The sequence below is a fragment of the Mytilus californianus genome, unplaced genomic scaffold, assembly GCF_021869535.1.
Source record: "Mytilus californianus isolate M0D057914Y unplaced genomic scaffold, xbMytCali1.0.p SCAF_8, whole genome shotgun sequence".
Lineage (NCBI taxonomy): Eukaryota > Metazoa > Mollusca > Bivalvia > Mytilida > Mytilidae > Mytilus > Mytilus californianus.
Window position 1 is genome coordinate 28,228,740 of NW_026262734.1, and position 129,215 is coordinate 28,357,954.

The following is a 129,215-nucleotide window of genomic DNA, read 5'->3' on the forward strand; positions in this document are numbered from 1 at the left end:
ATCGGAGGATACCAAGACCTTGTTCCGTATCAACTTCACAAATAATACATGATGGTCTTTAAGTATAGATTCTAGGTACTGTCGATATTTGTCATCTTAATAACGTGTTATAGTGGGTTTTTTTATTTGTCTTTTAATATCTTAAACCTGTACTGTTTAGTCTATTTTTGGTAATATCCTTTTGGCGTGGCACGGTATTTATACATCCCGCCATTGTGTTATTGTGCTATGGTCATTTTTGTATTCTTGTCATTTATTTTTGCTTATGTGCTTTGTCTATAGAGTGTCTACAAGCCATTTTGTTTTTACTTGTTGACAAAGTTATCAAAGGTACCAGGATTATAATTTCATACGCCAGACACGCGTTTCGTCCACATAAAACTCATCAGTGACGCTCAGATCAAAATAGTTATAAAGCCAAACAAGTACAATGTTGAAGAGCATTGAGGATCCAAAATTCCAAAAAGTTGTGCCAAATACGGCTAAGGTAATCTATTACTGGGATAAGAAAATCCTTAGTTTTCCGAAAAAATCAAAGTTTTGTAACAGGAAATTTATAAAAATGACCATATAATTGATTTTCATGTCAACACCGAAGTGCTGACTACTGGGCTGGTGATACCCTCGGGGACGAAACGTCCACCAGCAGTGGCATCGACCAAGTGGTGTAAATAGTTATCAAAGGTACCAGGTAGTTTTTTTTTATAGAAATTGGGGTTGTGGCACGGTGTTGACTGCTGTGCCCCGGTTTTGACATTTTTGCCTGTTATGTCTGTTTGTTTTGCTCACACATTGTTGTCACTATAATGAAGTTTTATGCTTCTATCATACAAGTGAGAGGTTTAGCTAGCTATAAAACCAGGTTTAATCCACGATTTTCTACGTAAGGACATGTCTGTACCAGTGCAGGAATATGACAGTTGATTTCCATTCGTTTGATGTGATTGAGCTTTTGATTTTACCATTTGTTAAGGAACTTTCCGTTTTGAATTTAATTTCCCTTAGAGTATTTTTATTATTTTTATTATTGCTTTTTACTGATATGTTGTGTAGAAATACATTCATTTTCATTGTTTTAGAAACTATGGCTTCGTAGACGGTCGCTTCTACCAAAAACATTCAAAACTGCAAGTTCACAGCAAAATATAGACGTTTTAAGAAAGACAGTCAACCTGAGACTTCCCCATAATATGAACACTAACTTTGTTTAGGGATTCCAATGTAGTCTGAGGTGTTCATTACCGACAAATGTCACTTTTAGAAGAAATTTTACCTGTCGTGTTCATTCAGCAGCTCAATGTTAATTTTGGTCCTGGAGAATCAGTTTTCATCTATTTGTGGTATATCATATCTTGTCAATATATGCTTTAAAATCATGTATGCCAGTCTATGTGCAGCCTCCATTTTTCCTTTCCCTATGATACATAATAGTTTGAACCTCCCAGAAAGATTCCAAACAAAATTTTCTATACTACCTTTTTTCTTAAGCTTTGTCATCATTAAAATTCAGACCAGAACATTCTGATAATTTATTAAAACAAATGTAAAAATTGATTTAGGGACTTTTGATCACCATCCAGGACCAAGGAAGAATTATCTGCATATTGACTCAATAAAAATTCTGAGTCATCAATTGTTACTCCGGCAACATCAGAGTCATTTTTAATAGCTTCACTAGACAATTCAAGCACTAAAACAAATAGACAGAGAGAGAGAGAGGGTATCTCATTGACGGACTCCCACCCTTTCTAACAAAAACAATTCTGCAAGTTATCATTTACTTAAAACTGCGTTGAGACATTACAGTAGCATGCCTTTATTCAGCTTATAAATGTATGACCGAAGCCATAAAAATGCAAGGGCTCTAATATAAATGACCATTCGACTATGTCGAAATCTTTCTAAATCGACTAAAAGTAATAGTCCATGAATGTCTTCATCCTCCATCTTTTCCATCAGGTCATAAATAAAACGAGTACATTCACCTATATAATTACCTTTAGGAAGACATTACTGTGTTTGGCTAATTATATTTACTAACACCTTCTTGAGTCTATTTGCTTGACCAGTTTGCAATCTTATAGTCTACACACAACAATGTGATAAGTTGCCAGTTCTTAAGATAAAATTTTGACTTACCTTCCTTTGTTATACAAGAAATAAGTCCCTATTTTTGAGTGATAGAGAATTCTCCATATTCTAAAGCCTCATTTAGACATTTTACCAGTGATATCTCAATATCATTTAAAATTTGTTTACCAAATTCAACAGTGAATTCCTTTATACATGTGATTTTGAATTCTTCATACTGTGAAAGTTCTTTTATTCGTGGGTATCAATTTTCGTGGTTTGATCAAAAGTTACATGTTCGTGGGTTCTAAAATTCGTGGAAATCCAGTGAAGAATTTGAATGCTTCATAAACGAATATTCGTGAAATTAATTATATGTGTTGTTTTATAATGATTTGTGGGTCATTGAAAAAATAAGCAAATTGTCTCGATTGAAGGAAATTGCAAAGTAAACATTTTAGTTGTTGTACAAGTGATGACACTTAATAACTCAAGATCGAATGATCAACAGATTAACGATCATCAAAGGTGTTAATTGTGCAATAAACATGTCACGTATCAAAAACGGTTACATAAGAAAATGTTACAAATGTACTTTGAATTGTAGAATTAATTAATATGAAATAAAATAGCAAGCCCAAAATGAGGTAATTATTTTTTTTCCGTATGAGAATTATGAAAAAAATAAAGTGAACATTTTATCATCGCATATCAGCACCTATAAATTTGACTTTCATCGATCATAATTTATTTTTCATGAGAATCAAAAGGTTAAAAGTCGCACAGATTAGGTTTTTTAAGATTAAATGGGTAAAATCCGGTCTGAAGTTGTATATTTAGTTCATAGTGTGTTGGCTGGTATTCTCTAGATTATGTGTTCGTATTCATGTAGTCAAACATACATGGGGATCTTTTGCATGTCTGGAATTGGACAACAGTTGTTATATTTCGTTGGAAACTTTAAATCGTAGATAAAGCCATCCACAAAAACTACGAAAATTGGTACCCCACGAATAAAATTACTTTCACAGTACATGTATTTAAAGAAAAGATAGACATTCCTGCATTGTTACAGGTCCCTCACAGGGACGCACCTCTTTTCCATTAGGTTTAGTATTAGACTGTCATGTGGAAGAAATGTATCCCTGTGACTTTCAAGTAACATCGGATTATAGAATGAGCATATATATTTTTATAGATTTGTTTTTGTTCATTTCTAATATTACTTGGATCTGTAATCTTAGACTCGACTTCCAGAATATGTTTGGGAATATTTTTTTCTGGTCAATGTTTCTTTTCCAAATTGCGAAAATAATTAGTTCCTTTTCCCCCTCTCTAATTTCCATGTTGCCTTTGTCAATGTTTATATCCCTTTAACCCTTTTTTTCATTAGTATTTTTAGTTCTTGGTGTTTTTAGGTTTTGGTTCCACTATGTCCAACTCTTCCATTTTTTGATGTACTAATGTGGAGTTATTCTCCAAGAGTTTTTATCTAATAATGACAACTTATTTCGTAATTCTTTTTCTTATTTATTTCCTTTCTTTTTCTGAAATGACGAAAAAGAGACTGAAGATCCGTGGACTTTCATCTTAATCATATCCCTATAAAGCTGATAGCTTATATCAAACTGTTTATCCTCTGTCTCAATATCCATATCTATTTTGATGTCCCCTTTTACTTTTCAACAAATATAGCTTCACTCGATATAATGTTATTAAATTTTTATGTAACATTCCTTCTTATCTGGCTCGAAAATCTTAAATTAATAACTACCTAACTACCAGAAAATGATCTGATCTATAACTGATTGCTATATCTGATGAAATTACCAATGCTTCTATATCATAGATAATTATAAAATAGTCCAAATGACTTTGTGATTTGAACCTTGTCACGAGTACCTCAGATTAAACGGATGCTGGAGGCGCCATATGTCTAAAATATCAAAGTCATTCATTACCTAATGTATCTTGGCCTTTGACGGGGGAGGTTTTTTTTTTCACTTCTATAACTTAATGTGTCCATGTTTTAATTTTCCAATCTCCAACCACTACAAAGGACAAATTACAGTAGTGGGATATTTTGTATTTTATGTTCTCATAAATTAAGGCAACAAAAGAATATCGCTGTTCAAAAAACAAAATATGGATAGATCATCATGATCATTATCTGGTCCGTGTATTGCTACTAAAGTTATGCGGTAGTCCTGAATGGGGATATCTTATATAATTATGTTACCTAACTGGTCTATGGTTTCCTCGTGAATCTTATATTCAAAAGTACTTTTGAAAAGAATAGCTAGCCCTCTACTATTACTAAAATAAGAACTAAAGTTCATGAACTATGGCAGATAAAGGATGAAAATTAATTGAAAAATGTTGTGCATTCAATGACCTTAAGTAAAACGGTTATTTATGACCTTGACCTTTGAACTTGAGTCTTTATTATTTAAATCTGTCAGAAATGGTTACAAAGATACCCATACTTTGAATAGAAAAAATGTTCATACCGATTATTGCTTTTATATGGTAACAAGGTCTAATGCCAGAGGTCAAGGTAATGTCAAAAGTTCTTCGCAACAACCCTTACTTGATATAAAAGTACCTAGCAACCATACATATTTGTGTTCAGACTTTTATGAACTGTTATATAGATCCTTATTGAAATGTGAGGGGTCAATGTCGTTACCAAAGACTTAAGTAGCCATTCTCATATAGTTGGAAAATTCCTAGCAATCATCAATCTTTTGATCACGTGTTACCAAAAACCGTAAAATGTCATTCTTTCTTTCAATTAGAATGTCAAAATCCTTTTAAGAAAAGAAATAAGTTACTTGCATGATTCTACTCATGTGTATTTCAGTTGATCATCAGCCACGTTGTCTCCTGTTCTATCACATCGTGTGTTTAGTGTTCATGAAATTTTAAATCATTCGAAATAAGTACTAAGACTGTTTTCCCAGACATATATATTTAGGTTTATAAGAAGAGGGTAAGGGGTCAATATCGTAACAGTAGTCTTTAGTAGCCATTCTCCAATCGTGGAAAATGCATAGCAACCATCAATGTTTGTAATGCTGAGGAATGTAAAACATTTTTTTCTGATCATGACTCAAAGATGTTTCTCTTAAGAGCTTGATGAGGTTATACAAAAACTGGTCGTACGTAATTGTCATCATTTTGTACATTGTCCGTCTAAAATATTTCCCTTTGAAACTGCATATTCAAATGTTATAAAACTTAACAGTAATAATGCATAGCATATATTCTGTAAAAACCCAAATACTCTGTTGCCACCTGATAAAAATTACGACTGGTACATGTAAAAATAAAAGATTGAAATTAAAACGATTGTTCCTGCCTTTATTTATCGGTATATTATAGTAGGTAGGTGTTGATCTATCTTAAAATTTTCAGAACAGAAATTGAATGTCAGCTTTTAGCAAATTTTACAGTTATTTTAATTGAAAACTATTTGTAGATAAAAAAATCACAAAAATACTTCAAATACATATTACTGTGGATTCATTATTATTCGTTGGATACCAATTTTTTATGGATTTCGTGGGTACAGATGAACCACGAATTTGAATATTCAACGAAGTACAAATTTTCCATAGGCTTGTATGCAGACTTTGGCAGAACCACGAAATTAAATGTCCACGAAAGTGTAAGTTTTGTCCAATCCACGAAAATTGGTACCCACGAAAATAAATGAATCCACAGTAGGAAGACATAATTTATCAATCAATTTAATTGAGGTCTGGAGATGTCATGTCAGTAACTGCTAGTAATCCTATGTTCATCTATGTTATCATTGTCATTTTGCTTAGTTTCTTCTGTTACCTATTCTAATATCGGACTCGGTCTTCCTTTAAACTGAGTTTCACTGTGCGTATTGCTATGTGTTTGTTTATTCTACATTGGCTAGAGGTATAGGGGAGGGTTGAGATCTCAGAAAACATGTTTAACCCCGCCGCATTTTTGCGCCTGTCCCAAGTCAGTAACCTCTGGTCTTTGTTTATAGTCTTATATGTTTTTTTAAATTTTGGTTCATCTATATGTTTCGGAGTTTAGTGTGACGTCCTTTTTCTCTGAACTAGTACACATTTTTGTTTAGGGGCCTGCTGAAGCCTGCCTCTGGGTGCGGGATTTTCACGCTGTGTTGAAGACCCATTGGTGGCCTTGGGCTGGTTTTTTTGCACTTTGGTCGGGTTGTTGTCACTTTGACACATTCCCCATTTCCATTCTTAATTTTATTAAAATGACTTCAAACGACGATTTTTACTAGTTGTATTGATAGCCGGGCCTACATGACAATTACAATAAAATGTAAATAGAAATTGTTAAGACTGATTTGTCGTAATATGAATGAAGTGAAACTAAAGTCTTATAGGATTGTAAGTATGCTTTATTTAATCACCTTGCACTTTCACCACTTGACTGTGTTTTTCTACAGCAGTTTGTTAACATTTCTGACCAGTTGAACAGTTTGGTTTGATAAAAGAAATTGCAATTTGGTCAGAATTTTGAATAAACTTCAATAGGTTGAGAGCAACACTAACAGTCAAAAGTAAAATAACAAAAATACCGAACTTCAAGAAAAATTAAAATCGGAATGTCCCTTATCAAATGGCAAAATCAAAAGCTCAAACACATCAAACGGATGGAAATATTCCTGACTTGGTACAGGCATTTCCTTATGTAGAAAATAGTGGATTAAACCTGGTTTTATAGCTGGCTAAACCTATCACTTGTATGGCAGTCGCATAAAATTCCATTATATAGACAACAATGTGTGAACAAAACAAACAGACATAATAGGTAAAAATGTCACAAATAGAGGTACAGTCACAGTAATAACTATTTTGGGATACGAGGTGGAGATGAGGGGTATATATATACCTAATGAGCGTGAAAAAGAAATAAACTCAATTTTCTGAGATTGTGTTCGGGGCTCTTAAGTCAGCCTTGTCAACAGAAGAGTATGTTGTCTAGATAAAAGCTTAGAATGGATCAAAATGATCAGTTTGGAAAGTTTCATAAAAAGCAAACATATAAAATTAATTTTTAGAATTTTAGAACACAAAGTTTGAATGCAAATGCCAAATACTGGCTAAAGCAATTTGACCAAAAATTTGGTATTGAATATAAAGAATGTACCTATAAAGATATAATATGAAATAAGTATATGACCTATAATGGTTTACTTTTACAAATTGTGACTTGGATGGAGAGTTATCTCATTGGCACTCATACCACATCTTCTTATATCTATATATGTCATATTTTTACCAAAAGTTGGTTACTGCATGGTGTGAACTTCATAGTAAAATGACCGAACGTTCGCTCGAAGTGAATATATTTGCAAACAACACTATAAAATGAAAAGGAAAACCTTTGCTCTTCCCTTCTTTTACCAAGAGTCATATCGCCAAAATAAAACATGTTTGGAATATCGCAACGGAAACCTGTAGTAATAAAATAATATTGGATAAACTAATAGATAAACGTAATTGGATATGCAAATACAAACCAATAAAGAAATCAATCCCCACCGATTTAATTAACGAACTAACAAGCGCCATTAGTAATCCAACAAATTTGAAGCACAAAAAAAAATCCAGAGTAACAAAATGGAAAGAAAATGTATTCCCTAAGAAAAAATTCAATTAAAATCATTACAAAAAAATACTAAATATATGTACTAGTGCAAAATTTGAAATTAAATGGAATAGAACATTTAATATGGATCTAGACTGGCAATCAGTGTCATATCCGTGTACCAAGTCAGGAATATGACAGTTATTTTCCATTCTTTTGATGTGTTTAAGCTTTTGATCTTGCCATTTGATAAGGGACTTTCCGTATTGAATTTTCCTTGGGAGTTCTGTTTTTTTGTTATTTTACTTTTTAGGAAAAAGCAATTTTTTTGAAACCAAAGAACATCTATTCTATTATTATTATAACATTCAAAACATCAGTGAAGAAAAAAATTGCTATCTCTGTGCATAGATATAACGCTTAACTTTGATGTTCAAAACATGATTATTGGATATAACCAAGATCTTGATAAAACGGAAATAAATATTGGAAATGTTATAGTGTTTTCGGGAAAAATTTAACATTAAGAAAGTCGGAACGACATCACATTCAACACAATTTTATTTGGCGGCATTTTGTCTAAGGTTATGGTTGTCTTTCTGATATTGTTTTACATCTAATTCCCTTGTTTTATTTATTTTGTATTTACATTGTGTCATAGATCAAATTTATTCGTTCAGTGTATGTTCACTTGTTTTTGTTAATATGTCTTTTGATTGAGTTAAGCCATTTCAATTGATATTTTATAGTGTGTCTTTCTATGTTGTGATGTTACACTATTGTTTCAGGTAGGGTGAAGGTTGGCGCCTATTAAAACGTTTAAACCCGCTGCATTTGTTTGCACCTGTTCTAAGTCAGGAACCTGATGTTCAGTGGTTGTCATTTGTTGATGTGGTTCATAATTGTTTCTCGGTTCTCGTTTATTATATAGATTAGACCGTTGGTTTTCCTGTTTGAATGGTTTTAAACTAGTCATTTTTGGGGCCCTTTATAGCTTGCTGTTCGGTGTGAGCGAAAGCTCCTTGTTGAAGGCCGTACTTTGACCTATAATGGATTACTTTTACAAATTGTGACTTGGATGGAGAATTGTCTCATTGGCACTCATACCACATCTTCTTATATCTATATAGTTATCATTTGAATACAGAAGGAAAACTTTGAACTAGTGTATTGTTTACACCGTCATCTAACAATAATCGCCATTATTTATATAAGTTAATTCTATGGTTTATATTTTATACATATTTATATTACATACTACATAATTGTATTACTTTTTTTGTAATAGTATTTTACTCACTACAGATTGTGTTTCTTTATTAGTGCACAGACATTTATATCACATATAATCCCTAATCAAAAATTCTAAAGCACGTGTCCTGTCGGTATTAATATCTAACAGGTATTTAACCGGGAACAAAATTTAATTACAAAAGATTTCATAACTGATTGTCTTTTATTTACCGAGATAGTATTTGAACTTTAAACAGTAACAGTGCAAATAGTTAGAAAGAAAAAAATAACAGTTATATATATATTTTAATAATTGTATTTAAGAACAATAAATTTATATGGAAATGCAAGATTTCAAGGTGTGTAGATTACAGTAATAATTGAAAACAGATGCTGGTTTTTTCCCCCATTTGTATTTTCCTTTGCAAATGGGATATGCAAAATAAAACAGGGGACCCCTCTGTCAGCTGCCCTAGACTGTTTGTTGGTTACGTACCCAGGTGATTCGAAATAAAAGATATAATTAAAAAAAAAAAAAAATACAGTACATATACATGATATAAGAATATGTGGTATGAGTGCCAATGAGGCAACTCTCCATCAAAGTCACAATGTGTAAAAAGTAAACAATTATAGGTCAAATTACGACCATTCTAGTACAAATTATTTCAATATTTCATCGTTATAGTATGAAGATCATATGTTTAAGTAAAGCAAGTAATCAGTTGCACACTGTACAATATAAATCACTCCTGTTCTACGCCATGAAACAAAATATTTCTTTTGATGAACACATTTAAGACTTTTATTTGCATAGTATCGAAATACAATAAGCATTTTAATAAAATAATGGTTACTTTAGAAATAAGATTAGCTAGTAGTCTTTGATATTTAAATAAAATTGATGGAATAGACAACCTGTGACCAAAGGACTGTATTATTCATGGAAGTCCCAGGTGCGACAAATTGTCATTATTAAATAGATAAATAAATATATAATCTGTACAAAAAAAAGGAACTTCACTTTGTAAAGACAAAAAATAGACTGAGTCATGCTATTGTTTTAGAAACTACATTTTGTAGTGGCATTGTAAAAAAATTAGTTATGCTTTTGTTTTAGAAACTATATTTTGCAGTGGCATCGTATGAATTTGGTTCTATTATTGTTTAGAAACTTTAATTTGATTTTTCTCACTTTCTGCGTTTTAAGTTTTATTTTAAGAACTATTATATATAGAGATATACATTAAAAAAATATATCAACGAGAAAAGAGTTAAAATACGTTGACACTACTGAAATTGTCATTAATTTTTTTGCCATTCTTGAAAATTTTAATAATTAAAAAGAAGCAATATACAGCTTAAATGAGCTCAAAGATAAGATTTACTAATGGGTTAACATTTCTGAAATTGTGAATCAACTTTCTTTAGCAGTAATTGCCCGAAAAGAATTTGTTTTACCTAAATTTTGAGATATTACAATTAGCTTAGAAACTATAATAGATAGGGAGAAAAACATAAAGATAAAATCTACATGAAAAGTAAATTTTGCAGAAAACACAATGTATTTGTTTTTGAGAAGGAGTTTTTCTTTTTTATATTATCCAAAGAAAATTAAAGTAGCAATTGAGCGGATTCAGAGTAGTTCTATTACCTAGGAAGGACAATTTTATATTTTGTGATGGGATAAGGGATGCTGAATTAAATGAATGTGATGGTGTGTAGAACTGAAGATCAGTAATTTTGCCCAAGACATGTTGAAAATGAATTTTCTGTACTTTCAGATGCACATACGATTTGAAAAAAGAAAAAGGTGTGTACACCACGGAAAATATTTTTTTCGACGAAAAGTAATCCGGCCTTATAACAGGTCAAAATCATTATTCTGTCCACGCAAAACCTCTTGCCCAAAAACCCAACTCTAACCAACGAAATGAATTGCTCGTTCTCTAAGCAATTTTGTTCGTTTCTTCTTGTTTTTGTAGATTCAAAGGGCCTGTCTTAAATAAAACATTTGTTCTCTTGTGGAGAGTTGTCTCATTGGCAATACCACATCTTATTTTTGTATTTGAATTTGTAATCAAAACCTTATTTTTTTCAAACTTAAAATTAAATTTTCCATACAATTAACTATTCTGGATTATGCATGTGTGCAATCAAGTCAGTGTAATTCAACAATTCGGTACATACAATATGTGTTCTTCAAAGGAATTACTAATTTAAAGAAAACAACATGTTTATTTTCTTCTAATTTTTGTCATAATGAAGCAAAAATATATTGTTGCTAGGCACTTTTCTAATATAATTAAATGGTTGCATGGCAATTTTCTAATTTAGATAAATGATTGCTAGGCACTTTTACACTATAAATGATTGGTTGCTAAGGACTAGTGTGATAACATTCACCTCTGACTCTGGTTTATGTAATAATCCATACAGTCCTGAATCAAAACATCAATGATAACTATGTTCTTTTGTATCAAATAAGGGTGGTTGTTAAGCACTTTTGACAAGACCTTGACTTCTCTCTGTTCACCTGTAAACAAACAGTGACTTTAATCATGCTGAACATTTTCCTCACGTATTGTTTGTTTCTTTCTGTTATATTTCCTAACAAAATCCAATTAGTATACGCAAGGTCAAAGGTCAAGGTCATCTATGACCTTTGACCTTGGATTTAATTGAATATCATTTAATGCTCAATAGTTTTCACATCATAGTCTCTCAATAGTACTGGTATATTTTGTTAGTGCTAAATGTGTATAATTTGCCTTCACAAATACGATGAAAATTTACCTCTGCTCCTACAGTTGTGACATTATTCAGCAAAAATAGTATGTATATATGACATTGCTGTTATGTTTGTTAAGTATCATATTTCTGAAAAATATTAATAAATATCATTAAATAAAATCTGTTTTTTTTTCAGAATGCCTGCAAACTAGTTTTTTTTCGTGCTAAATTTCCCAAAATGTACGGGAAAATCGTTGACTTTGTTGCCATGGCAACCCTGGCCTAGCAACACTTTAGGAGGCATTTTTCTTACTTTTTCACCTAGTTATATGGTCATGCTAAGTTTCAGGAAAATTGGTGACTATGCGTTCCGACTCCCTGATATGAGAATGGATCTTAATCAAATGATATCAATTATGTTTTTATATCATCACACAAACAATAATTTTTAAAAAATCTATATACAGTCATTGTCCACATGTTATTCACATTCAAAGTTTTTAACGCATTGATAATTATTGTTATTTGTTTCTGAACCTCAGTTCGTTATTTGTTCCTTAGCCTCAGTTTGTTGTTTGTTCCTGAGCCTCAGTTTATGCAAAAGCAGCCACATCCTGTTAAGTCATATTCACCTTATAAAAGAATATAGATAATGTAGAATAAAAAAAAAATATTTATAAGCCAAGACTACATAAAAGTAATCATTGGTTGCTTTTGTTTTATTTTGTTTGTCATTAGACTTGAATTGAAAGTGAAGTGCAAAATTCAGGAATGTGTAAGCAACGATAACAGTAACTCATACAGCACTGAACCATCTTACTTGACTTTTGTATTACCAGATGTATAGAACCATTGTGTTTAGTTTATCAATCAGTGAAAAAGGTGTCACTGCCCGGGCATTTTCACCTTCTGGCATAAACAAAAACATTTCGATATTCAATCTTTAAAGAAATTATATTTTTCAAACGACGTTTCTGCAATTTTGGGTTTCAAAGTTCAGGATAAATATAGTCATGAGTTCCTCCCAAAAGCATAATGAAAATTAGAATTCCGTAGAGTGGTGTCAGTTTTACAGACAGTAAATATAGTTTTTGAAAAATAGTCAGCATGCAACGAGACAAATATACACTGTCAGAATTAAAATGCCATTGCGCAGAGTAAACAATATGAAAAACTATCACAGAAAATAATTGTCAACATACCGGTGCACTCACCTCCCCCTTTCCAATCAATTTATTATGTACATAATTCATCTGGTTTTTTTTTTTTTTTTTAGTTTTGAAAGATTCTTTCTAAGTCATATCATCTTGGATGTTCTTGAAGGAAAGCATTAGAAAATCTGATTCTCATTCTTGCTTTAAACTTATTTTATTAAGTTCTCGGATAACGATCAACGCAAACTTGTCAACGAAACATTTGAGCAATAAGAAGAGTATTTTGGAAGGCAGAGTCAAAACGATATTGCTCCGAACTATGTGCATATCCGCTTCATCGAGGAAACAAGCCTCATGATAATGCACATCATAGATAAAGTTAACGACATTGAAATATATATAACTTGTACACACGTATTCAGTAGAGTTTGAATTAATATTAACTTGTTGCTAAAAGGATTCATAAGAATTGGTCTTTGAGGTAAATATACATCTGATTGAATAAATAGCTATATTTCATTATAACTTATTACCAATAACATTTACAACTCACTAAAACTATTTTTGATTTCGGTTTTGGTTTCGGCTTATTATAATGATGTCTCATAAACCGTAAACAAACCAACATGTGTTTTGGTTAAAAGGAAGTAAATACAGTTCTGTGCACCACCTGGTTTTTACATTCAACATAAAGCGAAGAAGTAAATATATTTTTTTTTATGAATATATATGATGTTTAAAGAACTGACTTTGATGGATGAAAGGTATGTATAAATGCAACATTATGTATGCGGATTGTGTTTGTACCGGCCGACAAAGCAGCCAACAATCCGGTGGTTATATGAAGTAAATAAAACACGGACGTTCTTAAGAATGAAATTTTAAATTCTTCTACTTCAAGTCCGTGCACTCTACAGAGGGTCATATAGTAAACAATCATATCAAAATCACATCACAGCTTAAGGTCTCTTCTGAACATCTGAAGGTCCCTACCATGTATTGGTTACCAAAACTACACAAAACACCAGTGTAATATCGTTTTATCTCGGCCTCCAGTAAGTGTTCTACAACTAATCTTTCAGTGCTTTTAACCATTCCCTTAACTACTATCAAAGAACTTATCATTAATTTTTGAAATAAAATATATGAAAATAGTGGAATTAACTATTTTTGGAGTGTAAAAAATTCTTTGGATGTTTTAGATAAATTACGTGCTGTTGATGGTCCTTTTGATTCTGTTGACGGCTTTGAATTTTCAACTCTACACTACACTTATCAAACAAAAGTTTTCCTATTTGATTAAATGGTTGTTTGGTAAATCTGAATGCAAATATATTTGCTACAATTAGATATAAGAAGATGTGGTATGAGTGCCAATGAGACTACTCTCCATCCAAGTCAAAATTTATAAAAGTAAACCATTATAGGTCAAAGTACGGTATTCAACAAGGAGCCTTGGCTCACACCGAACTGCAAACTATAAAGGGCCCCAAAATTTACTAGTGTGAAACCATTCAAACGGGAAAACCAACGGTTTAATCTATTAATAATTTTGATGTTCATAGTACGAAGAAGTGAACATTTATAGTAATATCAAACACTTATCAAACCTGGTATATAGACCAGATATAACCCTGAATAACATTAAAAATCAAAAAATCATTACAATTAGTATCAACAGGTCAGATAAACAAGAAAGTACGATTTGAGAGTACTCGCAGTTACTGGCAGCTAGTTAAAAGCCAAAAACAATTAATAATAAAAAATCATGCATCAGAGACTAAAATCAACTAAAACACATCCCAGGGATTTAGTATTCTAACGTCATGGACAGTCAAAGAAGACATGACTTGTGCAATGCCAAAAATGAATGTATCGACAGGCAGTAGGATAGTTAGGAGTTATAGATCAAAATGAACGTGGGTGTGTCTTTATACATCCCGTTTGAAAAGAATATAAATTTAGTTATGTTTTAATTTGCTGATGACAAAATCGATATTAGTACCAATGTAAACTATATTCAAAGATCTAATTACAACATTGGTAAGATAACCTTTACTAATAAGTTTGTTTAAAGGTTCGATGAGTTTACACGGATCACATAGTGATTTCCGCGCTTTACGTACAATATTACCGTAAAATTTAGGATGTGAAATGCCGTTTTTAATCAGTTTTCTACAGGTACAGCCAAATTTACTATCTATGAAAGAATTTAGTAAAAGTTTTACGTTATTTATGGTAACGAAATCCCTGACTAATAATTTACCAGTGATGCATTGATTACGTTCGTTAAAATCTATGACATCACTACGCACACGGGCATAACGAACGAGTTGGGATATACAAACACCGTATGATGGAGCCAAAGGAACATCGCCGTCTAAAACAGGAAAATTAACAATAGGGAATTAAAAGTCGTCTCTTTTGTCGTAAATTTTAGTTTGGAGTTTTCCTTTAGAGATTGAAATGTCCATATCTAGAAAAGGACAACTACTGCTGTTTATGTTAGATTTATTTAAAGTAAGTTCTTTTGGGTAAAATTCGGTAGTATATTAAGAGAATTATTATCTGGATTATTTAACGAAAAAATATCATCTAGATAACGAACGGTATTGTTGAATGTATCAACCAAATGTAACAATGACGTGTCTTTACTGAATTTGGTCATAAAAAGAGATTCATAGCAATACAGGAATAAATCTGTTATTAAAGAAGCTCAGTTAGTGCCCATAGGAATACCTACTATTTGTCGATACATTTTATCGCCGAAATGTACATATATCTTGTCCAGGACAAAATTTAAAGCTTCAATCATTTTCTTCACATTTCCGGTAAGTGTATCTAGCATACTTTCCTTTTTCGTTACAGAAAAAGGCTTTAAACGAGTTACAGCAAATAAATTTGTAATGAGATTTTTCAAAAGACCATTTAATTAAATATGAAAACTTTTTCTTGATAAGATTGTGTGGAAGTGTAGTATAGAGAGTAGAAAAATCATAACTGTCGACAGAATTAAAAGGACCATCAAAAGCATGTATTTTATCGAAAACCTCTAAAGAATTTTTAACACTTCAAAAATAATTGATACCATTATTTTCATAAGCTTTATTACAAAAGTTAATAACAAGTTGCAACTCATTTAAAGCCTTCTTCTCTAATGAGATAGGTTAATATGCTAGATATACTTACTGGAGGTGTGATGAGATGATTGAAGCTGTTAATTTTCTCTTTGATAATATTTATGTTCGTTTCGGCAATGAAGTGTATCGACAGGTTGTAGGTATTTCTATGGGCACCAATTGTGCCCCTTAAATAGCAGACTTGTTCTTGTTCTTCACAGTTTATGACCAAACTCAGTAAAGATCGTCTAAATTGAATTATCTTGATGTCACTTTTTCGTTAAATAATCAAGAATTTTCTAAATATACTGCCGAAATTTACCAAAAGGAACTTACATTAAGCTATCAAATATAAACGGTAATAACTGTCCTTTCCTAGATTTAGATATTTCAGTTTTACACGGGAAACTCTACACTAAAATTTACGACAAAAGGGACGATTTTTGTTCCCTTTGTTAATTTTCCTTTTTTGGTCGGTGATGTTCCTTTTGCACCATCTTACGGTGTTTATATATCACAACTCGTTCGCTATGCCCGTGTCTGTTGTGATGTTTTGGATTTCAATGAACCTAATCTATGTACTACTGGTAAATAATTAAGTCAGGGATTTCGTTACCACAAATTACTTAAAACCTTTACTAAATTCTTCCATAGATATAAAGATTTGGTTTTGAAGTTTGGTTGTACCTGTAGAAAACTTATTTCAAACGGGATAGCACATCCTAATTTTTACCGAGCCCGGAAGTTTAGATACGATCTTGGTAAACTTATCGATCCTTTAAATAAACTTATTCAAAATGGTTACAATTTCAAAACTGTAATTAGATCTTTGAATATTGTTTTGATTGGTATTAATATTGAATTTGTTATCAGAAAATTAAAGTAAAACTAAATATTATTTTTCTATACATATGCACATTCATGGCTCTAAAATCTGTCGATACCTGTATCTTGGCATAGCACAAGGTCATGTTTTTCTCTGACTGTTAATGACGTCTTTACACTAAATCCATTGGAGGTTGGATGTGTACTGATTGATATTTTAGTCTTAGATGCATGATTATTTTTATTAGTTGTTATTGGCTTTGAACTAGCTGTCAGTAACTGCGAGTACTCTCAGATCTGTACTTATTGTCTTTTTGTTGTGGAGATGTATAAGTACCCGTCCACGTCCACTCTGTGTTTTTGTTATATGAATTTCTGTTTGTATCTATCTGATTTCAACTGATTTTTATAGTTTGTTCTTATGTTGTACTGTTACAAAACTGTCCCAGGTTAGGGTGAGGGTTGTCGTCCGCTAACATGTTTAACCCCGCCACATTCTGTATGTGCCTGTCCCAAGTCAGTAGCCTGTATTTCAGTGGTTGTCGTTTGTTTCTGTGTATCATATTTGTTTTTCGTTCATTATTTTGTACATAAATTAGGCCGTTAGTTTTCTCGTTTGAATTGTTTTACATTTATAGCTGACTATGCAGTATGGGTTTAGCTCATTGTTGAAGGCCGTACGGTGACCTAAAATTGTTAATTTCTGTGTCATTTTGTCTCTTGTGAATAGCTGTCTCATTGGCAATTATACCACATCTTCTTATTTTTATATTTAAAAATTATATCGAATTAGTTATAATTTTCTTGAAATATCTGTTGTAGAGGTGCAAGTCCCAATTTTTCGACACCAAAATTAGGTACAAGACAGACGACAGTTCTTTTTAAAGTAAAATAAGTTGCGGCACCATTTGGTTTGTAGGTACTGAACAACATCTAACGATAATGATACTCTTTGATGTAAAAGACAAATTTCTCCTCAAAGCTTGGGCAGGTGAGTGAGAGATGAAAATGTTAACATTGTCGGCAATGAGACTAATTACTATATTTTAACCTAAAAGTGAATTTCCAAATTTTGAAGTTAAGTTCCTTTTTTTCTAAAATTCTTTTTTATATCAACCGTTTTGTTGATGAATCTGACAGACGAATATTATGGAAGAATTTTGACAAAAGCAGAAAATGATATTGTTGTATAAATCGGATACTTAACACAATGAAAGGGGGTGTATAGTATGGACTGGTGCAACTTATGCATCTAATTAAGGCTATACTGATTTTGAATGGCCATCTGGTGAAAGAAGTAGAGGGAGAATCCATTGATTTTCATACATGATTCAATTTAAGAAAAAAAAATAAATTCCGAAATACAAAGGTCCTGAGGAATTGGAATGCAGTCATTCAGAATAGATTACCGTAGCTGTATTTGGCAAAACTTTTAGGAATTGTTGGTCCTCAGTGTTCTTCAACTTCGTACTTTATTTGGCTTTATTACTTTTTTTTATTCCAGCGTCACTAATGAATCTTTTGTAGACGAAACGCGTTTTCTTGCGCAAATACAAAATTTCAATCCTGGTATCTATGATGAGTTTATTTATGTGGAAATAAATGTTGTATTAATGTACATAATCTTGTATTTGAAAAACATTATGTCACGCAAAAACGCATACACTGTCAGAATCAGAAAAGGAGTAGGCCCGGTAAGACCCCTTTTGGCCCCAAAATATAGCAAAATTTGTTAAAAAGTAAATTTTTAGCTATTTATTGGAAAGTAGAATACTTCTGTTCCATAAGTATGGGATGTTTTTGACAATGCAATGCACATGTATCAGATAATAGCATCATAAATTCATGCAATATTACTGAAATCTTCACAATTTTAGCATTTGTGCTAATTTTAAGACGGTTTTTGTCTAAAATGGAAGTGGCCGCATTTGTGTTCAGTCTTAATATTTAAATACATAACATATAAAGGTTGAGACTGAACACGAATGCGACCACGTCCAATTTAGACAAAAACCATCTGCAAAGTGACGTTTTATGGCATATTTGATAGATTTTTCATACTTAAGCTTCCATTGAAGCGACTTTAATGACCAAATCAGTTCTTATCATTTACATAAACTATTTGAATCGACTGAAGAACCCACTTAAGTGTTTCAAAAATTTCAAAAAATATTTCATTAGATGTACTTCGAATATTAGGCCAAAACTAGCCCTCAACGGACCTTCTCCTTTGAAGTAGATCACACAAACCCTTTTGCATTTTCTTTCTTTTTGTTGGCTTGCAATAAGAATGGTGTTCATATCTCGCCTTCTCTTATTGGGGCGGCATAAGCATATTCTTTTTTTTGATAGATAAAGGCAACAGTAGTATATCGCTATTCGAAATTCATAAATCGATAGAGAAAAAAACAAATCCGGGTTACAAACTAAAACTGAGGGAAAAACATCAAATATAAGAGGAGAACAACGACACAACAGAAACACAACACTAAAATGCAACACACACAGAAACGAACTATAATATAACAATGGCCATTTTCCTGACTTGGTACAGGACATTTTAAGAAAAAAAGGTTGGTTGAACCTGGTTTTGTGGCTAGCCAAACCTCCTGCTTTTATGGCAATGTTAAATATAACATTAAAATGACAAGATTACATGACAGGACTACAATACAAATAGATGGGAGAACATACAGGACAGAGACACACAAAATAAGATAGAAGATTTCCTCTTGGTGTTTTTCGTACAAATCTAATAATATTGCCAGCCATTCTGATCGTGAAACACAGGAATCGATTGTTTTCTTATAATGTTTTAAACGTATTTGTTGTTTTTTTGTAGTTGTTTCACATCTTGGTAAACTTTACTGTTTTCAGTGGTTGCCGTTTGTTGCTGTGTATCATATTTGTTTTTCGTTCTTTATTTTGTACATAAATCAGGCCGTTAGTTTTCTCATTTGAATTGTTTTACATTTGTCATTTCGGGCCTTTCATGGCTGAGTATGCGGTATGGGTTTAGCTCATTATTGAAGGCCGTACAGTGACATATAGTTGTTAATTTCTGTGTCATTTGGTCTCTTGTAGAGAGTTGCCTAATTTGCAATCATACCACATCTTCTTATCTTTATATTTACTGTTTGCAGTAATTAAACAGCATAGTTGGTCACATAGAAAAAAAAAGTGTTTGCCGTCCCTACAGAATGAGAGCGGCCAGAGGTGTCAATGAAAAAGTGACATTTTTAGGTAAAGATGTTCTAAAAGAACAATTGAAGGCTTCAACTATCTGCGTGTTGGAATTGAATTTTGTTTTTTGTCCATCATTGCCAGGCACATTCTTTAATTCACACATCTCGCCGAATTGCCTATGATTTGTTTGTGTGTTTTATTCTATTTTTTTCCCCCAGTAAAGCTCTCTTTCTTATCCAGTTATCTATTTTAAACCTTTGCAAAATAAAGAGTGCTTTGAACATTTAGGATGCCAGTCCTGATAGCAATCAACAATTGGCATCTTTATGAAAAGACTTGGATCTTTCAAATGTGTCGGATATCAAGCTGGTGAGTTGGTTTAGTTATTGTTATGCCTTCTTCATGTAATTCATTTGCAGTCTGATGTGCACCACTGTCTGGATCAGTTGTAAGGTACTAGACTTCCATGTCATTTGGTGCCTTCAGCTCTTGTAGCAACTCTTGGTCCATGTTTTTTCATCACCGATACTTTTTCAAACGGAATCGTGGCAGAACAGTCCTTACCCAGACATTGATGACTTAAGATGTTTACCCTTTGAGCAAAGATTATTGTGCACAACTAATCCAATGATGTCATGCTGCTGTGTAACATTTTCTGCCTAGCTGTATATAACTTGCGTTGAAGGTTAAAAATGTGTTGTTGTTGTAAATTCCTTCGTATTATGCATTTATAATGTTTGGACTTTACTTCCCATTCTGTTGTTGTATTTCTTTCAGTCTTTTTCGCCTCATTTTCATATCGTTTTTATTTGTTTCTCTATTTTGAGGAGTATTTTGACTTACATCTAGAAATTGACAATGAGGGTCGGTTGAAAACAAAACTTTACGACAAAAGAGATGATTTCAGCTACCCAATTGTAAACTTTCAATTTCTATGAAACAACATTCCAGCAGCGCCTGCATACGGAGTATATATCTCCCAATTGATACGATATTCCCGGGCTTGTATTTCCTATCATGATTTCCTTCACAGAGGGTTGCTGCTTACAAGGAAGCTATTAAACCAAGAGTTCCAAATGGTGAAGTTGAAATCATCCCTTCGTAAATTTTACGGACGCCATCACGAGTTGGTTGACCGTTATGGAATACCCGTTTCACAGATGATATCAGATATGTTCCTTATGTCGTAACTACAATCCCCTTCCTTTTTCACGAATATGAACTACCGAATAAGACTGTTTACCGGGTTTGTAATAACATGAGCAACACGACGGATGCCACATGTGAAGCAGAATCTGCTTACCCTTCCGGAGCACCCGAGATCACCCCCAGTTTTTTGTAGGGTTCGTGTTGCTTAGTCTTTAGTTTTTTATGTTGTGTCTTGTGTACTATTATTTGTCTGTTTGTCTTTTTCTTTTTTAGCCATGGCGTTGTCAGTTTATTTTTGATCTATGAGTTTGACTGTCCCTCTGGTATCTTTCGCCCCTCTTTAATTGCATGTAACCTGGATACCTCGTGGTGATGGTGGTGGCAAATTGGTAATTAAGCAGAGACGGATGTAACCTGCTGCTACCATTGTTGTTTTACACAGTCTAAAAGCGAGTCCAACATTAACTTTAGCTAGTTTCCTGCCTGATTTGTTGGTAGCAAGTTCTTCGTACAATGAGAAAAATTTAGAACGGTATGTACAATGTGTACATTTTATCTGTTCTCTACAGTCTGATCCTCTTATTTCTTCTTTTCCATGTCCAAGTGGAGAAATCCAATACACACTGGGGATATACTTGCATGTTCCTTGAAGGTTAATATTGACTTACCTGTTTGGTCTGCTTTCTCTTTTCCAGGTGGCACTTGTTCTCTTTTTCTTGTGTCCCTGAAATTGAGATTAGGTCACCGTTGTACTTTAACAGCATTACCAAAATGCAATGTGAGAATATTTTCAATTTCAATGTGAATTACCTCCCTTATATCATATATAAAATTGTGCTCATTTATTACTTGTAGCATCTTGAAAATTGAAATCTGCTTTATTTTTGTATAAATTTAATGTTTATTTAATATTTTAAATGTATTTGTCACCTGATATATATTTTATTTCAAGTGAATACTTGTATTAAATAAAATGTGTTTAAATAGACAGTCATTACTTCCTATCTCTTAACTAACATGTAAAAAGGATATGTTATTGATATTTATTCATAATTACTTAGTTAATTCCTGATTTCAAGAGACATTTTAAGAAATAATTTATTCTTACATTATTGTTTTTATAGGAATCTGGAAAGATTTTTCCTGATCTTAATTGTGTTCCCTTCTGCGGAGAGAATAGTCCGGGGAAGACCATTCATCTATGCGAACATTTTTCTGGCCGCCAGTTGAAGATTTCTTTGAGTTTGCATTTTTATAGTGAGTAGTGGTTCTGTTTCTTACAACTTTTGCAGTCTTTGTTTCCTCAGATCTCTTCTGGTCTTTATTATATGGATTGTGTCCCGTATTGAAGGAATATCTATTTCCTTTTTGGAATTTTGTCACATGCATAGCAAAAAAATATACACTTGCAGAATAATTTAACTTACCTTACAAAATGAATTAAAATAGTAGTTTTATGGTGAAACACGAAAAAATATATATAAATATAAATGGTGTCATCACTGAGAGGCTAATTAAGATATAAATGCACACAATCTATTATTAGCCTTTAATTTTCATTCAACACCAGCATTACCTTTAGGTACAGTATTTTTTTGTGTAATGTAATGTCAGGACTGATGTTATCAAACACTGTCATGGAATGCAGGTTATCTCAGTACACATTTTATTTTTAATGATAACTTTAATACAGCTTTTAGGAGATGAAAACTGCCAAAAAAAGATGAAATAATGCAATTTTCAGTAATAGGCATAACTTTTAAAAAATTGGCAGTGTGCTTTATGAAAAAAAATGATATGGATTTTATATAAGCACTGACATATTGAAATATATATTGAAAGTCAGAATGAAGTTGTCGGAATGGTTTTTAAAGTTGATGAGTGGAAAAATCTCAACAAATTTTGCTTATTCCGTTGGATTGGGCGACATTCATATATCCGCACCAAGAAAATCGCGACTTATATTATTCGAACAAAATTGAATTTGTATAGGTTATTGGGAAGTTAATACAGTTCTGTGCGCCAACGGATTTTTACTTCCAACATAAAGCCAAGAAGTAAATATATTTTTTTATGAATACGTATGATATTTAAAGAAATGACTTTGATGGAAGAAAGGTATGTTCTTATGCAACATTATGTATTAATTTGAAAAATTATATGGAATCAGTAATAATTTTCTTGCAATATCTGTTGTAGACACCAAAATTAGGAGCATGACAGACGGTTGTTAAGAACCAAAATTTAAAGTAAAAAAAATGCTACAGCACCATCTGGTTTTTGGTACTGAACAACACCCAAAGGTATGATACTCTTTGATTTAAAAGACAAATTTCTCTTAAAAGCCTGGACAGGTGAGTGAGAGGGGAAAATATTAAAGCGATTTTTGGCCTATTTTTGACCATTAATTTCTGTTCTGTAAACCCCATTCAGATCCTCATACATGGAAAAAACAATTTTGTGGGAAGAGAACGAAAACAAACGATATAATTTTTAAATAAAATATGAGTAATAGCTCTAATAATATACTAACTATACAGCATGGGGCTTTCTCACTCTGAAGACCGTACGGTTGCTTATAATTGCTTACATCCACTTTATTTAAACTTTGTTTGATAGTTGTCTCATTGACAATCATGCATTTGTTTTTTGCTTTGCGTCGCTGGAAGGCGTCAATATATAAGTAGCACATAGCTGAGAGGGTGATAGAGCAGATTGGTACCCCGAGAAAACATTGTCAACCGCGGCGAATAATTACTTCATTTTAACCTAAATTACAAATCTGTAAATGTTCGTCACCTCATTGTCACCTCATGGTTTGGTTAATGAAATTGTTGATCGATCGATTCACTAAATACGATGTCATAGTTTCCTGTGCAGCAGAGAGTTTTCCAACATTTGCTGCCGATACATAGTTTGTTATTAGTTGTTGTTGCGATATTCTCAGATTACAGGAAATATTTTGTTTTGTTTTGTTTTGTTTACTCCATTATGTCACTACCAATGTCTATATTTAGAATTATTCTATTTCTATTGTCCCAACTTCAAAAGGTTATTAAAGTATCTTTCTTTGATGAACTCATCAATATAATTATTCAGAAGTACTCACACAATATTGTCAAAGCTTCAAAATACAAAACCCAAGACAAATCATATTTACAGAACTGCAAAACATCAAACTAACACTAAAACATCAGGGCGTCACTACTCTCGACTTACCACTGACGCCATATTTTCCGAGAAATACAGAAATGTCATAGATGTTGGTCATGCTATTAGTCTTTTTTTTAATACGTCATTATCTATGTAAACAATAGGGCGCATTTTTTTTAATTTTCAGGTAATTTTTTCATCGTATCAAAATATAATACTATTAAAAAATCTTATAATTTATACAGGAACACGTTTAAGATAGACACGTCGGTGTGTAAATAATCTGCACTTACAAAAATCTCCATCATTTTACAGATGAATTTTTCTTGAAAACACATTTTATGTTTCCTATCTTATAAAGTCGTACGTTGAAGAATCATTATAGACGTCAGTAACACAGAAAAAGGTTTTGATATTATGATTCTATAAAATAAAAAAATATAACTTATTGCCTTTTAAGAATATAAAAAAATACGACAACTTTTGATTAAACTATGGATTAAGCTCGAGCTCGTGCTGCACCCTCGTTTATTCCATGCGTCGTTCGGTCACGCGCTTTCTTGGTTTTGATATTCAAATATGGCAATTAGTTATACTATAATCATCAAACATGTCCATGGTTTTATCTTACAAAAGTGAAGAAAAATAACAATGTTCGCATGATCACAAACAGTGACACCTATACGACACCTATACGACCTTGGGTTGAAATAGCAGGATATGTAAAGGTTATTAATTCAATTTCATTGAACAATAGAAAAATGTCGCACATCCATATAAATGCATGTCATTAACGACGTTTTAGTACATAAATGTTTTATACATCCCAAACTGTCGAATGTAATTAACATGATTAAATATGCAAAGTATATCCCCAGTCATATCATTGATGAGTACATATAAAATGAGTTATATCTTTCAGTTAATGCCATTTGTATGAAGGAGATATATGTATAGACTATCTCTCTGAATACCGTTCCAGTGATTGTTCTGTTCTATCATAAGAATTTTCAAACGGTTGAATTCATCAAGTCTGTGGTCATACTGTCGTAAGTGGCGGGTCATTGGAATGTACAGCTTCTTTGTAACATTGTTCTTGTGTCCCTTGAGACGTTTGTGAAATGGCTGATGTGATTCACCAGCCATTATATAGTTGACTGCTGACGGAACTTTCTAATATAAAAATAACGTTCGTACTTGTGCAGGGAAAATTGCAAACTGTGTTATAGTTCATTTGAGAGGCATTACTTATTGATGTTGATGAATTTTAAATGCGGCTGCAGCATCATTTATCTAACGGAACATAGATTTATGCTTTTGGATATTTTTGTGTTAAATAATGATTAATCAAGTACATATTTTAATGAAATGACGAAAGAAAGAAAGAAAAAAGAAGAAAAGCAAACACACACCACGACGCACAATTTCTGATCATCTTACATAATTAGTTTGGTGTCAGTCGTAGTAAATTTATGTTCACTTCATGTCTGGTTTGAACAATTGCATTTATATTGAGGATAACGCATAGCATCAAAGACTTTACAAAAGGTTTTTAATTTTATTTGTATCCTTAAACTCTATGTTAATATATGTTGTCATACATCTGCAATGTCATACATCTGCAACAGTAGATGCATGATGGTTTGAATCATTTATAAGATGAACCAATTTAATGAAAGAGATTTGATTAATTTCTTTATTAAAAAGAACTATTGCATGATTCGGATCTGTATCTTGTTTCCCGCTAATTAACATCATGTGACTCTTCAGTCTTACATTGAACTAGCCTCTCTTGTATATAAGTGAAAGTTTAAAAAGGACAAACGTAAAAAAATCTACGATATCTGCATTTCATATTCTAATATTTAGATATGAAACCACCGAAGAGGCCTCGTAATCTTCCAAGAAACCAAGAAAAGGCAAACAGAAACCACTTGATACGGTGCCATCAACACGAGGAGCACTTACATCTTCATCAGACATATATGTGCGAAGATCACCGAGCAATGCAATTCAAGTATCTTCGCCAAGAACTGTACACAATTTTCAGTTTCAAGGACAGTGACAGTTTCAAATGTGTCAGTGGCTCATAGACCGGTGATCAATATCATGACTGACTTAAATCACCAGGAGCACTCATTCGTTCCATTCAGCATCCAGCAAGAGACACCACAAGAAAGTCCACGACGCAACGAGGAAAACATCCACGAAAGTTCAACGGGAATTTCCGATCCAATGACTTTACAACCTGGTACTAGCGGTTTGCAGATTTCGTCAAACTATAATCCTGGTATGTTGAATGTATCTAATCAATTTGATTCACAAGGGTCGGGAACTTTGTCTAGTTCTTTTGATGTTCGTTTACAAGTGAACCAATCCCCTTTATACATTTCAAGTGTTTTCGATCCGATCTAATCTCACATTCAGGTCAAAATTTAAAAAAATATGGAACGGTGAGTTCATTGACCTGAATATACTTTTAAATTCTACTCGGGACCTTGTAAACGAGCAAAAGTTAGAGGGTGAACTGGCAGTATAAAGGGAGTGTTTTGTCCATAGTTAATCAAAAGAGAAGTCTCATCAAGTATTTATTTATAGGCATCCGCCTTCATGATTTATGGAAGTGTAGTGCTAGAAAAATGGCCTAAAAAAGGTCTTGAGTTTTTCAAATACATGCAAACAGTCAGCATGGCAGCCTCAAGGGGTTACTCTGGAGGCTGGGTTCAATATGATGAGTAATTTTGATTATGAATGCTCTTTCCCCCTTTTCTTCATTGGGAATTGTCGATATGGAACTGTGGTTGTTATGTGTATCTACTCCTAACGTTAGTCCTTCTTTTGATACATGACTTTCAAATGGAAGTAACCAACAATTTCACCTTGTTCAAGGCGGTCTTCCATAAGTGCGGTGTCGTGTCATTATATAGGAAAACGCGGCACATTTACATGCAGGGTATATAATAAGGGTAATTGTACATATGGCAAGAATTACAAGTATGTTCACAAATGTACGAATGTAATGGTAGTCACCCTCTTTCAGCTGGCCGATCTTAATTTGGTTATGCTTACTTAGTTTTGTGAATAATAATTTTCCCTAGAAATTGTATAGTGCAATTGAACTTGTTTCATAGACATGTTTGAGGTATCTTTCTTTGTGCTAGTATTTACCATATTTTATCTTTGTGTGTTGTGGGGTCTTTTTGTATGACATTATTAACGGTTGTTTGTCAACTTAGATCTTTAATAGAGAACCCGTATGATAACAACTGAGTGTTTATCATGATGATGATTAATTTCACCCGGTTACATTACAATGCCATTTTACTATTTTGTGGTTTTTGGTTTTTAATTTGCAGGTTACACGCATTTATATTCAATAGGTAGTTCGCCAGTCAATGTCGATGAAGTAAAGAAAGCTCTCGTCAATTACCCGCATCAAGATGTTGCACGGGAACTAATTCAAATACTCGAATTCGGTTTTAAACTAAAATATTCCGGTCCGAGACTCCCCCTGGAAATAAATTCTAAAGAAATTGATGGAAAGAGAGCCACCATTGCTAAGGAAAACATTTTGAAAGAAATCAACTAGGGTAGGTAGCCGGTCCTTTTTCGAAACCCCCTTCCCAACTTTTCGGGTTTCTCCCATTTAGGTTATCCCTGTATAAAACAAGTTCAGAAATCAGATTGCTTCATAATTTGTCCTTTCCCATATATCACCCCGTTAATGACTTTATTGACAAACAGTACTGTTCTGAAAATACTCCAGTATTGACGACTCAGTCAATATTGTTCATAAATTAAAATAGAACATGTTCCTTTCTTAGTGCGACGTAAAATCGCATTTCGTTTATTAAGACTTTTGCCGGGTGATTTTGATCTATGTGGTTCAAATTTAAAAATCAATATTACTTAGACAAATGCATCCCAATGGGAGCTGCCATAAGTTGTGACCTCTTTGAACCATTTTCTACCGCCTTCCATTGGTTGTCCAACAACCTTCCAAAAACGATAATATTTTACATTATTTGGACGACTTTTTACTTGGTGGAGAAGCACAAACTTCACAGTGCCATGCTACGTTGAAGGTTTTCAGGATTCTTGTAGACTATCGGGGTTCCTTTAGCAGAGGAAAAGACGGTCGAGCCAACGAAAATGTTGGTGTTCCTTGGTTACAGAATTTGACACCATCAACATGATACTGCGACTACCTGAAGATAAACTGGTGGAGCTAAAAACATAGATAATCAGAGTGGGGTTCCTATAATCAATAAAAAGTTTTCAAAGTTCCGTAGCGTTATGTCCCTGGTCAGAAAGCTTCTATCAGCATGCTTGGAATTTAATATATTGATTGAAGCCGAACATATCCCAGGTCATTTAAATTCTCTTGCTGACTCCTTGTTTTGTTGTGATTTTCAGAAGTTCCGGAAAATATGCCCCACAGCAGATGCAAGCCCATGTGAGATTCCGACCCGCCTCCGGAAAGTTTAAAAGAGGATGCAGACCTTTTACTTAGATGGTCAATGACTTCTAACTCCTGAAAAACATATAAACAGCAGTAGAATGTATTAAAAAAAATCGAATTATTTATAATTATTTTGATATTTGGCCGGTACCTATCGACGAAATAGCTCAATCTACAGAATACCTGTCATACAAAGGGTTGTCTGTGTCTACTGTTTCTACTTATATTTCCTGACTGGCCCACACACATAAGATTCATAACGTAACAGATAACACCAAATCATTCATTATTTGCAAATTGATGGAAAGTTTGCGCAGGAAAAATACACACGAACTAGATGTTCGATCGCCGATATCGTTAAACTTGTTAAAACGTTTAATTCACGGTTTACGCAGTGTTTGTAATTATCATTATGAAACTATCTTGTTTTCGTCTGCTTTTTCTCTTGCGTATTTTGCTACGTTACGGGTAAGCGAGATCGCTATAAACAGTCGTAGTGACGTTCATGCTTTAAATTATGAAGATGTCACTTTTTTTAAGAGTAATGGTCAAACCGAATGTCAAAATATGCAGTTCAAAAACCGATCAAAAGCATAATTATGTTACCCTGATCATTCAGAGACATTCTGACGCTAACATCTGTCCAATTCAGCTATTACAATTTTACTTGCAGGTTCGCTTCTACGGCGTAAATGGATCAAATAAATTATTCACACATTTATGGCTTGGCCTTAACAAAATATCAATTTTGTTCCCTCCTTCAAAAATGTTAGGGTTTTTGCTCACGAGTACATTACGAACTCACTACCTTTTTTATATTATAATACATTTTACCTCCTTTAAGGTTCAAAAGCTATTTGGTTCGTCGGATCTTCTGTTGTACATTGGGCACAGAAAATGCAAAAAGAAGATACGGGATCCAACCATATTGATCTTCAAATCAGAATGGCGTACATACACTGGTTTGGAAAAAGGGGTATGTTGTGGAATGAACTTAATGCCACAGTCTCTCATGCAATTGAAAGTTTTTTCCTCCTGTCATGATAATTATTCAATTTGTTTTAACGATCTGATAAAAGTTAAAACCATTGAATTAATTCAAATTTTAAAAGTGATCTTCTGCGTCTGCATCTATTATTACCTAACACTCGCATCATGTGGATGGAAATGTTAAAGAGGGGTATTAGCATGGTGCAAAAGATGGAAAAGCTATTGAACGATCTCGAAAGCGAGTAAACTCTGCTATAAACAATTATGTCTTGAAGGACGGACACTGTATTATTCATTATCCTAATATTCGAGCTCGAGAAATAAACTTGTATAGGTTTGATGGAACTCAAATATCCGATATAGGGTTCAATATATACTTAAACAACATTCAAGGGGGAATTGAAACTTTTCTATCATCGTACAAAATTCGCTCTTTCCCCGAAGTATAATTGGAAATGGACTTTTTAAGTGGTTTGGGGGGGGGGGGGGGGTTCTGATGAGTGTGTATATATAGACCCACTCACGTGGCAAGATTAACGGGTTATGATCCTTTACTGTATTGTACGTCGGATCATATTAGGTTTTTACTTTCCTGCGTTTCTGTTTAGACCATCACATGTCTACCATGAGTGGCCGGTTCTGAATTGGTACAAGTTCGAGTTAACTGTTTTATGATCTAGAATTTTTTAATATTCACTCCCCTGACAGCTAGTATATATGAGCCGATGTATTTTGGGATCATGGCCCTCTTTCTCCTTAGTATTTTACCTTGAGGAACTTGATCATCCATTGTCACCAATGGTGCACAGACTTGTGATTTAATCAATTACGTCGGCATTCTGCTATCATGTCAGATCTCGTCATTCGAAGTGAGCTGTGGTCGCTATTTTTTTAAATTTTTGTTTGTTATGCTTCGCCTCAAACTTGATTCTTTAATTAGTTAAAATTAAGAACAGAGAAGATAAATCTGTTTGAATTAATGTTAGCAAAGCAGTTTAAGAGAATGTTGAATATTATCAAACGTGTTCAATGTTTTTTTCTTATTAAACGCATGATTATAACAGTAACACATGTAAGACCTTAGCTTAAAGTAGCGATCATGTTAAAGTTAATAGCTCAATCTCATTTGACTATAAAGAAATTTTCATTATAGTTTTAGAGTTCAAAACTCATCATTATCAATACATATCACTAGTAACGACTTTCCACACTGAAGAACTAAAGATTTATTCATTTGAATACTTTTGTTTTAAATAAAGATTTATCAAGTATCTATACAACTAAAATAACGAGGTCCAATTTGTTAGCCGGCATGACCTAAAAACGACAAATAAAAGAATTCAACATTATATATAGCTAATATAGGACAATGGTGTTGTTTAAAAATTACACCATTCAAGGCCTTTTGTTTTCCACATAATTAATATTACTAATAATTAACAAGTTCTGGGTCCAATCCGATACCGATACCAACAGTATATGTCACATGTAGTTTCCGGTTGTAGTTACCTGTTACCTTTTGTAAATCCCTCCTATTTCAAAAGAAACCAAGAATTCTTCTAGTAGTTTTTTATACCTATGTTACACTATAGTACACTATCTAACAAGTCTGTTTTCTTCCACCTCAATACCACTATATATTAATTTCGGTTAATAAGTTAAAAATATATTAAATATAGTTTAAAGTAAGTTCATTGTAGAAAGAAAACCAGGACGGTTTCAAACAAAAAGATTTTGAAAGCTGAGAAAACTGCGCACTTTACAATCAGCATGACTTTATCAGATAACAATACAAATACTAAAAATCCAGGCTAAAAATAAGGCATAGGCACTTTAATTCAGTCACGGACCCGCGTTGTCGCGGATGTGTTCTAGTATATTTTAATAAAATGAAAAAGAAGAAAACAAACGCACCACGACGGAAAAGATTGATCATCTTAGATAATTAGTTTTGTGTCAGTCGTAGTAAATGTATGTTCCCTTCATGTCTAGTTTAAAAAATAGGATTTATATTTAGAGTAAGTCATAGGCTTAAAGACTTTCCGAAAGGTTTTTAATTTTAATTTTAATTTTATCATTAAACTTCAAGTTAAGTTATGTTGTCATACATCTGGTATCGTTGCAATACAGAACAAAGAGGATGAATCAGTTTGAATTGATGTCAGCAGGGAATTGTTAGAGAATATTGAAAAATGTCAAACGTATTCATTGTTTTTATCTGATAACAGTAAAGAAAAATAAGCATCCAACATAAAAATATTTATCTGATAGAGAGCGCGTGTTTAAAACAAGTAACACCTGTTTGACCTGAGTAAATGGCTCAATGTCATGTCAGTATAGAAAAATATGTAGAAAGGTTTGGAGTTTAAAGTCATTAGTACTGAAATTTTGCACATCCCAAAATGTCAAGTGTAATTATATATGCAAAGTATATATCCAATCATATCACGGATGAGTTCATATTAAAATCAGCTATTTTCTTCAATATGTCGGACATTCATTTCCTTTATCCATATATTTTCAGATTATCCCTCTGAATATCGTTCCATTGATTGTTCTGTTCTGTCAAAAGAACTGTCATGCAATTGAAATCATCTCAAGACTGTGGTCATACTGTCTGAAATGTTTATTCACGGGAATGTACAACTTCTTTGTAATACTGATCTTGTGTCCATTGAGATATGTCTTTGAAATGGATGTGTTGATTTACCAATATCAAGGCGACCACAAACGAAGCGTTCTAGAATGTGAATATCATTTGAACTTGTAAAGGATACGTTGCAAAATGCTTTATAGTTCCTTTTGGTGGCAACACTATCTTATAGATTAGAAGAGAACATATATTTATTCTTTGGAATTTTGTATGTGCTAAATTAAGATTTATAAAGTATATGTATTTTAAAAATGCAATAAAAATATCATGGCTGAGAAATTCTGATCATAATTTAAATTAATTTTCTGTCAGTCGAGGTAATATTATTTTTACATCATTTCTGGTTTGAAAATAATGCATCTGTAGTGTGAATAATGTATATAGGCCCAAAGACTTTACGTAATTTTTTTAATTTTACTTTTATTAAATCATATGTGGTCAAACATATGCAACAGTAGATGTACGTAATTAAGAATGGACAGGATGAATCAGTTTGAATTGATGTCATCAGATCATTTTTAAAGATATTGAAACTTATCATTTAGATTATGGTGATTTATATGAATTTCCCATAGTGATAAATTCCGTTAATCTCACATGAGAAATAAACCGTTTATTTTCGCTATCGAGACTTTCCTTTTCTTTAACCGGAACTACTTTTTCACCCACAATTACGAAAGGTACAATTTAAAACACATAACTGTGCATAAGTAAGTAATTTACGATAAAATCAACAACACTTCGTTACTTTCAAAAGTTTGAGTTCGATTAAAATGAATAATATCATCATAGATGTTGATATTAACTATATGTACTTATAATGCTTTATACGTCGTATAAATCATATGTGGTATGCAAAATACGGAGCAAATAAATATAAAGCAAATCAAATCAAATCAAATTTCTTTATTCCTAATTAGAGGGCCCATATAGAGCATATCAATTAATACAAATCCCAAAGCTCATACAGTATCCAACCAAATAACACATCCAATCTAACATACCTGATGTTGATAAAAAAAATTTTTTTAAATGATGAAAAACAAATATAGAAACATGATAAAAAATCCTATTTACATGATAATAGAGAGCCAGTACAAAGAAGGATAACACTATTTGTACTGGCTTAACTTTTTGTTACCCTTAACTTTTGTTTCATCTTTTCCTGTGTCAATTTAAAAATGTTATTTAGATACAGACTAATAACTATAAAGAATATAAACACGGCTACTTTTAGTGTGAATACACAAAAGATTGTAAACAAAACAATCGTTCGGACAATGGGATAAATAATTTTTAGTAAAGCATATATATCTTTTTAACAAAATTATGTCCTCATTTGATAAATGAAAAAGTTTATACAGTTATGTTATTATTTGACAGCAAGACAAACAACACAAACATACACTACCTTTTTTTTAACGGCAAAATATATATTAATAATATGAATATGTTGCATAGGCCCAAAGACTTTGCGAAAGGTTTTTAATTAAATTTTTATCCTTAAAAACTTTTGTTACTATATGTTGTCATACATCAGTAGATGCATGTATGATTACAATTACGAATAGAGGGGATGAATCCGTTTGAATTGGTGTAAACAAAGCAGTTTTAGAGATGTTTAATATTATCAAACTTGTTCATGTTTTTTTCTTATAAAAGTAAAGAAAAATAAGCATTCATCATTTAGATATGTAATCTACAGAGAACGCTTGATTACAACAACTAACACCTGTACGACTTTAGCTCAAAATAGCGATACATGTAACGGTAAAAAGATCAATGTTATTTTAGTATAGATAAATATGTATTACAGGTTTGGAGGTCATAGCTCACCTTTATCAACAGATATCACTAGTAACGACTTTTTAATTGAAAAGGTGTTTTTACTTACAAATATAACTCTCTGAATTGATCAAACACAAAAATAATGTTGAACGTTTACTTGGAGTTATTCAGCGCACACCAGAACAGTCCGAGTGCATGCGTTTCAGTTCCGTTTAGCTCTAACTTATATTTTAACACTCTGTTCTTGTACGTAAATATTTTTTTCTGTCATTGCAAACCCTTGCATAATCTCCCTAAGTAAGACCACTATTTAGTTAAATGACGACTGCCAGAGAGCATGTAATAGACTGAACGATGCTTAAACTATTGCTCTTATTTTGGAGTACGGATGAAAGCAGGTTCACTTTAGATTGTGATGCCAATAACGTATAAGTAGGTTTATGTGCTGGTTTATGGCAAATAAATAAGTGCATTTAAGAATTATAGGATACTTAAGAACTGTTCTATAAAAACCAGAAAGACGTTATTGTGTCACTAGAAACTGTTAGTCGTAAGAACATTTGTGCTCCATTATCACCACTACCTAAATTATATACTCTTTATTCCTTGAAGTTTAAACCGACCAAGGCGCTCTTAGGTGGTGTATGAAAGTCAAAATATCAGACAGATATTCATTTTTTTCTATATGTTAAGGTATATTTCCTTTTATGTGGAAATGTCCAATTGATTCCTGTGTTCAAAGCGATGCCAGGCAAGATAAAGATATACTTTATCATCGATTCATTGCATTTTTGTTTTATTTTTCGAAATTTCTGGAGAAAATTTTCTTTGTAAAATTATATGAACATTGCATGGAAAACAACTTGTTAATTGAAAATAACAGTGGTATTATACATAATGATTCTACCATAAATTAGCTAGTAGACATCACTTATAGGAATTACAAATCAATTAATGAAGGCAATGATGTTTGCGTTGTACTTTTAGAGATATCGGAAGCGTCTGAAACTACAGTTAACCTCTCAAGCTTAAACAATCTGATGTAAGTGATAGTGTTCTCAAAATAAAATTAAGGAGATGTTGTATGATTGCCAATAAGACAACTATCCACCAAATATCAAATAAAGTAGATGTAAGCAATTATAGACAACCGTATGGCCTTCAACAATGAGAAAAACCCATACCGTATAGTCGGCCCCGACATGAAAAATATGAAACATTTCAATTGAGAAAACTAACGACCTAATTTATAACAAAACAATTTACGAAAAACAAATATGACAGACATGAACCAACGACAACCACTGAACTACAGGCTTCAGACTTGGGACAGGCACATAAAGAATGTGGCGGGGTTAAACATGTTTGTGAGCGCTGAAACCTCCCATAACCTGGGACAGTGGTGTAACAACACAAAATAAGAATAACTATAAAAATCAGTTGAAAAAAGCTTAACTCATCAGATAGATACAAAGCAGAAAAACATCAAACAAAAACACAGATCTGACGTGGCAGGGTATTTATCTATCCCTCATCCCTAACAACAAAAATTACACTTAGTACAGATCTGAAAGCAAATAACAACTAACAAAAAATCATTTATCTAAGACTAGAATATCAATCAGTACACATCCAACATTCAATGGATTTAGATTAAAGACGTTATTAACAGTCAGAGAAAAATGACCTCGTGAAATGCCAAAATAAAGGTATCGACAGATTGTAGTACCTTTAAAGGTTGGTTTCAAAACTATTTGCCACATACATCTCAAAAGGCTGTTAAAAAACGGAAAACCTTCGAGTACAAAATTCAATTTAGCTGGAGTATCACAAGGGTCAATTGTAGGCCCTCAAATACAGACTGAAGATAAAACTCCATTAGATCGTTGACTGATACGCAGTACATAACAGTTGTACTAAATTTGAAACGTGAATAATAATTGATTACCAGTAGATCCAAAACAGGCTAAAAATACCAAAGGGACATTCAAACTCATAAATCGAAAACAAACTGACAATGCCATGTCAAAAATTGAAAAACGACTCAAAAATAAACAAGTAAGTACACAAAACACAACATAGAAAACAAAAGACTGAGCAACACGAATCCTTCCACAAACCGGGGGTGATCTCAGGTGCTCCGGAAAGTTAAGCAGATTCGGCACTATTTGTGGCACCCGTTGTGTTGCTCATGTAAGTACAAACCCGGTGATAAGTCTAATTCAAGATGTCACATTTGAGGAAAAGAGGACTGGAGTGTGGTTTCAAGACGATCACAAAATTTAACGCTGCTTGAGAAGGTTAGTTTATCTACTCTTAACATTCGAAAGCAATGCATCCTCCAACTCTTATATTCCAGTGAAAGTAGAAATATACCAAACTTACTTAAAGAATAGGTATCCACTTATGAATGGTAATATGGCCCATTATAAATTTAGGAGAAAAGAAAACATATTGTATCTCTTCAATCGAGAATAACTTTGTTCTTGTTATCTGTTCCAGGTTTTTATTGAAGGCTGATATAATTTACATGACGCCAAAATAAAGATCGACTTAATTACTTTTATATATTTCCCCAATTTTACATTTTTACCTATTATGTCGGTTTGTTTTGCTCACACATTATTGTCAATATAATGGAATTTTGTGCGTCTGTCATCAAAGTGAGAGATTTAACTAGCTATAAAACCAGATTTAATCCACCATTTCCTACATATGGAAACGCATTCACCAAGTCAGGAACATTACAGTTGTTTTCCATTCGTTTTATGTGTTTGAACTTTTGATTTTGCCATTTGATAAGGGACTTTCCGTTTTGAATTCTCCTTGGAGTTCGTTTTTTTTTTATTTTACTTTTTTCATAGGGTTCTCCTAAATTTTTTTCCATAGGAACTGGAGCCAGCTAATATATCATACCAGATTGGGCTTCGGACAAAGCGAATGAATGATCATCTCTTCAAATATAAATTGATACCTTATCGAAACTACAATCGATGTAATTGTGTAATTCCAGAAACCACGTGCTTTACTTTTTGGTCTATATATATTGTAATGAAATTAGAATTTTCATGTGTCGTGAACTACAACTGATTATTTGTCGTCATGTAAATTTGAATGTATGTTTACTAGCTAGCTATACGGACTATATAACTAAAATATTAATATATGGAAATGACGTTTAATGAAAAATATGAACCATTTGACAAAGTTGTTTTATTATCTTGTAAGAATGGAAAGGTTCTACTTGGCTGTTTATTTTTGTGTTAATGTCCGTTTGTGTCTGTGTATGTGTGACTAACTGCTGTGCTGTGTCGTTATACAAGTTATATGTTATGTTTTTTTCTTGTATATATGTCTTTTATTTTGATTAAGAACACCACTAGAAGCATCATACCAGGCTGGTTTTTTTTTTTACTTCTCGGAATAATTTGTTTGGTCGCCAGTACGAACGACACCTCTATAGTCCAGCTGATTCGTGAACATTTTAAAAAAAATTGTGGGTTTGATGATAAAAGCATGAAACTTTGCACAATTGTAGATATATATTTTATAGTCAATGTAAGCTATTAACCCACGCTGACAAATCTAATATGGCGGCCATTTTCAAGATGTCTGCCAATCAGTCCAAATTTCACAACCATGTATAAATTAAAGCAAATAATATTCAAACCAAATCCATTAAAAACATTTAAAATGTAATTTAACGTTTCTAGTAGCTCTTGACGTTATATTAGAGTTTTAATTTTTTTTTTTTAATGGCGAAAGTTATCAAAATTGCCGCCAAAAAGTGAAAACGAACAAAACTGAGATAAGGCTTTGCTAATATTTATTTCTTCGATCGAATTGCACTTTGCAGTCCATACGATATTCTAGGGAATGCGTTTTCGTGATATATGGATGCTGCTTGCAAGACAATTAAATCAAAAATCCTATAAATGGAAACATTTTAAAGACGCCATCAGGATGTGTTTAACAGTTTAGTATCATCTGAGTCACAAATGATAATGGACATGTTCCACATCTCATTCCACAATCCTTTCTTTATCCTCGATTGTGGATAAAGATGATCAATAAATATGACTAATCGCCGAAATTCTACTTGCAATGAGTTACACCACACTTGTTACCAGTTGGCCAGAAACTACACTCCCTTCTGGAACACCTGCTTCGTTGATGTTAGGGACTCGTGTTGTTGATGCATTAAATGTTCTGTTATTTGATTTTCATAAACACCATATTTTATTTCGAACGTTCACATTCGGTCAAATTTTAGATAATTTACATGTACCAATGGTTTTTGCATGTTTTAAATTTTGTGATTCTAAGGGTTAAAAAAGAAACATTTATAAATGCCCTATCATATGATATATGCCGAAGAACTGAATATGACTCATCAATCTATTTACACAAGAGCACTTAGGCAAGTGTCACTTGTGGAACAGGAACTGCTGAACCTTCTTGGTTACCTGAGATCATCCCAGGTTTTTAACCCTTTCGCCGACGAGTCCCGGTTTACCGGGATTCACGCTTCAGACAGCTGACGATGAGTCCCGTTTTACCGGGATCGGAATACCTCTTTTTACATTTCCCGCTCAAAACATTGCAAAAATGAGTTATCTTTCTTTGTTAATATCCAGATGAAAGTGTAAACATGGCGCTTCCGTTTGTTGAAAACCGTGTTAAAATCAGATGAAATTCAAGGAATTTACGAGAATTTGAAATAAGGGAACATTTTTTTTAAAGAATTGAATCCTAGTATACTTTTTTGACATAAAATGCCGTTTTATGTACAAAACACTTGGAATAGACATCGTTCAGTGTAAGGAATTTGTACAGCCTCATTAAATTTTTCATACCTATGCCATTTTGGGTTAAAAAATTAAGATTTTGGGTCAAAAAGTAGAATTTTGAGAATTCCACCTAAATAATGCTGAAAATTTTAGAATTTTAATTTTCTATGAAGAAACAATTATCAAAACATGAACAAAACTGTGAACATGGTGTTAGTGAATGAAATAAAGACAAACATAACTACACACTAGTTTTTATTGATATTTATTATGAAGATCTCCTACTTGAGTCATAGTAGCCAGGGAAGCCATCGTCTCAGAGTAGCTTCTGTTTGGGCAGCTATCGGTTAAAGGGTTAAGTCGGGTTGGTGTTGCTCAATTTTTAGATTTTTGTGTAGTGATTTATTGACTGCTGTTAGTCCTTTTTGCGTTTTTATCCATATTGTTATCTGGTTTTGTTTTAACAATGGTTTTTGAGTGCCTAAGTATCTTCTCCATCTTTTTTTATCATCTAAACAACAAAATATTTTACAGCATTTTTAAAAAAATGTTTCTTAAGGACAGCCCATTTAGTAATTGCCCCACTCCCCACCAAATTTTGAACAGCACCGTACATAACATCAGTGTCCTCGCGCATTTTTATTAATAGTGACATCTTTTTTCTATCTTTTAACAACATTTATTTGCTTATTACTAAATGCTGATACCTTTGTGATAAATGTCCAATAGGTTATATGCCATCCACATTAACTTGTAGTAGCAATCTGGGTAAAAAGCTGCAACATTTTCTTACCTTAAGCTTACACATGCTTTGAGAATATTGTTTGTTTGCCTTTTAACCGTTCCTGATGTAGAACATCATGTTGTTTACGTGATCACGTGAGAATATTGCAAAGGTGGATTGAAACTTGCTAATTAGCATAGCCATTTTAGGACAAGACACCATAATTAAATGCTGTAATTGAGCGATATTGATGGTCATTCTGATTGCCCCTCCTACTCCTTTAACAAGTTTTTTATTTCACTATCAAATTAACCATTAATCCAACTATTTGAATTTGACACTTAAGACTTATTATCGCTAATAACATTACACTATTTGCTAGATACACCATATTTTAATTCTACTTTTTCACAGTGTGAACAATCTACACACGGCCTTCTCGATGAACTATCCGCATTTGAATGTTTTAATCCAGGCCTATGCACAATTTCATAGTCGAAAGTTCGTTATACTTCCAACCATCGTGCCAATTGCCCCTCTATATCCTTGAACTTAGTAATCCAGCGCAATGAACTATGATATGTTCGAATAGTACATTTCCTTCCATAAAGATAGCAATGAAAGTGTTTGATGCTGCTCATCACCGTTAGAAGTTCCTTACTTGTAGTACAGTAATTAATTTCGGATTTAGATAACGCTCGACTGTAAAACGTAATAACCTTTTCATGACCATTTTGAACTTGCAAAATCACTGCTCCTAACGCAGAATTACTACAGTCAGTGTCAAGTATGAATTCCAAACCAGATGGATCCGGATACGCTAAATTTGGCGGGACTAGAAAGTTTTGATTTCATAATATTGAACGTTTCTTCGCATAGATCTGTCCATTCAAACAATGTCTGCTTTTCGGTAAGCTTGTTCAATGGCCGTGCATATTTTAAGAAACCAAAGATAAATCATCGGTAATACGAGCATAATCCATGAAAAGCCCGTACTTCTTTCACTGTTGTCGGTATAGGCCAATTACGGATGGCCTCAATCTTTGACGGATCAGCGCGAATACCATCTTTAGAAACAACATGTCCCAAGTAGTTAACGCTCTTTTGAAACAAAGTAAATTTATTCGGATTAAGTTTTAATCCTGCCATACGCAAACGGTCAAACACTTCTTGAAATTTCTGTAGTGTAGATTCTAATTCCGTTCCGAAAACAATAATATCATCTAAGTATACTAAGCAAGTTTTCCATGATAGGCCTTTTAAAACTTTGTCCATTAGTCTCTCAAACGTTGTAGGTGCGTTACAAAGACCCATTTGGCATTACTTTAAACTGGTATAGTCCATCCATTTTCTGTCACAAAGGCAGTTTTCTTACGGTCGTTTTCATCACACTTTACTTGAAAATATCCACTTTGAAGATCAAGTACATGGAACCATTCTGCTCCGACAACGCATCTAGTTTATCATTTATACGAGAAACCGGAAATGAATCTTTCTTTGTGATATCATTGAGCTTGCGATAGTCTAAACAAATCCGCATGGAACCATCTTTCTTTCTTACAAGGACTAGGAGTGCTGACCATGGACTCTCGGACGGTTCAATGAGGTCACTGTACAACATTTTATCAATCTGAGAAGCTAGTTCAGATCTTTGAGCAAATGGCAATCGACGCGGTTTTTGACGAATCGGGTCTGTATCAATTTTATGCGTTACAATACCGGTACGTCCTATGTCCCACTTATCTTTGGCAAATACACTTTGATTCATCAAAAGTAAGGTTCTGAGTGTTTCTCCCTGGTTTTCATTTAAATGTACACATGAGCTCGTATATAAACTAGATAAATGTTCAGGAATATCTTCTGTTGACGATTCTTGAGAACAAACTGACTCGTTAAGTATAGCTACTGCTTCAAATGTCGCTGCAATTGAATTTGCATACACTTTAACAGACTTATCTGTTGCGTTCAATACTCGTATCGGAAAACATCTGATGATAAATTAACTACTGTTTTAGCCAACAGGAGCTGATGTTTCTCCACAAATTTTTCGAAGCTACTAACATGCTACATTCTGGAGCATAGCCAATATCAATAACTTTCCCCAGAATAATCTGCTCGACACCCGGCGGAATAAATATTGTCTCTGACACAGCAACTCGACAACATCGCTCACCCTGTGTATTTAATACTGCACAAGATATATGTTCTTTGTTAACAGTCATTGTATTGTTGGCCACATCAATGCAACACATATTTTGTTTCATGAAGTCAATACCGATAATACAGTCTATATCTTAATATATATCATGTATATCAGCTACCCACACATCGTGTGTGAGAAGTGTCCTCCCAATTTCAACGTTCATTTCACATATTCCTCTTACTTTAGCTGCTTTACCGTCGGCAAGTTTCATGTTTGTATGTGTTGGACGCAACACCACTTTGTTTCCATCGGACAGAGAATCGTATATCTTATCGTTCAAAATTGTCACATTTTCACCTGTATCTACTAAACATTGAACTTTGTACTTTGAAATTTACCAGGAATATACATTCCTCCATCGCCACTTGCTACACGATTGGTTCTAACTATGTCTTTTTGTTGAGAGTTTGTGTTAATTTTGTCATCATTAGGACAATTTCTTCTAATATGACCTGTCTCTCCACAAGTCCAACATCTTCTTTTTCCCGGCTTGTTGTTATTGTTATTAAATCCGCGTCTCTGTTGACTCATACCGCTCTTAAGAAACTGAAACTCACGTCGAAGTTCTTCTACCACATCAGATAGTGTTTTAATTTGACCAGACACTTCTGAACTTTCCGAAATAGCAAAATTTCGAACACTTGAAGATTTGTCCCTCTGTTTATCCGCAATATAAAATGCCTCGAGCTCAACAGTTTACTTAACTGCATCACCTAGTGTCTTTGGGTGAGCTTGATGTATACGCAAACGTGTATCCGTATCATCTAATGCATTAATGAAATGATCTCGACTCAACATCTCTTGTAGTTCCAGTTGAGCTTTGGAATATGCTTTAGTTTCTTGATATGTTGCGCCAATTCAGGCAATTTTTTATCTTTTCTTTTACGGATATTCTTAAGCTGCACACGGAAAAGCTCTGTTCTGCTTTCGGTTCCAAATCTACTAGTTAATGCTGCACATATCGATGTATAATCTTTATGCTTTATCGGATCAATATCGGCTAAATCATTTTGCGCATTCCCGCTTAGACTTGTCGCAAGAAACATTGCTTTCTGGTCATCCGTCTAACAATTTAATTCGGATATCATTTCAAACTGAATTTTATAATCTTCCCAAGAAACAGAACCATCATATTCAGAGGGTCGGACAACTGGCTTTTCAGATCCCATGCGTTTAGGTGAATGCTATCCTTGATTATGAGAAGGTTGGAACACAGATGGAATTGATGATCTTCTCGGGGTCGGAGCACTTGAAATTCCTTCCTGAAGAGTTTCATACTCTTTAGCTAAACGCTGAATTTCTCTTTGGGTTTCAATCATTCTAGGCGTTGAAGCTGATAACACAGTTGAACTTAATCCTATTCCTTTATCCATTGATACTTTAGGTCTTGCACCTCCGAAATAAATTTCTCTATCAGAAGAATCACGTTTATCCATTTTTATAACAATTTAATTTCATTTACTTTATTTATGCACAAGAGATATTTTATTCCATTTGCAATAATCCTCTCACACAAAATTATCTGATTATTACTATAAATCCACAGAATATAATTTGCGAAAATACATTGTTAAATTTCAAATAGCACATCAATTCTTATAATAGAAATAAACTAATCCATGTTAATAATATCCCAACGCTGCCACCAAAAATTGTAACGTGACCGAAGGGAGGAACGACAACGACACAGACGGACGGACATAACCCAGCAAACATAAAAACATCTTTAAAATGTTTTTAAAATGTTGTGTCTAATGTCATGAAAATATCACAAAAAAACCTGAGAAAAACATTAAATGTATGGTAGAATATATATCCCTAAAACGTTTTCTAATATATTTTCTAAAATATTTGCATAATATAATTAAAATGTTGTAAAGAAATATCATGATAATGTGAAAAACAATGGCGTATAAAACATTTTGATAATCTTTTAAAAAATATTTTCTAGAAATATTTTCTGAACGTTTGAAAAACATCATGAACATCAAATAATGTTATAAAAATGTTTTTTGGATGTTTTCTTGCAAGTGAGACTGTGGCTTAAAAATGTTTTCAAAATGTTTTAAGAAGATGTTTTCGGTGGATATCTAGATCATATCAATATAAAAATTTCTGTACTTTTGATTGAGTTTCCTGCTTTTTTAAATAACAAATCATTAGTTAAATTAATTTATACACAGTGATTAATTCTATATACAAACAAGAATAAATCAGTTGTTTTGCTAAGCATATGAAATTCACAATTCAAAGTCTCTAAAAACAAGAAGTATCTACAAATTTTGACACATCCAAAATGGCAGACACAACTCATCATGGTCAAGCCACTTACAAATGTACCAAATATGAAATCATTCTGTTCATCAGCATTACTAATTTAAGTAATGAAAAATTTGAGAACATTCAACATTATGAAATACAATGTATAAGCAAACAGGAAACAGGTGCCAGATATAAAAATGTTCACACATCACAGTTCATCACTATCAAGCAGCTCATTAAATATGAACTCATCTTTATCAGCAGTTTTGGGAAAAACAGTAATGAAAATATTTGTTGGACAAAATCCGACAAATATAGGTGGACAGACGACAGACATTGCAAGAAAGCCCACATTCCAACCACAATGGTATAATGTTTAGTTTTTCACTCTCAACTTTTATTACCTATCTTATACACATCATGTATATGTCAACCTGAACATGCATGACATATATGCCATTGGACATTATGCAAACATTATACACATTTTAAGTTCAAGTTACATTGACTAAAACTTGTGTCCCAAATTCAGATTTTTCAATACAACTTCACTTTCTAAACTAAAACGCTACACTTCTAATAGGGTTACATCTTAAGTCAATAATCATTGATAATTGGCTGAAGAGATGAGAACAAAACACCATTTTACATCAACTATTTGATTTATTTAAGAATACATTGAAAAAGTCAATCAATTGTCTTATTCATAATCACTTGGAAGTCTTGTAGTGTCTTATATCTTTTTCTTGCTGTGCCATGCTTCTGAAAAAAAATTAATCTTACATTCATATATAAACTTCTTGCACATTCCTTTATTATAGAACGATTCACGTTGCCTGAAGGATATACATCCCCTCCCCTTTAAAGTTTTGAAACAAATAACGATGATAGTCTGTCGGAAGGGGACGATAAATGGCTGACCGTGTTAAGAGAGAGCAATATGCCACGCTGAACTTAATTTAGTTATTAAAAAAAAAAAAAAAAAAAATTTAGACTAGATATGTGTCCAGTCAAGAGTCTTATTTCATTATACTCATTGATTGTTGTCTATCATATTTTTTTTCTTTTATTGTTTTGTATAAATCAGGCTGTTGTTTTTCTTGTTTTTTTTTTTAGTTTTCATTAAATGCTTTGTATCATGTAGGGGCCTTTAAAAGCCCTGCTACATAATGTCATTAAACATCTTATTGTCCTTTTTAAGTGTTAAACTCTGTAGAGTGACATAGTTTATAACTTGTCATTTGTATCTAAGGGCATATGATACAGTCCTAGAAGTATACTATAGGCACATAATAACTTATCGAAGTGTTAAGCATTGTTTTCGCAATGATGATAATAATATAACTTAACATCCGAGAAACACACAGATGTCATTAAATGAGTTGTTTATATGTATTTGAAATACTTCAAAGGAAAGCAAATATGTTGTTTATGAAAGCACACTGTTGGACTAAAAGATTGATTTAAATAAACAACTTGTTTCTATTTTGTCACAAAAATAATAATTTATTCAAATATCCAGATATCTTTTCTGTATTGTATGCCCTTAATCTTGAATGTAATGCATTGTTTATGCTAAATATTTGAATTAAATATGGAATAACAGTAATTCTGTATAAAAATCTTACTTCAAAAAAAAATTCTCCTGAAAGGTTGTAGACATTCCAAAGAACCTGTGCCACTTCCAAATTGTAAACCTGCATATTGAACTTGTCCTTTGTGGCTTTTCTTTTAGCTCCTGTTAAAAAATAAAAGATACATTGTATGTACATTATGTGTATGAAGCAATAAATATAATTTTTAGCAACAGTTTATATTATCTTGCTTGTACTGAAGTCTTACATAGTCTTTGTAATGTTCATTAAGCTGTTAAGGGAAATTTAGTTTACTGTTTTGCAAATACATACATACATTGATTTTACTAGAAAAAAAATCTCCATATTCAAATGGTGCTTATATTAGTGTTATTGTAACTTGTTTGTGTGCCTCGGAAACAAGGTATTGAGTCATGCTTATTGCAATAGTTGTTGTTAGTTTAAGTCTGTCAAATTTCTTTTTCATAATGTGTATTTAATGTAGGCAGTTAGTTGTTTTGTTTCAATTGTGTTGAGAAAAAATTAACATTTGTTTGTCAAGGCTTCAAAGTGGACTATATGGCATTGGTTTTCTCAGTTTTGAAAGCAGTACAGTGACCTATAATTTCTTTTATCCAAGTCATTTAAATTCTGGTGGATAGCTGTCTCATACACCTTATCGCTATATCAGTATTTGGAAATCTGTCCCGCTTGAACTTTTTACGTCAGCATACGGCCCGAGAACACAGTTATTTCGTAGTGCATTTCTTTTAGACAATAAATTCAAATTAAAAAAAATCGCACCAGCTCTATCTCAAAAAGATTTTTACAGTGTAGTGTACTACTATTGGTACAAATAATATCAAAATTATAGAAAAGTCTACCAGCTCTAACTCAAAATATTGACAATTCTATGTTAAGGGGGTCTAAAATTCAGTTTTGACAGCTTCAGACATACTAGTTTTTGACCTTTTTGAACTGGACCAAATCACTACTTAACATAAAGATTCAGCACCCAAACTTTTTTTAACATGTAATTTCATCCCTTTACTTAATATTTCATGCATAAAATATAAAGAAATAAATTTGGAAAGTGTATGAAAAAAATTGCAAGTTATACACTGTCCACACTAGGGACTATATTTGTAGACAACGAAAATATAAGGACGATAACTGTGTCCTCAGACCGAACGTCATACAATAATACACCTTATCGCTATTCCCGCTTGACCCGAGAATCTATCCTGCTTGAACTTTTGACGTCAAACAACAATCACTTTTCCATTGTGGCATCAGATTTTTTTTATGATGACATCAAAATTTTAAGGGAACTTGTGACAGTTGTGTGATGTCCAGTAATGGGGGACAAATAGCAATAACACTGAATAAGGTGTATTACTTTCAATTGTGGTGTCAAATATATTCTAATATGATGACAACATTTTACGGGAACTTTTGTGATGTCCATGGCCAGTAATGGCGGACAAATAGTGATAAGGTGTATTGCCATTGGCAATCAAACACACAAGCCACATATCCTTATAATTTTTTTATATCAATGAACAAATTCATAATTGGTGTACGTAGATGCTTGAACAGTGGCGGATTTAGGGGCCCGACCCCCTTATGGAGCTACTTGTAAGATAAATGTATAGACTATTTACAAGTATCACTCCAAACGTTTGCTTGCCTTGGGCAGGGGCCCCCTTTTTTCAAAACCTTGATCCGCACCTCCAGAAACATATGTAATTTGGTTCCGATTATGATTGAACACACACAATGAATGCACAAGTTTCATCTTAACATATTAACCATTCTTACCAAGTGAGTATATATCGCGTAACAAACAATTTTCTTGGCTCTCTTTGTTGATATCCTGTCTTCGTTTCGAAATTCAAATTTCAAATTCATTTCCGGTGATAAAACAAAAGTCGATTCCGGAAAAGGTCGGTTTTCCGTAAGGCATATAAACGATACGAAAATTGAACTTAGTACAGTTACAGTTTTCATTTCTTAATTTATAAAATATACACGAATGAAATGAATAAACATTAAAGAAAGGTGATTGTTTATTAAATACATTATTGCTTAATTTAATGTTGACTCTTTTGAGTTTTAATATAAGAAGGAATAAATCTGACTTCAAGGATCTTCAAGATATCAATTAAGGATTTCAACCATAGTATCTTGCTTGTCATGATATTGATGAAATGTAGTACTATATCTTATCCTGAAAAAAACGAGCTATTTCCACAAAATGTTGTTTGTGGGGTTTTGAATAAAGTTTGAATGAAATGTTATTTTTATATCCGTAAAATGTTGAATAAAATATCAGTAAGACTATTAAGTAAATGTGTATGTCAGAATATTTTATAGAAAACATTTAGCTGACATTTTTCAGATGTTTTATGTAAAACATTTTAATTTTACGTTATAAAACATTTTATGCAAATAGCAAAACTATATTTTCTGTAAAACATTTTTTTGCAGAATGTTTTTTGGATATTTGGAAAATATTTACTTTAAATGTTGTTAAAATATAAAATACCAATTGAAGAAAATATTATTTTTTTATATTATAAAATATCTACGGGATATTTTAGAACAATGTTTGAGAACATGAATAAAAAGATATTAGCAAATAATATTTTGTTAATGTTGTAAAAACATTTCACTTAAATGTTAGAAATAAAACATTTCAAAAACAATAAAATAAACATTTTTTTTATGTTTAAATGATATCTTATTGAAATATTTTGTGAGAGACGTCCATATGACATTTAAAAAATGTTTTTAAAATGTTGTGTGTTTGCTGGGAACCATACTATGGCATTAAAAATGTATCCTGTGGTATATCCCATGAACTAAATAATACGATATATATTTACAAGTTTATTCACAAATGTATATTACTTCAGACTAATTGACAAATTAACTACAAAGTTTAAACATATAAACTTTAAATACAAGTCCTCCAGAATCTTAACTGATTCAAGACTTTTAGGAAAATCACATCCTTACAGTATCACAGCTGATACACAATCTGCAAGTATCTTGACCAACTGACCTTTATCAGAAAGTTTAATTACTTTCACTTACAGTTCAACTGCAGATAATAAAACTAGCCATTTGTCAAATTAGCCTTGCGTCATTAATTTTCTCTGTACACAAATAAACAGTTATAAAACCAATTTAACCAGAGGTCAATATTTACAAAACATTAAAATATTGCAATACACTGTCTTATTGTAATACACCTTCATGCCAAATGTCATAAGCCAGTGTCAAAATATAAAAAAAGTTTTGATGTTAAAAAAACACGGATTATAGGGAAAAATATGTGAAAATTACACATTTTTATTCCATTGCCATGGTAACGGTGTTGATATTTTTAGCAAGTATCCAAAAAATGCCTAAGATTACCTTTTAGACCTTGTAAGCCTCAAAATATAGCGATACTCAAACTATAACATATTGTCAAGTTTTGAAGGACGAATAATGCTCGTACTAAAAATCAATTCAAATACCAGCTCAACATAACCATATCTAGCATATTCAGAGCAACAAAAATGTGACATTTTAATAGAAATTTTTGGAAATTAAGCCTTTTCCAGTAGATGGCGCTGCAAAATCTAAAAATAGCCTCAGATCAAATTTTAAAGTTATGTGCAAAATTTCATAACATTTGGTTGACATGTCATGTGGACCCACTAAAAAGCTTTTTGCATGGTTCTATCAAAGACTGGATGTTAAAGTATCAAAAACATGATTTTTTTTTTTACAGTACATTTTCTTCCGTATACTTTCTATTTGTGCATTGTAATCAAATCGAACAAATATTTTGTATGCAAACATTCTAATGATTATAAACACAACCTCACCATATATTCCATATAATTTTATGTGTAAAATAGGAACAGCCGATAATGCTAACACAGTTATACAAATTCCTTATAGTCTAACGGATTTTAAGGGTTACCAGTATTGTATTTGAATAAGATTAACTTTTTTCAATGGTACTTTATTATATGAGAACACGTTTTGACTATATTTTCTTCGATATAGTTTTTCGTTTGTTTTAGTATCTGAAATTTTAAATAAAAATTGATAATTTTACCTTTTTTGTTAATTTGTTTAAGGAAAGTAACTATTGAAAGTGTGTTTTTTTTTATCAAATTCAAATGGTACTTGGCAGAATTTATTACTAGCAGAACTAAAACAGTTATATGGGATATACATTTCATAACTCATTCAGTATTCAAGAGCTTGCAGCTGCTACTCAGACTTTATAAAACGTCACCAGTGTCTGAGAAGAAAGTTGATAAGCCAAGGTTATGTCAAAGAACGTCTCGTCCTTTTCTAAAACAGTTTATTAGAAGATACCAAGACCTTGTTGATTAATATTCCGTATCAACTTCACGAATAATACATGATGGTCTTGAAGTATAGATTCTAGGTACTGACGTTTTTTTATCATCCTAATTACGTGTTATAGTGTTCTTTTTATTTGTCCTTTAACCTTTACTGTTTATTCCTTTTTTGGTAATATACTTTTGGCGTGGCTCGGTACTTATACATCCCGCCATTGTGTTATTGTGATATGGTAAATTTTGTATTCTTGTCTTTCATTGTTTTGCTTATGTACTTGGTCTATAGAGTGTCTATATGCCAGTTTGTTTTTTCTTTGTTGAAATAGTTATTTGTTTTTATAGTGATTAAGAGTATATTACAATGTTGACTGCTGTACCCCAATTTTTGACATTTTTACCTATTATGTCTATTTGTTTTGCTCACACATTGTTGTCAATATAATCGAATTCTATATAACTGTCAAATGAGAGGTTTAGCTAGCTCTAAAACCAGGTCTAATCCACCATTTTCTACATAAGAAAATGCATGTACCAGGAATATGACAGTTGTTTTCCGTTCATTTGATGTGTTTTAGCTTTTGATTTTGCCATTTGATAAGGGACTTTCCGTTTTTCTTTTTAATATAATATGATACACATTCGATCCAAAACCCCAACCGAACCTGTTTGTCAAATAAAACAGACCTGTATTGTTGAATGTCAGTTGAGCTACAGTTCTGGCAATTTGTATTATAGTAAACAGTTATTGATTGGTTTTATATTTAGGATTTAGGACCACAAAATTACACAGGACCAGCTGCAGTCGCTAGATCAGTTAATTTAGTGTATAAAAATATTTCAAGATCATCACAGTTCAAAATATTAGACGTTGCTGCAGAAAGTGGTCGTGTTGCTGAAGAAGAAAGTGTTTCAAAATATCTTCATTATATCTTAAATGCATCCTATCCTATTTTTGCAATAATGGAACAATGTTTTATACAATCCGTCATGCCTTACCTGATAGCAATACTCTCTGTTGCACAACAATATAAAATAAGGAGATGTGGTATGATTGCCAATGAGACAACTATCCAACAGAAACTAAAATGATGTATAGATGTTAGCAATAACCAAAATCCATGTTGCACAGAAAGCTATTAATAAAAGGTTCCAACATAACAAAATGTAAAACAATTCAAATAGAAAAAAAACAACGGCTGATTTATGTACAAAACAAACATTAAAAAACAATATGATATACAGCAACAAATGACAACTACTAAATTACAGGGCCCTGACTTGGAACACACAGAATGTGGGGAGGTTAAACACTTTTGAACCGTCAATTATACAGATGTACTGATACCAGTCGTTTATGTTAATAGAATAGAAAACATATAGTGAGTCAACTTATAACAAAAAGTTAAGCAGTGGTAAACTGTTTTACGACCTTTTCAATGCACGAAAGACCAACGATGTTCATATTAAAAGAAGAAGGGCTAGGTTGTATCATTTCAGGGCACAAAAGCTCTCTATACAAGTGGGATGTCTTTGGTTTCATACTTTTAAATACACAAACAAATGACAACGGATATGTTCAAATATCGAAAAATTTCGGAGGTCATATCGATGATACTACATATACATTAGTATCTCAACTCACTAGAGTCATGTTTTCAGTCTTAGATCTTAAGATACCAGAATAGTCGTACCCTGTCGACGTATCCTGTCTTGTTCCATTTAAAGTTTAGGTGTCAGACCACCAATTCAAAATCCCTATCTACTCTACCATTTTTTTTTCAGGTTTTCATAGCTTTCTCAATATTGTACCTTACGTTTAACTTCATATAAACCAGGTATATCCTGAATTGTACATATATTACCTTTCTACGTGCTAATTTTCAACCTATGTTTAAAGTCTTGTAATGAAACACAACCGTTCAGAAGACAACTACTACTAAAGATAACCCCTTATGTTTTGGAAATCTTAAATAAGTATATCATGGAGCGCATTAATCCTCAATTTTTAGTGAAAACTCATGGACAAGCAAATTTTGGCTCAAAATGTCTATATGAATATCACTTTCACCAAAAGTTTCATTTCTGCTATGTGTTGGTTAATTTAAGTAAACAATGACATCAAAAGCACTATTTTTGTCAAGGAAGGGCTACTTTTACATACTTTTTATGTTCTAAATTTGAGAGGCTGAATTGGTTGTCTGACACCTTTATGCCACCCCCCCCCCCCCCCTTTTGTTACCTTGATTTGTCTTTTTAATTGATTTGGGTGCTTTGAACATCAGTAAGCTACAGTTGCCTACATTTTACCTTGATAACTGATCGATGAAATGAGATCAGAAGGTTAACCCTGTCAAATGGACATGTTGACTTTCCAAGGATCTTATGTATTAAATATTATTATCCTGATACTCGTTTGTTTAAGCAGTCGCTAAACAACGATAATCAAAGTGATGGAAATCACTCATGGAAAGATTGGAACAGTAGTTTACTGACGAGGACAAATAACAGGGTCAATTTGAAAACATCCATTTCTTAATACTTTTATTAACCAAACCGTCAATGTATAATATTTAACCAAGCCAAATCAGTTCTTTTTTGTGGAGAAATTGTATATATATAAGTATATCAAATGCAATATTAAAAAGAAACTTTTAATAGTGATGTGATGGATTAACATATAAATGTGAATAAGATTTTATTGTTGTCCTATTCAAAGCAATTTATGGCATACAAAATGAAAGATTTCATTCTTGATTTTAACACTCAAAAATAAATAAATTGATACACATCATGAAATGTGTTATGTAATTATAACTTGACAACTGGGTCAAGATGTGTTTCCCTCAGTTTTAGTTTGTAACCCGGATTTGTTTTTTCTCAATCGGTTTATGAATTTCGAACAGCGGAATACTACTGTTGCCTTTATCTATTCAAATAAGATGAATCATGATTCTTAGAAACTTTCAATTTCTTGATGTTTCTTTTCCCCAGAAATGTATTTGAATTGATAGCAACTGGAAATCCGTAATAGCCCTGATTATTCATAATGGCTGTTTTTTTCATAATGGCCATGTTTTTCATAATGGCCCTGTTTATTCAAAATGGCTCTGTATTAATGCCCTGTTATTCTGTCCGACGACGAGGGTTTTTTTAGCGACCTGGACTACCCATGAGGGTCTTGTACGGTCGGTGTTATTCTGTAATGGACCAGTTTCGCTTTTATTAATAAAGGGGCAGTTTCATACATAATGCACTAAACTGGTTAATAAAGATGATTATTGTCTAAATTTATCATGTAAAATATTGACCTTACACAAATAACTTTTTTTATATATATATTTAGATTAAATATTTTGTCTTCTTTTAGAAAAAAATATCGTTAATCCTTAATCAGTTATCTTTCAGAAATAATTTATAGAATCATTTGATGCAGTGTAAATCAAAAGTAATAGGCAATGATTAATGAATAAATCTATCATTGCTATATATCAAACATCAATTTATATATATATTTGTGTATTCAATAATTAGGTCAATTATTTGTGTATTGAGATGTATAATGAGGGATCTGCTTAATTATGTAAGACTGAGGTTGATTAGTAATTTGTTCAATATGATTGGCATTTAAGGAGGTGGGACATTCTAATTATGGCTCCACCTTGTCTCTGATTGCTTGGTGATCATGGCAGCTGTGAATCATGCTGGTAATGTATCATTACTCGTACCTAATTAAAATGACCAAAGTAGCCTGTAAATTAACAAACACTTGAATGAACTGCTCCCAAGATATAACCCAAATACTTCACAGTTTATATGTGCATATATACATAGGCAAAGGAATTACAGGGAACTATATTTCAGTGTGTATACATTCTGTAGATTTAGTAGCTAACCTGTGCTACTTCATGTTTGGGAGGACGGTGCCTTAGGAAAGACTAGGAACAATAGTTCCAATCTTTCCAAAAATGAGGTCAAGGACAACTAACATACTAGTATAACAGATGAGAACTTTGGAAAATCAGAAGGAAACTATATAAAAGGTATGCACATGATGCAGCATCCAGGTCTTCTTCGTTTTTAAATATAAAGCATTATACAAATAGTTTATCACAGGCAAGACGAAAATTATAATCATAAATGTCTTCTAGTTAAGGGTGTTTTAAACCACAATTCTGTAAGAGGATCACATATTACAACATCCTATTAAAATATTCGATTTTTGGTAGTCTGCTGGAGTCAGATCTTTCTGACAGATGATAACAAATGTATTATTTAACCAAGATTTGGTACCTATTGTATTGGGACATATTCTTATATATCAGTAGTTTTGAAGGTTGTTCTGGGTCAAAAGCCACCATGTAAAAAAATTACAAACAACAATACTTTCTACATTTCATGTGTCTGAAAAGCTCTTTTCATAGCAATGAAAGCTATTACTTTTGTTTATGCACTGTTTCTTATTGTAATTGATTGTTTATGAAGATCATGTTTACCCCAGATTTTATTTTATTAATATTGTAACAAACCGCCGCCACAGGCCGAGTAATTGTTGATGGGTCTGTTGACAATTTTAGGGCCCATTATGCTCTCGTCAGGAATATACTGCATCTTGGATTTCCTACCTCCGAAGACGAATGGATGCCAGGCAATACACTCATTATACTCCATAGTTGGGTTATAAAATAAAGTTCTAACGTATATTATATTTATTTACATATATATATATATATATATAGAAGTCCAAACTATCCAAGATTTTTCCCGAGCCTCCCATGATAGCTTTTAGGCAACCCAATAGTCTGCGTAACCTGCTGGTGCGGGCTGAAGTGTCTGATAATAGAAATACTTCTGGAGAATGTCGTTCGTGTGATGAAAAACGCTGCAAATGCTGCCTACAGATGCATCACTCATCAACTTTTCACAGTAAGGCAACCGAAAATAACTATAAGATATTTTGCAATGGTAACTGCAAAAGTATGAATGTTATTTACATTCTAGAATGTTCGGTTTGTGGCCTCCAATATGTTGGTGAGTCAAAGCAGCCTTTCCACAAACGCCTCAATGGCCATAGGAGTGATATCTCTAAGAAGCCACTTCTCCCAGTTTCTCAGCATTTCAGACAGTCTGGTCACACACTTGATGACTTTAACCGCATGAAGATCCTAGTGATTGAACAGAACATTCACTGGAGTGATGCCCAGCGACAGGTTCGGGAAAGCTAGCTTTTGGATAAAGGAACTAAATGTACATCATCCAAACGGCATCAATAAAAAATACAAAGTTTTATTTTTCACTCATTTTGGGTTGTAAATATACACAGTCACGTATATTTGAGTATTGAGTTTTGTTTTATATTATGATGTTCAGGATTTTGGATTAAATCAATAGACCAAAACTTACCTGTATTATTGAGCTATTTTTATACATATTATCAGTATTGTTAAAATAATTGACACCGAAGAAGGCTATTTGTTAAGCCGAAATATTTGTCAACACGATTTATTAACAACATCTTCGTATAATACCATCTTATATTAGTATCGTTGTGCAAATCTCTAGACTTATATATATATATATATATACACAAATGCAGACGCCTTAGTTGGTAATCATTTTCAGGACATTTAGGTCACTCAGTGTGGTGGGGGATAACTGCCGCTACATTTCTTTCCCTTAACAATACTTCATCTTATCATAATGAATTAAAGTATATTAACCTGCTTGGCTTTTCTGTTTGGAATTGGTCTGGTAATGATAAACTTTCAAGAAGATGGTTAAGCTTACTAGTTCGGCTTGAGCTAACAAGTTATCCACCATTTCACTGTGCAGAGCCCTATTTATACTCTTTTGAGATCCCTGAAAGCCAATCGAAAATAAGGGATCTAGCCAGGGATCCCTGAGGACCAATGAGAACCCTGTCAGGACTGACAGGAAAATGTCCGACAAAATAGGGGCTTGACAGGAAAACCTGCACATTAAGAAATAATATATAAAATCGACATTAAAATTCCTGTCCATTAATTATCAAAGGGATGGGACTTAGTCTTAACTTTTCCTTTATTAAACTTTATAGTTAGAAGCATAAATATTTGTAACTAGATTTGTTTCCAAGTTCTAGCAGTGCGTAGTACTAGCAGACGACGGGAGTACTTATATTAAATTCCAGCGGTAAACTGGTTAACAATATAATTCCTATAAACTATTCTTTTACAGGTATAAACATTGAAGCTTTAATAAAATTATTAATACAATGCCTTATTTCTTACTCTTAAATACTACTTTTGATATTTAAGGTATTAAGTTACAACGACAAAAATATTTCCTACTGCGGTCACATGATCAGTAAAATGGCTCTTCACAGCAGAGAAACGAGAAACACGGTTTTGACCGATAGTAAAATCTTAAATATTTCCTTACTTTAGACACTTTCAGGACTTATAATGGGTTGAAATATAATTTCAGGTATATGAATATTTATGCCAGACACCTTATGCCCTTTAAAAAATATGTTATCAAGAAAAACGAGTTTGGTAAACAAGTGCAAGGGGGCACTTGCCAAACAAAATGGAAAAAGTTAAAAGATACAAATGTTACAATATGTGCAGTTCAAATTAATGTTCAAAAAGTCAATAATATTTTCTGTTGCAGGTTATCACCAAATAAAGTTTATATCCATCTGTAGTTTATTTTTTTCTTCTGTTGGCATGGTAAATTCCAAGTTGTAAAAATTATTAAATGTTATTTGTTCCAGTTATTACAATATGAAAGACACATATATTATAATACCATCATACTTATGAAGACTATACCTATCAAAGGGAGTCAATTTACTGTATGTTGTTATCATCTGTGATTGGTTGTAAAATAATATTTTGTACTTTTGTAGACTTTACCTATTCAAGTAAGTCAATGTACTGTATATTGTTATCTTCTGTGATTGTATGTAGCAAAATGATGCTTTGTTTAGCTACTCTGCAATGAGTTTTTTTATATTGGAACATAATTAACTTTTTTTATTTTTATATAAATTTTATTAAAATGCACAAAACTAATGAAAACACAAAACAATAATGTGTGGCATATGTATGATCATATTTTGTTTACACTGAAAAGCTTGCCATATGAGAAATTGTTATACCCTCTCTGCTTGGGTATAAGTAATCTCTGATAACATTGGAATGCTAACCACATCCACATGAACATGATCAACAATATTTGTTGTTTATTTTTGTGGTGAAAAACAGATACATTTAATATAAACAATAGATTACAAGTCTAAAGGTAAGTTTCTTTCCAAATATACTCTTCTGCTTTTGCGTGTTAAAATGACATGAATGAGTTATTACTTCTTTCAACTACACCAATGGAAATAGCTATAAATTTAATAAAAGAAAAATATGATGTTGGTTATGTTATACCAACAAATTTACAACATGATTTGGGTGTGCAAAACATAAACTTTATCCCTTGTCCCCAATGCAAGACCATGAAAATATCCCTACCCATGCTAAAGTACAACTTAAATAAATAAGTATTAAAAAATTCAGCTGGATTCAGAAAATTATCCTAAACAATCAAAATTTGCTTTACTTTAAATGTTTGATGATCGATAATTGAGGGTCACAATGAGGGTCCATCGATTCTGTATTGTTTAATTTTTTAAACCATTTTTCTCTATTCTTTATATTTAAGCACCCCATATTCTCTATTCTTTTATTTTTGTGGCCTATTTTACTCTATTCTTTATATTTTTTGTCCTTTATTGAGCACTTTTTGCTCATTATTCTCTATTCTGTAGACCCCATGCATCAAGACCCTCATAACTGAGCTGATTATTAGCAGCAGTGCAGACACAGCAGAGATGACAGTCTTAGATTAAATCTGACGTTTCTTAAGCTGAAAATAGCAAAAGCATATCCCATTAATACTTGAAAAAAAATATCAAGAACAACTAGGGGTTTTGAATACTGAAGCTGGCTGAACAAATTTCCACCATGCCTATTTCAAATTCATCTTTTGTTAAAACATGTAAAAGCAAAATTATCATAATAAGAAGTGGTCAAAGGTCAAGGTTTAATGGTACTCAACACATTGTATTGAGGTGATCATGTTTCACCCATGTCCCAAATATCAAAATCCCATATGCCTACTGAAGGATAAAACAAATTATGTATGTCAAATAAAAAATCAAATATTTTGATCATGAGGTCACATGATCATGATGATGGTCATGATGATATTTCACACACTGTCTTATAGTAATACAGTTTCATGCCAAATATCATTAATTAATGCTGAAAGATATGCAATGTTTTGCCAATAGTACTACAGCAACATGTCTCCCTTAATAAGAGAGTAGACCTTATTAGCATGATTACAAGGCTTAATTGCCCCTTGTAATGAAAAGACAAAAATTTATACCAGAGGCAAGTACTTGATATTTTCATTTTTAAACAACCCTGAAAAATTGCTGAACTTTGTTGTCTGTCCGGTAGCAAGTTAAGTTGTCCAAAATTATAGATGAACAGAAAAAGAAAAGAATATTAAGGAAAATAAAGAAAAAGACTTCTTGCTTATTGAACATTGAAAGGATGTTCCTTAAATATGTTAAATATTCAAACCCTAATTATTTTCAAAATAAAAAGACAGAAAAAAGATTATTCCATCAACTTTTCTCCCATCTTGATGTTCCATCTCACTGATTTCATGTTGTTGATAATATAACTTTGATAAATGACAGATAAGAGTGTTAGCATATTTGTTCGGAGAAATTCAGTTCTACATATTGTTCTTTCACATTATCATTTATACACATATATGCACACGTATTTACAAAACTTGAAGTAAGTATCAACATTGCTTAAGGTGATTTCAACTGTGAAATACCATTAAATGTATTTGAATTGTTTAATCATAAAAGTTCATTTTTCCAAAACAAATCTATGTTTTTGACTTGCGCTTGTCTACAACAACATGGCTGCATTATATAGCCATCTTCTAGTATTTTTTCAACTGTTTTGCACAAGAAACAGCCCATTACGACAAAATAAAATAAATGTATTGCAATTAATCATACTTCATAAGCAACATCTATCCATTTGAAGAAGACAGTATTTGTTCATGATTGTCAATAGAAGGAGTATTGTTTAAATTACTTTGGTCCTCACCTATCACATCACCAGACATAGGTGCCATCATTGGCATTAAAGGAGTAGGCAAATCACTTAAGGATCCACTATCATCGTCTAAGTTCACTTTCATTTTACTTGGCTTAATTGTTAATGGAGTCCGTTCAAGCACGTCTTGGATTTCTTGCTTAAAGCTATCCTTAAAGTCTTTCATATCTTCTTGGAGTTGTAAAGTGTCCGCCATTACTTTTTCCTGTCTCTGTTTTAGATCAGATAATGTTTTTAAGTTATCGTACATTAAGCGTAGTCCTTCACACATGTACTCATTACCTCGCTGAGGAGGGATTGCCTCTCCAGACATATACCTGTCATACTGGTCCTGTGTAAGATTAAGTGACTCCGCATTTATATTCTCAATAAAGGATACAACACAACACTGAAAAAGAGAGTATTTTTTTCTAATGAGTTTATTAAAATATATGCAGGTTTATACAAATCAATTAATTTCTGATTTACTTAAACACGAATAACCTAAGAGAGGCAAATTGAAAACTCTTCTTTGAGTAAGCCTCTCCTATTCTTTTTTCTTCACTGCTATGAAACAGAAAGGGGTATTTAAACATTTAAATTTATTATATTTTCTCTTTGCAATTACATTTTGTACTTTGACTGTTTTAACAGTTTTTCCAGCATGGACAACAAATTATTGACTGTTGATCAATGCTGATCATCATTAAAATACTGCTTTTCATTGTCAGTCATGACTAGTGTTATGTCGGATGTTTCTTTCAAAAAGAATTTTATTACACCATGTTTTAGCCATGAGTCATATTTATTCAGCTAAAGCATGTTGTTCTTTTTTAACTTTTGAATTATGAAGGTAGATTGAAGGACAACTGTCACTTACAACAAAAAATATCTGTTGATCAACTGGCCCACAAAGATAGCTGCCCCAAGGTCAATCAAAAATTTTCAAGGTCTGATTTGAGACTGATTTGTCAGGTAAGGACAACAGTTCAGTCTTCCGGTCAAACAAAACAGCTGTTGATCTCAAACCAAATCAATAACTGTATATCAATGAATAAGTTAAAAAAAGAACTGTTTTGTAAATTTCAAATGAAACACAGGACAATCTTTTGTAATTTGTCTGAGTCACTGACTGCATTTTCACTGCATTTGAAATTTGGCCCAAGACAACATTTAACCTTTATGAATCATATATATTGATTTTCCTAAAAAACATGCGACTACAATTGGGGAATAACTTTTTAATTAAATGAAGTGAAATGGTTTTGCTGGTTTAGTATTATTTTTCTCAATTGAAAATTTACCAGAAAACTAAACATGCTAAAATAAAACCTATTTGACTATATCATTGGAAAAAATACAAAATCACAAAACAACAACAAAACAAACATTTTATCGGAAAATCAATCAATTTGAGCTTCGATTCTCCCACAAACTGTAACTTATCAATGTCAAGCTGCTGACAAAATATGAAGTCATTCTGTTCTGTAGTTTCAACAAAATATTTATTAGACAAGCAGATTTCAGACTGACAGACAGACATGGTGATTGCAATATAGCTTTAAACAAGAATGTGTCCATAGTACACGGATGCCCCACTCGCACTATCATTTACTATGTTCAGTGGACCGTGAAATTGGGGTAAAAACTCTAATTTGGCATTAAAAAAAAAGATCATATCGTAGGGAACATGTGTACTAAGTTTCAAGTTGATTGGATGTCAACTTCATCAAAAACTACCTTAACCAAAAACTTTAACCTGAAGCGAGACAGACAAACAGATGGACGGACGAACAAACGGACAAACGAACGAACGCACAGACTGAAAAACATAATGCCCCTAGGTAGGGCATAAAAATATAGTACAAAACTCACCAGATTAGTAAAATAATATCCTGCTTCGCCACTCATCAGTCGACTAGGATTAGCGAACCTAGTTATATACTGTATATTAGACTGTAATTGTGGTGGATTAGCTTTAAGCACTATGTAAATCAATGCTGGCAGGAAATCATCAGCATTAGCTGGTCCCTCTAAGGATACTTTTAGAATGTCAAATATATGTTTACAACATCTGGTTACACAGTCTAGTTTATCTGGTGGTGATTTCTTTGAATTCATGTCTATAATCTCTGGGAAAAAATTATTAGAGTCACATAAGATAATATATTACTACACATGTATATACAATATTAGGCCAAGAAAAACATACAGGGTCTGTTTAAGGCTACATCTGTGATTGGTTGGTGGGCATATTCTCAGCCAATCAACCCTTGTCAGTACTTATTCTAATGACAGGGTAATTCATTTAGGGCTGGTTACACTTTTTACTCCTTGTGTCACTTTTATGACCAGAAAAGAGTGCAGCAGGATTTGCTTACCTGCTTCCGCAGCACCTGAAATCTCCCCCGGTTTTTGGTGGGGTTCATGTTGCTCAGTTTTTAGTGTTTTATGTTGTGTTTTGTGTACTGTTGTTTTTCTTTCCATTGTTTATCATTTTTTGCCATGGCATTGTCAGTTTGTTTTCGACTTGTGAATTTGAACTTCCCTTTGGTATCTTTTGCCTCTCTTCTATAACTGGATTAATTAATATATTTAATGTCCAGAGAGATCTAAATGTTGTTATATACATTTACTGATGACAGTGTCAGTAAATGCATTGAAAAAAGGTTAGAAGCCTCTGGCCTTTGTTAGTCTTGTATCATTTTTAATTTTAGTTTCCTGTGTATAATTTGGAGTTTTGTATGACGTCCATTATCACTGAACTAGTATACATATTTGTTTAGGGGCCAGCTGAAGGATGCCTCCGGGTACGGGAGTTTCTCGCTGCATTGAAGACCCATTGGTGGCTTTCGGCTGTTGTCTGCTCTATGGTCGGGTTGTTGTCTCTTTGACACATTCCCCATTTCCATTCTCTATTTTATTTCAATGTAGGTTTTAATTGAATATCAGGTGGACAAATATATGAAACTATGCTACATAGGTCTGCTGGTGGTTTAATGTTTAATATTGGTTGCAAGGTGTAATCAAACCCTACCAATTATTATTTTTAAAACAAACATGCTACCTTTTCCTTTCTTCCTTTAAAATAGTGGCATTTCGGTTCAAACAATGATCCTAATTCACAAAACTGATTAATGACTGTACTTTAAATGTCCAGTAGCAAATATTGCAAACATAAGCAGGTGATTGATAATACAAACTTGATTCTATTTCTTATTACATCAATTACATCAATACTTCTGTTTAATTACCTGTTATTGCTTTATCCACCAACTTCCTAACATTCTGATCATGTTCATTAATGGGAGTGTCTATCTGAGTAGGTGTGACCCAATGTAAACTACGTATGTGATTCTGTACATGTAAATCTTTCTGTTCGTCTTCTGTATGAGATGGACAGAACAGTGTTGCATACAATTTAACCGTCATGTAACTCTCTATATAAAACATGGCCTTGTCCAATATATCCTGGCTGTACCCTACAAAAAGAACAAAATTATTAACTCTTTATAAAACATGGCTTTGTCCAATATATCTTGGCTATAGCCTACGAAAAAGAACAAAATTATTAACTCTCTATATAAAACATGGCCTTGTCCAATGTATCCTAGCTATACCCTAGAAAAAGAACAAAATTATTAACTCTATATAAAACATGGCTTTGTCCGATATATCTTGGCTATAGCCTACAAAAAGAACAAAATTAATAATTCTCTATATAAAACATGGCCTTGTCCAATATAGCTTGGCTATAGCCTACAAAAAGAACAAAACTATTAACTCTATATAAAACATGGCTTTGTCCAATATATCTTGGCTATAGCCTAAAATAAAATGCTCCGCTGGGCGCAGCTTGATACGACCGCAGAGGTCGAACCCTGAACAGTTGTGGCAAGTATGGACACAACATTCAAGCTTGATACAGCAACGAATTTGGATTGTGATTAAATATTTGACACAGCATAGGTTTCTGACAGAGAATGAATGTGGTCTAAGAACTTAAAAAATTTTAATTTACCTATTCAAACCATATCATTATTATTTGCTTTTATATATTAATCAGAAATAACCAATTTAAAATGGAAAATTTTAAAGAAAAAAAAAAGGAAAAAAAACTAAAAAAAATCCCTCCCTCAAATTTTTTGAACCCCCTTATGATTCATCACCCCCAAACTCAATCCCAGCCTTCCCTTTGTGGTATGGTACCTTGCAGTACAATTTCAGAGAGATCCATACACTTGAACACAAGTTATTGTCTGGAAACTAGAAAAATGCTTGTTTTTAGGCCCCTTTTTGGCCCATAATTCCTTAACGTTTAGGGCAATTACCCCCAAACTCATACCCAGCTTTCCCATTGTGATATGGAACCTTGTAGTACAATTTCATAAAGATCCATACACTTACACACAAGTTATTGTCATGAAACTAGAAAAATGCTTGTTTTTTGCCCCTTTTTGGTCCCTAATTCCTAAAATTTGGAGGCAATTAACCCCAAAATCAATCACAGCATTCCCTTTGTGATATGGAACCTTGTGGTACAATGTCAGAGAGATCCATACACTTACACACAAGTTATGTCTGGAAGTTACAAAAATGCTTATTTTTGGCCCTTTTTTGGCCTCTAATTCCTCAACTGTTGGTACTATAACCCCCCAAAATCAATCCCCACCTTCCTTTTGTGGTATTGAACCTTACGGTAAAATTTCTCAGAGATCCATTCACTTAAACTAAAGTTAGAGTGCGAAAACCAATGTGTCTTCGGACGACGACGAGGACGACGCCAACGTCATACCAATATACGACCGCAAAATTTTTATAAAAAGAACAAATTATTGAGGAATGCTATAGAATACTGTTAATAAACTAATTTTTCATGAGCGTTTTATTTTCATGACTTACACAAATATAAAACTTGGATCTTCCTTTATATCAAAAAATTATGAAAATTAGAAAATAGAGAAAATAAATCGATGCAAAGTCGGCTAGGAAGAGCTTAGCAAATAAAGAGTGTGCCATGAGCACATGATAAGGCCGTTGCCAACTGGACAGTTTTCGACAATTTTTCAACTAATAAAGTTCCATAACTCCACAAAGTCATATCAGAAATTTATAAAAAACAAAACGGAGCTTGTTTCAATAGATATAAACAAGTCACCAAACCAAAGTTTCATGATAACTGCTAAAAGCATTTTTGAGTTATTGTCCGAAATACTGGAAAATCTCCCCTTTTCTTATGAATAAAGTCTCAATACTTCAAAACGTAAAATCAGAAATAATAAAAAATCAAAAGGGAACTTATGTCAGTTTTTTATTTCCAATCAAGGGCCTAAAGGGACATAATGACAATAATACACAATACATTCTCATTCATAACACATAAACATATCAATGGAGATAAAATTAAAACTCACATAAAGTGGATGAGATTATCATAGAATATATATCATACATATAATCATATAAAATATCACAACATAAAACTTGTTATTATTATTTTTTTTTATAAATCAATTTAGTTCTTTCAAAGTTTCATATCTTTGATTTTACTGCCATGCCAGAGTGCCAACACAAATAATGCAATCATTCTATCATTTTTTACCTCCTCAAAAATGGCTGAATGTTTTAGAATCGTACAATTTTCAACAACTGATTGTAGATGCCACAAGGGTAACAAAAGATTCTAGTACATTGATTGATCATATTTATGTCAATAATCCAATTATGGTACATGAATCACATGTGTGTAGATATGCAATTAGTGACCATTACCCTATCTGTTTAACAAGGAAAGAAGCAAATATAGGAAAAAAGAATACACACAGTACAATTACTTATAGAAATTTCAAAAATTTCAACCAAAATGAATTTTTATTAGATCTGCAAACTACACCTTTTCATAAAATTGAATTTGAAGAAAACCCCTCTGACTGTCTACAATTGTTTTATGATATGTTGAACAAAGCTTTAGATAAACATGCTCCTGTTGTTAAAAAGAGAGTTAAAAGGGACGGACAGCCTGAATGGTATAACAGTGAAATCATTTATGCTAGGAATATGAGAGATAAATATAATGCACTTGGTTTATGGAGTGAGTATAGATTTTGGAGAAATAAAACTAAACATGTCATAGATAGCTCAAAAAAGAATTATTATAAAAATATGGTAAAAGACTCCAATGACCCTAAAACTTTATGGAAATGTCTTCACAGTCTGAACCCAAAAGTTAAAAATACACCATATGAGTTAGCCACAGAAGATAACAATACAACTAAAAGTAAAAAATCAATAGCAGAAACTTTTAATAACTTTTTCACTTCCTGTGCTGAAAAATTAAGAGAACAAGGAAGTTATACACCTGTAAACAAAGCAGATTTCAGTAATCTTGGCAAATTTGTTAAAAATAAATTACATAAACATGATAAATTTTCTATACCACCAGTGATCATGAATGAGTTATTTAATGAGTTAACAAAACTTGATATAAACAAAGCATCTGGTATGGATAATATAGGACCAAAAATCCTAAGATTAAGCGCCCCTGTTATTGCATCACCTCTCACATACATATTTAACCGAATGATAGATACTGGTATATATCCTTCTTTACTGAAGAATGCTAAGGTAACACCAGTTTTCAAGGATGGTGACAAGCTTTTAGCAACAAATTACAGACCTATATCTGTTCTTCCAACTTTATCAAAATTAATAGAAAGGCATGTTTCTAATAACATGTACAAATACTTATCTAAACTTAACCTTTTACATCCTACACAATCTGGTTTCAGGCCGCAGCATTCTTGTCAAACTGCACTTATTAATATCATTGACAAATGGTTGCAAGAAATGAATGATGGAAATTTAAACCTAGCAATTTTATTAGATTTTAAAAAAGCTTTTGATTTGGTAGATCATGACATTCTTTGCTTAAAGCTTGAAATTTATGGATTTAGTGAGGCTACTGTTAGTTTTTTCAAGTCATACCTGAATAACAGAAAACAGCAGGTAAACATTTGTAATGTTTACTCTGAACAACAACATGTAAAATTTGGTGTCCCCCAAGGTTCTATACTTGGTCCTCTATTGTTTGTGCTATTTATAAACGACCTTCCCTTATGCATTGAAAATTGTGAAACAGACCTATATGCTGATGACACCACTCTTCATAAATCAGGGAAAAACATAGAAAATATACATGATGATGTTCAAGAAGATTTATACAGGGTTGAAGAGTGGTGCAAAATGAATAACATGTTCATTAATGCAAATAAAACAAAATGTTTGGTTACTGGAACAAAGCAGAAACTATCAATTCAGACTTATCAACCAAACTTAATAATAGATTCAAAAGTATTACAAAATTCTTCATGTGAAAAATTATTAGGTGTTAAAATTGACAGCACACTTAACTGGAGAAATCAAATTGACCAAGTTTGTGCTAATATATCATCCAGAATATACCTTCTTTCTAAAATAAAGACATTTTTAGATATAAATGCAAGGAAAACATATTACAATGGATATATTCTGCCCCTGATTGACTACTGCTGTATTATTTGGGGTGAATGTAAAAATGAAGGGATAGCAAGAATTTTAAAACTCCAAAAAAGGGCAGCAAGATTAATTCTAGATGCAGATCCTTTATCCCCCTCAGCCCCCTTATTTAAAAAACTTGGGTGGATGACAGTTGACAATAGAATAAAATACCACAAATATTTACTTCTATATAAATGTATGCGTATGGAAGCACCAATGTACCTAGTTCAAAAGTTTAAACTGAAATCAGATAATAATCCTTACTCCCTGAGAGGCGTCACTCAAGGTAATCTGATAGTCCCTAAGCCAAAAGCTGAGCTATTTAAGAAATCTTTTGTTTATTCTGGATCAGTGTTATGGAATGGACTACCACACAAAATGCGTAAAGCTCAAAACACTTATACTTTTAAACAAAGTATCAAGAAGTACTTAACACAGTCCTGATAAGATTATTTTTTCTACAATGTATTTGTATATTCTTTTATTTTTATTTGTATTTGATTTTTTGACTACATGTACATCTTGAACAGCCTTATATCTTATCATGTAAGTAATATTACATTGAACTAATTGACTGTAAATTAACTTTGTGTAAATATCTGTTTTTGATTGTATTGTAATTTGAATGTGAGGGCCTCAGGGAAGATTAGTTTATTGTAACTAACTGAGTTTACCCTCTTTAAATAAAGAATTTATTATTATTATTATTATAATAACATGTACAAATACTTATCTAAACTTAAACTTTTACACCCTACACAATCTGGTTTCAGGCCGCAGCATTCTTGTCAAACTGCACTTATTAATATCATTGACAAATGGTTGCAAGAAATGAATGATGGTAATTTAAACCTAGCAATTTTATTAGATTTTGATTTGGTAGATCATGACATTCTTTGCTTAAAGCTTGAAATTTATGGATTTAGTGAGGCTACTGTTAGTTTTTTCAAGTCATACCTGAATAACAGAAAACAGCAGGTAAACATTGTAATGTTTACTCTAAACAACAACATGTAAAATTTGGTGTACCCCAAGGTTCTATACTTGGTCCTCTATTGTTTGTGCTATTTATAAACGACCTTCCCTTATGCATTGAAAATTGTGAAACAGACCTATATGCTGATGACACCACTCTTCATAAATCAGGGAAAAACATAGAAAATATACATGATGATGTTCAAGAAGATTTATACAGGGTTGAAGAGTGGTGCAAAATGAATAACATGTTCATTAATGCAAACAAAACAAAATGTTTGGTTACTGGAACAAAGCAGAAACTATCAATTCAGACTTATCAACCAAACTTGATAATAAATTCAAAAGTATTACAAAATTCTTCATTTGAAAAATTATTAGGTGTTAAAATTGACAGCACACTTAGCTGGAGAAATCAAATTGACCAAGTTTGTGCTAATATATCATCCAGAATATACCTTCTTTCTAAAATAAAGAAATTTTTAGATATAAATGCAAGGAAAACATATTACAATGGGTATATTCTGCCCCTGATTGACTACTGCTGTATTATTTGGGGTGAATGTAAAAATGAAGGGGTAACAAGAATTTTAAAACTCCAAAAAAGGGCAGCAAGATTAATTCTAGATGCAGATCCATTATCCCCCTCAGCCCCCTTATTTAAAGAACTTGGGTGGATGACAGTTGACAATAGAATCAAATACCACAAATATTTACTTCTATATAAATGTATGCGTATGGAAGCACCAATGTACCTAGTTCAAAAGTTAAAACTGAAATCAGATAATAATCCTTACTCCTTGAGAGGTGTCACTCAAGGTAATATGATAGTTCCTAAGCTAAAAGCTGAGCTATTTAAGAAATCTTTTGTTTATTCTGGATCAGTGTTATGGAATGGACTACCACACAAAATGTGTAAAGCTCAAAACACTTATACTTTAAAACAAAGTATTAAGAAGTACTTAACACAGTCCTGATAAGATTATGTTTTCTACAATGTATTTGTATATTCTTTTATTTTTATTTGATTTTTTGACTACATGTGCATCTTGAACAGCCTTATATCTTATCATGTTAGTAATATTACATTGAACTAACTGTAAATTAACTATGTGTAAATATCTGTTTTTGATTGTATTGTAATTTGTATGTGAGGGACTCAGGGAAGATTAGTTTATTGTAACTAACTGAGTTTACCCTCTTTAAATAAAGAATTTATTATTATTATTATTATTATCATATAGTTTATATATATATATATATATACACTATTCACCAAAGTTTCATGAAAATTGTTCAACACATTTTTGAGTTATAGTCAGAAAAGTGGAATAATCCTGCATTTTTTATGGATAAAATCCCACAACTCGGAAGCTTAAAATCGAATATTTATAAAAATGGAAAGGGAGCTTACATTAACAAATATAAACAATTCACCAAAGTTTCATAAAATTTGGTGAAAGTGTTTTTGAGTTACTGTCGGACATGTTGACAACGGACAGAGGGACAACAGTATAACATAATATGTTCCATAAATGGGCGTATAAAAAAATAATGTATCTGTGAAAATAAATTGGTTTACAGTATCTAAATTAAACATCATACAACAGTTAAAGTACAGAGACAACAGAGATAAAGTAGATATAGTAAAACAGTCTCTTTGTTTGCACAAATTTTGCATACTTAAAATAGTTACTTTAGGGTATTCCTTATTATGTAATAATCACTAATATGATGAAAGATATGAGGTCAGAGAGACAATAATCCACAATTATTCTAGACAGCAAACATACTCCTTAACTACACAAGAGAAGATAACTTCTGACAAATTTTGCTTTAGATAACTCTGTTTTAAGTAATCTAATTCAAAACTTTTCACTTTGAAAGTTCAGAGAAGATTTTTTAAAAATGGCCAATCATATATATAATTAAAAATTCCCTCTGGTAACCATACTTTTCATCAAATCTAACCAAATGACGACCCTCTGCAGAGGACCTTACATAAAGTATTTTTAACAAGGTTTAAATTTTAAAGAGTAGTTTCATAAGGAAATGTTAATTTTATTTTCCTTAGGGTTCATTGGAAAATTTAATACAAAATAAATTTTAATTGTTTTTTTGTTTGTTTTGAAAAGGTTCTATATCTCTTTGTTTTGTTTTTTTTAGCTTATGTATATATAAACTTAATTATGACTAAAAAGATGCATTCGTACCCCTAGAACACACCTGCGCATAGTTCCCATTTGATAAGTTGATGTTTGTTTCATGTTTACTCATTCAGTTCCACAATTATCCCTACCTTTATACAATGCATTATTTGCCATTCTATCCAACAGTGTTTGGTAGAAGTCCTGTACAACTTCTGACATTTCTTCTACTGGAGCTTCAGTTATTGTTCCCATCTTGTCCACAATGGCTTTAATATGTTTAGACACATCTACAGCCGTGTTCTTACGTAGAGTCTGCAAAAATTTGGCGAACTCTGCGCCAACTTGTTGAGTATCTGTGTTAAGTGGTCTACCAGTCACTGGTTTCGAAGTCTTCTCTTGAGTTTGACTCTCTGTAACGGAAAAAAAAAATTAATTACAAAGATGAATGGGAATACATACATTGTAGTGACGACGATAAAAATGTCAATAAAAAATCTCAAGTTTTGAGGCCAAAACTCCAGCTGAAAATTTTCAAATCTCCAGTGGTGACTTAACAACTCTGTCACACGTCTACATTGAACATGCTTTGATTTTTATCATCATCCCAATTCGGTGAATGTTTTAATTTTGGCTGTGAGGATTGCATACTTTTTCAAAGCAAAACCAAAATTTGTAAACTTACCATCACATGAATATATATATTCTGAGGTGCATGTATACACATTAGTTACTTGAATATTAATAACAACATATTCATCCATTTCAAAATTTATACTTTTTTGTATTTTCCAGTTTCCATCAAAAGTATAAAAATACATGTGTCAGATTTTCCAAGGATAGTTTGAAAGACCAATTTACAAGTTTAATGGTCAGTCTTTTTTTTGTTTTAACAGATTCAAAGGAAGTTTTGTATTGATCTACAGAGACATACAAAGAGGTGTGATGATGCAATTATTTCCAACAGCTGACATTCTAAATCAAAGTTCACATGAGGGTCAACAAAAATAACAGGTCTTGACCAGCATTTAATTCTGAATTGTTTCATTATTGACAAATGATTGTTTAACCAAATATCTAAAAACAATTCACTCTAAATTATTTCCAGAGTTTTGAAACACTAACTAAAGTTTTAAAAAATACACAATCATTGAAATAATTAAGCAAAAACCCTGTAATAACAAGTCTCCCTAAGGGTGCCCCATACTTGTACAAAAGCGACAGGTGATCTGCACATAACCTACCTGAGGCCAAAGAATTAAATGGGTGATCTTGGGCAATATGACATAATTAAATCTTATCATATTTTTAATTCATTGTAAACATTAAATTTAAGTATGGTACAGTCTGGGACAGTTTTGTTACTTGCATAACATTTATGTCATGTTAAATTGGAAGTAAACAAAATGAATTAGGTTTTGTAATTTCATTTTCAATACATAATTTCCTTATTATCTCTTTTTTATATTCTAATCATGATAATGTTTAATATATTTTTCACTGTTATTCACAACTCGTCTTAGAGAAAAAATAAAAACATGTTTAAAGAATTCACAGTCCATTTTTCATGTTATTTAATTACAAATTTCCTAATTATGGATCAGCGAAACCTACACAAATCTAGAAAAAAGACAAATAATAATGATATCTGACAGATTAATGTTTTAACAAATTAACTCCCCTTTGTATATTATTCTGGCCACAGACCACAATTAAATTCTCTATTAGTTCTTTATAACGTTTTGTTTCATTAAAAAAAATGCTCCGGTTCTTTTTGTCAAATATTTTGTGTGTGGTACTAGTCCAAACATATATCAAACATTCAGAAATATCGCTCCCCAGCATCTTACAATTCTAGCCAATACACATCCATACCCCTATGGACAAGTCAAGAGATGTTCCGAAAACTGTAAATATCACCTTTTTGCACCTGGCCTAATTACTCTTTCCATATCAAAATCAGTTAAAATACAACATCCAAAAGTTTATTTCACCTCTCTTCTTTCATTTCCATCCAAAAAAATCTAAGAAATGAGTGAGGAAGGGAAAGAAAAAAAATTAAGAAAAAATACACTCTAATTAAAAGGAACTATATTCGTGGACAACGAAAAGCGGGATCATTAATTGTGGTCTTTGGCCTATTAGGGGTCTAAACCTTGACCAATTCTAATAAAACTTGGTATGATTTAAGCTTAGTGTACTATGAAACAGTTTACAAAGTTTCAAAGCCATATGATACCAATTATAAAAATTGTGGCATTTTTTATATCTGAACTTTGGGTGCTGAATTGTGGCGTTGAATTAGAATAATTTCAACTATCAAATTTGGGCTTCTAAAAACCAAAATATACCAAAACTTACACTTTTTAATGTCTCTATGTATAAGTTATCACCTATTAAAAGCAACAGATAGCATACTTCATGTTTCAGACTTATAAAAAATGGCCAGAAGTAAATTTCATATGGGCCTGTGCCAAAAAATAGAGGTTTTCAAATGAAGTGAGGCCTTATATGCAATGTAATATTTTTCACTTACCACAATTTTCTGAAGTTGCTAAGTTATAAAAAAACCTTTTACATGTTATAAATGTACTTTTAATGGAAATATAAGTTTCAAATAGCAGAACACATGTGAATAAAATGGTCTTCAGCAATGTCAAGCTTAAAAAAACAGGTTGTCAATTTAGGTCGTTCCCCACATTTGCATATTAAAAAGCATATAAATGATATGGGAGATGAAGATATGCTTCTTTTTGCTCAAATCTTTGCTCAGATATGATAAAACATGAAGCCTGGATGTAACAAGACTGTCACTTTCAACTATATATGTAGACAGTATGATCTAATGCAAAGTTATTTACTTTACTTTTTAAAACCGGCATGAAATTTCAGCCTCAAAAGGCCAATATTTTAACCACTAGCTATCAAACAAAAGAAAATAAAGGTAGTCTGTGAAACAGACAAGGTCAAACAACCAGTAATAAGTGCTTTTGATACAGTTTCAGTGAAATCTGCTAAAAGGAATTCAACTTGTATGTGCATAGAACCTCATTTTTCACTTGCTTCATACTGACCGTTAGACTAGGACCATTAAAGCAGCACATTTTGCACTCTTATTCTGATTTTATCTACTTTTTTTGTATGTTTAGTGTTCAAAAATGAGTTAAACATCTACATTAGATACCACAAACACAAGTAGAAAATCAGAAAAACCTGTGAGAGAGAAAGTAAGCATGCTACTTTTGTAAAAATATTGAAACAACTGAAAAAGTTCAATTTTGGGCATGTAGGCTGAAATGTCACTTTTTTACAAAATTTCTATCAAATAAAAGTGGAAATCATTTATTCTCATGTAGTTTGACAAATTAATATAATTATATCATTCAGGGAAGTTGTCAAAGTACAAATTCAATATTTCCTGAATTTCACCTCTTAGGCCACAGACCACAATTAAATTCTCTATTAGTTCTTTATAACGTTTTGTTTCATTAAAAAAAATGCTCCGGTTCTTTTTGTCAAATATTTTGTGTGTGGTACTAGTCCAAACATATATCAAACATTCAGAAATATCGCTCCCCAGCATCTTACAATTCTAGCCAATACACATCCATACCCCTATGGACAAGTCAAGAGATGTTCCGAAAACTGTAAATATCACCTTTTTGCACCTGGCCTAATTACTCTTTCCATATCAAAATCAGTTAAAATACAACATCCAAAAGTTTATTTCACCTCTCTTCTTTCATTTCCATCCAAAAAAATCTAAGAAATGAGTGAGGAAGGGAAAGAAAAAAAATTAAGAAAAAATACACTCTAATTAAAAGGAACTATATTCGTGGACAACGAAAAGCGGGATCATTAATTGTGGTCTTTGGCCTTCTCTGGAGTCATTTTTTCTTAAATTGTTCACACATTCTTATATATATCAATCATATATATATAATTTAAGAAATAACAATAAAATCAGACATAGAAAACTTTACCCTTGAAAAAAACTATAGTCTTCATTTTCCTCCAAGAATATCAATTACAAATTATTCATATAATGAAAAACTGTTCTAATGTTGAAACCATTGATAAATATTCAGTGTTAACTTATAAGGATTATGTAAAAACTATACTTGACTTTTGAACAACGCATAAAATGCTTGTAATAATCACATGAAATTGAGTGTACTGGAAATTAGAATTACAATCACATGACCAACTGTTACCAGCAAATTATTGATTATGATTTGACATTTTTAGAGACATACATTTTTACATTTTTAATATCAACATTTGCTTTATAAATGTAATTTTGCTGATATAAGAGTGAAATGAGCTTTCAAAATTAGACGAAAAATTGGAGAAAGATAGCTAATATATGATATAACTGAATAATAAAATCAAAACTTGGAAAAAAGGGGGAGGATCTCATGAGCAATATTCTCTTACTCTGCCTTTCAGATGAAAATTATAGAAATTACAGTATAAATTTAATAATAAATGCAAACTTTTAGTCTCCAGCACCTGAAAAAAGTTATTCCAGAGATGTGCTGTAGATAACACAACACACAGTAATCATACCATACATCTTATATGATATATGTACTACAAGGTTTCAGTATCAAACTTTCCTTAAATTAAATATTGAAATATTTTGAGAATGATGTATGAGAATAAACCAGTAAGGGAGTGATACTATTATTATACTGAATAGTGAATTATAGATTGTACATGTATGCTTTTATTAAAGATATACATGTTATACAAAAATAATTTCTCCTGATTTTTAAAAATAACAGAAGATGTATTCAGGGTCTTATTTAGTCTACACAACATGGCTAAATGCACACTTAAATAGCTTAACTTGACAAAAAAAAGTAGTTTTAAATTTCAGCAAGTTATTTCTTTTAAGTTTTTTTTGTGTCAGCATAGGAGGCAATTCAATAAATGCCATTCCAAATTGACATCTATATAAAAATAAATTAGTAAAATTTTTGGTTTTTTTTAAAAATAAATGAGGAATGTGGCCATGGGACACAGATGATGCCCCCACTTGCATATCATATTAAGTTATAAAGGGAAATAACTGAAGAACAGTAAAAGTGATGCTACCAAAATTTGTACTTGATCTGAGTTTTGTAGTAATAAGTATTGTGTATAAGTTTCATAAGATTTGGTTGAGGCAAACTTAAGTAAGAGAACGGAAACGAAAAATTCAGAATTTTTTCCGTTTGTAAAGGGCATAACTCTGGAATGGTTAAAGTGACACCACCAAAATTCAAACTTGATCTGTATTTTGTGGTAATCAGCATTGTGTATAAGTTTCATTACATTTGGTTGAGGCAAACTTAAGTTAGAGAACAGAAACAAAAAATTCAGCAATTTTTTTCCATTTGTAAAGGGGCATAACTCTAGAACAGTTAAAGTGACACCACCAAAATTCAACCTTGATCTGTATTTTGTTGTAATAAGCATTGTGTATAAGTTTCATAACATTTGGTTGAGGCAAACTTAAGTTAGAGAACGGAAAGGAAAAATTCAGCAATTTTTCCATTTGTAAAGAGGCATAACTCTAGAACGGTTAAAGTGACACCACCAACATTCAAACTTGATCTGTATTTTGTGGTAATAAGCATTGTGTATAAGTTTCATTACATTTGGTTGAGGCAAACTAAAGTTAGAGAACGGAAACCAACTATGGGACGTACATACGGACGGACGAACGTACGTACGGATGGAAGTACAGACGGACAAGGATAAAACTTAATGCCCCCTCCGCTACGGCGGGGGCATAAAAACAATTTTAAGAATTATTTTACCTCTGTGAAGCAAAAGTTGTGATTATTTACAATTTTTTCTATTGTTTAGGTTTTATGGCAACATCTAAATCATCTTAGTTCTGTTGATATAACATTGATAATTCCTTTTTTTTTCAATCTCTTGATTTGATTACAATAGTTTGCCAAATGCACGAGTCATCCTCAACAGGACTATTAGGTAGTTTAGACCTGTAATTAACTCCAAGACCCTTATTTAAAATAAGAAGATTTTTTGATGTGTAAAAGTTAGCTCCCATATTCTTTTTTTTTTTATCTTAAAACAAATCAAAAAATTTTATGAACAAAAATATGATAGAATATGCCTTCGTTTAAGCTTAAATTCGTTCCTACAAATTATATTTTTATATTATCTGAGAAAAAAGATGGATATAAGTTAGTAACTTTCATTGGACAATATTGTTGTTTTTACTTCACTTTTCATTATTTATACAGACAAAACATGAAGACCGACGACTGTGTCCTAACTAGTAAGACTAAAATATGATAAATACTCATATAAAATCATACACAATTTTTTTAGTAATTCAGTATTTGTAATATCAATCACATGCATTTAATTAATACAGCAGGATTAAATTTTTATTTTAATATAAAACATACACTTATATAGTAATACAATGAGGATATATAAAGAAAAAAATATTGAGGATTTTACATGCACTTATACATGTACCATGTGTGTATACCATTACCTTTTGTTGGCCATCTAAATCTTAATTCTAAAATTAATGGAATTTTCAGAATAAGTAAGGAATAAATGTAAGTGTATCATCTTGACATGTCACTTATGTCCCTCTCCCCTAAAACACATCATCCTGAATACTCAGTCTAAGAGGTTTGGGAACACATATTATAAGTACATTGTACATCAATCATGATTCTGGCTTTCCAAATGAAATCCAGCAGATGTAACAACTATTAAGGCCATTTTTCAATAAGATTGATTGATTGTGTTTAACACCACTTTCAACACTGGGTTATATCATGGTGGTCAGTTTTTATTGGTGGAAGAAGCCCGAGTTCCCAAAGAGAGCATGACCTTCAGCAAGAAATCTGGCATCCTGGTCAATTAAGATCAGAGAAGAACACATCTTGCTGAAGCAGGCTTTCGAACACACAACCTCAGTGATGACAAGTAAACGATCACTATAGATGAACTCCTTAAACCACTTGGCCAAGGAAGCCCTTTTTCAATTTGAAATAATCCTACAAAGTGAATAAGGCTTGCAAATACAGCCAAGGATTATCATTGCTCGAAGGCATAAATGGCTTTCATAATGAAAAGTTTTGAAACTGAAAATACCTTAACAGGTTAACATCAACGTTTTAGGCATTTCCATTATAATGAATCCCTGATAACACTAAAGATTGCAAAAAATTAAAATATTTACGAGCATTTTAAAAAGTCAGCATTCTAAGCTTCAGAAATACAAACTTCGTATTTTGGAAACTACTTAAGAATGTTAGGCTCCTCAAACAGTGGTGTTTTACATCTAGCAGAAATAGCAGTCTGTGAAACAGTGGATCAATACTGTAAATTCAGAAATTATTGCGTGCATTTATTATTGCGATTTTGTCATTTTAGACTAAAATGCGATTTTAATTTTTGCGATATTGAGAAAAAGCCTGTTTAATTCATATAAAAAATTTCAAAATGCGAGTTTAAATTATTGCGATTATAACCCTGTCGCAAATATTCACAATAATAAAAACGTCGCAATAATTTCTGAATTTACAGTATGACATGTACATTAATGAAGAAATGAAAATTAACTGAACATATTGTATAACTTTAAAATTAATAGAAATTAATCTTTACCAGTATGCTACAAATATCTATGAAACATGGCAAACAACAGCTTTTTGGCATAAAACATATAATTTTATCAAAACTTGAATTAAAATATCCCCTTTACAACCAAGGCTTCCAAAACGGTCATATATTCCGGACATTTGTATAATGTCCGGTAAAAGTCCGGCTTGGCAAAGCACGAAATGGTCAACTACTTTTTAGATTTCAAGGCTTTCTTAAGAGACGGTCATTTTAACATAATTCGCGATCTTTTTGACCCAACCTTTTGCCTTTAACAGCCACACATTTCCGGTCATAAAAGTGACATGATCATTAAGTACTATCAAAACAACCCCTACTTTAATACCTTCACATTTTAATCAAGGCTAATTAGTTGTCGAACAGCTGAAATTTACCTGTTCAGGTGACAGGTAAACTATTTTGAACCGGACATTGATCGGTCTATTCAAAGTTATTTTCTTACATTTCACCGGTTTGCATCTAATTAATTTAGTCAAAAAGATTTAAATTATCAGAAATACATTTACAAATAAGATTTGATGAAAAAATTAAAGAGGTGAAAATGAAAAATCGTCATAACCACGTTGTTTGAACCAGAGACATGTCTCTGTTTGAACTAGTACATGTGTGCGCATGTGCATGTGCGCAGGTGTGAAATTAAATTATGCATCCTAATTTCTTAAAAAAATGCTTAAATTGTCATTGATACCTTTATCTCACGTTTATTTCGAATACTTTCTTGAAGAAATAACGTAGAATGAGCTACTTACACTCATTCATGCTTTGCAAACGTACACGGAATTTACGTATCCGTCTCTGGTCTATGTTTTACCATTGTCAAGATAACATCCGGTTTCAGATTAAAAACGAAAGTAAAGTTTTTGACTACGTTATTTTGCACAAATAAAGAGTCTAAGCAGATATAAGTACGCTGATGTTCCACACTTCGGATGATGCACTGCCAATTTAACAGTTTACGTCAGAACTTCGAATTTGAATCAAAGAAAGTTTAATATCGTTTTTTTTAAATATCATTCATTGGGATGGCCAACTCGGCAACTGATTACCATAATTGCCTTTTGTTTATTTAGTCTTAAGGGATTAAAATCGGGATAATATAAATCAAAGCACGAAAGCGCTGTAAAGGCAGTCAATTACAGGTTGTGTGTATTTTAAGTCCAGTTATATCATTATCTTGCATAGTACAGTGTACTTATCAGAGGTGGCTTTCAGTATTTAAGATTTAGAGTTCTCTAATGATATTGAATAAGTTTTATGAATGTCATATTCTGAGCACTATATGAAGGCGATTGTTCTCACTTGTTTATGAACTAGTGCATTATGTCCAGTTTGTACCTTTTTTATCTATGTTTATAGTCAAATTAGTTATCAAAGGTACCAGGATTATAATTTAATACGCCAGACGTGTGTTTCGTCTACATAAGACTCATCAGCGACGTTCAGATCAAAATAGTAACAAAGCCAAACAAGTACAAAGTTGAAGAGCATTGAGGACCCAAAATTCCCAAAAGTTGTGCCAAATACGGCTAAGGAAATCTATTCCTTGGATAAGAAAATCCTTAGTTTTTTCATTGGCAATCATAACACATCTCCTTATTTATATAATGATCTATATTCAACGACCTCAGGTACAAAAAAAATGTATGTAACTAAACTATGATGGGAAACCTTTGACTTCTTTCTTTATATAAACTTTTGATTTGGTACCATAGAACTATGTAGAGTAAATGTACATTGCAACATGTCAACTCTTTCAACTCCAAGCAAAATTATATTTCCAAGCATAAAGTAATTTATGAATGAAATAAAATGCTCCGCTGGGGCGCAGCTTGATACGACCGCAGAGGTCAAACCCTGAACAGTTGGGGCAAGTATGAACAGAACATTCAAGCTTGATTCAGCACTGAATTTGGATTGTAATTAAATATTTGACACAGCATAGGTTTCTGACACAGAATGAAAGTGGTCTAAGATACTTAAAAAAATTTAATTTACCTATTCAAACCATATCATTATTATTTGCTTTTATATATAAATCAGAAATAACCAATTTAAAATGGAAAATTTTAAAGAAAAAAAGTTTGAACCCCCTTATGATTCATCACCCCAAAACTCAATCCCAGCCTTCCCTTTGTGGTATGGTACCTTGCAGTACAATTTCAGAGAGATCCATACACTTGAACACATGTTTTTGTCTGGAAACTAGAAAAATGCTTGTTTTTTGGCCCCTTTTTGGTCCCAAATTCCTAAACATTTAGGGCAATTACCCCCAAACTCAAAGCCAGCTTTCCCTTTGTGATATGGAACCTTGTAGTACAATTTCATAAAGATCCATACACTTACATACAAGTTATTGCCATGAAACTAGAAAAATGCTTGTTTTTTGCCCCTTTTTGGCCCCTAATTCCTAAAATTTGGAGGCAATTACCCCCAAAATCAATCCCAGCATTCCCTTTGTGATATGGAACCATGTGATACAATGTTAGAGAGATCCATAGACTTACACACAAGTTATTGTCATGAAACTAGAAAAATGCTTCTTTTTGGCCCCTAATTCCTAAAATTTGGAGGCAATTACCCCCAAAATCAATCCCAGCATTCCCTTTGTGGTATGGTACCTTGCAGTACAATTTCAGAGAGATCCATACACTTGAACACAAGTTATTGTCTGGAAACTAGAAAAATGCTTATTTTTTAGCCCCTTATTCCTAAACTTTTTGGGCAATTACCCCCAAACTCAATTCCAGCTTTCCCTTTGTGATATGGAACCTTGTAGTACAATTTCATAAAGATCCATACACTTACACACAAGTTATTGCCATGAAACTAGAAAAATGCTTGTTTTTTGCCCCTTTTTGGCCCCTAATTCCTAAAATTTGGAGGCAATTACCCCCAAATTCAATCCCAGCATTCCCTTTGTGATATGGAACCTTGTGATACAATGTCAGAGAGATCCATAGACTTGCACACAAGTTATTGTCATGAAACTAGAAAAATGCTTGTTTTTTTCCCCTTTTTGGCCCCTAATTCCTAAAATTTGGAGGCAATTACCCCCAAAAATCAATCCCACCATTCCCTTTGTGATATGGAACCTTGTGGTACAATGTCAGAGAGATCCATACACTTACACACAAGTTATGTCTGGAAGTTACAAAAATGCTTATTTTTGGCCCCTAATTCCTTAACTGTTGGTACCATAACCCCCAAAATCAATCCCCACTTTCCTTTTGTGGTATTGAACCTTATTTGAAATTTCATTGAGATCCATTCACTTAAACTAAAGTTAGAGTGCGAAAACTAATGTGTCTTCGGACGACGACCATGCCAACGTCATACCAATATACGAGTATATAATACGACCACAAAATTTTTTTTGCGGTCGTATAAAAAGGAGTTCTTAATTAAGAAATAAACTGATTCGCTGAGCGCAGCTGGATACACCCGCAGAGGTACTACCCTGAACAGCTGGGGCAAAAATGGACACAATATTCAAGCTTGATACAGGTCTGAATTTGGATTGTAATTAAATATTTGACATATTATAGTTTCTGAATAAATGTAGTCAATGAACTTGAAATCGGTTATATGAATTGAATTTATATTCAATTAAAGATTTCTTGCTGTTGTGCAATACACTGTGCTGTTGTGCAATACTTAATAAATCTGTTGCCAGACTATAAACAAATAAAGTTCAATTTCTTCTCAATGTCATATTTGAAATTTATGAAAATCAATAGGGAGATTACATCAATAGCTATAAATAATTCACCAAAGTTTCATGTGAACTGCTTAAAGCAATTTTGAGTTGTTGTCCAAAAACTGGAAAATCCCCCCTTTTTTAATGAATAAAACCCCATAACTCAGAAATGTAAAATCTAAAATTTATAAAATTCTAAAGGGAGCTTACGGATTGATAATTTAGTCTTAGATGCAAGATTTTTTTATCAGTTGTTAGTGGCTTTGAACTAGCTGTCAGTAACTGCGAGTACTCTCAGATTTGTACTTAGTGTCTTTTTGTTGTTTGGATGTACAACTACCCAACCACGTCCACTTGTATTTATCCATCTGATGAGTTTAGCCTCTTTCAACTGATTTTTATAGTTCTTTCTTATATTGTACTGTTACACCACTGTACCAGGTTAGGGGGAGGGTTGGGATCCCGCTAACATGTTTAAGCCCGCCACATTCTGTATGTACATGTATGTGCCTGTCCCAAGTCAGGAGCCTATAAAAGTGTAATTCAGTGGTTGTTGTTTGTTTATGTGTTGCATATTTGTTATATTTGTTCATTTTTTTACATAAAATAGGCCGTTAGATTTCTTGTTTGAATTGTTTTACATTGTCATTTCTGGGCCTTTTATAGCTGACTGTGCAGTATGGGCTTTGCTCATTGTTGAAGGCCGTACCGTGACCTATAGCTGTTAATTTCTGTGTCATTTGGTCTCTTGTGCATGTGTGGAGAGTTGTCTCATTGGCAATCATACCATATCTTCTTTTTTATATTTACATCAACAGATATAAAAAATTCACCAAAGTCAAGGTGAGACAACAAAACTTAGTTGTAAGATCTCTGAAATTTTTTACAGGGTACGAGTTTTTCTCATTGTTGGAGATTGTACGGTGACAGTAACACCTGTAACTGCTTAAACCCATTTCTTATGCACTTTAGTTTGATAAACTCACTGAATATCATACCACATCTCCTTATTTTTATATGCATTACAATTTACATGTGCATGGAATTGTAAATATATATATATATCAGAACAAAATTCATTGCGTCACTTTTATTTATGCATCCTTTGGCACAATACAAGTTCTAAAATTACACAACATAAAACAACTAAATGTTATTTCAGATGAAAGTTTTGTTTCAGTTCCATTCATAGGATTTATTAGAATTTTGTATGTTTTGCCAAGTCCAATTATTCGCTCTATGTGACATAGAGACATAGTTGACTAAACCACCAGGTGTCGAACATTCAAGAATTTTCAGTGTTTCTGTTTTTATTTGATGAAAAGGTTGCCTGAGCTCTAGGAGCTTTAGGTTTTATCACAGGATATTCTGTGCTGTCAATAATAATCCAAGTCGTAGGAAACTTTAATTTGAAGTTGGATGGTGAAAAATACCTGACTAAACCACTAGATGGCCAAGTGTTAGCCTCACACCACTGTTTAGACATAAAAACAATCCATGTATACACAATATTCTGAACACTAGATTCAATCTAGAATCTAGACAGTTCAAAGTTGGTTGTATGATGCCTCAATTTCATCAAAGTCATAAAAAAACTGATTTTCAACTGACACCCTATCAATTTGAAAATATGTGTATCTCAAACAATAAGCTGCTGGACCAAGAGTGGTCAAAACAAATAAAAATTTAGTATACAACTCTAAACCGGTATAAAAATGCATGGCTGTGTCAAGTGTCTTCATTTCAAAATTCTCTGCGGAAAACATAGGCATTGATGGTGTTTGTGTAATTCCATCTGTGAAGCTCAACATTAGCTCGGCAGTTGGTGGTGGACAGTCATAAATCCTTTCTGCAGTATGAATGACTTCTTCAGGAAAACCAACTTTACAATCAAAACTTTCCTCTAGATTTTTACTACAATATTCATCAAGTTTAGTTCTTTTGTTTTCACAGGAAACTGCCCTGATTTTTCTTTTTGCGGACGATTCAGTCTCTTGCTTGGTCCAGGAAAATAGGCTGGGAATTGCAGTAGACTTAAGTCTCTGTATGGTGGGTTTGCGCCCTGAAAAAGGTTATAAAACATTAGTTTTTTTATAATTAAATGAACTTCCATTAGCAATGTATACTTTGTACTACCTGGCGAAATATTAACTGGATTTATTCATTACAATCTGGATAAAACTATGTTTGCCTGATTCAATGTATGTTATGTAAATCCAAAGGACAAACAATGAGAGACTTATGCAACAAACGTACATTGTTTGTACCTAAATAACTATAATATAGATGAGAGCATGTCATTGTTTTGTTCCTGTTAACATTGTCATTGATATTTTTCAAGAAAGTCTATGACTATGAGGCATAGCTTATGCATTCCTGTCATTACTACATTAGCATAATTACTGCTAAAATAATTCTCAGTATGATATACCTCTTGTAAGAAATCATTATAATTGTAGCAATCACCAAAAAATCTCAAACAGATCACATTGAATCGTAATCCAAAAAATTATGACGTCTTGAATTACCCACCCCCTTTTATTCTAAAACGATAATTGCGGTTGTAAACAGACTTTGGTTTATTCGCATGGAGATTACATATATAACTATATATTTCACAAAGAAAATAGAGTTTTACCATGAATAGTTTCCTGCACGTAGTCTTTTTCAGTAAAACGTGCCTTGCAAACAACAGCTGATTGAGATGGACTCCACGATATCATCGTGTTCTCGTCCAATCTGCGTATGGGCCATGGCGTTGATCCAACTTTTCCTTCTTTTTAAGTCATTTGGAAATGCATGTCCTCCTCTTAAATGACATCCAGGTACACAACAACAAGTACTTGGCATCGTTAATTAAGAATATAACTGAAATAGTTGCACAGTGCAGAAACCGGAAGAAGAGGAACAGGATCCGCTACCACGGCGCCACCTATTCAGGAACGATAATTTGCTACTTTATATAACTGCGAAAATAACGTTAGACGGGTTCACGTGCATAAACAGAAATGCGCTTTAAATTGTATAATATAATTCATGTTCAGTCGACCTTTAATTATTATATCAACGACTGAAATGATTTATAAACATCTAGATTGCAGATAACACTCGAAATTAACCCGAGCTCTTTCCACACGGAATTCAAATAATTCTAGTTTGTCAATCGGTTGACTGCTTATAATGCAAAATACTAATATATCTAAAGTTTTTAAAACTAACAAAACACAATGATCGTTTCTCTATTTCCCAATGTAAATGAAATGAAACAAAAAACATTTTATATCGCAATAAGAAGAGGAGAGAATTCAACATTTCCGGATCTACTTGGAGTCTAATGACCCCCCACGTAGATAAGTTGGATATCGCGGAAGGAAGGATTAACCCGGCAACTAGAAAGGCATTAAAGCACTGCCTTTAAAAATGTCCGGCTGGCTAAAAATGATTTTGGAAGCCCTGTTTACAACCCTCAATAAACTTTTTATCTTTGACTAACCTTTAGATGGTCCTTTCCTAAATATGGACTTAACTGTGTGTGACCGTTTGTTTGTTTGTTGGGTCTTCTTCTCTGCAAACTTAGAAAATGACGGTGGAACCTCTTCTAATGATGGTTTGCTGAAAAATGAGAAAAAAAACTTTAATACCTATAAAGAAGTTTGGGTGTTAACATCCATGTTTTACTCTGAAATTTAAACATTAAATATGACTATTACTTATTATCTCTCAAATATATGTTAAATATTACAATTATACTACATGCTCAAATTATTGAATATTAATAAAAGAAGATGTTGGATGTATGCATCAATGAGACAGCAACCCAATGACAAAAATATTCAAAATACTTTCAGAGTGTAACACACAGTCCTCAACAACAGATAGGTGTCATTACCACACATCAAGTCCCTAATCATTGCAATTCTATAAAAGCTGTGAATTAATTCAATAGAAAAAACCAAAGATGTGCCACCAAAACCAAAATCTCTAAAAACTATAATTATCAAAACATGACACAGGACAACCAACAATGAGGCCCCTAATTTGGGACAGGCAATAGAAAATGTTATGGCAGTCTGTGCCAAACTCTTTTGGTTTCTGTCTGACATTCGGTCAGACATTGTTGAAAGTTTTGTCTGACCGAACAGATTTTTGTCTGTCCAAATTTTTTTTTTTTTTTATTTTTTGAGCTTATTGTGTTGTTTATGTTTTAAATGTACTGTGTTGTTTTATGATGATATTCATTATTGAATTTTCTCTCTGGTCTGTGCTCCTCATATTTTTGTCATGATTGCTTCCTTCATCAGTCAGGTTACGTTTCAAGGGATAGCCCCTTGAACATACTTCAGAGTAAACAGTTTACAAATAAGTTTTCATTTCTATCGATCTGTTCGCACGCATAACAAAATACAATAAGTCAAAGAACCGAGTCTGACAAGGTTGGGCGGTAAATACTGCCCCTGGTATTTACTGCCCCGGACAATACTCCTCAAGTGGTCAATACTGGCAAATACTGGTCGATTGAAATTTTCATGGTGTTTTTTTCTATTTATTGAAGTAAAAAATGATAAAAAGTAAGATATATTTAAACTTTTATCTTTTGGCATGTTCCAGCTGATATAAATGAATTAATTTGATATGTTTTATTCATTTCACTCAAATTATTTCAATTACCTTATAGTAAAAACGAATTATTTAAATGCTCAAAAAGGCACAAGCCAGGGCCGACCGTGCAGGGGCTGTTTAGCCAGTCAAGGTCGTTAAAAACACCATTCATCATCATTTTATTCATTTTTAACACTTATACCTACTAATTTAGTCCTTATAAGTTATGATATTGTATATTTTAGATATATATAAAGAATTGACAAATTAATTATTACAACATTTTTCAATCAAGATATTTTTTATTGTAAATGCATAATTTTTACAGGTGCATAAAACTACAGGTAACTGAAGTTACAGGTGTCTTATTACCTATCACCTGGCATTGCTAGGTGTGAAAATTTAATTACTATAAAAACAACAACCCCCAATAATTGATGACAAAACATGGTTGAAAGTAATAAAAGTGATATTTGAAGACTCACTTAAACAATAAAATATTTCCTGTCTATTAAATGAAAGACAAAAATCATCTTTTTGCAGAAACTGGAAGGTATGAAGGACCTTTACTCTTATGGCTGAACTGTAATTTATGTTTTAAACCAAAAAATATATAATGTAGTATAAATTTTACCTTTACATAATCAATATTTACATAATTTACATACACATAGTACAACCATCTTGACCTTAAGCACCAAACTGAAACGGTTAACCTGGAGACCCTATTTGGAACTTTTAAACAATATACATGATATAAGACAACAACAAAACCAGTGCAAAATGTAATGATTGCAATGCTATAGTCAGTGCAAAAGCCACCTGATGAGTTTCCTTGACAGGGACAAAACATTTTTATCTTATGTACTAATAAATCATTGTAAATCACTGTTTATTAAGAATTTACAATAATAATAGAAATGAGAACAGTTAAAATGACTTTAAAACTTTCATTATTTCATTACTAAAAGTAATTGACCAGGTAGAGAGTGGTTTTGTAGAAATGTCCACTCAAAATTTCAATCGACCAGTATTTGCCAGTATTTGCCGGTATTTACCACCGGCATGGTCAATATTAGTATTGACCGCTTTTTTGCCAACCTTGAACCGAGACGGTGAAAACACTGTACATACAGACCGGAATTAACATACAATTTCACGGACCTGCATCTATTTCATCGGTCAGGACCGTCAGACCGATGGCATTTGGCACAGACTGTTATGGTGTAAAACTAAATCAACCAGACCTCTAAATCTTGATCAGAAGACCAAAACATTTTGTACAATAAACATTTTTTAAATACCTCTTGGATTGCTGTTGTTCATCATGGTCCTGCTGAGCCTGTTTTGCTTTAAGGTACACCTCTTTGTAACATTTAGAACAAAATCCCTGCCAGTTTGGGTTCCCATAGAAACCACAGCCATTGTCACACAACAGGTCATCTTTATTGAGATGGAAACCTTTCTTTGCAATTGTAGCACTCATTCTGTGCTTTATCTACACTGAAATAAAGTCAAGGAGATACTGTAAATTCATAAATTATAGCATGTATTTGTTTATATTGTAATTGTTGAGCAATGGACAAAATGTGAGACTAATTCTTTTCAGGATATGTTGCATACAAATAATGCTATAAAATTTTTAAACGTGAAAACTATCCTGTTGCAAGTTTCAAAATAATAAAAACATTGCAAAAAGATTTTTTAATTTACAATATACCATGATATACACATGTGTATATGTAATTGAAATCAATATCATGAATATGGTCAACTGTCTAAAAAGTAAGATTTTGTTTTGGATTTCTTAACATTTCTTAAATTTTATACAACAGTGATTTTGTTGTGAGGGAGCAACAAATTATGTGAAATTTTTTTTTGGTGTTTTTGTTGTTGCCCTTTTTTTTCTAGTGTACTAGTTGGGTATACAGTGGTATATGACCTTTGCAGATCTGTCATTGAAGTCATCTGCATTATTTTCTACTCTGATAAAGGACAGATGGAGAAGATAATGAGGGACAATAAGTAACAATTTGTATTAATTAATCAAGTACTTTTAGTTTATTTTAGCATTTGTTAATTTACATGGCATAGTTAAATTGATCTTCATTATATACAATAAGAAGATGTGATTGCCAATAAGACAACTACCCCCTAGCAACAAAATGATGTTGATATCAATTGGTGATTTGACAGTCGCAAATGTAGTTTTACTTGGGAAGCATAGCAGAGCCAGAAAAGCAGATAATTGCGACTGTCAAATCAAAATTGACTGCAGCAACTCTTCAACAACAGTACTGGTATTCCTATTCTAATGCTTTACAAAAAGAAATTGTCATGATTGTACATAAGAGCTTGTAAAAATGTATAAATTTAAGATAAAATAAATTTCTGCGAAAATTCATTAATAATTTTGCTGCAAGAACATTATGGCAAAACCTGACTTCATACAAATGAAAACTTTCAAACCAAAGGTTATTTCGATATTTGTATGATTCAGATTTCGAATAATATCTCATTGAAACAGCATTTTTTTAGGCAGTTTAAGTTGACTGCTAAGATTAAATTGGATCATGTGGATAAATCCAACATTTCGGATTCTAGCAATTCAAAATGGTGGCCCAAGACATGTCAATTGAGGATTTGATGGTAAATTTTAACCAATAAAAAAAGTTGTTACGTTAAGATTGCATTAGAATTTCTGGTATATAAAGTATCCTTTTGTATATCTTTTTCCCACCAGTGTGTTTTAATTCCATGGCAAATAAAAATCAAGGAAAAAATCTATGGAAGTTTTACACTTAAGAGATAACTGTATTATATTTGAAGCTTTGCGGACGTACATCGGTAGTTTTACTGTCGCAAATTTAAACCTGGCGACGCGTAGTGGAGACAGGTAAACGGATATTTGTGACAGTAAAACTACTGATGGACTTACGCAAAGCTTCAAATACAATACAGTTATCTCTATTCTAATGCAAAATAAATACATAATTCAATTTAAGTCATTAATTCAGTGTAAAATTTTCATTAAATGAAAATTCCACAAAATGATGTTATCTTCTTTGGCCCCTAAACCAGGTGACCTCATAGGTATGCTTCCTGCATCAAACTTCTACATCAGGCATTTTCTTGCTTCTTGACCGCTTCAAAATGTAATAAAATTTGATATAAAGGAGATTTCTAGGTGCAAAATGTGAGTTTTTTGCTTATTATTGGAGTAAATACATGTTCAATACATTCCGGAATTCAAAATGTCGGCTTCCTTAGCTACAGATAGGGAGATAGAGAATTTTACGCGTACTGTCGTCCAATCAGAACCATTGATATAAAATAATTGCATTAGAATTTAGAATTTATTCTAAACAGACAGAATACACTGCCTGCAATGACCAACTGTTACATATGTGTGCCACTAGAGACAAGTACAATGTATGTGTTACACTTGTCTAAAGAGCTACTTAAGTTTAAATGCACAGGTACAAATGTACATATACATGATATATAGTAGAAATAATTGGAATCTAACAGTATCTGGTTATATCTCAGGTATCATAGTACATGTATGTTTACTTATGTATTCTTTGGCCCCACCCATTTGACAACTTCTTCATGCAACTAAACACTAAATATTGCAGTACATTTTACGTTAAGAAATGACGAAAATATCAACTTTAAATAATGCATGTTTGTTTTGTTGTTGAAATCAAGTGAATGTGAAATTTTATTTAGATCAGAATGTTCAGCTCCCTATGTTCATGACGTTCACAATGAACACATGATGAAGGGTAGGACATTTGATGATCGATTGGAAACAATCATTAAATTACCGACAAGAGCCCTCTCCAACACAGTATTTTTGAAGAAATCATATCAAACATATGTTTTTCATTAAATATAAGTTTGAAAATAAAAACTTTAATTTTGAAAGAGGAGATTGAATTCAAAGTGGTAGTGTAGACAGCCTATACAGGGCAGCCCATAATGATATGGTCTCTTGAATAGGGTATATATACATGATATATGAAGTCATTTTAGGTGCTGATAATGTCTTTAATATTATTATAATGGGAATTTTTGTTTTGAATTAAAACTGTCTAAAGCTTAAACATAAAAGTATCCTGTCATGCATTTATGTTTTATTACACTTACTACAATTACTTGGTAGTGAACAAATTTCTGCCAATTAACCATTGTTAAGGTTCATCATAACAAATGGACAAAAATGGCTGTATTTACACCTCAAAAACTACTCTGTGTACAGACTAACCTGTCCAGTTTGGAAAGTTTTAAGGCCTGGCATCCACTAGATATATAAAAGTTAAATGCATTTTTTGTTTCAGAAAGATAGATATAATCACTTTTGGATTTTGATTGGCATTTTTTTTCCTTTCTGCAGAAGGTGTAAAAATAAACAAACACCTGAATTGCTTTGATACTGTCCACTCAGTTAAACCCTTTAACTCACCTATAAATGTGTAGATACCTATTGTCTGTCTATTGTCCGTGTCAATCAAGGACAATCAATACAATACAATACAGTATCTTTCTGAAACACAAAATGCATTTAACTTTTATATATCTAGTGGATGCCAGGCATAAAACTTTTCCAACTGGACAGGTAAGTCTGTACTCAGAGTAGTTTTTGAGGTGGAAATACAGCCATTTTTGTTCATTTGTTATGATGAACCTAATTAACAGTCAAGCCAAACAAAGGATGTGTTGCATGAAAGGAAATCTTGCAAGACCTCATGAAATACAACATATTTCCATTCAGTGTATGCAAACCCACCACAATATTCAAATCACTCTTACTTTAAAAACCCTTGATGAGAATGATGTAGATAAACATGGCTACTTGTGAGATTATGCAGTCACAGTGCTAAGAATAAGAAAGTTGAGAAACGAATGGGGCAAAGGTGCACAGAATTGATATGACTTACTATCATTCTCAATGTTACATGCAAAAACGTAGATCTCCTATAGTCCGCACAGCGCAATGCTACTTTAGGAAATGTTTTCTATAAAATTTTTAGAGCCAGAGAGAATACATACTTTTTATGTAAGAAAACATCAATTTCGGGATAATGTAAAGTGTAATTAGCTTTTAAGTGTGTTTCTTTGAAAAATAAATTTATGGTTTACCTGTTGATCAAGCTTTAAAATGTCTATAAATGACACATAACTCATTTATTGTCACAAGATCATTTTTTGTATCGAACGTCTCAAGAGGTGAAGGTCGAAAGGGGAGCTAACTGTTACGCGCTAACAGTAAAATAACAATATGTTATGTCCTATTAAAAGTTATCGTTTTAACAAATTTTAGAAAAAAAATATATAAACAATTTGCCTATGATAAATACGTCTCATTTTCAGTTTAAAGATAAAATTTGATTGTATATTATTATTGATTATTTACTTTAGTAATTTATTTACCTGTATTATCTTCTCTCAACAAAGGGGGCGTGGCAGATTTAAAGTGAAACTGAAAGTTGAGGAAAACAAAAACGTAAGTAAGTCTCATCTACGAATTACATCGCTCTTGCATAACCATTTTTATGTAATACTGAACTAGGACACCCTCTCCCTATTTAGGTTTTTACTTGAAGATTGAGCTGTAAATGTAGATCGTGGCTTGTTTTACAATTTGGATAGACAATGTAAATTGCCGGTTTATTTTAGTTTGAGGCCATTCTGTACAATTTAACGTAATCATAAATAATTGTAAAGTCAAGTTACACTTGTATAATCTATTGCTTTGCAAAAGGACACAAATCAGAACAATATCAGGTTAAGTTCAAGAAAATAATCTATTGCAATATATTTTACGGACTATTTTACATTTTTATTCACAACTCATTGTCATTATGCAATTATAGCCGCCTATGGTAACACATTGACTTATAGATAAAACACTTCATATCTAAAGGGTCCATGAAGTCAAATTAGGTTGCAAAATGAGACGATAAACGAAAAACAAAAACTTTTTTTTAAAGTAAGAACTAATTTTGAGACATTCGAGTCGGAACTTATTTTTCTCCCTCTTCCATTGTAAAGTCAGAATATTATATCGATCCTGGGAACAGTATATCAATATATATATATGTTCCTGATCGATCCAAGAGAAAATCTTTCAGTACATGTATTTGTTCATAAGCATATATATTCATGCTCAGAGGCCTTTTATGCTCAGTGTGAATTCCAAAGGTCATCTCACGAAGTTTCCAAGTCAAAAGGTCATGTACCTGTGAATTAAGCTTAATCTAATCTGCTGCTGGTTAGCCTCAAAATTGACATGGTTCCGATATGGAAAATAAACACATTAAGAGTATCAGACTACCGGATTCAAGTCAGGACCAAAAGGGTGAATGGAGCAATGCAAGTTGACGGGATAAACTATCTTAATATTTGTCTGTTTTTTTTTATCAAGCCAACCAAAAAAGAAGAAACTTTATCTCAGTTTTATAGCTATATTGATTAGCAAGATAGGACATTGAAATGTCAATATATGATATCTTGACCATTTCTAATCTATCTTTAAATCGTTAGGTAGGACATGATAAAATATTTGAATTGAAAGTAACTTTCATATTTCGTACACAGACAATTCCGACTGCATGAAAGTAGTGGGTTGAACCAAATTAAAAAAATACGTACGAACATATATACTTCTGAACTGGTTTCGAAGATATATGAAGTTAATAAAAAGCTCAAACTATATATATATGTTAACACCAAAGCAAGTTTAAAATATGGAAGAAATCGTTCTCGAGGAAAACAAAATTAACAACAATTTGAAAAATCCCTCAAAATATGTGAACTATCCATAATAAGTAGGATGAAAAACTTAATATTCTTTCGGTCTTAACTAAAACGAAAAACCTTTTGAATGTATAACACCATGAAGCAGGAAATCAATCGCGGATGCAGAAAAAAAATGAAAAAGGTAACTTAATTCAACAGATCTGGAGCTGTCGTTATCATCAGCTTTAAATTTCTGGATGTGATCTAGCGGAAGGAAGCTTAAGAGCAGGATGATGGTTTTAACGTCCATTGCTTATATTGCTTGCATATCAGGACGAGAACATGAATACATTATCCTAATGTTGTAATGTAAACCACTAGAAATTCACAGACGTCAATTATAAAAAAAACTATGATACATGTAAGGGAATCTGGTATGAAATTGTTCTACTGTTATTGTTGACCCCAAACGAATCATATTCTCTTTAATGAGGTATTTTTTTTCTACCAGATGGCAAAGGTTAGTGTACGAAATGTTAACATCAAGGTATTAAAATAATTAATACTTTTCTTTTCTTCTATTTTAATCTTCCAATTTAGAAGAGGTCGTAGAGTGCACACCTCGATTACGACAATTTTTAAGCTTCGTTGACGATTATGACTTTTCTGAAATTCATGCGACATTACGACATTATCTTGTTTCATATTTGATAAGATACTTAACAGTCTTTCAACACGTTCAAGAATCTGCATGGTCTTGACTATTTCTTTTATATCGTCTACGTATGATGCCACTTGCGCGAATTGGTTCGAAAATGGTATTTTACAGCCAGCTTTTTGTGGTAATGTTGTTTACAAAGCAAAAAAAATTAAGAAATACCCCTCAAGTCTCATTTTGGCTAAATAAACGTATTGATAAAGTTTATAGTTCTAGCATCGTTATTTTATCATTAGGTCTCTTATTATAGTGTTTCTTACTCGGTGCCTTTTGTTATTCCTGTGATCGAAGTTTCAATATTTACAAAACTACAGTTTCACCTACGATATGTAAATATGACTTTCCCCGACCTGCCAAAGTAAGAATCCTCGTCAGCGGCTCTTGTCCTGACATGCATGAAATATTTGCCACTGGAAGTTAAGCAACCAAGAATCAATCAATCAATCGTCAGCAACTGTCTTTGGTGTCGATGCCAAATCTTTGGTAGTCTATTTTAAATACGTTCATTACTTTTAGTCTCGAAACATTTGTGATATGAATTCATATACTAGTATTTCAAAGATCTTATAGTGTCTTTTTTTTTCCTTTTTGGGTTTCGATTTTATGATGTTGATTATTTGCTGTTTCATTTACATTTTAAGTTATATATAGTCCACTTCTCCCTTTATTATCAGAAGAATTAGGAATGTTATATGCCAGTAATATATGAAACATGTTGTTTTAATGTTCATACAATTTATTTCGATGTGAAAGAAGATCTTTTTTCTTTAACAGTAGTTTTTCAACGAAGCAAACAGACTAGGACTTGTTTTCGAGATGTAAACCTTTACACATACACAAAATACGCCTAAATGGTGACTCTACCCAGTATGTTACAGGGACCTCTGCAGGCCCTACTCCGACCTGCGATGTGGATCCCAGGCATAAAAAATCTACACAGCCATTTTGTTACGTGAGTTCAGTAATTTTATAAAGACGTTTTGCCTAAATGTTCAAATCAAACCTTGCATTGAATAATGACTTAAGCATGTACATGTGGGAGAGAGGAGATCCCGAAAAGTAGAAAGGACATTCTACATTGAATCGGTTTTCACAACTTTTCCCCACGAACCCTTTCTCTTAAGATCTGCTAAGATTTCTCTGAATATAAATAATGCAAGTAGTATTCGGCAATGGGTATGAGGTGAAGTATTCGATATCTACATGTTTTGCCCTCATTCACCATAACTATGTTTTTCTCTTATTAATTGATTGATAGTGTGTTAATTCCGCGCTAGCAATAGAAAAGAAAGGATATTGGGTATCCATCTATGACACAAAATCAGTACATGCACAGCAAAAAACACAAAAAGCAAAGGAACAGCACTTTTATTATTATTCATCTCAAAGATACAATGAGGCCTTCAACACGCAAAAACTCTCACCTTACTGCAAGTTTAAGACGGTCCCTAGCACCGCTTTGAGCGGAATGGTAAGCATGGATTATATCGCGGTGATTTTTTTCATCAAAATAGCATGATTAAAAAAGTCAGACATAAGAACCTGCTATCAACTAGATTAAAATTGTTATTTAAAACAAAATTATCATAGACTAACGCAGAGCTTTATAATTATATCAAATAGATAGGCCGTGGGGTGACCTATAGTTGCTTACATTCCCATCAGCTAGACTCTAGTGGTTAGTTGTCCCATTGACAATCGTACCACATCTCTTTATTTTCATAATTTGAATAGCTTTGAGATATCCGTACGAACATCTACATGTTTCTTATTGGAAACACAAACGTTGCATATTAATTTAACATATAAAAATAAGAAGATGTGGTATGATTGCCATTGGGACAACCCTCAACCAGATACCAACTGACGTAGAAGTTAACAGCTATAGGTCACCGTATGGCCTTCAACAATGAGCAAAATCCTTACTTGTTTGATTTAGACTTGATGTAATAAAGTTATCATTTGTTTTACAAATATTTATATTTGATCTTTGAAATACACTAAACGCGAGTAGATTAAGATTTGATGAAGAATTTGTTTTCCTTAATGAAGATGGCAGTCTGATAAACCACCGACCGAGGTACTAGCTGCATTGGTTAGTGCAATAAAACAGATCAAGTCAGCAGATGACACAGGTTCATATTATGATATACACAAGGTAAATATTATGAAACTTTAAAGTAGACAAGATACACATGCATGGAAAGAACTGGCTCTTTGGTCACGGACCTCCTCTTTTCTTAAGAGCAAGAACATAATATAAGTAAGTGAATATAAGTTGAAATATTAAAGATTTTTGCTAAAAAATAACTTGTGATACAAGAGAGGCCAATGCCCAAAGCGTCTGTCATGGAAAGATGTACATAACCCGACAAGCGTCCTGATGAAGTAACTGTACTGTGGTAAATCGGATGCTAAGTTCTTAAACCTGGTGCAATTTTTCTACCAATTAGTGAATTAACCAGAAAACAAACAAGTTATATATATATATATTGTAATCCACTTTTTACGCTTGCGCAATATTGTAACAGAGAAATATATGTGACAGTTCAGGGGTTGTAACAGAATTTTTCAAAATGTTTGTGTTGCAGGTTTTTTCTGATACTAGTATTTATTGTAATAAGAATAGACACTTTTCACTCTTTTTTCAGTAATTATGATTTAAAATATTTGGAGTACTTATGTTGGTTGAACCAAAGACACTCAATATAAGTCCTTTCATTTATGAATTTTGATAAATTAAATTTTGATTTATAAAATGGTTATACAGGCAGCTACAGTTTTAACACTGATTGAACCAATAAGATCTTTGTCTTTATAGATTAACAAAGACAAATATTTCCTACGTGTGTTTTGTTTTACCAGAGCGGAATGGTTGGATGTTGTCGAGATTGAAATAAAAGAAGATAGCATCGAGGTATCTTATCATCTAATTAAGTGTTATAGTGTTCTTTTATTTGTCTTTGTAAATTATTAACGTTTACTGTTTAGTCCATTTTTAGTAATATCCTTTAGGCGTGGCTCTGTACTTGTATATCCCGCCATGGTGTTGTGCTGTGGTCATTTTTTTTGTATTCTTGTGTTTCATTTTTGCGTATGTGCTTTGTCTTTATGTTATTTTGTTTTTCTTTGTTGACATATTTGTTTGTTTTTATAATGATTGAGATTATAACACAATGCTGACTGCTGTACCCCTATTTTTGATATTTTTACCTATTATGTCTGTTTGTTTTGTTCACACATTGTTGTCAATATAATGGAATTTTATGCGACTGTCATACAAGTGAGAGGTTTAGCTAGCTTTAAAACCAGGTTTAATCTAACATTTTCTACATAAGGAAATGCCTGTACCAAGTCAGGAATATGACAGTTGTTTTCCATTCGTTTGATGTGTTTGAGTTTTTGATTTTGCCAATTGTTAAGGGATTTTCCGTTTTCAATTTTCCTTGGAGTTCGGTATTTTTGTTGTTTTACTTTTTACAATCCTTTTCACAATGAACAGAACTGACTAATGAACGTCACGCACACGTATTTTTTCGTTAGCTTTTCTTGCCTGAATATTGAATAGAAGTTACGATGTCCTTAGTGCATCCCGAATTGACACATAGATTTTCTGAAATACAGAGCATTATCTGTGTAGATTCGAATACATAGAAGACTTCAAACTGTGATGATTATAGTTACAAAATGGCCAAATGCTGTGTTTAAAACGGAACTTAAAAAAAGCCTCTTGTCAATTTTTCTATGAAGTAGAAGGCTGTTAAAACATGTGTGAGACAGATATAACCTTTTTATGGTAAATTCAACGATACACAGAATAAAAGAAGTTCTTTTTTTTCAGGCAAAATCTTTTTCAAGCGGTTTTCTGCCATTGTTCATACCATTTGCATTTATACTTAATTGCGTAAGTATGTTTTGATGTTTACCTTATATGAATGAACATGCTTACAGAACACGAAAGTACCAACAACCACATAATCTATGAAAATGAATTTTTAAAACATATTGAAATATCTATTGGTCAGGGATGGGGTGAATTCCTAGTTGCATTTGTCAAATATCGCAAAAATGAGGAGTTGTTGCAAGGGTTCTTAAATTGCAGAGGGTGAAACAGTCTCACAAAAAAGAATCTGCTTAAGGTGTGAATTGCCTTGTCTAACTAGAAGTTCAAAACTTGTGTTTGAATCATGGTCTTTTTTTGTTTTTTGACAATGAAATAAATGTTTAAAGTTTAAATTCCGATTGAAACAACAAAAAACTTAATGTATAACTTCAACAGATACAAAAACCATACAAATCCCAAATCGAAGTTTCCTTTTCACCTATTTATACATTAAGGGACGTTTGTAAATAAAACACTGTTTTAATGCATGTACCTGAACGTATATGTGGTATATTTGTTCATAGACTTCAATTTGTGTTATCTAGTCAAAAAATGAAAACATAATATTTTAAAGGAGTAGGACGGTATGACCCTTTTTTTGGTCCCAAAATATAGCATTTTTAACCGGATTTTCGAAGGAAATATCGGTAATTTAAAAAATGGTGATGTACGGCGGGCGGCTGGGCGGATCTACGGGCGGCTGCCAAACAGTGTCAGCACAATAACATGAAAACGCTTTAACAATTTTTTTTTCAAATTTAAATATGTTGTTTCCTGGGACTTAATGAAGGTCTTGTTCAATTTTCAAGATTTTAGTATATCTCCTTTGTGAGTTATCGCCATTGCTAATATCCAAAAGTGGAATTTTTAAATATTTTACTCTTGTTATCTTTTTTATGACTAAGCATAATGTCTTATCTCACAATAAAAATTGGAGTGACAGATTTATTTGAAAATTATCTATTTCCTAATTGGTAATGATTATAAGCTATATTATTAGACATTTTGAAGTTAATTACATTATTAATTATTAATTAGATCTGGGTTATATCTTAGCATATAATATCATTGGAGTGACAGATTTATTTGAAAATTTTCTGTTTCCTGATAAGATCTGTAGGACTGTATATATAAAGTTTGAAATTTACTAGAAGGACTGTATAAATGAAATTTGAAATTTACTGTTCATTATCAGACATTTTGTAGATAATTAAGTCTCCCTAAACCATATATATTCTTACCCCCACCCCCCTTCAATTTGAGAATGTGCTTTTATCTTGTAAATGGTTGAGATCCCCACCCCTAAACCATAGATATACTTGTATGGGACAAAAAAACAAATCAAATGAAATATTTGGGGAGTCCCCGGGTTCACCCGCACCCCCCTTCTCTTTGAAAACTTGTAAACGGTCAAGATCCCCACCCCGAAACCATATATCATCTTGTATGGGACAATAAAACAAATCAAATGAAATATAAGGTGAGTCCCCTGGGGTCACCTCTACCCCCTCCTGTTTAAGAACTTGTAAACGGTCGAGATCCCCACCCCTAAACCATATATATTCTTGTATGGGACAATAACACAAATCAAATGAAATATAGGGGAAGTCCATGGGGGTCACCCCACCCCCTTCTTTTTGAAAACTTATAAACGGTTAAATTCCCCACCTTGAAACCACATATATTGTTGTGTGGGACAATAAAACAAATCAAATGAAATAAAAGGCGAGTCCCCTGGGGGTCACCCCACCCCATCCTGTTTAAGAACTTGTAAACGCTCGAGATCCCCACCCCTAAACCATATATATTCTTGAATAGGACAATAAAACAAATCAAATGAAATTGAGGGGGAGTCCCCTGGGGTCACCCCCACCACCTTTTTTTTGAAAACTTGTAAACGGTCAAGATCCCCACCCCGAAACCATATAAATTCTTGTATGGGATAATAAAACAAATCAAATGAAATATAAGGCGAGTCCCATGGGGTCACCCCCACCCCTTCCTGTTTAAGAACTTGTTACTGATAAGTTTTATAGATTTTGAAATGACATTGTATTAATGATAAATAAAATTTTGGATTTTTTTCTTCTTTTCTTTGGTAAATTGTTTGTAGAATTTTGTGGCAAGTTTATTTGTTATTCTGTAAAAACTAATTTTTCTGAATGCTATATATTTTTTTTTTGATGTAGTAAACTCCTTTAAAAACTAAGCTTATATTGTCTATTAATAAACATATATTAAGATTTCTGATTTTGGGCCCAGTTTTCAAGTTGGTCCAAATTGGGGTCCAAAATTAAACTGTGTTGATTTCGACATAAATTGAATATATATAGGGTTCTTTGAAATGCTTAATCTAAACCTGTATTTCTTTTCATGATTAATAAGATAATACCACATTGAGGTCCAAAGGGTCATAAATTACACTTTTGATTAATTTCATCAAAAATTGAATTCTTTGGTTCTTTGATATGCTGATTCTAACAATGTTTGAGTGTTAAATCATATCTAATTTTAGAGAACTTAGTCATCACTGGTTGTTGTTATTATATTATTGATTATAATTTGAAAAATTGCATCATATCTTATTTTAGAGAACTATTTATCCAGTTTGAGTCATTTCCCTTTGCACAGAAAATATTATGGATAAAATTAACCTGTGTTTCATTTCAACATAAATTAAATATATATAGGGTTCTTTCAAATGCTGAATCTAAACCTGTATTTAAATATTAGATTTTTAGGCCCAGTTTTCAAGTTGGTCCAAATCAGGGTCCAAAATTAAACTTTGTTTGATTCAACAAAAAAATAATTTATGGGGTTCTTTGAAATGCTGAATCTAACCATGTATTGAGAGATTTTGGATTGTGGGTTCCTTTATCAAATTGGTCCACATTGAGGTCCAAAGGGTCTTAAATTAAACTTTTGTCTGATTTCATCAAAAATTGAATTATTGGGGTTCTTTGATATGCTGATTCTAATATGTACTTAGATTTTTGATATTGGACCATAATAGGTATTTAAATGTTCAATTTCAAGTATTTCTGTTCTTAAACCACATTCTTTTTGTGTCACAAACCTATGCTGTGTCAAATATTCAATCACAATCCAAATTCAGAGCTGTTTTAAGCTTAAATGTAGTGTCCATACTTGCTCAACTGTTCAGGGTTCGACCTCTGCAGGAAAATCCGGTTTGCTGTCACTCTGACAGCCTCTTGTTACAATTTAACCGGATTTTCGAAGGAAATATCGGTTATTAAAATGGTGATGTACGGCGAGTGGCTGGGCGGATCTACGGGCGGCTGCCAAACAGTGTCAGCACAATAACATGAAAACGCTTTAACAATTTTTTTTAAATTTAAATATGTTGTTTCCTGGGACTTAATGAAGGTCTAGTTCAATTTTCAAGATTTTAGTATATCTCCTTTGTGAGTTATCGCCATTTTTAATATCCAAAAGTAGAATTTTTAAATATTTTACTCTTGTTATCATGTTATGATTTGTCTTATCTCAGAATAAAAATTGGAGTGACAGATTTATTTGAAAATTATCTATTTTCTAAGTGGTAATGATTATAAGCTATATCATTAGACATTTTGAAGATTATTACATTATTAATTATGTTAGAGTACTATGTTAAACAACCATAGTTCTGTTCAATTAGATATTAGAAATATTTTAGCATATAATAATGATTTATTTTCATTATTAATTAGATCTGGGAAATATCTTAGCATATGATAATCATTGAAGTGACAGATTTATTTGAAAATTTTCTGTTTCCTGATAAGATCTGTAGGACTGTATTCTTACCCCCACTCCCTTCAATTTGAGAATGTGCTTTTATCTTGTAAACGGTCGAGATCCCCACCCCTAAACCATATATATTCTTGCATGGGACAATAAAACAAATCAAATGAAATAAAAGGCGAGTCCCCTGGGGTCACCTCCACCCCCTCCCGTATGAGAACTTGTAAACGGTCGAGATCCCCACCCCTAAACCATATATATTCTTGTATGGGACAATAAAACAAATCAAATGATATATAGGGGAAGTCCAGAGAGGTCACCCCCTTCTTTTTGCAAACTTGTAAACAGTCAAAATTCCCACCCCGAAACCATATTTATTCTTGTATGGGACAATAAAACAAATCAAATGAAATAAAAGGTGAGTCCCCTGGGGGTCAACCCCACCCCCTCCTGTTTAAGAACTTGTAAACGGTCGAGATCCCCACCCTAAACCATATATATTCTTGTATGGGAAAATAAAACAAATCAAATGAAATATAGGGGAAGTCCATTAGGGTAACCCCCACCCCCCTTCTTTTTGATAACTTGTTAACGGTCAAGATCCCTACCCCAAAACCATATATATTCTTGTATGGGACTATAAAAAAAATCAAATGAAATCTATGGGAAGTCCATTAGGGTTACCCCCACCCTCCTTCTTTTTGAAAACTTGTAAACGGTCGAGATCCCCACCCCTAAACCATATATATTCTTGTATGGGGCAATAAAACAAGTCAAATGAAATTTTGGAGAAGTTCCCTTGGCAAACCCACCCCCCCCCCCTTCTTTTTGAAAACTTGTAAACGGTCAAGATCCCCACCCCTAAACCATATATATTCTTGTATGGGACAATAAAACAAATCAAATGAAATATTGGTGGAGTCCCCGGGTTCACCCCACCCCTTTTTTTTGAAAACTTGTAAACGGTCAAGATCCCCACCCTGAAACCATATATATTCTTGTATGGGACAATAAAACGAATCAAATGAAATTAAAGGCGAGTCCTTTAGGGTCAACCCCACCACCTCCTGTTTGAGAACTTGTAAACGGTTGAGATCCCCACCCCTAAACCATATATATTCTTGTATGGGACATTAAAACAAATCAAATGAAATTTAGGGGAAGTCCATGGGGGTAACCCCCACCCCTTCTTTTTGATAACTTGTAAACGGTCAAGATCCCCACCCCGAAACCATATTTATTCTTGTATGGAACAATAAAACAAATCAAATGAAATAAAAGGCGAGTCCCCTGGGGTCACCCCCACCCCCTCCTGTTTAAGAACTTGTAAACGGTCGCGATCCCCACCCCTTAACCATATATATTCTTGTATGGGACAAAAAACAAATCAGATAAAATTTAGGGGGAGTCCACTGGGGATCACACCCCCCCCCCCCCCCCTTTTGATAACTTGTAAACGGTCGAGATCTCCACCCCTAAACAACCATATATATTCCTGTTCGTCATTTCAAGAAGATTTGAATGACATACAGGGTCAATCCATAGGCGTCACTTATGCATATCACAAACCAATTTGTACTGGACTTTGGCCAATGTCAGGTGACCATGTGAATGACGAATTATTGGAGCATTGTTTGGGAGACATCGTAACAGCATCCTGTTACAATTATTTCTTGTTACTGATAAGTTTTATAGATTTTGAAAAGACATTGTATTAATGATAAATGAGATTTTGGATTTTTTCTTCTTTTCTTTGGTAAATTGTTTGAAGAATTTTGTGGCAAGTTTGTTTGTTATTTTGTAAAAACTAATTTTCTGAATGCTAAATATTTTTTTTAATGAAGTGAACTCCTTTAAAAACTAAGCTTATATTGTTTATTAATAAACATATATTTAGATTTCTGATTTTGGGCCCAGTTTTCAATTTGGTCCAAATCGGGGTCCAAAATTAAACTGTGTTTGATTTCAACATAAATTGAATAAATATAGGGTTCTTTGAAATGCTTAATCTAAACCTGTATTTCTTTTCATGATTAATAAGATAATACCACATTGAGGTCCAAAGGGTCCTAAATTAAACTTTTGTTTAATTTTATCAAAAATTGAATTCTTTGGTTCTTTGATATACTGATTCTTACAATGTTTGAGTGTTAAATCATATCTAATTTTAGAGAACTTAGTCATCACTGGGTGTTGTTATTATATTATTGATTAAAATTTGAAAATTGCTTCATATCTTATTTTAGAAAAAAATTATCCAGTTTGAGTTACTTCCCTTTGCACAGAAAATATTATGGATAAAATTAACCTGTGTTTCATTTCAACATAATTTAGATATATATAGGGTTCTTTCAAATGCTGAATCTAAACCTGTATCTAAATATTAGATTTCTGGGCCCAGCTTTCAAGTTGGTCCAAATCAGGGTCCAAAATTAAACTTTGTTTGATTCAACGAAAATTGAATTTATGGGGTTCTTTGAAATGCTGAATCTTACCATGTATTAAGGTAGATTTATGGTATACCGCCATCTTGGATTGTACAATCTCAGTACAAAATTGGTCTTGTTATTTTCCCAAATCTGCAAATTTGGAGACAGATTTGCAATTTAATGGTTAGATTGTTTATTTATGCAAAGAAAACTTGGAGATTTATTGTATTATTCAAAATATTTAAACAAATATCAAATTTTGTGTTTTTAGAATCTTTTTTTTCAAATAAGCCATGTAAGGGGAGATAACCCTTTTAGTAAAAAATATATACTGGACTGATAGGGAAATTTTTAATTTTTACTTGTAGCAAGAAAACAAGTTCGGTGACACCATTTTTTCTTTTTATTTTCTTAAAACATATTATAAAACCTATCTTCTTACAATTTATTTCAAAATTCTATCTCATAGAATTTTTTTTATGCACACAAATGTTTTTTTCATGAACAATCTAACCAAATTTAGGCAATTTTCAACGACCCATAGCTTGGAATATAGCACGGTGACCCATACTTTTTATTATATTTTTGAAAAAAGCATAGTAAAATCTTCCTTTTGGCAAAGTATAAGAAAATTCTATCTCAAAAAGTATATACTTATGATCTACCTTAAGAGATTTTTGATTGTAGGCTCCTTTATCAAATTGATCCACATTGAGGTCCAAAGGGTCCTAAATTAAACTTTTGTCTGATTTCATCAAAAATTGAATTCTTGGGTTTCTTTGATATGCTGATTCTAATATGTACTTAGATTTTGGATATTGGACCATAATAGGTAAATGTCGAATTTCAAATATTTCAGTTCTTTGACCACATTCATTTTGTGTCACAAACCTATGCTGTGTCAAATATTCAATCACAATTCAAATTCAGAGCTGTTTTAAGCTTAAATGTAGTGTCTAAACTTGCTCAACTGTTCAGGGTTCGACCTCTGCAGGAAAATCCGGTTTGCTGTCACTCTGACAGCCTCTTGTTAAAAAAATGTAAAGTTTTAGCTATTTATTGGAAAGTAGAATACTTTTGTTACACAAATATATGCTGTTTTTTTTTACACTACAGTGCACTTGCATCAGGTACTAGCATCATTAATTCATGCAAAGTTACTGAAATCTTCACAATTTAGCTTTTTCATATTAAAACTAGAATGTGAGCGTCTTTAATGACCTAATCAGTGCAAATCTTTTACATAAACTAATTGAATCGAATGATGTTAACACTTAAGTGTTTATCAAGAGTCAAAAATCTTTCATCAGATGTACTTCAAAATTTAGGCCAAAATTAGCCCTTACCGACCCTTCTCCTTTTATGCATCCGAAACGTTTTTCAGGCTGGAATTACCTTCACCATGAACACTCGAAGCCGAATATTTGATAGCCAAGGATGTTTAAGAACCAAAACAGTTAAGAGCTATATGACAAAAGAAGGACCTTAAAAACAGCCAAATCCATCTAAGGTCAACTTTGCCTAAGGGAGTTGAAACCCTAATTTCAGTATAATTAATAGCTTATTTATTTTGTTTTACGCTGTGATAAATTAATTCCTTCGGACGTCGAAGGGGCATTAAACTATAGTCCTACTCTGCCGTCCTGTCCATAATATTTTTAAAACGCGAAAAGACTGGTTGTCTGAAAGGTTTCATAATTTTTTGTATAGTTTTTAATGTGATGTCGACCATACTTTACCAACATTTGATTTTACAATTGGGTAATGATACTTTGACCATTGTTTACCTATAGTTGCCTAAGGAAGTTGTCCCTCTTGCTGAGATCGTTTGCCCTAACGCTTTCATAACTGGTAGATGTGTAGTTGGACATACTACACCACTGTTTTGATTTGATATTTGCATGAGTAATGAGACTTTTGGCATTTTTGGCCTATTGTATAATAATGATAACGTGTAAACACTACTCCTCTAAGACCATATATCGTTAAGCATTCATACTTGGTGAGAGAGTTTGGCATTATGTATAATTAACCATACTGTAATCTTTAAGAAATATTGTGAACGTTACTCTTCTTGGACCCTATTGTAGCATAACGACACCCTTTGAATGATACCGAATGAGACCGAATGCATAAAACTTTTCATACATGGTATTTCATATTTGTTTTTCGTTCATTATTTTGTACATAAATCAGGCCGTTGGTTTTCTCGTTTGAATTGTTTTACATTTGTCAATTCGGGGCCTATTATAGCTGACTATGCGGTATGGGTTTTACTCATTGTTGAAGGCCTTACGGTGACCTATAGTTGTTAATTTCTTAGTCATTTGGTCTCTTGTGTAGAGATGTCTTATTGGCAATCATACCACATCTTCTTATTTTTATATTGGTAGTATTACTATCATTATGTGAAGTTGATCTTTCTGTTCCACCAAATTGATTTGACAATTATGATACTTTTACCATTTTTGCATAAGTATACTCTTAAACGTTTTGCATTCTTCTTTTCTTGGATTTGCTGAATAATTTGATCACCACACATTGTAATCTTAGATAACATATTTTTATAAAAAAAAAAGTACAAGAGACCCTCAATTCTCAAAATGACCATATAATTTCCATAGAAATGGCAACAATAAGGGGGATAAATTACAAAATAACACTCTATTTTTCTTTTGTGTATCATTTAACACACCTTAAATCAATAATTGTTATTATTTTAACTATTCCACGTTTGTATTCGTACGACTTTCATATTTAGGTGCACACCTGTTTCATTGTTAATAACCCTTATAAAAACAAGAAGATGTGGTTTGATTGCCAATGAGATAACTCACCACCAGAGACTAAATTATGTAAAAGTTTCATATCTGAGAATTTAAGTGCCAATCTGCCTAAGAACCAGGCAGTGGTGAAAACATGACAAACAAAAACCCACTGAACTTTACATTAATCTCTGTTCAGTATGTATAATGGTGAATGAATATATCATTTGTTTCCTTTTCCTGTTCTGGTAATTCAAGATATAATTTGGTTGAAATGCACTGCAAATTAACAATTAATGGGAGATAACTCCTTAATTTGCTATCATTCTAACCAAAATTTATCTAGATATTTCTTGAATTACCAGACTCGCACAAACGAAAGACCTACCATTTCTGACTCAGGATGAGGGTACCTTCAAAATAGGGTGGTTAGGTCGGTGGGTTTTTTTTCGGCCATGTTTTGAAATTTTTCTAAATTGCCTGATTCTTACAAAGACTGGCACTTAAATACTGGTATAAGAAATACATGCCTTTTATTTTAACTGATTATTGACATTGGAAACTAGCATTATATGAAATTTTAATAAAGAATCCTTATTACAGTTTTAACGACGTGTAAATAAAATGTATGTTTTGCCTATTTGAGTAAACATCATCCACCCTAATACAGGATTAACAAGACCCCCCCCCCCCCCCCTGTTGTCCTCCTGTATCTCTTAGCGTAAATCAAATTCTAATCTCACAAAGATTACTTGTGGATCTGATTTTTAAATTTCTCAGATCTTATTAATAATATCTGTAATTTTGTATATACTTACGTTGTCAGAAAGGTCCCTTTGAAACATCTGGTGCTTCAGTGTCGTTTGTTTATAAATACGTTGAATCGATCAATGACGTATTAAGTTTACTATGTAAAGGTTAAAATACAAACTACTTTTAATGATTTAACTTGTATTAATTCAAAGATTTTAGTTACGGTCGAATCCTGTGTCTCCTATTATAAAGGTCGGCTGTACGATGTGTAAATAATGCTTCTCTCTCTTTTTCAGGTGTTCTTTTGGGTCCCTTTCTACGACAACAAATTAAACAAAGCGAGACTGGAACTGATCAAACATTACACTGATTTAGCTATTTCAGAACAAAAGGTCAACTCTTTAAATGATCCACCAATACTGGAAAACAGTGAACAACATAACACCAATACTCAATCACATACACCTCATATGGGTGAAGTTGATACTCCTCAGGATGGTGCTATCATGGGCAATGCAACTGAGAGCCCATATGGAGGTGCTGATAAGGAAATTCCTGAAATTATCACAGACTCATAGCAGAAGAAATTTTGAAATTTGAAATTACCTAATATTTATATATTTTTCAATTAATTTTTTTATTTACAAGAAAAAATTATAATATTATAAAACCCTCTTGAGAATATAACAATTGGTTGGTTGTGATCATTGTGCAATCAGGATAACTGGACTATAATATTAAGTATTTGATGTGCCGATTGTATTTGTGTGCTTTGAAGCGATTCAAATTTCGAGTCGACCAAAGACGTTCGGGCTCATGGTATCTTTTCAACGAATCGATTCTTATTCAATGTATCTCTTATACTTATATATAATACCCAAATTCCTGAAAGTACAAACCACTAACAAAAAACTCCAGATAGCTACTGACGAGATTCCTTTCTTGGGATGGGTACATTTATCAAGTTTTTAGATTATGCTATTTCTTGTTTGAATAACAATTGGTTAGTTGTGATCACTGAACAACCCTCCCTAAATAATCGTTAGCAGTTCTATAACAAACAACACACAGATGAACGTAAAATAAACACCAACACTTTACTATGCACATTCGGTATTAAAGTTAGAAAAAAAGATATGATACCGAATTCCGTGTGCTTTGGAACAAAACTAAAAAAAAAACTATATCAAAGAATCGTCGTAGTAACTGAAAGTAAACCAAAGTACTTTTTAAGAAGATATTTTAACGAAAGCGTTATCGAGTACATGTACGCGTTGATATATTGCAAAATAACTTGTATTGTTATGATTCATATTTATGAATTTGTCTCCGCAACCGGTCTGCTACTTTTTTCATTGCCATATAACTTGTTTTACGTCAATTCGGTATCCTTCGTCTGCAAAACTTCTATTATAATTGAATTTAAAAACCCTTAATACGTTGTAACCAAGTCAGGAATATGACAGTTGTTTTCCGTTCGTTTGATGTGTTTGAGCTTTTGATTTTGCCATTTGATAAAGAACTTTCCATTTTGAATTTTCCTTGGAGTTCGGTATTTTCGTTATTTTACTTTTTCGAACCACTTCATTTTATTGTTATGCCCCCGCCGTCAACGAAGCAGGCATTAAATGTTGCCCTTGTCCGTCCGAACGTCCGTACATACATCCCAATATTGGTTTCCGTTCTCTAGCTTTAGTTTGCCTCAGCCAAATGTTATGAAACTTATATGTAATGCTTATTACCACAAAATACTGATCATGTTCCGTTCTCGAGTTATGCTCCTTTATAATGTTATATGCAACCGGTGCATCATATGTGTCCCATGGACACATTCTCCATTTATTTTTAAAGCTTTCAGACTTTTAAACATGAGAATGGGCTAGGATGAAATTTGAAATAAAAGGCAGGACAGGAGTTTTGAGTAAAAAAAAAAGGCAGGATGGGCAACTTGGCAAAAAAAAAAAGGCAGGATGACAATGTTTGTAAAAAAAGTCAGGATAAACTAATAAAAAAAGGCAGGACCGAATAGAGTGAAAAATAAAAAGGCATGACAGAGATTACAACTGAAAAAAAAGGCAGGACAAAATTTTTCATCCTAGCCCCCCCCCCATAAAAATCAAATGGTAGCTCCCTAAATGATAATTAAAAGGGATGTCAGAAATCAAAAACACATTGGACAGTACAGCAGACCACACCACCTCAAAACACCTACAAACAAAGACAAGCAAAAAGTAATTGCAAAACGTACAGATAACATGATTTTTTAGAGGTACAACATGCACTGTTGTCAAGCCTACGTGTACACAAACCTCTTTTTGCCTATCTCGAACGTATGGTATGTCGTAACAGTACAGTTTAGCTACCAACAGGATGATCAATAACATAAACTAGAGGCTCTCAAGAGCCTGTGTCACTCACCTGATTCTACTTTGGTTTTGGAAATCATGAAAAAATAGATTAAAATCATAACAGATACCCTAATAATGAGTGAGGCCAAATTTGGTTTAATATTGGTCCTTTAATTTAATAAAAAAATCCTGGTGGCCATCTTGAACAGTAAATCGGCAACAAAGTAGCAACACTTAATTGTATGTATTTCCCATAGGGTCCTATGTTAAACTAAGTCCCCCGCTGGCTGCCATCTTGGATAATGGATCAGCTTCAAAGTAACAACACTTGGTCAGCACCTCATAAGGAACATTCATGCCATATTTGGTTTCAATCCATTCAGTATGTGGTTCTCTAAAAGAAGACATTTGTATGTATTGTCCATAGGGTCCTTTGTTAAACATTGTCCCCATCTGGCAGCCATCATGGATGAAGGATCAGCTTCAAAGTAACAACACTTGGTCAGCACCTCAAAAGGAACATGCATGCCATGTTTGGTTTCATTCCATTCAATGGTTCTCTAAAAGAAAACATTTGTACGTATTTCTCATAGGGTCCTATGTTAAACTAAGTCCTCCGCTGGCGGCCATCTTAGATTATGGATCGGCTTCATAGTAACAACACTTGGTTAGCACCTCATTAGGAACATTCATGCCATGTTTGGTTTCATTGCATTCAGTGGTTCTCTAAAAGAAGACATTTGTATGTATTTCCCATAGGGTCCTATGTTAAACTAAGTCCCCCGCTGGCTGCCATCTTGGATAATGGATCAGCTTCAAAGTAACAACACTTGGTCAGCACCTCATAAGGAACATTCTTGCCATGTTTGGTTTCATTCCATTCAGTGGTTCTCTAAAAGAAGACGTTTGTATGTATTTCCCATAAGGTCCCCTGTTAAACTAAGTCCCCCGCTGGCGGCCATCTTGGATTATGGATCGGCTTCAAAGTAACAACACTCGGTCAGCACCTCATAAGGAACATTCATGCCATGTTTGGTTTCATTGCATTCAGTGGTTCTCTAAAAGAAGACATTTGTATGTATTTCCCATAGGGTCCTATGTTAAACTAAGTCCCCCGCTGGCTGCCATCTTGGATGATGGATCAGCTTCAAAGTAACAACACTTGGTCAGCACCTCATAAGGAACATTCTTGCCATGTTTGGTTTCATTCCATTCAGTGGTTCTATAAAAGAAGACGTTAGACTCGGACTTCTCTTGAACTGAATTTTAATGTGCGTATTGTTATGCGTTTACTTTTCTACATTGGCTAGAGGTGTAGGGGGAGGGTTGAGATCTCATAAACATGTTTAACCCCGCCGCATTTTTGCGCTTGTCCCAAGTCAGGAGCCTCTAGCCTTTGTTAGTCTTGTATTATTTTTAATTTTAGTTTCTTGTGTACAATTTGGAGTTTAGTATGGCGTTCATTATCACTGAACTAGTATATATATTTGTTTAGGGGCCAGCTGAAGGACGCCTCCGGGTGCGGGAATTTCTCGCTGCATTGAAGACCTGTTGGTGGCCTTCTGCTGTTGTCGGTTCTGTGGTCGGGTTGTTGTCTCTTTGACACATTCCCCATTTCCATTCTCAATTTTAGTTTGTATGTATTTCCCATAAGGTCCCCTGTTAAACTAAGTCCCCCGCTGGCGGCCATCTTGGATTATGGATCGGCTTCAAAGTAACAACACTCGGTCATCACCTCATAAGAAACATTCATGCCATGTTTGGTTTCATTCCATTCAGTGGTTCTCTAAAAGAAGACATTTGTATGTATTTCTCATAGGGTCCCATGTTAAACTATGTCCCCTGCAGGCGGCCATCTTGGATTATGGATCGGCTTCAAAGTAACAACACTTGGTCAGCACCTCATAAGAAACATTCATGCCATGTTTGGTTTCATTCCATTCAGTGGTTCTCTAAAAGAAGACATTTGTATGTATTTCCCATAGGGTCCCATGTTAAACTAAGTCCCCCGCTGGCGGCCATCTTGGATTATGGATCGGCTTCAAAGTAACAACACTCGGTCAGCACTTCATAAGGAACATTCATACCATGTTTGGTTTCATTCCATTCAGTGGTTCTCTAAAAGAAGACATTTGTATGTATTTCTCATAGGGTCCTATGTTAAACTAAGTCCCCCGCTGGCGGCCATCTTGGATTATGGATCGGCTTCAAAGTAACAACATTCGGTCAGCACCTCATAAGAAACATTCATGCCATGTTTGGTTTCATTCCATTCAGTGGTTCTCTAAAAGAAGACATTTGTATGTATTTCCCATAGGGTCCTATGTTAAACTAAGTCCCCCGCTGGCGGCCATCTTGGATGATGGATCCGCTACAAAGTAACAACACTTGGTCAGCACCTCATAAGGAACATGCATGCCATGTTTGGTTTCATTCCATTCAGTGGTTCAGGTGAGCTAAAAAGGGCAAAATGAGGGGAAATAATTTGGAAAGTAGGGTATAAATGTGATCGCTATATATGGTAGCCACAGCTGTTGGTTGAAAATAACTGAAAAAGAAAACAAAAAAAAATCAGATAAATATGATTTGTCTCTTCCTGAAAGTAGATATTCGTATACTGGTTTTGCCAAAATATAGACAAGTTGAATTATTAATCTATCATTAATGACACTGCAAATTCTTCTTCTTAATCTATTAATGATTACTGTCATTTTATATAAATGTCTCGATGTATATGTTTTTGCAGTTACATAGGGAAGTTGTCATTTATACAGAAATTACACACTATTCAAAAGTGTGACCCATTATGCTATATGCCAGGATTTGAAAGTAAAAAACGTGTGCGTAAGCAACAGACAATGCTAAAATATGTGACTTCAAATTCTTCTCTTTATCAAACACAAACAGATGAACAGAAAAGAAAAGAAATAATACTGATCTATCATCGACAAAACAACCAACATTTCCTAAAGGGAAATTTCAACAAATGTTATTTCCTCTCAAAATATATACATTCTATAAAAAATATAAAGTTTACAATAAATAAATGCAAATTAATCAATCAAATATTTAAGGAATGAATTATTAGAGAGGTATATCTAAAATACAAAATACTGTTAAGAAAAATTTGGCAACTAATACATCGTACATTTCGTGAAGTACTACCAGTATCTTTAGGCACCATTTAGTTATACAATCAGCCTCTGTATCTTTAACGTGTTTGAGGACGAAATGTATTGAATAAAGAGAGTTTATAGTCATCCAGATACGTTTTCGTTATATATATGGTGTTCTTCGAACATTTTCTAACATTTGAACAAAATTACCTAGCAAATTATTGTTCACTAATTCTTTTGTCAGCATATGAACATGTTGCACTTGCATTCCCACTATACTTACCTCCACCTCTTGCAGGAGTAATAGAATGATAAAATACCAGTATTACTACAAGATACACGTGTAATAATGCAGGACTTGCCATTATGTCTCAGATTACAAAACAAAATATGTAAATATTTTAAATTGTATATAAAAAGAGTTCAATTCCAAATTCCTGCATCACACACAAGCAAAGAATTAACCAAAAAATAACAAAATCCAAATTTTTTTGTTTAATTTCAATTTATTGATAGTTCTTATTAGAAGCACAGAGGCGAGATCAAATGTATACTTTAAATCTGCCGTAAGAATATAAGTCGAAGCTCACATATAAATTCCAGGCCTTTTCATATTTAGTTGGTTTTTTTTGCTGATTTATTACAAAGGTGACTATTTTTATTAGTTGTTATTGGCTTTGAACTAGCTGTCAGTAACTACGAGAACTCTCAGATCTGTACATAGTGTCTTTTTGTTGTGGGGATGTATAAGTACCCGTCCACGTCCACTCTGTGTTTTTGTTAGATGTATTTCTATTTGTATCCATCTGATGAGTTAAGCCTTTTTCAACTGATTTTTATAGTTTGTTCTTATGTTGTACTGTTACACTACTGTCCCAGGTTAGGGGGAGGGTTGAGCGCTCACAAACATGTTTAACCCCGCCACATTCTTTATGTGCCTGTCCCAAATCAGGAGTCTGTAGTTCAGTGGTTGTCGTTGGTTCATGTCTGTCATATTTGTTTTTCGTAAATTGTTTTGTTATAAATTAGGCCGATAGTTTTCTCAATTGAATTTATAGACGACCATACGGTATGGGTTTTTTCTCATTGTTGAAGGCCGTACGCTTGCCTATAATTGCTTACATCAACTTCATTTGAACTTTGGTGGATAGTTGTCTCATTGGCAATCATACCACATCTCCTTATTTTTATTTAGCACTATGTAAAAGAACCTAATTTTTTGGTTTGTAATTTTAGAAAATTGCACACTTCTTATTTCATGCAACTTGTTCGACATTTTATTTTTCGCATATTAAGATAATTTACATTATTTTGGTTTTCTTTGTAGATAATCTCACCAGTTATCAAAGTCTGGTTAATATTTGTCGAACTCATCCCCCTTTATGTGTTTTGTATTTATTTACAGTATGATAAGTACATTTATATTTTATACAGAGTGTGTATTGTTTCGGCTAGCTGGACGAATAAGTAAAAATCTCTATTTTCTCGGCCATCCGTTTGCACATGCGCAAATGTTCAATATCAGCAGCAGTGTCATGTGGCGCGGAAAGTGTCCGGGATGAGGTGTCGGTCTGCAAACGCGCGTATGCATTGGACGTTTTGAGAATTGGAGATCGTGTTTTATATTCAACGATGTCCGTATAGAGAGAATGTGATTGCTTCAAAAGAAACTTTTTATAGGACAGACAAAGTACAAAAGCATATGCACGTAAACTAAGTGGAAAAGAGCATGAAATCAAACTGAAATAGCTGATTTACCTCCATGACCTTTACCTTTATCAAAGGAGACAAAAAACGCATGAAACAATTCACAGGAAAACGACTAAATCAAATATACCATACTTGTCAACCTATGACAATGAAAATGCAGGTCATGACCTGCATAGAAGAATGCAATCTCAGGTCATCACGCGTACGAACTTTTTCGAGCTGAATTTCAGTATTTAGGGGACATTTTTCTTATAATTTATATCAAAGTTTCCAAAACATGTCCACATGGTTAATTAATTTAAATTGTACATTTAACTATTTCAGTACTTGAAGGCCATTGATAGATTTGTGTTACATTGCCTTAATTTCTTTTCATATTCCATGACATACATTGTGCCAACTTGTGTTTTCTTTACATACATTTGTGCAGCTTTTAATCAGTAGAACATATCTATATATATATATATATATATGGAAGTTTTTAACGGCCTTGACTGGCTATACAGCCCTTACACGGTCGGCCCTGGCTTGCGCCTTTTTGGGCATTTAAATAATAGTTTTTTTTTGGTAATTGATATAATTTAATAGAACATATTATATGTTGATATTAGAGTATAATAAAATAAAGTTAAACAATTAAAGGAGGTATAGATGAAAAAAGTAATTTTCAAAATTTTTATTTTTTAATTGTTCTAAGGTAGAAAAATAGTAAAAGTATTATTCTGATATGTTTTTGCATTCAATTCATTTTAGATTTAATCTTTTTACAAAAAAAAACATAAGTTTAAGGAGTGTATTGTGAATTGACAAAAAAGGGGAAGTAACTCAAATTGTATTTAAAACAACTTTGAAATACACAAATTATTTACGACCTAAAGTTAAGGTAATTGGTGTTAATTAACAGTGTGTTTGACACCAAAGCTGTCAAGTGAAGCCATGCACTGAAATGGGTCACTTGATTTGAGTTTACACAGCTAGTTGGAACTTCTTGTCCAGGAAGAATTACGAATTTGCCGGTGTTTCAACGGAAAAATTCTTTATATGAAATCAGTCTGAAGGCTTAGGAATCCGGGTGAAAACGGGTTATTTTCCGAATTCCCGGGTTATTTTGCCACCCGGCGGGTGTCCCAGGTGACCCATTAGAATTGTGAAAATCTCGGGTCACACCCGCAGGATCCGGGTCAGTTGACAGGTATGATATACCTGGCTGCATGATTCTACTACAACGGAGATCTATGAACATCCACTGATATGCATTGCCTGGGAATAGTATACCAGGCTTGGGTTATAACCCCCGCCCCCTTTTTTTTATTTTATCTGTTTTATTCATTTTCTTAATAAAAAAAACAATATATATTTTTGCTATTATAAACACAATCTTACTTTGGGAGCAGTTCACATTGTGCCTACCTTTTGGCCATTATTTTCTATATAACTGTTAAAAATAATCGACCATTTCAAATTAAAAAGCGTGCAAAATCATTTGACGGCTTTGAAGGTCATTGGAACCAAACTTCAAGGAAATGATAAATTTATGATTTTCTTTAGGAATCAAAGATGTCCCTTGCCGCCATAAATCACTGATCCGACTCCTAACCTTGCAGGAAATTCATAGGTAGAACATAAAAAGAGGAGAGGCATTTGTGACCCCCATTCCCTTAGAAGCAAGAAAGAAAAATCTGAATATGCTGTATACATACTATGAAATAAATTCATTTGCATTTTGATATTTTTTAGTGAATGAAAACGTTTTTGCACAATATTTTGCCAAATGACTTTAATTCAAAAGTGTCTTTGCTGCATATTATCAATCGTTGTTGTAGAAAATTTTATTTTGATCTTTCTTGACAAGCTGTATATATTTACAGCCAGCATAGAAAAATAAATTGAATTTGGTACCTGAGGAGTTTATTCCTATGGTAATTCTTGGTTTTTTTTTCATTATTACTATTTTCCACTGAGGACGTCTTATCTTGAGTTTTTAATCAGTAACGTTCGCGCGGAGAACTTGCAAAAAATAGTTCCAATTCTCAGTGTTTGCACGGGTTAAATATTGTTGCCACTTCATTCTCCACTAGATGCTACAATAACTACTAAACAAAAACATATTCATCATTCATTGTTATGTATGGGCGGAAAAAATAACATAATAGCAGAGAAAAGCTATTCTTCCGGATGGCCGGAAGAATAGACATTTTTTGTTATTTTTCTGGCTAGGCGGAAGAATAGCTACTGCCTATTTTATATGTTCGTATAATAGTATTCTGAGATCGAAGCAGAAAAGAACATAAAGAAGAGAATCAAAGCTTTGGGTTATTTTTAATTTCTTTTTACAAATTTCTTCCTTTTGTAATCGTGGTTAAGTAAAGTCGACTTAACTCACAATTTGTACATTTAATTTGCTTTTCCTTTCGAGAATATTCGTAAAAAAGAGGCGACGTATACTAAAGGGATATTCAAACTTATAAGCCGAAAACAAACTGACAATGCCATGGCAGAAAACTAAAAACGATCACAAGACAAACAACATTATACAAAAAATTGATTAACACGGTATGTGTATGATATCAAGATTACCTGTACTTACCGTTATTAAATTGTCTATTTCATTAGCTTACTCTGTGCTGTTTTGAACTTTGATTGTTGTTTCCGAGGACATTCATTTAAACAATCTATTATCATCATTATTATCACATTCACAATTGTAAACTTTATTATTTTCATAATTATCGTTATTATTTCCACAACAGGATGAAATAAATATTTTAAGGTGTTGGTTGAACGTACCCAGACTGAAAACCTATGGCAACCCATTCTGACTTCAAGTGATTGAGTTGATATGTGTTGTTTATATTTTTACGGCTGACAACCGCGACCTCTTATTCAATATTTTCAGACATAATCACAAATAAAGGGAGCACTTCGGGTTTTGGTATTATGGGGGACAGTTATATCCCCTTTTAATAATCTATGCCTGGAGTAGAAAAACTTTAGTGTTTCGAATAACTCAACATTTAATAAACTACAGAAAATGGACATATCAATGATATTTCATATGAACAGAAAAATGATTGACCCCTGGGCTGCTGATACTTTCTGGAACGAAACGTCGAAAAACAGTGACATCGACCCATGGTTGTAAAAACTCATCAAAGATACCAGGCTTATAGTTTTGTACGCCATACGTTCGTTTTGTATACATAAGACCCATGCTCAATGTATACTAACGTCGATACAAAATTGTATTTACAATAACCCTAATAAAGAGATCCCAAAAAAGCAGTAATCAAAGACCTGGATGTTTACAGCAGATATTTTAGATTGTATATAAATAAAATATAAATTATTCCAGAAGCTAAAAAAAAATTAAGAAGGTTACAAAATGTTTTTTAAACTCAGAAATTATGTTCAATTATTATGCAAATCTGCGTAAACTTGGATATAAAAAAGATCCTAAATCTCACATAAATATAGTATAAAATGTTGATGGGACGGAATTGGTGTGATGGTAAACAAATATGTATTTTGCTTTACTAAAACAGCTTCAAAATTAGTGGAGACAGATTATTTTAATGCAATCTCAAATTTGTGAAAATCAGTTAAGTAAAATAAAAGAGATGAGATTTCGAATTTAATCCGAAGTATGCAACTAAAAAAGATTCTTTAAATATTGACAAACGCACTGGATTAGACTAAAAATGAGTATGGTTTCTAGAGGAGACAGCTACTATTCTTAAAATTCCAATTATTTTTAAGTTTGTCTTTTGAGAACGAAAAGTTCGTAGTGGATTTAGTTTGTGAATGACTTTTGTAACGGACTCCTCCACCTCTTTTAAAAAAAATCGTCTAGATTTTCATTAGAGAGCGACAATTTAACTTCAACAATTCTAAATGTAATAGGGTAAAGGGAATTTTAGAAATAAATCTGATATGAAAAAATCATTACACACGTTGCAAATGACATTGAGAGTCAAGATATTTTACTTCACGTTTGTACAGTCGACATATTCGAATCTAGCATCAACTGTTTGTAATGGAACGAATCCCGAATCACGAAGCAATTTACGAGAACAAAATTTCTGATTCTTGATCATATCCATACTAAAGCTTAATTCACAATGTTTCATGGCAGATCGCTATAGACACAACTGAGTTAGCTGACTATGAAACATAAAACTGCGACGAAAGCAATGGACGATAGATATGATACTTTTACACCAACTAGGAACTGAGCACCATCAACCATTTATCATTAAGAAGGATGGCACAGAAGATTACAGAAGCATATCTACCACGCACACCCCATCATATAAATGTTTTGGTGGACATATTGCAAAAGATTAAGGTAAGAGCAGGAGGAACATTACGACCCGAGCAGTAAAAGTACAAAAAATATTGACAACAGACTAATTGTTCTTCAACAAAGTTACTTGCAACACGAAATGACCCTCCAAAACATTTCTGACCAAGCCTTTTTCTGTCTGCAAATAGAAATTCGTTAATTATGTTTCTTATCTACGCTTGCAGATGCTACTTAGACTTCGTAAAACTTTACAGTTTCCCTTTATTTGTCTTCGTGCTATTATTACTCTCTTGGTCGTATGACTTTTGACTTAACTCAGTATTTACGCATCTCGCTATCGGGATTTAGACTTTGGGCGTTCCTGTTGCAGGTGGGTCCTTTGTATTTTTTGTTTGTGCTTGTGGGAAAATTATAATTTCGCTATAAGTGCTCTTATTATATATATATATTTATATGATATGTCTCAAAACAGGACGCGAAATTATTCTAAATAATCGGATGATGTGCGGTTATGATATTGGTTATTTATTCAATATATCTTATAGAACTGCCTTTTTTATTTGAATGGAACACAGTGCTTAATTCAAGTCAAATACGAGACAAGACGAAAGTAGCATCAAAAAGTCAAATATATACATATCAGGTATTTTAACCTTCATTTTAAGATTATTATATCATGCTTTGCTATTAATCCGTAATTATTTTTTATTGTTAATGGCAATTTAGTCTATACAAAAGTCCTCAAAATTAGCAGACTCATAAATTAGCACAAAATACGTGCGTTTCGTTTACATGAGACTCATCAATGGAGCAGGAATAACAATAATTTGATGGTGGGCCGAATTAGTCATAAAAATCAAAAAGCATTTTAAAACTCGAAATATCAAAAACTTGTTAAAAATTTAGCTTATTCCGTCGGCGACGAAATGTCCACTGTTAGTGGCAACGTCCCAGCAAAACTCATCAAATATACTAGGCCTATAGATAATTTTGTACTCTAAATCAGTAAATTTTGTCTTCAAATCCGTGTCAGAAATCTTAAAATCATGTTATTCATCATTTCATAAGGAAATGTTTTTATAAGAAACAACGATATTTTTTACTGTAACTTAAGGTTTATGTATATATGTACATTTTTCACGTTAACTGGTAAACTTAATTAATCCCTACTGCAATCTATTCACTCTTATGAAACCAAACGTTTTTACCTGTATGTCATAACAACTAATAAATTTAGAAAAAAATATGTGACCTATAGATGCTTACGTCTACTTCATTTGGAATCTGATGGATTGTTGTCTCATTGACAATCATATAATACATCTTCTTATATATTTACATCTGGTAAACAATTGTTATTATCACAGGTACCAACATTATCATACCAAGAAATGTTATGTGTTTGGTTGTTTTCACTTTAAGAATATTTTATTGATAAACACATGTTACATCAATCACTAAGCTGCTCATGAAAGAAAACTTAGTGTTACCAATATAACTTTCGGAGGTTATACAAACGAGGAAAATCACTTCAAGTATTTTAAAAAATAGTTATGTTAAACTATCTATAAATCCCACCTAACATAACCATTTAGTATATAGTATTTGATTTATTTATATATATTTTTAAATATTAACTACCCACATTCTTAAACAAATTTCAGTTTGTATAACATTACTTTTCATTCCCTTGTTATGCTATTTACGATTACTTATTCTGTTAGAATGATCGGATGATATATCAGATTGGTATCAACCTCTATGTACACCTTTTTTAATTTTTCATAACAATATTTGATTGATTGGCGTTTAACGCCACTTTCAGCACTATTGTGTTGTTGTGTGGCGGTCAGTTTTTATTGGTGGAGGAAACCGAAGTGCCCGGAGAGAACCACCAACCTTCGGTAGGACAACTGACAATTCTAGTCAATTAAGATTGAAGTCGAACGCAGCTGCCAACCGCCGGATTCGAACTCAAAACGTCAGTGTTGACAGGCTAGTGATACAGTAGTTCGGCTACTTAGACCACTCTATCACCGCGGCCATAACAATACTATGTACATCCATATATATATACTATGTTATAAATAAAAACAACACTTTACAAATTGCATGCGTCCAGGGCGCTTTTTCTTGATTTATCTTCATCAGGAACGCGCAAAGTCGAATATTTGAAAGCCAAGAATGTAAAGTTTTTTTTTTATTATATCCGGCTCTTCCATTGAATTCAAATTTACAATTACCAAATATATTTTCTATTTATATATCCTCTTACGTCGAGGATCCTATCATATTCTGCAAGTTTGTTAGATAATTTTAAAGAGTTTTATGACATTTTTCTGATACCTTTGATGTTCGAACGAGAACATGAGAAAGTTAATATCAATGTTTTGCTCTAATGAGGTTAAACAATATTTAACTATTTCATTCAATTTTATGTATTTCTGAATTTACTGGGATTGTGTTACCTGTTTTGATTTAATGAAACCTTTAGATAGAAATCAGGACAAGTCGGACCAAATACATATCAGACTAAGAAAACTCGAACATTGAACTACATAAAGTTTTTATTACTGTAAATTCAGAAATTATTGCGTGCATTTATTATTGCGATTTTTCAAGAATGGACAAAAATGCGAGTTTTATTATTGCGATTTCGAAAAAAAGTGCATACCGGTCTATATTTCAGTTATCAGAATGCGAGTTCTTATTATTGCGATACTCACCCAGCATTATTCGCATTAATAAAAACCTCGCAATAATTTCTGAATTTACAGTACTTGATTGTGACTTTTAACTAGCTTTCAGTAACTGCAAGTACTCTCAGATCTGTACTTTGTGTCATTTGTGTTTTTGTTAGTTTTGTTGTGCTTTGTATTGATCTTATGAGGTAATTAACCCTTTTCAAATGATTTTTATAGTTTGTTCTTATGTTATACTGTTACACCACTGTGTCAGGTTAGGGGAGGGTTTGGCGCCAGCAAACAACCTAATCCCCGCCACATTCTGCATGTGCCTGTCCAAAGTCGGTAGACTGTAATCCTGTTGCTGTATATCATATTTGTTTTTCGATCATTGTTTTGTATATTTGACCGTTATTGTTCTCGATTGAATTGTTTTACTTTTTTGTAATTTCAGGGCCTTTAATAGATTACTATGCGGTATGGGTTTTGCTAATTCTTGAAGACCGTTCGGCAATCTATAGTTGTTAATATTCTACGTTATTTGAACTCAGGTGGAGAGTTGACCCATTGACAATCATACCCCATCTTCTTATTTTTATATCGGAGCATTTTAAAGATCAGTTCAAAAGACTGCTCGGACACGTTTGACACACTGGTAGGGTCCATTTAAGAACGTTTGTAATCAATTTCAAAGACAACTCAGACCAATTTTTGATGACATGTTGATGACAGCTCGGACAACAAAAACCCCATAAGATACAATTAACAATGCACAGACTAGTTTTGATAAATCAATATTCAGTCCATATTTTAGCCAAGACGTCATCTAATTAATCAGCGAGATGACCTCAGAATAATTTCGATGGGCAACGAACCCATCTAAACAAATAGACCGATCAGCACTTAAAAGTGTTATGACGACTGTTCTAGGTTTGTTTTAAGCTCATATCAAAGGTTAAACCAATATGTAAATGATCGTTTCACCTGTATAATAATAATATTTTGTTTTGTAGATCGAATCAGTCAAAATAATTGTTCTGCCTGGTTTCAATTTTCAATTAAGGTTACCCGGTAGTATTTCCTGTGCAATTTAGATAATGATAGCACTTTAAGAATGTCCACAACATTTTAACACTGAGCCATAACCTACATGAGCAGTTAACTGAATTACTTACCTTACACTACCAAGAATTATATCACACCTTTTTATGTACTTTTCTACCCTCTTGTAAATAAAGTACTGAACGGCAACATGATAAAAATTGTAATGTTCTACTTTTGGTAAATTCGGTACTGCTGAATTTTATACTTGAACAGGTACTTATTTCTAATTTTCAGTACTGATATATTCAGTGCTGTGACAGTACTGATTTTTTCAGTTCTGTAACAGTACTGAGTTTTTCAGTACTGTAACAGTACCGAGTTTTTCAGTACTGTAACAGTACTGAGGTTTCCAGTACTGTAACAATACTGAGTTTTCAGTACTGTAACGATACTGAGTTTTCAGTACTGTAACAATACTGATTTTTGCAGTACTATAACAGTACTGGGTTTTTTCAGTGTGTTTCATGGACTGATTTATTTCCCTATCGAATCAGAAATCACTTTTTAATTCTCACCTTGTCTTTATCAATCATTTCCCTACTGTTTATGTAGGTGATCCTATTATCAATTTTAAAATGGAAGTTTCTGTACCAACATATATTTTTTAAGAGAAATCTATGGATTTCAAATTGGAAATTTTATGCTTAAAAGACATAATTATTAAAGGACGTTTTCGTCGATTTTGTGTGGTTTCTTCACAAATGTTTACATTTTTGGAGAAAATTCAAACAGTGATATTTCAGATAATAACAGAGATAAATGCATTATTTTTTGGATTTATAGTTATATTTCAATGAGCCAAAGTTGTATGCAAAGTTTTACCAAAATCTGTGACATTGCCAATTTACTGTTCCTTGACCCTAAGTAAATGATACAGTCCGTCTTTGTTAGTATCGTTTTTAAGGATGTAAGTTCACATTCAATCACTGTTTCCATAATTATTGTTTTACATTTGTCTTTTCGGGGCCTTTTATAGCTGACTATGTGGTATGGGTTTTGCGCATGTTGAAGGCCGTACGGTGACCTATAGTTGTTAACTTCTATGCTATTTGGTCTCTGGTGGAGAGTTGTCTCATTGGCAATTATACCACGTCCTCTTATTTTTATATGTATATTTAACAGAACGCTTTGGTAAATTTTTTTATACTATTTTCATAGATTGGGTGTGGCTTGTATTTTAATTTGAATGCATTATATGTATATATATAATTCTTTAATACCACAAGATAAAGTTGACCTATCCTGATTGACTCATCTATATTCCTGACCATAATATACTTTGCAAATACTTACTGAGAAAAACTTGTTTGTTTTAATATGTCAGACCTACTAGGGCCAAAGGATTCTCTTACTTTTACTTTGGGAAAAGTATGTTTAGGGAATGTTGAATTTTTTGTCCAATTACAGTGTTCAGATACATTGACCTGAATTGGGTATACAAAAGAGCAACCTAGTTCCTGGAAAATAAATACTACCGTGCCACCTTAATAACTAGGAGTTATGTCCTTTGAACTTAGAATTTAGGCCTAAAGATACTACTGCAGAAGTTTGTCTTCGCAACTACAGCGCATATGCGTAACCCATTTCCAACTAAAGGTGAAATTAAAGGTTGCACATGCATAATTATTGACTTGTTGGCAAATAGCAAATCAGCGATGATTTTGAGGTTATTTTGACAAAATGGAATCAACCTGACTGCTAATAACAAAATATTAGAAATGTTTGAAACACAAAGTCGTATTTTTCATTTTTTTGTCTAAATTGTAGCATATGTCCCGTTAAATGATGCATATTGCATAAAAAGGCTATCAGTTTATTTTGGTTTTATATTGATCAACTTAATAGAAATATGAAGATGTAGTATGAGTGCCAATGAGACAACTCTCCATCCAAGTCACAATGTGTAAAAAGTAAACAATTATAGGTCAAAGTACGGACTTCAACACGGAGCCTTGGCTCACACCGAACAGCAAGATATAAAGGGCCCCAAAATGACTAGTGTAAAACAATTCAAACAGGAAAACCAACGGTCTAATCTATATAAAAAACGAGAAATGAGAAACACTTAAGAACCACATCAACAAACGACAACCACTGAAACAGGTTCCTGACTTAGGACAGGTGCAAACAAATGCAGCGGGTTAAAACGTTTTAACTGGTGCCAACCTTCACCCTAACCTGAAATAGTAGTGTAACATTACAACATAGAAAGACACACTATAAAATAGCAATTGAAATGGCTTAACTCAATCAAAAAGACATATTAACAAAAACAAGTAAACATACACTGAACAAATAAATTTGATCTATGACACAATGTCAAAAAGACAACTATAACCTTGGACAAAATGGCGTTAAATAAAATAACGTACACAGGTAAATATAAATATAATAATTTTGCTGTTAGGAGTACGGAGATATTTTTTACGAAACAAATAAATTTGTTGTTCATAGTACGAGAACAGCAGTGAAAATTTATAGTCATACTAAATACTTATCAAAGGTGGTACATATTAAAAATAGTGAGACGAGATATAACACAAAATAAGTAAACATTGAATAACAAAAATGCGTTACAAATTGTGTAACAGGTCAAATTAACACGAAAGTACAATTTGAGAGTACTCGCAGTTACTGAAAACTAGTTAAAAGCCAAAAAACAATTAATAATAAAAAATCATGCATCAGAGACATAGGATTTAGTGTTTTAACGCCATGGACAGTCAAAGAAGACATGACTTGTGTAATGCCAAAATAAAAGTATCGACAGGCAGTAGGATAGTTTGGATTTAACCTTTTAATAAATATGTATAATGTTATATATAGATAAAGCAATCACTATATAGAAAATGAACGTGGATGTGTATTTATACATAAAAAAAAAACATTCAAAAGAATACAAATTTAGTTATATTTAAATTTGTTGATGACAAAATCAATATTTGTGCCAAGGTAAACAATATTCAAAGATCTTATTACAACATTAATAAGATAACCTTTACAAATAAGTTTGTTTAAAGGTTCGATGAGTTTACACGGATCACATAGTGATTTCCGCGGTTTTAGTACAATATTACCGTACAATTTAGGATGTGAAATACCGTTCATAATAAGTTTTCTACAGGTACAGCCAGTTTACTAATCAAATCTTTGTATCTATGAAAGAATTTAGTAAAAGTTTGAAGTAATTTATGGTAACGAAATCCCTGACTTAATAATTTACCAGTGGTGCATTGATTACGTTCGTTAAAATCTATGACATCACTACACACACGGGCATAACGAACAAGTTGTGATATATAAACACCGTATGATGGAGCCAAAGGAACATCGCCGTCTAAAAAAGGAAAATTAACAATAGGGAATGAAAAATCGTCTCTTTTGTCGTACATTTTTAGTATGGAGTTTCCCTTTAGAAATTGAAATGTCTAAATCTAGAAAAGGACAACTACTGCTATTTATGTTAGATTTATTTAAAGTAAGTTCCTTTGGGTAAATTTCGGTAGTATATTTAGAGAACTCTGGATTATTTAACAAAAAAATGTCGTCAAGATAACGGTGCAACAGTTGCAATTCAGTTGTCTCATTGGCACTCATACCACATCTTCTTATATCTAGGTATTGTTGAATGCGTCAACCAAATGTAACAATGACGTGTCTTTACTGAGTTTGGTCATAAACTGAGATTCGTGGCAAAACAGGAATAAATCTGCTATTAAAGGGGCGCAATTAGTGCCCATAGGAATACCTACTACCTGTCGATACACTTTATCGCCGAAACGTACATATATGTTGTCCAGGAGAGAAATTAAAGATTCAATCATATCTTCACATTTCCAGTAAGTTTATCTAGCATACTTTCCTTTTTCGTTACAGAAAAAGGCTTTAAACGAGTTACAGCAAATAAATTTTCATAGAGATTTTTCAAAAGACCATTTAAATAAATAAGCCTTTTCTTGATAAGACTGGTATAGCAATGCAGTCAACGTTTTCCTCATACAGTCTAGTAGTCTACTAAAACAGTCTATTTTTACAATAGAAATAAATGAATAAGTGTTGACATAAATACAGCATCACATGCAGGGTGTTTTTTTGTTTTGTTTTTTTTTCTCAACACGTAGATTGGTGTGAACTGGCCAATACCTTATCTATTTGAAAAATCAATTTGATCTTAATACAATATACAACAGAAGTGGTTGAGAATGTTAGTTTGAAGTGCTGAAAGTGTGCTTACATACTGCATAGAAGACAAAAAAAATAAACAACATATCTTATTTATAAAATTTGAAATTTATAATTTGAAAAGTAAAGTTGTTTTCTCATCTATCATCTAGCCTACTTTTTATGGCTGATTGATAGATGGCGTTTGTTCACTTTATCATCATCGTATTCTATGAGAAATTTTATCGGTATTTTAACTCTGGCAATGAAAACATATTATTAGTCTTATCTTATCTTTAACAAACAATATTTTAACAAATAAATTTGAATAAATTAAATTTTGTTCTTATTATCGTATTTTATTTTTTTTTATTGTCCTTCTAGTGTTCTGTTCCGTTTTGTGGTATAGCATGGCGACATCCACACAGACTACTCTTTGTTTTATTCTTGTCTCATTTCCTTTGTATGTAGTTTGTTTATTTTTAAAATAGACCTTGGGTATTGCGGAGACTAAACGGGTATATCACCCTATTAGAGTCAAACTCTAACAACGTAGTCATCCAATCCCGTTCTTGAATTTTATTTTCTAGTAATATTTGTATTGCCTTTATTTACTTTATTTACTTTCATTGCTATCTTGTATCCTTTGAGTTATTTCTCATTAAATGGTCTTATATCTTCCTATTTTTCTAATTGTATTTCTCATAAATCTCGTTACCTTTGTGATATTTCATCTGTAGTTTATATAAATTTAAATCTTCTTTAAAATGTCTACATGTCCAAATTGTATGTGTATATCCATAAATAATTGATATTGATTCATTATTGATATCTCCTAGTAGAAGAGTTTTTAAATTTATTTGGAAACTAGAGTCTTTCGTCTGTCCATTTTCTGTCACGTATGTTCTATATGTTTGTAGTTCTCTACACTTTATAAAGAGATGGTCAGAGGTTTCAATTTGTTTCTTGCAATATTTGCATTCCGGTTCCATATTTCTTAATCTTCATTCTAATTTTTTTCTCCGGTGAGTAAAGCATTATGTATTATTTAATAAAAAAATGCTCTATATATAGTACTCTTAATATTAACTATTTTTATCCATACATTCGTGAAATATATTTCTTTATTTTCTTCTTCTACTCTTATTGTATTTTTCTTTTGTCCAATGATTTCATAATATATTCCTTTTAAAGTATAAAATTGAGAATAGTATTCTCTGTTAATTTTATTTTATTTTTGTACTGTATATATAGATTATATCAGATTATTTCCTAATTGTTCCGTATGTATATATTTATTTTCTGCCAGTTCCGGTATTAATTCTCTCGTTGTTATTCCTAAAAAGTATGTGTATATATTTTTCCAAATTTTTTGTTTCCCTTTAATTATATCACATATTTTTTGCAACCAGATAGCATTTATCTTTTCTTCTTAGTCTGGCATTTGGATTCCACCATATTTTTTCTTTTTATTTAATATTTTTCTTTTTATTAATTCCGGGCCATTCCACAAAAATTTATATAAAGTACTATTTATTCTTCTTTGTATTTCCCTTGTTGGTATTATTATTCTTGCCACAAGCCATGCTTTACTTAACATATATGTGTTTATAATGTTAACCTTTGAATAGATATCTATATTTCTGTTTTCCCATTTTTTACATGTTTTAAGTATCGTCTCTATTATTGGATACAATTTTTTTCCATTTTATTTTCTCCAAACTTTATCCCTAACACTTTAACATTTTCCTTAATTAAGCTCATAATTTGTTGATTTCTATTTGGTTTTTTCTTTCCTATTTCTAATAGTTCTGTTTTATTTTCATTTATTTTTGACCACGATACCTCGCCAAATCTTTTAAATTCTTTTACTAAATGTTCATAATCCGAAATTTCTGTTGTTATTGTAGAACAGTCATCTGCATGTTGGAAAAGTGTAGTTTTTTTTTTCCTATTTGGTAATTTGATTCCTTTGATATCTTTTGAATTTCTTATACTGGAAGCCAAAGGTTCTATGATAAAAGCATATAATGACATAGACAAGCTACATCCTTGTCTTATCGATCGTTGTATGTTGATTTCTTTTGTAAGGTGGCCATTAAATTGTATTTTACTTTTAATGTCTCTATATACTATCTCTATCCACCTTATAAAACCCGGGGAAAAATTCATTTTTTTAGTACTTCTATAATATAGTTGTGTTCTACTCTGTCGAATGCCTTTTCTTGGTCAAAGGACACAAGATAGCCGTTCCAATCATTTATTTTCATTAATTCAATTATTGCATCTATTCCATATATGTTTTCCGTAATTTTCTTATTAGGCCCTGCACCCGTCTGATTTATATCGATTAATTGATTGATTACTTTTGCCATTTTTTTTTATAACGTCTTTGTTTTTATCTTGTAGTCGATACATAGTAAACTAATTGGTCGCCATTGTTTAAGATCTCTATAATTTCCTTTATTTTTATAGCTGAGTGTAATTATTCCTGTTTTCATAGTTTTTGTTTATTGTCCTGTTAAATATATATTATTTATTACTTCTGTTAAATCCTCGCCTATAATGTCCCAAAATTTTACATAAAAAGCCTTCCCTAACCCATATATTCCTGGAGTTTTATTATTTTGAAAATCTATAGTGTTTTTGTAACATTCCTCTGTGGTTAATATTGGGTTTAGATGTATCCAATCTGCTTCTTCCAATTTATTTAATTTGATGTTTTCTAAATAATTTGATATTTCATTATTTCCTATTTTTTGATTCCTATACAAATCTTTATAGAAATCTCTAGCAATATTCATTATATCTTCTTTATTTTCGCATAATTTTCCATTTTCATCATATAGTTCTCTTATTTCTTTTTTTATTCCCTTTCTCTATTTCGCTAGTTCAAAAATTTTTATACTGTTCAAATCACCATTATAGTTTTCTTCC

At 32.5% G+C, this 129,215-nt stretch overlaps 3 protein-coding genes and 2 long non-coding RNA genes across 9 annotated transcripts; 1 reads left to right on the top strand and 4 right to left on the bottom strand.

Annotated features, from left to right (window-relative positions):
- Nucleotides 1–44,818: 44,818 nt before the first annotated feature.
- LOC127710719 (uncharacterized) lies at nucleotides 44,819–47,660 on the bottom strand. Its single transcript, XR_007986295.1, has 3 exons — nucleotides 47,494–47,660; nucleotides 45,727–45,836; nucleotides 44,819–44,860 (listed from the first exon to the last, which is right to left on the bottom strand). It is a non-coding gene; the product is annotated as an uncharacterized LOC127710719 (long non-coding RNA).
- A 9,390-nt stretch (nucleotides 47,661–57,050) lies between these two features.
- LOC127712577 (rab5 GDP/GTP exchange factor-like) lies at nucleotides 57,051–106,954 on the bottom strand. 4 transcript variants are annotated; one of them, XM_052219084.1, is made up of 8 exons: nucleotides 106,918–106,954; nucleotides 87,118–87,316; nucleotides 84,708–84,826; nucleotides 76,376–76,402; nucleotides 70,008–70,268; nucleotides 62,452–62,679; nucleotides 61,073–61,329; nucleotides 57,051–59,606 (listed from the first exon to the last, which is right to left on the bottom strand). In XM_052219084.1, exons 2-8 carry the CDS (start codon nucleotides 87,297–87,299, stop codon nucleotides 59,133–59,135), a joined length of 1,548 nt encoding a protein of 515 aa, XP_052075044.1. In that variant the 5' UTR covers nucleotides 87,300–87,316; nucleotides 106,918–106,954; the 3' UTR covers nucleotides 57,051–59,132. The 4 variants fall into 4 exon arrangements, with proteins under 4 accessions (XP_052075044.1, XP_052075045.1, XP_052075046.1 ...); XM_052219085.1 differs by lacking the exon at nucleotides 106,918–106,954 and adding an exon at nucleotides 90,959–91,052; XM_052219086.1 differs by lacking the exon at nucleotides 76,376–76,402 and having other exon boundaries at nucleotides 106,918–106,951.
- LOC127712580 (uncharacterized) lies at nucleotides 64,889–68,540 on the bottom strand. Its single transcript, XR_007987170.1, has 2 exons — nucleotides 68,167–68,540; nucleotides 64,889–66,658 (listed from the first exon to the last, which is right to left on the bottom strand). It is a non-coding gene; the product is annotated as an uncharacterized LOC127712580 (long non-coding RNA).
- Nucleotides 82,290–84,581, bottom strand: LOC127712579 (uncharacterized). Its single transcript, XM_052219090.1, has 2 exons — nucleotides 83,853–84,581; nucleotides 82,290–83,276 (listed from the first exon to the last, which is right to left on the bottom strand). The coding sequence occupies exons 1-2, from the start codon at nucleotides 83,935–83,937 to the stop codon at nucleotides 82,762–82,764; spliced, it is 600 nt and encodes a 199-aa protein (XP_052075050.1). The 5' UTR covers nucleotides 83,938–84,581; the 3' UTR covers nucleotides 82,290–82,761.
- On the top strand, nucleotides 91,256–107,551 carry LOC127712578 (uncharacterized). 2 transcript variants are annotated; one of them, XM_052219088.1, is made up of 6 exons: nucleotides 91,256–91,322; nucleotides 94,050–94,227; nucleotides 95,328–95,433; nucleotides 96,097–96,192; nucleotides 97,117–97,179; nucleotides 107,149–107,551. In XM_052219088.1, exons 2-6 carry the CDS (start codon nucleotides 94,127–94,129, stop codon nucleotides 107,428–107,430), a joined length of 648 nt encoding a protein of 215 aa, XP_052075048.1. In that variant the 5' UTR covers nucleotides 91,256–91,322; nucleotides 94,050–94,126; the 3' UTR covers nucleotides 107,431–107,551. The 2 variants fall into 2 exon arrangements, with proteins under 2 accessions (XP_052075048.1, XP_052075049.1); XM_052219089.1 differs by having other exon boundaries at nucleotides 91,260–91,326.
- The last annotated feature ends 21,664 nt before the right edge of the window (nucleotides 107,552–129,215 follow it).

Coding starts and splice junctions, on each gene's coding strand:
- LOC127712579 (XM_052219090.1), bottom strand. CDS start 83,937: ATGATATCGTGGAGTCCATCTCAATCAGCTGTTGTTTGCAAGGCACGT. Junction 83,277..83,852: donor CGTGCAGGAAACTATTCATG/GTAAAACTCTAT, acceptor AACCTTTTTCAG/GGCGCAAACCCACCATACAG.
- LOC127712577 (XM_052219084.1), bottom strand. CDS start 87,299: ATGAGTGCTACAATTGCAAAGAAAGGTTTCCATCTCAATAAAGATGAC. Junction 76,403..84,707: donor TAGGAAAGGACCATCTAAAG/GTTAGTCAAAGA, acceptor CATTAATTTTAG/AATTAAGATTTAGATGGCCA. Junction 61,330..62,451: donor GGTGGATAAAGCAATAACAG/GTAATTAAACAG, acceptor ATTTTTTCCCAG/AGATTATAGACATGAATTCA.
- LOC127712578 (XM_052219088.1), top strand. CDS start 94,127: ATGGTGACTCTACCCAGTATGTTACAGGGACCTCTGCAGGCCCTACTC. Junction 96,193..97,116: donor TAAAAGAAGATAGCATCGAG/GTATCTTATCAT, acceptor CTTTTTTTTCAG/GCAAAATCTTTTTCAAGCGG. Junction 97,180..107,148: donor TTGCATTTATACTTAATTGC/GTAAGTATGTTT, acceptor TCTCTTTTTCAG/GTGTTCTTTTGGGTCCCTTT.